Source organism: Rhinichthys klamathensis, unplaced genomic scaffold, assembly GCF_029890125.1.
Source record: "Rhinichthys klamathensis goyatoka isolate OS25496 unplaced genomic scaffold, OSU_Roscu_1.1 h1tg000109l_1, whole genome shotgun sequence".
In the NCBI taxonomy this organism is placed as follows: domain Eukaryota; kingdom Metazoa; phylum Chordata; class Actinopteri; order Cypriniformes; family Leuciscidae; genus Rhinichthys; species Rhinichthys klamathensis.
The window spans coordinates 2,188,479-2,329,406 of NW_026606647.1; the positions used below are offsets into that span (position 1 = coordinate 2,188,479).

At 37.7% G+C, this 140,928-nt stretch overlaps 15 protein-coding genes across 18 annotated transcripts; 10 read left to right on the forward strand and 5 right to left on the reverse strand.

Moving 5' to 3' along the window:
- The first annotated feature begins 866 nt into the window (after positions 1-866).
- Positions 867-1,564, forward strand: LOC130087407 (histone H1.10). The gene has a single exon (XM_056253684.1). It carries the CDS (start codon positions 938-940, stop codon positions 1,553-1,555), a length of 618 nt encoding a protein of 205 aa, XP_056109659.1. The 5' UTR covers positions 867-937; the 3' UTR covers positions 1,556-1,564.
- Positions 1,565-2,601: 1,037 nt separating this feature from the next.
- Positions 2,602-6,122, forward strand: arpc4 (actin related protein 2/3 complex, subunit 4). Its single transcript, XM_056253841.1, has 6 exons — positions 2,602-2,719; positions 3,721-3,839; positions 4,043-4,154; positions 4,772-4,867; positions 5,052-5,222; positions 5,315-6,122. Exons 1-6 carry the CDS (start codon positions 2,630-2,632, stop codon positions 5,318-5,320), a joined length of 594 nt encoding a protein of 197 aa, XP_056109816.1. The 5' UTR covers positions 2,602-2,629; the 3' UTR covers positions 5,321-6,122.
- A 2,870-nt stretch (positions 6,123-8,992) lies between these two features.
- LOC130087523 (myosin heavy chain, fast skeletal muscle-like) lies at positions 8,993-18,954 on the forward strand. Its single transcript, XM_056253852.1, has 39 exons — positions 8,993-9,194; positions 9,348-9,491; positions 9,590-9,746; positions 9,835-9,862; positions 9,969-10,074; positions 10,174-10,266; positions 10,359-10,422; positions 10,507-10,605; positions 10,769-10,872; positions 11,000-11,138; positions 11,239-11,357; positions 11,453-11,602; positions 11,690-11,860; positions 11,953-12,259; positions 12,357-12,424; positions 12,772-12,859; positions 13,011-13,128; positions 13,265-13,388; positions 13,470-13,606; positions 13,697-13,952; positions 14,066-14,308; positions 14,387-14,563; positions 14,659-14,804; positions 14,890-14,980; positions 15,072-15,461; positions 15,535-15,661; positions 15,747-15,865; positions 15,946-16,142; positions 16,225-16,408; positions 16,491-16,656; positions 16,749-16,873; positions 16,957-17,265; positions 17,390-17,593; positions 17,683-17,808; positions 17,961-18,131; positions 18,210-18,314; positions 18,397-18,492; positions 18,591-18,722; positions 18,834-18,954. Exons 1-39 carry the CDS (start codon positions 9,000-9,002, stop codon positions 18,852-18,854), a joined length of 5,796 nt encoding a protein of 1,931 aa, XP_056109827.1. The 5' UTR covers positions 8,993-8,999; the 3' UTR covers positions 18,855-18,954.
- Positions 18,955-24,968: 6,014 nt separating this feature from the next.
- LOC130087609 (myosin heavy chain, fast skeletal muscle-like) lies at positions 24,969-35,806 on the forward strand. The gene is made up of 39 exons (XM_056254016.1): positions 24,969-25,073; positions 25,371-25,582; positions 25,671-25,814; positions 25,929-26,085; positions 26,205-26,232; positions 26,370-26,475; positions 26,575-26,667; positions 26,759-26,822; positions 26,907-27,005; positions 27,160-27,263; positions 27,391-27,529; positions 27,630-27,748; positions 27,844-27,993; positions 28,081-28,251; positions 28,343-28,649; positions 28,798-28,868; positions 28,949-29,036; positions 29,163-29,280; positions 30,066-30,189; positions 30,271-30,407; positions 30,500-30,755; positions 30,833-31,075; positions 31,156-31,332; positions 31,471-31,616; positions 31,749-31,839; positions 31,941-32,330; positions 32,424-32,550; positions 32,669-32,787; positions 32,871-33,067; positions 33,150-33,333; positions 33,421-33,586; positions 33,703-33,827; positions 33,915-34,223; positions 34,302-34,505; positions 34,586-34,711; positions 34,868-35,038; positions 35,127-35,231; positions 35,317-35,412; positions 35,510-35,806. Exons 2-39 carry the CDS (start codon positions 25,379-25,381, stop codon positions 35,804-35,806), a joined length of 5,952 nt encoding a protein of 1,983 aa, XP_056109991.1. The 5' UTR covers positions 24,969-25,073; positions 25,371-25,378.
- A 1,522-nt stretch (positions 35,807-37,328) lies between these two features.
- p4htmb (prolyl 4-hydroxylase, transmembrane b) lies at positions 37,329-43,587 on the forward strand. Of its 2 annotated transcripts, XM_056253835.1 has the most exons (10): positions 37,333-37,569; positions 37,897-38,229; positions 38,323-38,404; positions 39,510-39,700; positions 39,808-39,904; positions 40,015-40,177; positions 40,322-40,507; positions 41,611-41,701; positions 41,821-41,944; positions 42,243-43,587. In XM_056253835.1, the coding sequence occupies exons 2-10, from the start codon at positions 38,014-38,016 to the stop codon at positions 42,446-42,448; spliced, it is 1,356 nt and encodes a 451-aa protein (XP_056109810.1). In that variant the 5' UTR covers positions 37,333-37,569; positions 37,897-38,013; the 3' UTR covers positions 42,449-43,587. The 2 variants fall into 2 exon arrangements, with proteins under 2 accessions (XP_056109809.1, XP_056109810.1); XM_056253834.1 differs by having other exon boundaries at positions 37,329-38,229.
- On the reverse strand, positions 43,489-50,654 carry slc26a6l (solute carrier family 26 member 6, like). The gene is made up of 19 exons (XM_056253825.1): positions 50,264-50,654; positions 50,039-50,178; positions 49,847-49,957; positions 49,502-49,677; positions 48,632-48,796; positions 48,397-48,549; positions 47,972-48,054; positions 47,489-47,636; positions 47,285-47,398; positions 47,126-47,203; positions 46,899-46,994; positions 46,653-46,759; positions 46,478-46,547; positions 46,129-46,221; positions 45,561-45,671; positions 44,518-44,922; positions 44,385-44,439; positions 44,122-44,267; positions 43,489-43,998 (listed from the first exon to the last, which is right to left on the reverse strand). Exons 1-19 carry the CDS (start codon positions 50,395-50,397, stop codon positions 43,975-43,977), a joined length of 2,409 nt encoding a protein of 802 aa, XP_056109800.1. The 5' UTR covers positions 50,398-50,654; the 3' UTR covers positions 43,489-43,974.
- A 1,230-nt stretch (positions 50,655-51,884) lies between these two features.
- Positions 51,885-55,613, forward strand: kbtbd12 (kelch repeat and BTB (POZ) domain containing 12). Its single transcript, XM_056253831.1, has 6 exons — positions 51,885-51,991; positions 52,258-53,438; positions 53,637-53,907; positions 54,094-54,244; positions 54,373-54,570; positions 54,917-55,613. The coding sequence occupies exons 2-6, from the start codon at positions 52,357-52,359 to the stop codon at positions 55,084-55,086; spliced, it is 1,872 nt and encodes a 623-aa protein (XP_056109806.1). The 5' UTR covers positions 51,885-51,991; positions 52,258-52,356; the 3' UTR covers positions 55,087-55,613.
- A 261-nt stretch (positions 55,614-55,874) lies between these two features.
- On the reverse strand, positions 55,875-61,781 carry LOC130087505 (interactor of HORMAD1 protein 1). The gene is made up of 8 exons (XM_056253832.1): positions 61,726-61,781; positions 61,499-61,571; positions 61,184-61,337; positions 59,072-59,223; positions 58,873-58,921; positions 58,670-58,760; positions 57,174-57,271; positions 55,875-57,065 (listed from the first exon to the last, which is right to left on the reverse strand). The coding sequence occupies exons 1-8, from the start codon at positions 61,766-61,768 to the stop codon at positions 56,046-56,048; spliced, it is 1,680 nt and encodes a 559-aa protein (XP_056109807.1). The 5' UTR covers positions 61,769-61,781; the 3' UTR covers positions 55,875-56,045.
- A 1,017-nt stretch (positions 61,782-62,798) lies between these two features.
- cunh1orf159 (chromosome unknown C1orf159 homolog) lies at positions 62,799-65,816 on the forward strand. Its single transcript, XM_056253847.1, has 8 exons — positions 62,799-62,887; positions 63,444-63,528; positions 63,722-63,808; positions 64,042-64,083; positions 64,633-64,767; positions 65,000-65,025; positions 65,172-65,202; positions 65,415-65,816. Exons 2-8 carry the CDS (start codon positions 63,489-63,491, stop codon positions 65,516-65,518), a joined length of 465 nt encoding a protein of 154 aa, XP_056109822.1. The 5' UTR covers positions 62,799-62,887; positions 63,444-63,488; the 3' UTR covers positions 65,519-65,816.
- Positions 65,817-80,952: 15,136 nt separating this feature from the next.
- Positions 80,953-81,819, forward strand: LOC130087513 (RING finger protein 223). The gene has a single exon (XM_056253840.1). The coding sequence runs from the start codon at positions 81,011-81,013 to the stop codon at positions 81,692-81,694; it is 684 nt and encodes a 227-aa protein (XP_056109815.1). The 5' UTR covers positions 80,953-81,010; the 3' UTR covers positions 81,695-81,819.
- A 666-nt stretch (positions 81,820-82,485) lies between these two features.
- LOC130087499 (PPARGC1 and ESRR induced regulator, muscle 1) lies at positions 82,486-87,935 on the forward strand. Its single transcript, XM_056253824.1, has 4 exons — positions 82,486-82,607; positions 84,496-87,093; positions 87,169-87,285; positions 87,424-87,935. Exons 2-4 carry the CDS (start codon positions 84,525-84,527, stop codon positions 87,489-87,491), a joined length of 2,754 nt encoding a protein of 917 aa, XP_056109799.1. The 5' UTR covers positions 82,486-82,607; positions 84,496-84,524; the 3' UTR covers positions 87,492-87,935.
- rereb (arginine-glutamic acid dipeptide (RE) repeats b) lies at positions 87,341-101,628 on the reverse strand. 3 transcript variants are annotated; one of them, XM_056253819.1, is made up of 17 exons: positions 101,362-101,628; positions 100,449-100,497; positions 100,002-100,126; positions 99,739-99,838; positions 98,712-98,810; positions 98,471-98,551; positions 98,226-98,379; positions 97,986-98,078; positions 96,974-97,170; positions 96,712-96,891; positions 96,487-96,606; positions 94,546-95,684; positions 94,052-94,286; positions 92,899-93,589; positions 92,533-92,625; positions 90,620-90,794; positions 87,341-89,846 (listed from the first exon to the last, which is right to left on the reverse strand). In XM_056253819.1, the coding sequence occupies exons 1-17, from the start codon at positions 101,385-101,387 to the stop codon at positions 89,813-89,815; spliced, it is 3,591 nt and encodes a 1,196-aa protein (XP_056109794.1). In that variant the 5' UTR covers positions 101,388-101,628; the 3' UTR covers positions 87,341-89,812. The 3 variants fall into 3 exon arrangements, with proteins under 3 accessions (XP_056109794.1, XP_056109792.1, XP_056109793.1); XM_056253817.1 differs by having other exon boundaries at positions 92,488-92,625; XM_056253818.1 differs by having other exon boundaries at positions 92,488-92,625; positions 96,715-96,891; positions 101,362-101,627.
- Positions 101,629-102,773: 1,145 nt separating this feature from the next.
- On the reverse strand, positions 102,774-107,474 carry eno1b (enolase 1b, (alpha)). The gene is made up of 12 exons (XM_056253838.1): positions 107,281-107,474; positions 106,366-106,454; positions 106,161-106,256; positions 105,388-105,446; positions 105,225-105,294; positions 104,430-104,563; positions 104,035-104,257; positions 103,758-103,955; positions 103,456-103,657; positions 103,205-103,313; positions 103,036-103,094; positions 102,774-102,918 (listed from the first exon to the last, which is right to left on the reverse strand). The coding sequence occupies exons 2-12, from the start codon at positions 106,448-106,450 to the stop codon at positions 102,852-102,854; spliced, it is 1,302 nt and encodes a 433-aa protein (XP_056109813.1). The 5' UTR covers positions 106,451-106,454; positions 107,281-107,474; the 3' UTR covers positions 102,774-102,851.
- Positions 107,475-113,776: 6,302 nt separating this feature from the next.
- ppil1 (peptidylprolyl isomerase (cyclophilin)-like 1) lies at positions 113,777-116,778 on the forward strand. The gene is made up of 4 exons (XM_056253844.1): positions 113,777-113,966; positions 115,545-115,699; positions 115,969-116,037; positions 116,486-116,778. Exons 1-4 carry the CDS (start codon positions 113,911-113,913, stop codon positions 116,704-116,706), a joined length of 501 nt encoding a protein of 166 aa, XP_056109819.1. The 5' UTR covers positions 113,777-113,910; the 3' UTR covers positions 116,707-116,778.
- Positions 116,779-118,561: 1,783 nt separating this feature from the next.
- slc6a11a (solute carrier family 6 member 11a) lies at positions 118,562-126,379 on the reverse strand. The gene is made up of 14 exons (XM_056254018.1): positions 126,205-126,379; positions 125,522-125,656; positions 124,884-125,024; positions 122,571-122,658; positions 122,185-122,317; positions 121,847-121,981; positions 121,614-121,717; positions 120,675-120,799; positions 120,209-120,321; positions 119,973-120,110; positions 119,693-119,795; positions 119,500-119,600; positions 119,054-119,224; positions 118,562-118,678 (listed from the first exon to the last, which is right to left on the reverse strand). The coding sequence occupies exons 1-14, from the start codon at positions 126,377-126,379 to the stop codon at positions 118,562-118,564; spliced, it is 1,779 nt and encodes a 592-aa protein (XP_056109993.1).
- Between the last annotated feature and the right edge of the window lie 14,549 nt (positions 126,380-140,928).

Below are 140,928 nucleotides of genomic sequence, written 5' to 3' on the forward strand. Positions count from 1 at the left end.
CTGTTTGGTTTAAAGGAGGGAGGATTGTATTGGGAGAACTGAAGTGTCAGGTGTGACTGTGGCAATGGCAAATGTTTTACATAGCTCACGGCTTCACGGGTCAGGTAGAGGCCCCTTAGCAGAATTTAGCTTAGGGCCCCAGGGAGGTCAGGATCGGCACTGGTTGTCAGACACATTAAAATACTAGCAACATCTTTAATATAATAAACATTTGAAAACATTAAGTGTGGTGACTTAAGTAAAATAGCATATCAAATATACTACGTTTCATGTGTTTATTTGTGCAAAAATCCAGTTTCACAAATTGGCACAGAAGAATAGCCTACAATGTAAAGTCACCAGGAAAGAGAATAGCAAAGAAAAAGTTGGCCAATACACAGCCACGCGAGGGCGTTTAATGTGTTAGTTGAGGTAATTTAAACTGCTTGTATCTAGAAGTCATTTTGTAATCGCGGACTGTGTAGTATCATTCTAGAATCTTTAATTTCTAAATTTTCATAGCAAGTTTAATGCACGAACTGACTGCATATCCATAAAAAGTTTTTCATTCGCTAAGTAGGTGCCCCTACCCCAAATCGCAAGGCATTATGTGGGTAATATCTTTTCTCTGCTTTCTCGCGCCAACGTTTTGCGTTTATTTAATGAATTGTGCACACTCGCGGAAAGAGCAGCTTTTACAATTCCATCATGAGTCATTTAAAATCATAATGTATGTCAAATTAACAAGATAATAGCTCACAAAGTCGTGGAAGAAAACACAACTCCACAAGCGCCTCGGCCGAGTGTGTTGTTGTTTTCAATCACGTCCGCGCATTGCAGTTAAATCTGATGATTCAAACTCTGAGTAGCTAGGTAGCTGCTAATGCTCGCGTCTCTGAGCTGATATTCTCGCGTTCTCGAAAAACAACAACAACACATTTTCGCATTAAGTTTGATCATGTCTACTGAGGTCGAAGAATCAGCACCCGCCCAAGTCCCTACTCCAGTAGCAACCAAAACAAAGAAGGTATCTGGAAATAAGGCAAAGTCTGTCGTAAGTGCTTCTCCAGCTAAGAAGAAGAAAAAGAAGAGTAAGGGGCCTGGCAAGTACAGCCAGCTCGTCACTGATGCGATCCGAACCCTGGGCGAGAAAAACGGCTCATCGCTTTTCAAGATATACAATGAAGCGAAGAAAGTGAGCTGGTTTGATCAGCAGAACGGTCGCATGTATCTGCGCTATTCCATCCGCGCGCTCCTGCTCAACGACACGCTCGTGCAGGTCAAGGGACTGGGGGCCAACGGCTCATTCAAGCTCAATAAAAAGAAATTTGAGAAAAAGCCAAAGAAAAGTGCCGCCAAGGCGACCAAGAAGACGGAAAAGCCTGCTAAGTCTGCGTCCAAAAAAGCCGTGACCAAGAAAGTGAGTGCAAAGAAGAGCGCCAAAAAAAGCTCAGTTAAAAAGAAGACGACGGAGAAGGCTGGTGTTAAGAAGAAGGTGACTGCCAAACCGAAGAAAGCAGCCGCAAAAAAGCCTAAAGTCGCGGTGAAGGCAACCAAGGCAAAGAAAACAAAATAGACTTTCTCTGATATTTTTGTATAGCTTCTTTGGCAAGAGGAGGTTTTTTTTTTAATAATCCTTTGGACTATTTGAAAATATCGCTGTTGTTGATTTTAGGTGTGCTGCTGTAGCTAATTTGGGGATTTTGATGCAGTTTTTCTAGAAACTGCTTCTTAGAGACACCCACTTTAGTTTCTGTGAGACGCCATGCTTTTGTCTGATGTAAACGTACTAAACAGGATACTTGGTATTAACTAGACGACAAGAAACGCTTTGTAAATATAAGTTAGCATTAGAACAGTGTTTTTGTTTGTTTTATTTGCTCTGCATATGCATTGTTTCTGGACTGCAAAAGCAAATACGTCCAAATAAACCTCTGTTTTTAAAATACAAATGACTTCAACCTTCTTGATGCATGGAAAATGGCGACAACAGACATACGGAGATTCTAATGATTCAATTTCATTTTATTACCATGAGCAGTTTTGCTGTCAACAGTATAAAGAGTGGGAATACAAACATCATTTGAAATCATCAGGGCAAAATATTTTATAAAAAGGGAAAAGTTCTGTAATGTAATTTTATATATATTTTTACCCTCATGAAGAATATGATCCAAAATTATTAGCGGGTAATAATGCAATGAAGATAAAGGAGTACTGTATACAAATAAAAAAAGTTTTTAGTGCTGCCACCACTAACCCTGGGCAGAGCTTCCTCTTCTGCAACTTGTGGCAAATTGTTTATATATATATATATATATATATATATATATATATATATATATATATATATATATATATATATATAAACAAGTCTATTTAATATGTCTAAGTAAGCACGTTACTTATTGTTCATTTGTGTGGAACTGCATGAGAAATTTGAGTTCAACAGCAATGATTTCGCATCACTGTAAACTACAGCGCTTTCAAGGTATGCATCTCAATGTCAAACCAATAATGCATCTCAATGTCAAACCAATAATGCATCATGACTAATGCCAGCTAATGAAGCACTTAAAGGCATAATTTCAACAGCAGCCCAAAAAAAATGTCCGTTAGTATTATATACTCGTCACCCCTATTTAGTGAAATGTTGGTATGTTCCGATGAGTGGCGTTATTCGAGGAAGTCGCCCGGTGTTTGTAGCACTTCCGTCTTCTCCAACGGGTACACAGAAATGGTAAGATTTCATTTGAGCACTCCGAAAAAAAGACACATTTTATTTTGTGTATATATAGCATGTTTTATTAAATGAATAATAACATCGTCGTGTCGCAAACCCCCGATTGCTGGTGTTTGTTTCTGCATTGAAATGAAGGCACGTAGTGCTAAATCACTAACGTTAGCTAACATCCCCACCCCAATTCCCCAGTCGCGGGTAGACTATTTGACGTTTCACATTTAGTATATTGTAACATTGCCAGCGCTTTGTAATCTAGGGTTTGTTTATCATGGGCAAGCCAACTCAAATTGATCTAATTTCATACTGTATATTAACAGCGAGCAAATCGTTAGTATGCAGCTCTTTATTTTCAAATATCCGTGTTTTCTCCTTCTGCTATTCTTCAGTATTGTTACATTTTTGTATAAACGCTTGTACAAGTGCACATCTATCGATCTGGTTGCTGTTTACTCCTGTGTTCATTGCCTCTTGTCGAAATATGACAAGTACATGTAATATAGGTGCTCATCGCAGCTATTCAGTATTACAACATTTGCAACATAACAATATTAACTTGCCTTAGAAATATTAATTATGTGTACAGACAACTGTATGTTTCAGTGTCTAGTTCAATGCAGTGAGCTCTTTCAAATTTCAAGGAAGCCCACAGGGTCAGTGCTTTAAAAATGTATAATTTTTCATGCAGAAGGGTATGCACTTCCTCCATGACTTGCATGTAAGTTCAGGAAGTGACAGGCTTCAGGCTGTCTATGAAGAGATTCATGGTGTTTGCAGGTTGACTGAGTCACTTAGTAATAGAGCATAGTTTTTTTCTTTTTTCTTCGGAGGGTTTGTGGAGGAGGACAGTATCCCAAGAATTCCCCTGCAGGTTCAGGCGTGTGTGTGGAACAATTAGAGTAGAAGTTGTGAGCCATTTGTGATGTGCTTGCTTGCTGTGAGGTTGCAGACATGGTTCATCATCCTCCTGAGTACTGATTTAGTTTGATTTGTTTTGTCAGACGGCGACTCTGCGTCCGTACCTGAATGCGGTGCGTGCTACACTGCAGGCAGCTCTCTGTTTGGAAAACTTCTCCTCACAGGTGGTTGAAAGACACAACAAACCTGAGGTTGAAGTCCGGTAAGTGTATGTGACTGTTGTTTGCATATGTGTTTTATTTGTGTGTAAAAGTTACATGGTTCATATAGGTGAGTGGCCTACATGACCTCATCTTAAAGTGTGATATGAGCCATTAGGTTATAGATAGTTTGAAAGAGCATACTAGCATAAGTTTGCAGTATACAGCACATGTGCTTTACATTTTTGTCTTCTAATCTCACCAGGAGCAGTAAAGAGCTTTTGCTTCAGCCTGTTGTGATCAGTAGGAATGAGAAAGAGAAGGTTCTGATAGAAGGTTCCATCAACTCTGTGCGAGTCAGCATTGCTGTCAAACAGGTAAGTACATTTGCTGTTTTGCTCTAAACTCATTCTTGCTGTCCTTTCTGAGATATCTGAGAGTCTTTAAATATTTATATATATTGAATACTGAAAATGCAACTAATTATACAAAAAGAGAAGTATTGTGGTGGTGGTGGTGGTGATGAGACCAGCGAGGGAGGTTGGTTTCACTATGACTTACTGAAATGAACACATTTAGTCCACTGAATGCAGCATGCCAGTGGTTCTCAACCAGGGGCCTAACTAGGGGGCCGCAGCAAACTTCCATGAGGGCCACAGGATTTAAGTGAATAAATTATTATTGATATTTTAAAAATATCTAAATTAAAATACTAAAAAGCACAAACAATCAAGATGTAATCATGGTTGATTAATGTGTCAATACTTCCAATTTATGTTAATAAAAAAAGCAGTTTTGTCATAATTACACCAGAAATACAAAAAAGATCTTATTCTTTATGCTTGTGTTGAAAACCACAAGTGTAGGCCATTATATGAGCTATGCATACTATATATTATTATATATTATAACAGGCTAAGAATCCAGTTTGATGATTTGTTTATATCTTTAATGGTCTGTGATTGGATGATGCACCTCAACTGGTCCATTGAAGGCTGATGAGATCGAAAAGATCCTGTGTCACAAGTTCATGCGCTTCATGATGATGAGAGCCGAGAACTTCTTCATCCTGCGGAGAAAAGCTGTGGAGGTGAGGGAGAGCAGAGAGCAGAGGAAGAGACTTACTAACACTATTTCTATTGTTAAAAAGCCTGGTGTTTGCAATGCATGTGCCATTTTGTTTTTCACTGATTGTTTACAGAGCTGTCCTAAAATTCTCTGTTGTGAAATGTTCACATTTAATATAACATTTAACACCTTCCTTTTTTTGTCAGGGATATGACATCAGTTTCCTCATTACTAACTTCCACACAGAACAAATGTACAAGCATAAGTTAGTGGACTTTGTCATCAATTTTATGGAGGAGATCGATAAGGAAATCAGTGAGATGAAACTGTCAGTCAACGCCAGGGCTCGCATAGTTGCAGAGGAGTTCCTCAAAAATGTGAGTTCTTCTGTAATACGATTTAATAGAATGAGAACTTCACCGTCACTCCAATACCCTCTCTTACTCTTTATTCCTTTGGCGCTCAACAGTTTTAGGAAATGATCAGTACACCCTCTGCTGGCTGCAATACCTGTGTCAACTTGGTCGCTGGAAAAACCGATGGAAATTTTTGGGGCCAGTGGGGAAGTAGTTAAGGTGTGATTTGATTCCTGGACCACCACCAGAGGTGGAACAACTGAATTCAGATGGTGCCGTCTGTCAGGAATGAATTCAGAGTATTGCAGTATTGTAATAGTATTGATGGAGTTCACAGACAGGCACGGTACTCCTTTTGTTCTGTTTTACTTCTTTGTTTGACTATTTTTGTCCCTCTCTTTGCTTCTTTTTTTTAAACATTTGCTAATGGCCTAATTTTGTTTTAAAAGTATTTTGTTCTCACACTCTGCAATTCCATTTTGTGTATTCTGTCTCTTTTCATCTTATCCCAGATTGTTATTATTTAGTAGAAGTAGAGAGCTCGCAATATTGCAATATTCTGAATATGCCTCAGCTTTTCCTTGTGCTCATGAATATGAATGAGTACATACTGTACATATTTAAAAGGATAACTCATTTTACCTCTGCCTTTCTAACAAACCTTAAAATCAGGGTGGGTCTATATAGATGAAACCTCATCGATGGTCATTAGCACAAAGGAAAATGTTTTTCCTATAATTTAAAGTTTGTTTTGTCATTGTTTTTTGTAATATGTATACTGTTAAAATGACAATTTTTCATGTTGAGTTTTGATTAAAAAAAAAAAAAAACTCATGCTGGTGCACATGGATCTTATAAACCATATCATAATAATGATGCTAAATAAATCCCTTTATTGCTTGTATTGTGTTGTGTACTGTGGGGAATGACAGCTCTTGGTTCACTGTTTTTGCGGTAAGTTGAATCTATCTTTTGTGCATTTTGGATATTACAATATGTGTACAATGATGGCCCATATTTGAAGAGCCTGAGAAGGTCAGTAACTATTTGATATGTGGCACACTATATTTACCTTTTTTTTCTCTGATATTTAAAAAAAGAAAACATTTCAGACCATCACGAGATTCCAAAATATAATGTAATCTATATACAGTATATATAAATGTTTATAAACCTGCAGCTGAGGACAGATATCTTTCTTCTGTCACATGATTTAGATATAAGCTTAGTGTTTTGAGGTTCTAAGACATTGGTGTAATCCATTTTTTTTGGATTTATTAACATTAAAAAAATGAATAGGGATCTGCCATTTAAAGAGAATAATAAAGCTCTATAATGCATATAATACAGATTATCATGTGACTGATAGTTTGAAGTAGAGTTGACATTACACACTTAAAAAATAAAGGTTCTTCATTGGCATCAATGGTTCCATGAAGAATTTTAAACATCCATGGAACTGTTCCATAGTGCAAAAGGTTCTTTGGAAAAAGGTCATTTAGATTATTAAAATGTTCTTAACACTAAGAAAATAACAAATCTTTAAGTCTTTTTGTTCATTTGAGTGTAGTTAAAATGTAATTTTCCAATATAATTTCTCTGATCACATCCACGTGCAATTTTTGATCATATTCTGAATTAGGAAGTCATAATGCAGCCAAAGAAAAATGATGACTAACGAAATGAACAAACCGGAGCAACCCATCACTATTTTCATACCAAAGAGAAAGAGATACAGGTAAAAGAAAATATTTAATTGCAGTCATGTTTACATATAGTGAGAAATAATATGAATATATCCAATTGTACAGTGTTGCTTATAGTGTTAGTTTTTTTTTTTAAAACAAAATATATTTAACAATCATGACTATGCAAACTTTGCAAAGAGTCCACAATTAGATTTAGGGTACAAAATAACAGAGTAACATTACATGTTTCTAAGGTGATTTGTGTTAGGCCCATCTGTAAGATTAGGAATTTTTTCTATCATCAATTTGTTTTGCGTTATATTGTGTCAAGTTTAGAGATTCAGAAATATAGATATTAAAAGTGTGTTGTCATCACTGCTTGTGTCATTACTGTTTTATATCATGACTGTTTCGGTGCCTATTGACGTCAATTGTATGTATGAAAAAACAAAACAAAAACAATGAGATGTTTTTCAAAATATCATCCTTTATGTTCAACAGAAGAAAGTCATATTTGGAACAACATGAGGGCGAGTAAATGATGACAGAATTTGAACTTTTAGGTGAACTATCCCTTTAAGATAAATGTTAAAATGTGCCGCCTAAAACCACAAGTGACCCCAGCTTGGCCCCCCAGTTATACCATGGTCTTATAATTTGTTGTTTTCAAAGGGCAGCTGCATGAGTGTGTCTATATTTGTACTTAATCCTTATAAGAAGACAAAATGAAATCTAAAATATCATATATCCATTTGAGGAGATGAGCTCACCCTCATGGGTAAACTCCTTCGAATTTTTACAGCACTTTCGCCTTTTACAGAACCCCTATCTTGTTTCCCATCTCAATGACACTCTTGAGTGTTATTGGTATAAATCATTTGATCCCTTGTTGAATGGGCATGAAGAACTTTGAGAACAAGAGATGAGTCGAGATGGAAAGTTGGCAAAGATGATGTTGCCCTCTACACCATAAAAATACAAACAACTGTAAGAACTATTGTGTTTAAACACTAGATATCAAACTGGAAATGCTCTTTTGTCTTAAACAGCTGTCTTCTATCTGAGATGAAGATGAAGAAATCCTTACAAATGACAAGGAATATGCTTAAATAAATATAAAAATGGATTAAGAGTCAACAATGGTGTTTTTTGAGAGCATCACAGAAAGAATAAAAGGCTCAATCAAAAAAGAAAAAGAAAAAACGATTCAGTTAGCAGCTTACAGTCACTTCTACATCTTGTCTGTGTGGTAATGCATCTAATTTCAAAATCGATAATTTCAAGTCTTTTATCAAATGTATGCTTGGAAGGAATTTGCAACAGTATACAAGTGACATTTACAGGCTCACCTCAGCTAAAGAGAGAAGCCCAACAGTGCCAAGAGGCATTGTGAAGATTGATTTGACACAATACACCATTGCAGTGCTATACATTTTAATAGTGTATACATTTTATTACAGAGCATCAAGGTTCTCTTCTCACATGACTAATGTTATTATTCCATGTGTTTTCTGTCATTTTGATCACACAAATTGGAAAATGCATATTTAGTGCATGTATTTGATATGCAAAGCTTCCACACTGCTTTTAAAAATATTTTAACAGACCTGCTATAGTCTATTCAAAATCACTTTAGATTTATCATCAGATAAAAATAATATTCCAGAGAGAGTTGTGGAATTGAGGGCAGTCCAAGCACCAAATAGAGAGGGACCGTTTGGCTGACTAGACATATTGTGCTCTATAAAACAAGAAGTCGAGTGTGAATCCATTTACTGAGGCTGACTTCAAGTAGGTGAGTCGAACTAAAAACATTGATAAAATTCAAGAGTCTGCAAAATTTAAGAAGTTAATTACATCCATTCTGTGTGCATAAACAAAAACCTGTTAAGATGTGCGTACTGAAGGATTGTCTTTTTTTTTTTAGATTTCTCTCATCACTTCTACTGGCTGGAAAGGAGGTAAAATCTACAATTTGACCCCATAAAGCAAAATTCCTTTACATTATTATAATATTAAATTTTTGTTGTTGTTGAACAACTTACTATTTCAGTTGCTGGCTTAATGTAAGTATTTAATGTTTAGTCTTTCTTTCCAGTAAAGAGCAACCATGAGTGAGTTGGAGTGCTTTGGCGCGGCGGCTGTTTACCTCCGGAAGCCAGAGAAGGAGAGAATTGAGGCTCAGAACGCACCGTTTGATGCAAAGACAGCTTACTTTGTGACTGAACCACAGGAGATGTACCTCAAAGGGGCGCTAATCAGCAAAGAGGGTGGCAAAGCCACTGTCAAAACTCTGTGCGGCAAAGTAAGTTGAGAGGTTTGCAGCTAAAAGCAATATAATCTGAATTTAGTCTTTTTTTCTAGTTTTCATATTAAGCTCAGGAGGTTGCCTTCTGAAAAAAACATCTTCAGCCTCTCAGTGGTTTATCATTTGCCTTTATTTCCTTTTCTTTAAAAGACTATCACAGTGGAAGTGGATGAAATCCACCCAATGAATCCCCCCAAGTTTGATAAGATCGAGGACATGGCCATGATGACCCACCTCAGTGAACCCACTGTGCTGTACAACCTCAAAGAGCGTTATGCAGCATGGATGATCTACGTAAGTAAAATGAAGAGTACTTGTTATACTGTTTTACTTCAACTAAAATGTCTGTGTAACTGAAAGTTGCAACTGAGTTTTACTAACCTCTCTTGCAGACCTACTCCGGGTTGTTCTGTGTCACTGTGAATCCCTACAAGTGGCTCCCGGTGTACGATTCAGTAGTCGTGTCAGGCTACAGGGGCAAAAAAAGAATTGAAGCCCCACCTCACATCTTCTCCATCTCTGACAACGCCTATCAGTTCATGCTCACTGGTATGAGCTAGTGGAAGAAAATAGATTAAGATTTTTTTATCCATATATACTTTGTTTGGTAAAATCAAATGTCTCTCACTCTCTGTAGATCGTGACAATCAGTCGATCTTGATCACGTGAATATTTTTCTGATTTTTCAATTTGAAGGAGTATTTGATCTTGTAATTACATATAGCATCAAAGAAACTGGAGTCATTTTATGTTGCATTATTTTATTTTCAGTGGAGAATCTGGTGCAGGAAAGACTGTGAACACCAAACGTGTCATCCAGTACTTTGCGACAATCGCTGTATCTGGACAGAAGAAGGTAGAGCCTGGAAAAATGCAGGTATATATTGTTTTTGTTTGCCAATATGATACTGAGGATGGAGCAAATCCATAGAACACTTATTTGACTGGTTTGTCTGCCACATTCTGTACACATCAGGGGTCGCTGGAGGATCAAATCATTGCAGCCAACCCCTTGCTGGAAGCCTATGGAAATGCCAAGACTGTGAGGAATGACAACTCGTCCCGCTTTGTGAGTTCTGAGCCAACTGCATCGCTCCACTGTTTTGATTCTGTAATGGAAAATTGTTATCTAATGAATCTTACCTCTGGTAAAATCTCCAGGGTAAATTTATCAGAATTCATTTTGCCACCACTGGAAAATTGGCCTCAGCTGATATTGAAACTTGTGAGTCCTTAATTCTTTCACAATTCAGTTGTTTAATATAGACATTCATTTTATCCTTTGAATAATCATGTTACTCATCCGTAGATCTGCTGGAAAAGTCCAGGGTAACTTACCAGTTGTCTGCTGAGAGAAGCTACCACATCTTCTACCAGCTCTGCACTGGCCATAAGCCAGAACTGCTGGGTAAAAAAATGGACATTATTACATTAAGATCATATTTTTCAATCTATAATTCGAATTTAATACAGTTTTTTTCTTTTTTTCAAACACTTCAAGAACAGATATTGTGATATTTTTTTAGCAGTATAAAGTCCTTTAAAAAAAAAAAATCCTAATTCTCTTGCAGAGGCTCTTCTGATCACCACTAACCCATACGACTATCCCATGATCAGTCATGGTCAGATCACAGTCAAGAGCATCGATGATGTGGAAGAGTTCGTTGCAACTGATGTAAGAGGAAGACAAATGTTTGAGCACTTAACATTTTATGCATACTCATATGAATGTATACTCAGTATATCTCTGATACACTTTGTTAAATATGTTATATACACATTTGATTGTTTTTGACTTGCAGACAGCCATTGATATTCTGGGCTTCACGGCTGAGGAGAAAATGGGCATCTACAAGCTGACAGGAGCTGTGATGCATCATGGGAACATGAAGTTCAAGCAGAAGCAGAGGGAGGAGCAGGCCGAGCCTGATGGAAATGAGGGTGTGATTTCAATCCAAGTTCATCTATAGAAACAAGAAACATCTATATTTTGCCACAATGTGGATACATATAAGTAATTTTCTTGAAATATTTCTTCCAGTGGCTGATAAAATCGCTTACCTCATGGGACTGAACTCTGCTGACATGCTGAAAGCTTTGTGTTATCCCAGAGTGAAGGTTGGGAATGAATATGTGACCAAAGGTCAAACTGTTCCTCAGGTATGTGCATTTAAAAATGCATCATTAATGTATCACTAACTTTTTATGAATAAAAATGAAATGGTATAAAACAGCATTCTTTTTTTCTAAATTAGGTGAACAATTCAGCCATGGCTCTGTGCAAGTCAGTCTATGAGAAAATGTTCTTGTGGATGGTTGTGCGAATCAATGAGATGCTGGACACCAGGCAGGCTAGACAGTTCTTCATCGGAGTGCTTGACATTGCTGGGTTTGAAATCTTTGATGTAAGTTAATAAGATGATAAAAAAAAATGTATCTGATGCTTTAGGTTTTGCTTCTTGGTTCGGGTGCTGAATTTATATTAATTACAGTATAACAGCCTGGAGCAGCTGTGCATTAATTTCACCAATGAGAAACTGCAACAGTTTTTCAACCACCACATGTTTGTGCTGGAACAAGAGGAATACAAGAAAGAAGGTATTGAGTGGGAGTTCATTGACTTCGGTATGGACTTGGCCGCCTGCATTGAGCTTATTGAGAAGGTAACAAATTTCAGGAAATATAGTGCTTTCTGTTTTTTTTAACATCACTGCTTTGTTTGTCATTACTCAAAGAAATGTGCTCTTTCTTGCAGCCAATGGGTATTTTCTCCATCCTTGAGGAGGAGTGTATGTTCCCCAAAGCAACAGACATGACCTTCAAGAACAAGCTGCATGACCAGCATCTTGGTAAAACTCCGTCCTTCCAGAAGCCCAAACCGGCCAAAGGCAAAGCTGAGGCCCACTTCTCCTTGGTGCACTATGCTGGAACTGTGGATTACAACATCACAGGCTGGCTGGATAAAAACAAGGACCCTCTTAATGACTCCGTGGTTCAGTTGTACCAGAAGGCTTCATTGAAACTTCTGGCTCATCTGTATGCTGCTCATGCTTCTACTGAAGGTCTGCAAAACATTACTGCATATATATTAGAGTATTAATATTCTGCTTCTTTTTAAAAATAAATAAATGTATTATCTATTATATTTGAACTGTACAGAGGCAGCAGGCAAAAAGGCTGGCAAGAAAAAGGGTGGTTCCTTTCAGACAGTGTCTGCTATGTTTAGAGTAAGTTTTTATTATGTTAATTATGTTTATATGTGTTCTAAAAATGCTTATATTAGTTATATACACTCACCGGCCACTTTATTAGCTACTTCTTGCTAGTATGGATTGGACCCCCTTTTGCCTTCAGAACTGCCTTAATTCTTTATGGCATAGATTCAACAAGGTTCTGGAAACAATCCTCAGAGATTTTTACTCATATTAACATGATAGCATCACACAGTTGCTGCAGATTTGTTCAGCTGCACATCCATGATGAGAATCTCTTAATACCTAATAAAGTGGCCAGTGAGTGTATGTACTTGTATACTGGTCAAGTATTTCAACATATTTTGGACACAATTTTACAGGAGAACTTGGGAAAGCTGATGACCAATTTGAGGAGCACACATCCCCATTTTGTGCGCTGCCTGATTCCAAATGAATCAAAAACACCTGGTAAGTATTGTTATTTATTCCAATAATAAATAGTGCTTAGTATAACAATATCACCTCTGTTTAGCTGTAATAAAAATACTCTGAATCCTGTTTAAGAATATTGATGTTTTAAAATGTAAGGTTAAATCTATCCCATTGTATAATTTTCCAGGTCTTATGGAGAACTTTCTGGTGATTCACCAGTTGCGCTGTAATGGTGTACTGGAAGGAATCAGAATCTGTAGGAAAGGTTTCCCAAGCAGAATCCTCTATGGTGACTTTAAGCAGAGGTATTTTACATACAGTACATGCCAGATGTGGACGTCATGCAATTGGATTTTTTTAATTTTTTTTTTACAATGACACTACAAAGGCTACTTCAGATGGAAATTCAACTGAAATGTAATGAAATCACTTCTGTTTCAGATACAAAGTACTGAATGCTAGTGTCATCCCCGAGGGTCATTTCATGGACAATAAGAAGGCTTCAGAGAAGCTTCTTGGCTCTATTGATGTGGATCATACCCAGTACAAGTTTGGACACACCAAGGTACACACTATCAAAGCACCTGTCTTATTATGTAAATATTAAATAATAGTGCATAATTGCTTTATCAATTACTTGTGATAGGTGTTCTTTAAAGCTGGTTTGCTGGGAACCCTTGAGGAGATGCGAGATGAAAAACTTGTTATCCTTGTGACTATGACTCAAGCACTTTGCAGAGGATATGTTATGAGGAAAGAGTTTGTCAAAATGATGGAGAGAAGGTATGTTTTTGCATGAAAAATATTCGGTAGGGGGTAACACTTCATATTCACACAGAGGATCTGGCCATTTCTTCTGATTCTATAATACAGAGAGTCCATCTACAGCATCCAGTACAACATCCGCTCATTCATGAATGTGAAACACTGGCCATGGATGAAGCTGTATTTTAAGATCAAGCCTCTCCTGAAGAGTGCAGAGACTGAGAAGGAAATGGCAGCCATGAAAGAGAATTTTGAAAAAATGAAGGAGGATCTAGCAAAGGCACTTGCCAAGAAGAAGGAGCTGGAGGAAAAAATGGTTTCTCTGTTGCAGGAAAAAAATGACCTGCAGTTACAAGTGGCATCTGTGAGTTTTTCAGCAGATTCCTGAAAAGATCACAAATAACCAATTCATCTTTATTAGATAATAAATACACAATTTAAAACACAAATAAAGACAAATGATGTTCTAATCAACAGGAAACAGAAAACCTTTCTGATGCTGAGGAGAGATGCGAAGGACTCATCAAAAGCAAGATCCAGTTTGAGGCAAAACTTAAAGAGACAACTGAAAGATTAGAGGATGAGGAAGAAATCAATGCTGAACTGACAGCCAAGAAGAGAAAACTAGAGGACGAGTGCTCTGAGCTGAAGAAAGACATGGATGATTTAGAGCTTACCTTGGCCAAAGTAGAGAAGGAGAAACATGCCACTGAAAACAAGGTTCACTTTCTCAACTCATTTCCCATCATGTGTCTGAGCTGATGTGACTCTAACAATTTCACAAAATTTCTTTATTAGGTAAAAAATCTTACAGAGGAGATGTCCTCACTGGATGAAAGCATTGCAAAATTAACCAAAGAGAAGAAAGCCCTACAAGAGGCACATCAGCAAATTTTGGATGATCTGCAGGCAGAGGAGGACAAAGTCAATACTCTGACAAAAGCTAAAACCAAACTTGAACAACAAGTGGATGATGTAAGTTACAATGTTTACTGCAATATATTGGTTTATTTCTTTGTTTAGATATGGATGACTTCCAGGCAAAGCAATATTGCAATCTTACTTAACAGCTGGAAGGTTCTCTGGAGCAAGAACGGAAACTCCGTATGGACCTTGAGAGAGCCAAGAGAAAGCTTGAGGGTGACCTGAAACTAACCCAAGAATCCATTATGGATCTGGAAAATGAAAAGCAACAATCAGATGAGAAGATAAAGAAGTAAGACTTTATCTTTTAAATGAAATGTTTTGAAGAGAATAACATTTTTGATGGTATGTAAATCTGTTACAATTATTTCCCATAGGAAGGACTTTGAGATAAGTCAATTTCTAAGCAGGATTGAGGATGAACAGTCTATTAGTATTCAACATCAAAAGAAGATCAAGGAACTCCAGGTCACTCAATATATAACATTAGGGTTGATGACTGATCGCATAATCCGGTTCAAGCAAATCTGATCATCATTATTACCACCAATTATTTCAGGCCCGCATTGAGGAGCTGGAGGAAGAAATCGAGGCAGAACGTGCCGCTCGTGCTAAGGTTGAGAAGCAGCGATCGGATCTCTCCAGGGAACTTGAGGACATCAGCGAGAGGCTTGAAGAAGCAGGTGGCGCCACTTCTGCCCAGATTGAGATGAACAAGAAACGTGAGGCTGAGTTCCAGAGACTACGCCGTGATCTGGAGGAGTCCACCTTGCAGCATGAAGCAACGGCTGCAGCACTCCGCAAGAAGCAGGCTGACACTGTGGCAGAGCTGGGAGAGCAGATCGACAACCTCCAGCGTGTGAAACAGAAGCTAGAAAAAGAGAAGAGTGAATACAAAATGGAGATTGATGATCTGTCAAGCAATATGGAGTCTGTTGCCAAATCAAAGGCATGACAATTGTTTTTCCTGAATATTGCATTTTTAATTTAAGAGTCATACTTATAGCAATTTTTCCTCTCAGGGTAACTTGGAGAAGATGTGCCGTACTCTAGAAGATCAACTGAGTGAACTTAAGAGCAAAAATGATGAAGCAATCCGTCAACTAAATGATATAAGTACACAAAGAGCAAGACTAGCAACTGAGAATGGTATGTTTGAATACAAACTCCAAACTGTATTTTGGTATTTCCTACATTTTCAAGGATTCATGGAAATGTTTTGTCTTTTTAAAAGGTGAATTCAGCCGTCTGCTAGAGGAAAAAGAGGCTCTTGTTACTCAGTTGACTCGAGGCAAGCAAGCTTTCACTCAGCAGATTGAAGAGTTTAAGAGGCACATTGAGGAAGAAATCAAGGTAATTGTTTACTATTTTGGAAGCGTCTAGTAGCAAGTAGGGGAACATTAGCAAATAATGCTGTGTTTGTTGCTTTTCAGGCAAAGAATGCCCTGGCACATGCTATCCAATCTTCCCGTCATGACTGTGATCTGCTCAGAGAGCAGTACGAAGAAGAACAGGAGGCTAAATCTGAGCTTCAGCGCAGCCTGTCAAAGGCCAACAGTGAGGTGGCTCAGTGGAGAACCAAATATGAGACTGATGCCATTCAGCGTACTGAAGAGCTTGAGGAAGCAAAGTAAATTAAATCCTTTGTTTAAATGTTCTCACAACAGAAAATTAAGTAGTAGCAATGACTAATATTTAATTGTTGCTCTAAGGAAAAAGCTTGCTCAGCGTTTGCAGGACGCTGAAGAGTCCTTTGAGGCTGTGAACTCAAAGTGTGCTTCTCTGGAGAAAACCAAGCAACGATTGCAGGGTGAAGTTGAAGATCTCATGACTGATGTAGAGAGAGCTAATGCTGTTGCTGCCAATCTTGACAAGAAACAAAGGAACTTCGACAAGGTACATGATGTTTTAATAGCTGCAACTTCTTTGTACAACAACATATTGTCCTTGATCACAAATTCAATTAACTTTTTCCAAGGTTCTGGCCGAGTGGAAGCAAAAGTATGAGGAAAGCCAAGCAGAGCTGGAAGGAGCTCTTAAAGAGGCCCGTTCTCTTAGTACAGAGCTTTTTAAGATGAAGAACTCCTATGAAGAAGCCCTGGATCATCTGGAGACCCTCAAGAGGGAGAACAAAAACCTTCAGCGTAAGATTTCTCACAAATACAAAGTGCAGACGATAGAGAGACAAATTTTCCATGCTTGCATGTGAATACTCTGTTTTTTAAATTGTTTGTAGAGGAAATCTCTGACTTGACTGAACAACTTGGTGAAACTTGTAAGACCATTCATGAGCTGGAGAAAGCCAAAAAGACAGTTGAAATAGAGAAATTAGAAATTCAGACTGCTCTTGAGGAAGCTGAGGTAACTCCTTTGTGTTTTTGAATAACTACCATAATCCTTTTTTTTTAAGTATTGTTAACTATTGCTGTCCTACTGGTCTTTAGGGAACCCTGGAACATGAGGAAACTAAGATTATTCGTATCCAGCTTGAGCTAAGCCAAGTAAAAGGGGAGATTGATCGTAAATTGGCTGAGAAAGATGAGGAGATTGAACAGATAAAAAGGAATAGCCAAAGAGTGATTGATTCCATACAGAGTACTTTAGACTCTGAGATCAGGAGCAGAAATGAAGCCCTAAGAGTCAAGAAGAAAATGGAAGGAGACCTCAATGAGATGGAGATTCAGCTGAGCCATGCAAATCGCCAGGCTGCTGAAGCTCAGAAACAGCTCAGGAACGTCCAGGGACAACTCAAGGTAAAGTCGTGGAGCTCTTTGTAACTTGTTGTTTAAAAAAAATTGCAGTTGGCCTCAGATGGAAGCTGAACCTCAAACTCTTCAATCCTTATTCTATTGAAGCAAGTTATTCATCTTTTATTAGGATGCCCAACTGCACCTTGATGATGCTCTGAGGGTTCAAGAGGACATGAGAGAGCAGGTTTCTATGGTTGAACGTAGGAACAACCTGATGCAGGCTGAGATTGAGGAGCTGAGAGTTGCTCTGGAGCAGACCGAGAGAGGCCGCAAAGTGGCCGAGCAGGAACTGCTGGATTCCAGTGAGCGTGTAGGACTTTTGCACTCCCAGGTTTGTTTTCAAATGTTTCTGATTTAATTCCTCTGCTTCTTAGACAATATCACCAATTGGTAAACCACGTTTTACTCTCTAATATACAGAACACCAGTCTCATCAACACCAAGAAGAAGCTTGAGGCAGATTTCATTCAAGTCCAAGGTGAAGTGGATGATGCTGTTCAGGAGGCAAGAAATGCAGAGGAGAAGGCTAAGAAAGCTATTACTGATGTGAGTGCATATTTATAAGAAAATACACATTGATATGTTCTAAATGTCCATATGTACACACAATTACAAACATTTTTATCTAGTCAAACCCAATTAATCACATCCACTGAACACCGAGAAGTGCTGTAGTCACATTTCATGTGTGATTGCAGGCTGCCATGATGGCTGAGGAGCTGAAGAAAGAGCAGGACACGAGTGCTCATCTTGAAAGGATGAAGAAGAACCTGGAGGTTACAGTAAAAGACTTGCAACACCGTTTGGATGAGGCTGAGAGTCTGGCCCTGAAGGGTGGAAAGAAGCAGCTCCAGAAACTGGAAGCTAGGGTACTCTTTTGTACAATATGTAAAAAGGTTATGAAATCCTGGAATTTTTGTAATCAAATTTTTCTATCTAATTTCCAGGTTCGTGAACTGGAGAGTGAGGTTGAGGCTGAGCAAAGAAGAGGTGCCGAAGCTATAAAAGGAGTTCGGAAGTATGAGAGAAGGGTTAAGGAATTCACTTACCAGGTAGGTTATTTTACTTGACCTCTGAAAAGAAACGGTTTGTCAACAGAGCAGCATTAGCTACAATGCAGAGTCTTTTTAACAGACTGAAGAGGATAAGAAGAATATAATCAGACTGCAGGATCTTGTGGACAAACTGCAGATGAAAGTGAAGTCGTATAAGAGACAAGCTGAGGAATCTGTAAGTACAGTATTATACAGTATTATGTAATCAATATCAAGACATTATTTTGTTTGATGATTTCATAAACTACTGATGCATCGGCAAATCCACTACAGGAGGAACAGGCCAGCACTCACCTGACCAGATTCAGGAAGGTGCAGAATGAGATGGAGGAGGCTCAGGAGAGAGCTGACATCGCTGAGTCTCAGGTCAACAAGCTCCGGGCCAAGAGTCGTGAGGCTGGAAGGGTACTTCTGCAAATTATTATCCAGAACTTGTTGATTCCTGAATATACACAAAAACTGAAACTAAACTCAAAAATCCAGAATATTTGACTTTTGCATTATTTCCCCCCTTAGGGAAAAGAGGTTGCAGAGTGAATATCACCCTTCAAGAAGAGACAGCAATGAATAAGCATATAATATGAGTTTGTGCTGTGTCTGAGTTATGCGGTCAATAAAGTTGCCCACCAAACAACAATGGCTGCCGTTTTTTCTTTCATTTAAAATGTTGACTTACTCTCTCTTGCAATATTTTGTGAAATACCCCTGATTTCCAACTACAGCTTTCATGCATCTTGGCAAATAGGGCTGAAGCCCCCCTAAAAAGGGCCTAGAACCACCCCTGAGCTCAGGTGTAGGACAAAAAGATTACAACCATAGAAGAAGAGTAATGTCTGCACACTGAGTTTACAGCTCCAAAAACATTTATTAATAAACAGCCCTGTTTAATAATAAATGTTTTTGGAGCCGTAAACTCAGTGTGCGGATGTTACTCTACTTACTTTCTATAGTTGCCATCTTCCGCTTGATCACATTCAAGTTTTCAGTAGAGTTCAGGTCTGGAGATTGGGTCGGCCATGACAGGGTCTTGATTTGTTGGTCCTCCATTCACACCTTTTTTGGCCTGGAGCATTGTCCTGTGGGAAAACCCAATTCTTCGAGTTGAGGAACACCGTCAGAGCAGATAGAAGCAAGTTTTTTCCAGGATAACCTTGTACGTAGCTTGAGTCATGTGTCCTTCACAAAGACGGATCTGCCTTATTCTGGGGCCTCATTTATAAAACGTGTGTACGCAAAGTTTTGATTTTAGAATGTAAGTGAACTAAAATCCACACCAACGTTCATACTTATAAAAACAGTCTTTGACGTGAAAAATTGCTTCGCACCACGTCTACGACCCTCTAACCAAGCCTACGCTCTTTTCCTTGTGGCAGAGAGTCGGAGTACTGCAGGTATTTGGAAATCTAAGCAATTCTCGCCATTCTAAAGTAAAGCATTTGGACGTTGACTGGTGCTTTTTTATATGTTAATGACATTAATTAGGCGCGTTTACAAGGCGAATATTTGAAACCATTCAGCTGTGCACAATTTCAAGAAATCATTTGCGATTTATAAATTCCACATCTGGAAGAGAGGCCTACGCACGTCGAGAAATTATAGTAAGATCAAAATGTAGGATGGTTTCTACACAACATTTTATAAATGAGGCCCCTGGAGAGGCCTACAATCCACAGTATCTCACACCCACTGTGAAATTTGGTGGAGGATTGGGGATGATCTGCAGGTTCTTCAGTAAGGCTGGAATTGGGCAGATCCTTCTTTGTGAAAGACACATGACTCAAGCCACGTACAAGGTTATCCCGGATGTAGTAGTATGTCATTTCTGAGACACTACCAGCACAAAACTTTCAAATTAGCATAATATTTTCATAACCCCTTGTGGAAAGTCAGTTGTAGTTTGTAATGATTCTCAATTTAAGAAATGTGAGTTTGAATCTTACAGCTGATTTTAAATGTATGAATATAAAGGCTCAAAATAATCAATTTTAAGACTTGAAATAGTGCGCTGTTATGTAATATACTGTATATATATATATATATATGTGTGTGTGTATATTTATATATGCCCCCAACCCAAGGAACGATAATGAACAACTTTCTCTAACACGTTCTGGGCCCCACTCCATACTTGAGATGGCCCTGATCCTACAGGAGCAACATTATTTCCATCACATCTCAAGAGTAAACTGGAGTAACAAAGAAGCCATCTCAAAAGTAAAAAGTAGAGGAAAAAAAAATATTTTTTAATTTATTGGAAGCACCTTTTTTGGTTATGCTTTAGACAAGTGCTCATGGATGAAGTGTGTCGACGAGCAGAGCAGAAACACAAGAACTACAACTGACTTCCAGCCACAGCCTTAGATTAAATCAACTGAAGATAAAAGAAGACATTACAGCTCTCAAAATCTCAGCAGAGGATGAATAAACAACTCCAAAAACAGCATTACCAGCTTGACTTATTACTAACCAGTTTGACGTTATTTCTGTCATGTCACAAATTTTGCGAATTTCAGCTGAATTATTTTCTTTAATTCTTACTATTAGCATTTATTTTTACTGTTGTTTTTAGTAACCTGTTTTTATGTTTAGAGATTATCTGTTTATCCATTTTGTTGATTGTCACCATTTGAGATTCATGTGCTGATTGTTGATGTCAGTGTGTCTTAACTATGCTGTAGTTCAAAGCTTTTTGTGAATGATCATTTTTAAATCCTTCTTTACTGATTGTTGCAACACTGCTTGATCTTTTGTTGTAGTATCACAGTGGTGGTAATGTAAAATTGAACTGTATTAAAAATATTACACACTGGATGAGATCAGTGTATCAGACACTACATGATGATTATGTCGTTATCAAAACATAACCACCTGATCACATTTTCTCTTGGCTTTTTTGCCTTAGCAAATGGGATTTATAAAAAATAGCTATAGAAGCCAGAGAAAAACTAATGTTAGAAAGTCAAGGGCCAAAAGCCCAATTAAAGCAAAACAGTGATCACCATACTGGTGACTTCAAATTAAACTATTGTTTTCAATAACACATCAACATCTAAACCTCTGTTAATTTTCAATAAGAACTGGTAGTGCTGTTTTTGGAGTTGTTTAATCATCCTCTGCGGAGATCTTGAGAGATTTAATGTCTTCTTTTATTTTCAGTTGATTTCATCTAAAGTATAATTAATAATAGTCCTTTACGACTGGTGCTTGTCAGACTGTACAAACACAATCTCTGCTGTAGACCATGTCACGATGTAGGATCTCAGTTGTCAATATTGTCAGACTGTACGGCAGTCAAGATGCATTAAAAAGTCAGCTGTAGAAGATTCAAACTCACATTTCTTAAACTGAGAATCATTACGAACTCAACTTCCTTTCCACAAGGGGTTATGAAAATAGTATGCAAATTGGAAAACAGACTGTTTTGTGCTGGTAGTGTCTCAGAAATGACATTTAAAGCTGCAGTCCGTAGCTTTTCCTCTTTGTCGCCATCTCTCTGTTCGAAATCTGTAACTGCAGTGATTCGCGGAATTATCATCTTTGCGTGGGTTGTAAATCGGCATGAAACAGCGCAGATGAACACAGTGCTTTGAGGCGAGTGCTGCTGTCAGTCACCGCGCTGTGTGGATACTGTCATACAGAATCACAGATTCACTTTTTGAAAGTTTGACCAACATAAGAATTTTCATAAGAAAATGTCTTCTGAACAAGTAAGTAAAATCCATTTTTGTTCTGACCAACTAAGGGGGAAAAAGCATTCGACATGATAAGCTTCGTTAGATTTAATCAACGCGATTTACAGCAACCGTGCAAATTATAGCCTACTTTGTTCTCAAATTGTTCATGTTAACAACATCAGCATTGCGTGACTAATGTTAAATTTAATGTGTTTTATGGTTACCTGTGTAGTTCAGAATTCATATTCTCCATAATAGCAAAACGAGAAAGGCACAACAAAGGAAACTCCATAACTGTGTGAATTAAGAAAACGTACTGTTACACGATTGAACTATTGAAATGTCTTACTTGTTCAGCAGAAAAAGGCCGTCTCTTCTTCCGTTTTGAACCCCTTCAAAACACGGAGTTCACGCACTTTTCAAAAGCACCGCCAATGTTTAAATCCATTGTGTTCGCATGAGACGGTTTCTTTCTCTTTCTCTAGCCACCTTAAATCCGAAGTACGAAGTCTTTTGGGTTTTATAACTGCTGAATCTCCAGTTGACACTGATGATTGTTGTTTGGATCTTTCTGGATGCCATAAGTTTAATTATGTAAAGTGCTGCGAGAAAAGCCTATACATCTAAACATTTCGTCACGCGCAGTATAGCCGGCTAGCCGAAACTCCTTCTTTATGTGTACGGGTGTGACGTCATGACGCAAAGACATGCTCGAATTTCCCGCGGAAACCCACCAGTACCACTGGAATTAAAATCATTATTACAAGCTAACCGTTTTGAATCTAGCTATGGCAAGCAGATAGTTTTGACCACTGGCAGAATATGTTTTTTTTTAATATAATTATTTTGGATAATTTTTAACTTAAAAAAGTTACGGACAGCAGCTTTAAATAATTAGTTAAATACACAATTTATGCACATACATCTTCATTTGCAGATCTATAGAAGACTTTATTTTATAGCTATTCCATATTTGAGAGATTTTATATTAGGGAAGCTAAGTTTGTTTTTGTTTTTTTACTGACAATTATGTTGTTTGTTTGTTTTTAGCTTACTATGCCATGGTTTGAACCAATATATTAGAGAACAGCAAGTGTCCCACACACTGTGATTTGTAGAACGACACAAATGTGAAAGAACCTCAAACCAAGTCTTTGCGATATCATGCCGTTTCATCAAAAAAATTAATTTTAATGATAATATAAAAAAGATTCATACTCATCCGTTGTGGTGTTCAAAGAAACCCAACCGCATCCACCAAGAGATAGAGGCTTTGGCAGATCTATGCTCAGTGAAAGTGTAAATGTGGCCTCATACTCGCATGTCGAACAATGAACTCATCTTTAACCACGATAAGCAAAGATGCTACCTTACATTTCAAAGTCCTAAAAAAAGAAGCCGCATCATAACTAACTGAAACTACGGTTCATCCAAGAACCATTATACCACAATCTTAATGCTGCACACTTGCAGGCTCTTGACAGATGCTAAAACACTTGGATTGTGTTTTGTAATGTAATGCAGGAAGTTCAAGAGACAATAAATCCCCTGAGCATGCTGCCATTTGGTGGGTTAAGACTACACTGGTGGTGGCTATATTTGTATTTTGTCCAAATAAGAATGTAGTGTTATGGGTGGGCGATCAAGTTTCACATTTTTATTCAATGGAGCCCATTATATCTCAAGAGTAACTGCCTCACAATTTTTAAAGCTTTCTGCTCTTTGCCAGTATGAGATCACCTTTCCCGTGGAAGGAATTACCTTAAGGCCCATAAAGCCTACTTTATATCAAATCTCATGTTACATTTAGCCAAACAGAGGAGGAGTATCAGACTAAAGAGATCCTGATCCACTGATTTCAATAAAGTGTCATTCTGTTTGATATTTTAAATAGAAAATGCTATCTGTTTAAAAGTCAGATCTATATGAACGTACATTGATTTATACATAAACACAAGTCAAGTTATAAGTAAATCTTGAAAGTATATAAAAGGCCATTCAGACATTCTCCCAGCACTCTTAGTGTGGAAAGGCAGAGCTATTAGCACACAATGACTCAAGTTGGCCTGTTGACATCAAGGATTTTGTCACCACCTTGGACTTTGTTTCATCCCCAGGAGAGGTCTGGGGAGCCTCAGCTGTTCTTAGCAAGGAAAGGCATGGTCATTTGGCATCCTCGCTGGTTTCTTAAAGGGATCGAAGTATGATTTCTTTGTAACATTTTAAATTTGTAAGGCTCCTGCAACCTTATACCAGTGACATATGATGTCTTCTCCACAACGAGGTTGATGAGTTGCAATTGCCAGATATGATCCTACATATATGTCCAGATATTCATAAGAAGGATTTACAAGTATTTATGGATACGGTTATTCATTTGCTCTCCTTATTTGTATCTTCTGAATTCTTTAAGTTGAAAAGGAACAATTTATTATCACTCCAGGCCCATAATTCCAAATTCTTGGAACTCAGTTTTACGACTTAATCCTTTTCTATGCATAACAATGCAAATTCTGACCAGTAATGACAGGTAATTCATAACAGTTACCATAAGAGTCACATTTAAACTCTGGAAATGGGCTAAAAAAGCTCCCCTCAGTGCTGTACTAGACAATAACAATTTGAAGAGATAAAACCATCTAGGAACTTCTCATTTCAAGAGATAAAAATAATACAGTGATGCTGCTGAAGGGGACAAATGGAAGTGGGCAAACAGGACTCATGACCAAAAATTAGATGCTGAAATTTGATGACAGGACACTCGAACCCAAGTATAAAAGAGGGCTTTCCCAACTCCTCCCAGGGCTCACAACTACAAAGCTAAGGTGAGTGTCTGAACGCTAAGTCACAAAGCAGCTCTGCTTTTCCTTTTTTACTTACTTTTTAGGGATATTTTAGGCCTTTTGTTACATTTTATAACATTGTGCTCCTATACTAATTTTAAGACTGGACTACTTATTTTATCTTTTGGGCAAGCTATAAAGTTTCAACCGACAACAAATTCTTTGTTTTTCTTAACAATACACAGAGGTGGTGAATTACAAAATCAAGATCAAGTCCTAAGAGTTAGTGCAAGACAAAGGTAAACATGGCACCATCTTTTAAAACAACTGTAACTACTAAACATTATGACAAATTTATATTTCTTATGTTGCTTGTGAAAAAACATGCTTAACTTAAACTTCTTTTTGTAACAAAAAATATTTAGTTTTTCTCAACCACATTACCTAAATATGAAGTTATGTTAGTCTATATGAATCTATACTGTAGAAATCTTGACATCGGGTGACAAGATAATCAGGGTGATGCCTTGTATAAATGTAAATGTTCTTTCCGATTGCTAACTTGCATGACAAATAATTGGTTGTTTTTCTGTAAGACACCATCATGAGTGGGGACCCAGAAATGGAGAGTTTCGGCCCTGCGGCCGTTTACCTTCGCAAGCCAGAGAAGGAACGACTGGAAGCTCAAAATAAGCCATTTGATGCCAAAACTGCCTTTTTTGTTGCTGAACCCAAGGAGATGTACCTCAAAGGGGTCCTCAAGAGTCGGGAGGGTGGCAAAGCAACGGTCCAAACTCTGTGTAACAAAGTGGGTATAAGAGATATTCAGATAAAATGTGCCAAATAAATTTGAAAGGCATTATAACATTTCATAAGTCACATGACTCTCCCTCCAGACCATAACAGTGAAGGAGGATGAAATTTATCCAATGAATCCCCCCAAGTTTGATAAGATCGAGGACATGGCCATGATGACCCACCTCAATGAACCCACTGTGCTGTACAACCTCAAAGAGCGTTATGCAGCATGGATGATCTATGTAAGTAATCAAAAATGTATAGTGTTACTCTGTTTCAAACACATTGTACAGTTTTACATGTAAATCAATGCAATGTTTATATCTAGTAAGTAAAAGAACATTACTCTCTTGCAGACCTACTCCGGGTTGTTCTGTGTCACTGTGAATCCCTACAAGTGGCTCCCGGTGTACGATTCAGTAGTCGTGTCAGCCTACAGGGGCAAAAAAAGAATTGAAGCCCCACCTCACATCTTCTCCATCTCTGACAACGCCTATCAGTTCATGCTCACTGGTATGAAAAATAATGTTTATTATTTTGAATTCAGCTGAGGTATATTGGCTAAGATTGTAAAAAGATGTTAAATATGCTAGTATTTAGAATGTAATAAATGGCTTTCTACATTTTTGTAGATCGTGAGAATCAGTCTATCTTGATTACGTAAGTATTTTCATCACAAACTGAACATTGGTATTGTGTGATAAAAATGCAGAAACATATTATATATATTTTATTTATTATTAATATATATATTCATACTGCATATTAGATTATAATATATTGTACAATATTTTCAGTGGAGAATCTGGTGCAGGAAAGACTGTGAACACCAAACGTGTCATCCAGTACTTTGCGACAATCGCTGTATCTGGACAGAAGAAGGTAGAGCCTGGAAAAATGCAGGTATATATTGTTTTTGTTTGCCAATATGATAATGAGGATGGAGCAAATCCATAGAACACTTATTTGACTGGCTTGTCTGTCACATTCTGTACACATCAGGGGTCGCTGGAGGATCAAATCATTGCAGCCAACCCCTTGCTGGAAGCCTATGGAAATGCCAAGACTGTGAGGAATGACAACTCTTCCCGCTTTGTGAGTTCTGAGCCAACTGCATCGCTCCACTGTGTGTTTTAATTCTGTAATGGAAAATTTGTATTTATTTTATTTGTTTGAAAATTTTTAGGGTAAATTCATCCGAATTCATTTTGGCTCAACTGGAAAACTGGCCTCAGCTGATATTGAAACTTGTGAGTCCTTAATTCTTTCACAATTCAGTTGATTAATATAGACATTCATTTTATCCTTTGAATAATCATGTTACTCATCCGTAGATCTGCTGGAAAAGTCCAGGGTAACTTACCAGTTGTCTGCTGAGAGAAGCTACCACATCTTCTACCAGCTCTGCACTGGCCATAAGCCAGAACTGCTGGGTAAAATAATGGACATTATTACATTAGGATCATATTTTTCAATCTATAATTCGAATTTAATGCAGTTTTTCCAAACACTTCAAGAACAGATATTGTGATATTTTCTAGCAGTATAAAGTCCTTTAAAAAAAAAAAAATCCTAATTCTCTTGCAGAGGCTCTTCTGATCACCACTAACCCATACGACTATCCCATGATCAGTCATGGTCAGATCACAGTCAAGAGCATCGATGATGTGGAAGAGTTCGTTGCAACTGATGTAAGAGGAAGACAAATGTTTGAGCACTTAACATTTTATGCATACTCATATGAATGTATACTCAGTATATCTCCGATACACTTTGTTAAATATGTTATATACACATTTGATTGTTTTTGACTTGCAGACAGCCATTGATATTCTGGGCTTCACGGCTGAGGAGAAAATGGGCATCTACAAGCTGACAGGAGCTGTGATGCATCATGGGAACATGAAGTTCAAGCAGAAGCAGAGGGAGGAGCAGGCCGAGCCTGATGGAAATGAGGGTGTGATTTCAATCCAAGTTCATCTATAGAAACAAGAAACATCTATATTTTGCCACAATGTGGATACATATAAGTAATTTTCTTGAAATATTTCTTCCAGTGGCTGATAAAATCGCTTACCTCATGGGACTGAACTCTGCTGACATGCTGAAAGCTTTGTGTTATCCCAGAGTGAAGGTCGGGAATGAATATGTGACCAAAGGTCAAACTGTCCCTCAGGTATGTGCATTTAAAAATGCTTCATTAATGTATCACTAACTTTTTATGAATTAAAATGAAATGGTATAAAACAGCAATCTTTTTTTCTAAATTAGGTGAACAATTCAGCCATGGCTCTGTGCAAGTCAGTCTATGAGAAAATGTTCTTGTGGATGGTTGTGCGAATCAATGAGATGCTGGACACCAGGCAGGCTAGACAGTTCTTCATCGGAGTGCTTGACATTGCTGGGTTTGAAATCTTTGATGTAAGTTAATAAGATGATAAAAAAAAATGTATCTGATGCTTTAGGTCTTGCTTCTTGGTTCGGGTGCTGAATTTATATTAATTACAGTATAACAGCCTGGAGCAGCTGTGCATTAATTTCACCAATGAGAAACTGCAACAGTTTTTCAACCACCACATGTTTGTGCTGGAACAAGAGGAATACAAGAAAGAAGGTATTGAGTGGGAGTTCATTGACTTCGGTATGGACTTGGCCGCCTGCATTGAGCTTATTGAGAAGGTAACAAATTTCAGGAAATATAGTGCTTTCTGTTTTTTTAACATCACTGCTTTGCTTGTCATTACTCAAAGAAATGTGCTCTTTCTTGCAGCCAATGGGTATTTTCTCCATCCTTGAGGAGGAGTGTATGTTCCCCAAAGCAACAGACATGACCTTCAAGAACAAGCTGCATGACCAGCATCTTGGTAAAACTCCATCCTTCCAGAAGCCCAAACCGGCCAAAGGCAAAGCTGAGGCCCACTTCTCCTTGGTGCACTATGCTGGAACTGTGGATTACAACATCACAGGCTGGCTGGATAAAAACAAGGACCCTCTTAATGACTCCGTGGTTCAGTTGTACCAGAAGTCTTCAATGAAACTGTTGGGTCATCTGTATGCTGCTCATGCTTCAGCTGAAGGTCTGCAAAACAAAAGCACACATTTATAATTTAAACTTTAGGATGAAAAAAGAAAAACTGAGTTTTGTTAAGAAATAAACTTTCTTTTTGATTTCTGTACATGGTATTGTTTACCAGAGATTACTCGACTATATTGTTTTATCAACAGCTGAATCTGGTGGCAAAAAGGGTGGGAAAAAGAAGGGCGGCTCCTTCCAGACTGTGTCTGCTTTGTTCCGGGTAAAGATATGGTTCCATTTTACACCTTGCATCAAAGGTGTACTGGATGATAGCTTAACTGTTTATTCTTTAACCAACAGGAGAACTTGGGCAAACTGATGACCAACCTGAGAAGCACTCATCCTCATTTTGTGCGTTGCTTGATTCCAAACGAGTCAAAGACTCCAGGTCAATATTTTTTTGCACATCCATGTTAGGATACTGAAAATCATGTCATATATTTAATGATTTGACTCTATGTTAAAATAAACATGAACAACTACTTCTATTAAAATAACTGTTTTTATTTTTTAGGTCTTATGGAGAACTTTCTGGTTATTCACCAGTTGCGCTGTAATGGTGTACTGGAAGGAATCAGAATTTGCAGAAAGGGTTTTCCAAGCAGAATCCTCTATGGTGACTTTAAGCAGAGGTATTTAATTTATATGTGCATGATGGGCAGTCGTGGGCTAATCGTTAGCGAAACCGACTGGTAATCCAAAGGTTGCTGGTTAGATTCCCTTAATCGCTAATCCCCTCCGGGCCCTACAGCATAATGGCTGCCCACTGCTCCTAATGGTTGGATCACGGTTTGCAGTGTGTGTGTTCATTACTCACTGCTCCTAATGTGTGTGCACTAACTTAAATGGGTTAAATGCAGAGGACAAATGCAGAGTATGGGTTATCATACTTGGCCTTCACATGTCACTACTATGTACATGTGTTTTAAATAATATATCAATTGACAACTTTTGACAACTAAAACATGCTAATGAATATTAGGGCTTATTTAATATTTAAAATAATGTAATACTATTTGTCAATTTATGTGCACATAAATTGTTCTCATGCAAAACGCACAACACTTTGTTCTTAGCCTTATGCTAATGTTTGTGAATCTGGATTATTCTAAATGTGGAGCATGTTCCCACAGCTAATAATTTGCACAAAACAAGTCGACTTAGTCTCGCACACATATGTGCCACTCTTGCATAGGAAACAAGATCTTATCATAAATAGAATAAATGGAAACATATATATGCAGATATTACGTACAAATGCATGTGTACACAATACTGAATGAGATCGGTGTCCTCTCTTAGTACTTCATGTAATGTATCATCCAGGTGCAAATTTCAGTTCAAACATGATTCTGAAACTGCATTATTGCATTAATTCAAGGTTAAAAAACTGATATTTTGAATGTCTTTTATTTAGATACAAAGTACTGAATGCTAGTGTCATCCCTGAGGGTCAGTTCATTGACAATAAGAAGGCTTCAGAGAAGCTTCTTGGCTCTATTGATGTGGATCATACCCAGTACAAGTTTGGACACACCAAGGTACACACTATCAAAGCACCTGTCTTATTATGTAAATATTAAATAATAGTGCATAATTGCTTTATCAATTACTTGCGATAGGTGTTCTTTAAAGCTGGTTTGCTGGGAACCCTTGAGGAGATGCGAGATGAAAAACTTGTTATCCTTGTGACTATGACTCAAGCACTTTGCAGAGGATATGTTATGAGGAAAGAGTTTGTCAAAATGATGGAGAGAAGGTATGTTTTTGCATGAAAAATATTCGGTAGGGGGTAACACACTTCATATTCACACAGAGGATCTGGCCATTTCTTCTGATTCTATAATACAGAGAGTCCATCTACAGCATCCAGTACAACATCCGCTCATTCATGAATGTGAAACACTGGCCATGGATGAAGCTGTATTTTAAGATCAAGCCTCTCCTGAAGAGTGCAGAGACTGAGAAGGAAATGGCAGCCATGAAAGAGAATTTTGAAAAAATGAAGGGGGATCTAGCAAAGGCACTTGCCAAGAAGAAGGAGCTGGAGGAAAAAATGGTTTCTCTGTTGCAGGAAAAAAATGACCTGCAGTTACAAGTGGCATCTGTGAGTTTTTCATCTTTATAAGATAATAAATACACAATTTAAAACAAAAATGACACAAATGATGTTCTAATCAACAGGAAACAGAAAACCTTTCTGATGCTGAGGAGAGATGTGAAGGACTCATCAAAAGCAAGATCCAGCTTGAGGCGAAACTTAAAGAGACAACTGAAAGATTAGAGGATGAGGAAGAAATCAATGCTGAACTGACAGCCAAGAAGAGAAAACTAGAGGACGAGTGCTCTGAGCTGAAGAAAGACATTGATGATTTAGAGCTTACCTTGGCCAAAGTAGAGAAGGAGAAACATGCCACTGAAAACAAGGTTAATATCTTGAGAAAAAGGTTCTGGTAATCTTGATCTTTTACTCAGGTTGCAGTCATTCAAATAAATTTGTCTCCTAGGTTAAAAACCTTACTGAAGAAATGACATCTCAAGATGAGATTATTGTCAAGTTGACTAAGGAGAAGAAAGCCCTCCAAGAGGCACATCAACAGACTCTTGATGATCTACAGGCAGAGGAGGACAAAGTCAATACTCTGACGAAAGCCAAAGCAAAGCTTGAGCAGCAAGTCGATGACGTGAGTTTGAAATGTAACAGATTAGTGTAACTAGTCCTCACATGTCTAGTTACTGTTACAACAAGAAGCAGAAATCATGAAACATGGAAGTAATACTTTGGTTAAAAAAAACCCCTAATCTTTCACATATGTGAACAGCTGGAAGGTTCTCTGGAGCAGGAGAAGAAACTCCGTATGGACCTTGAGAGAGCCAAGAGAAAGCTTGAGGGTGATTTCAAACTTTCCCAGGAATCCATAATGGATCTGGAGAACGACAAGCAACAACTAGAAGAAAAGCTGAAAAAGTGAGGAACTAATAACATTTTGTTATCCTATCCAGGATAACATATTTGACATTATAATTCAGATCCCTTGTTCACTTTCAGAATGACTATAACTCATAAAACATTTCTGTTGTTGGTTTTTTTTCAAAACAGGAAGGACTTTGAGTCAAGTCAATTTCTGAGCAGGATTGAAGATGAGCAATCTCTTGGTGTTCAGCTCCAGAAGAAGATTAAAGAACTTCAGGTCACTCAAAAAAAGTGCTATTGTTTTTATTAAACTTTTTATTTATTTGTATTAACTGTAACAGTAATTAACTGTAACTCATCAACGTTTTGCTACCACAGGCCCGCATTGAGGAGCTGGAGGAAGAAATCGAGGCAGAACGTGCCGCTCGTGCTAAGGTTGAGAAGCAGCGATCGGATCTCTCCAGGGAACTTGAGGACATCAGCGAGAGGCTTGAAGAAGCAGGTGGCGCCACTTCTGCCCAGATTGAGATGAACAAGAAACGTGAGGCTGAGTTCCAGAGACTACGCCGTGATCTGGAGGAGTCCACCTTGCAGCATGAAGCAACGGCTGCAGCACTCCGCAAGAAGCAGGCTGACACTGTGGCAGAGCTGGGAGAGCAGATCGACAACCTCCAGCGTGTGAAACAGAAGCTAGAAAAAGAGAAGAGTGAATACAAAATGGAGATTGATGATCTGTCAAGCAATATGGAGTCTGTTGCCAAATCAAAGGTAAGTATTAACATATTTATGGAGTATTGTACATGAAACACAGCACTGTGTGTAAAAAAAAAAATCCATCAAAAAAATCTTTGTGTTTGGCAGACAAATCTTGAAAAGATATGTCGTACACTGGAAGATCAGTTGAGCGAGTTTAAGACAAAGCATGATGAACATGTACGACACATCAATGATATAGGCGCTCAAAAGGCAAGACTTCAAACTGAAAATGGTAAGTAGTTTTGTTTACAGAAGGGATAATATTACATTCTCTATAATCACCTATTCAACATTGCAGTTATTGTTGAGACCATCATCTTTATTGATCATCACCATTAAATCCTTTCTAGGTGAAATCGGACGTCAATTAGAGGAGAAAGAGGCTTTAGTTTCTCAGCTGACTCGAAGCAAACAGGCTTACACTCAGCAGATTGAAGAGCTGAAGAGGCAAATTGAGGAAGAAGTGAAGGTGAGGAATCAGCATTTTCTTAATGAATGAACTTATGTACTGAACCTACTGAATAACTCTGGAACATTTTTATTGTTTTAAAGGCCAAAAATGCCCTGGCACATGCTATCCAATCTTCCCGTCATGACTGTGATCTGCTCAGAGAGCAGTACGAGGAAGAACAGGAGGCTAAATCTGAGCTTCAGCGCAGCATGTCAAAGGCCAACAGTGAGGTGGCTCAGTGGAGAACCAAATATGAGACTGATGCCATTCAGCGTACTGAAGAGCTTGAGGAAGCAAAGTAAATTAAATCCTCTGTTTAAATGTTCTCACAACTTGAAATAAAGTAGTAGCAATGACTAATATTTCATTTTTGATCCTAGGAAAAAGCTTACTCAGCGTTTGCAGGACGCTGAAGAGTCCATTGAGGCTGTGAATGCCAAATGTGCCTCTTTGGAAAAGACCAAGCAACGACTGCAAAATGAAGTTGAGGATCTCATGATTGATGTGGAGAGAGCTAATGCTTTGGCTGCCAACCTTGACAAGAAACAAAGGAACTTTGATAAGGTAAAGCAACATGATTTCAATTACATAAAATATTTTTGTGATGCACCTCACCATAGGTTTGTAATGTTCAATTTTGATGTCATAAAGGTCCTGGCAGAATGGAAGCAGAAGTATGAGGAGAGTCAGGCAGAGCTGGAAGGATCTCTGAAGGAAGCTCGTTCTCTCAGCACAGAACTTTTCAAAATGAAGAATTCTTATGAGGAGGCTTTGGACCAGCTGGAGACTCTAAAGAGGGAAAACAAGAACCTTCAGCGTACGTACAATGGTTTACTGCAGAATTATCCGTGAAATTTTCTTTTGCTTGTTAGATCTTCTCCAGAATAGTAAGTTTGAACACTTTGTTAATCATGTGTCCCTTCGTGTATACAGAGGAGATCTCAGATTTAACTGAGCAGCTTGGTGAGACTGGAAAAACTATTCATGAGCTGGAAAAAGGAAAGAAAACCGCTGAAATTGAAAAATCTGAAATCCAGGCCGCTCTTGAAGAAGCTGAGGTAACACATGGGGCTTGAAGTTTTTTACACTTCCATTATCTCCACTGTTCAAGCAAACAATACCCTACAAACAATCTTAATTTTCAGGCGACACTAGAGCATGAAGAATCCAAGATTCTTCGTGTTCAGCTTGAGCTGAACCAAGTAAAAGGGGAAATTGATCGGAAATTGGCTGAGAAGGATGAGGAGATTGAACAGATCAAGCGAAACAGCCAGAGAATCATTGATTCCATGCAGAGCACTCTGGATGCTGAAGTCAGAAGCCGAAATGATGCCCTGAGAATCAAAAAGAAGATGGAAGGAGACCTCAATGAGATGGAGATTCAGCTGAGCCATGCAAATCGCCAGGCTGCTGAAGCTCAGAAACAGCTGAGGAACGTCCAGGGTCAACTCAAGGTTTGTTCCATTACAGAAGGTGTATTTTTTATCTGACTAATTAGATTAGAAGATCTAATTGCCTCTTATTTGCTTCAGGATGCTCAACTCCATCTTGATGATGCTCTGAGGGTTCAAGAGGACATGAAAGAGCAGGTTGCCATGGTAGAGCGCAGGAACAACCTGATGCAGGCTGAGATTGAGGAGCTGAGAGTTGCTCTGGAGCAGACCGAGAGAGGCCGCAAAGTGGCCGAGCAGGAACTGGTGGATGCCAGTGAGCGAGTGACTCTCTTACACTCCCAAGTAAGAAGAATGATTTGTTTTAAGAAATATTTTAAGAAATAACTCCTAAACAACATTATTTTTTTTAACATTTTCTTCAGAATACCAGTCTTATCAACACCAAGAAGAAGCTGGAAGCAGATCTTGTACAGATTCAAGGTGAGATGGAAGATGTGGTCCAGGAAGCACGAAATGCTGAAGAGAAGGCAAAGAAAGCAATAACTGATGTAAGTGAAAAATGCTCATTGATGAGTTAGCAATGTTTGCTACTATTTGCAGGATAAGTATCTACTAAGTTGCACATATTTCTATAACCTCCCGTTGACTACTAATTATTAACATATTCTCATTAACCAAAGTAACCGAGTACAAAATGATTCCAGGCTGCCATGATGGCAGAGGAGCTGAAGAAAGAGCAGGACACGAGTGCTCATCTTGAAAGGATGAAGAAGAATCTGGAGGTTACAGTCAAAGACCTGCAACACCGCCTGGATGAGGCTGAGAGTCTGGCCATGAAGGGTGGAAAGAAGCAGCTCCAGAAACTGGAGGCCAGAGTATGTGGCTATACATTACACACAGTACATTCACTTACTTTATCACAAGCATAAAGTCAGGAATAATGTCAGTTAATCTGTTTTTCAGGTTCGTGAGCTGGAGGGCGAAGTTGAAGCGGAACAGAGACGCAGTGCTGATGCTGTTAAAGGAGTCCGCAAATACGAAAGAAGAGTGAAGGAACTGACTTATCAGGTACTTATCAAACAAAAATATGTATATAGATATGGTAAACGACCAAATTAAGACACTTTCTAGTTAATTTTTTTCTCTTACTCAGAATGAAGAAGATAAGAAGAATATTATCAGACTGCAAGACCTTGTAGACAAACTTCAACTGAAAGTCAAGGCCTACAAGAGACAAAGTGAAGATGCTGTGAGTGATTTTAGACTTTTATCAGTGATATGCTATTTAATATGCAACAAAATATTCTGGATATGATGAACCTAAACAAGTGTTGTTTCATTGGCAGGAGGAACAGGCCAACACTCACCTGACCAGATTCAGGAAGGTGCAGCATGAGCTGGAGGAGGCTCAGGAGAGAGCTGACATTGCTGAGTCTCAGGTCAACAAGCTGAGAGCTAAAAGCCGTGAATTTGGGAGGGTAAATATCACAATTTTATTGGTTTCATTATTTGTGCACAAGCATGTTGGTATTCATAAACTTCATTATTTGGGATTATTATTATTATTCATTATTATTATATTTTGTTATCAAATATATGTTCTATATGTTTCCAGGGAAAAGAAGCTGAGGAATGAGGAATGAGAGCTGGCAGAGAAACAAGAACTCGTATAATATGAAATTATTTGTAAAATGCCCACAAGAACCAGTAACTAATAAAACATCGTATGATCTGATATGTCTTTGTGTTTTTTGTGTGTGGTAAATATATGTTTACATTTGTGACTATGTTGTTTCATTTTCATGACTAAAAAAACACAAGAAATTACAATTTGTGAGGCAGTGTTTCTGGTTCTACATGATTCCAATAAAATGTGCTTTTGAGGAAGTGCGGATCAATATATACCCGTGATTGGACACATCCCAACTTTATGGTAAATTGAAAGATCTATTGAAAGACATATAGACAGAACACAGAAAAACCTTGTAAGAAAAAAAGTGGTTTGAAGTTGAACCTGCTGTTAATAAATAAAACTGCACAGCTATGCTTATGACAGACCTGTCTAGCAACTTACCTGATAGCCACATTAGCATCCAGCAAATTAAGTACACATAATCCACAAGCCACATTAACAGAACTCTCAAAAGAACTGCACCAAATTACGAAAGAAACGCAACTTCATAAGAAACTTCATTTTTTTAACCTATTTTATTCAAGCTCTCCACTAAATACGAGATAATGTTTTGACCACCAGGGGTTGCTATTAATCGCTCTAACTGTTAACTGCTTCTGTTATTTCTGTTATGGCAAGTTCAACGGAATGATTGTCGATTCGGTTCTATCGAACAGTTCGTAAAAAAAAAACGTATTCACCAATTCGTTTACGTCTTTTGGAGAAATTGTGTAATTACATTGTCAGACATCCCAGCATGATGCTGAACATATTGCTGTTCATTAAAACGTTTCATTAAAAAAGACGGTTCTCATTTCAATGAGATTTTCCATTTTCAATGAGTAACTTTAGTTGTTGATTCAAGACCAATGAACAATTATCCAAGATCAGTTTGTGAACCTGTTCAAGATTCGACTCCAAAGAACAGCTCATTCACGAATCGAACGTCGGTAGAGTTTGGCATGAGCAACATAGATATAAACATAGATGCCTTATTTGGAGCGGTCCGACGCATGTATGACTATAATGATGATCTATGAATATCTATATATGAATTAGACTTTTTGAAAATTATGATTTTGCTAAACTAACACAATACAACAAGAGAAAGGGGTCAGCTGACGCAATATTAAATAGTTACCATAGTAAAAGTAAAAAACATTAAAAGTACCATTGTTAAAACTTGTTATATTGAGTCAATATATAAAAATACAAACCAACACATTCTCACATGTGAAAGGTAATCCAATTTCTTCGGGAAATTAAATCTCTGCGGTTTCACAAGCAGAGTTGTGCAATGTTGTGGCATCATTGAGAGTGACGACCCTCTGACCGTTGCAAGATGGCGGGCGCACCGACGTGTCTGGAGCGGTGGGATGTGACATCTACGTACATATGATACTATCTATGATGAGCAGTGCGTCGAGGATGCCCGCAGTTGTCAGGTGAATGGCGTCCTTCGAAAGTCCAGTCAGCTGCACTTTCACTTCGAGATGTATAGCCAAGAAAGCTGTCATATAAATTCAAATTATTATAAGCAGACACTACAGGATCTTCCCAACACGGATTATGAGGAGAACGAATTTCAAAATGGTGCTTCGGCGCAACGGTTCGCAGGATAATAGAAGCTGCGCAGTTGCTATAATCACGCGTCTCGATGTAAACAAGAGAGTGAAATTTGACAACTGGAAGTGCTGAGTAAGCCAGAGAGTGTCATGCTACCACAAACCGGAGGTACGCTTATACTGACGAAAATAATTGTTTCCAAAATGTCTTTATCCGTAGTTTAAAGCAGCGAGTTTTATCGAAATTATTTTGTATCTGTTCGTGTAAGTTAGTTAACAATCTTTTTACAAAGGTAGCAGTTAGTGTTTTAGCAGCTAGTCTGCTGCTGATCTCTTCTGAGTGACGTCTGTTTTAATGCGGGGTTTTTCTATCTGTCGAATACCTGCCAAATACCAGCTATACATTTTACCATAATATTCTTTTGAAAACAGATTTAAACAGTGTTTTTTAAACCGACCAATAAAAGTGTCGTCTGCTAAAATGATGGAACCCCAGGACAATATTGAAGAGGATGACACCGCATCATCAGCATCAGCATCCCCGCCACCCCGGTCTCTGCCCCGTCAGCGCGTCTCTCTGCAGAAGAGCAGCGTGTGTTCTCGTTCTTACTTCATGGTGGTGATGGTTTTCTTCCACGTTTACATCATCAATGTCATTGCACTTCTGCTGTATGTTCATTATAATAACGGCTCTAACACAAGCACGGCAAACCTGGATTTTACAAACAGAGATAACAGTCATAAAGTTACCGGACCGTCAGATGCGCAGACCCCTTCAGACTCGGGCTTCCCTCGAAATATGTATCTTCCTCGCATTGAAGGAATACGGGTAAGGAGTATACATTAGATGATTTGGAGATCTGTGAGTATTTATAATCGTTTATCTTCCAAAAACTACAGTCTTTTTTTATTTTTTTATTAGGTGGGACATGTCCAAAAAGTGTCACTGGTACCAGGGAAAGTCCATGAAATGAAGACACTCAGTCTAAAGCCCCTTCTGTTTGGTAAGGACAGCCCCCCCCCCCCCCACACACACACACACACACACACACACACACACACACACACACGCCCAAAAAAAAGTCTGTTATCAAGTCATCCATAACCTGTATGATTTTCTTTTCATGAAACACACAAATGAAGATATTTCACAGTGTCCATAGTGCACTTTTTAATACAACAATACTAGACAAGGGCTGTTGAGAGGACAAAAAAGTACCATAAAAGTAGTCATGTGCTGTGTGCAATTGGTCCTAATTGCACACATATTAATCCTAATATGGCTAACATCCACTTACCTACTTTCAGCAAATTGGTCACAACAATTGAATGAACATTATGTCACCAAATTAATATTCATGGCCCGTTTACACCAAGAACAATAATGATAACTATATTAGTGTCCACCCAAATGTACAATAACGTCTTGTTTATAATATAAGAGTGCACTGCAGTTGTCATTTGCCGCTTTAAATGCTCACGCTCTTTAAAGTTGGATGGATTCTGATTGGCTGTCAGTGTTTTTATCTTTCATTAGCTGTAAAAAACAAACAAACTATTATTTCAGTGATTTCAATAATATAGCTGCGGTGTGGACTTCACTATTCACATAGAATTAAAACAATTATTAAAACTTTAATACTCATTCTAATTGTATGAGAATAGTGGGTCCACAGCACAGTTATAACAGATGACATAATCGCAGTGTATGCTTGCTTATAATAAACTAAATTTTTATCGCTTATTGGTGTGTGGACACTAATATAGTTATCATTATAGTTCTTGTTCGTGATGTGAAAGATCCTTAATAATAAAGCTTCCAATGTTTCCCTCACTATTTTCAGATTCTTGCTCTGGCCCTGCGTACAACTTTAATGTAAAAATGTAGTAACAAAAATGCATTATTTTTATTCATAATTCCCAATATGCATAAAAAATGAATGAAAAAAAAAAGCATGAATGAAAGGTATCTGCTAGAATTTCGATTTTTGGGTGATCTTATGAAATTAAACGTTAGCCTAGTCTTATTGGCATGCATGCATGGTTTGCTATTAGGGTTTTTGTGTTTGAAGCATCATTGTGGCTCTGTTTGTGTGTGTATTGCTGCAGAGATCCCTGGCTTTCTATCAGAGGAGGAGTGTGGTGTAGTTGTGCGTTTGGCTCAGCTGAAGGGTTTGATGGAGAGTCAGGTTATGGTCCCTGAAGGTCAAGAGGAACTTAATCAGCAGCTTAACCTCAGTCCTGAGGAAATCTTCAATTTCCTTGACCTCAACCAAGATGGCCAACTACAACCTCATGAGGTTTGGTTTTGCAGTTTGATAATGCTGAGAAAATGTAATGTGTAAATCTTTCTTTATGTTTGTTCATTTACTTTACGTGTAATCTGTAACTTGATTTTCTGGTGTAGATATTGACACACTCTCGAGTGAGAGATGGAATCTGGTTAACTTCTGAGAACCTTAAGGAAATCTATGATGGCCTAAAAGTTGATCAGGATGGAAATGGTAAAGACCCAAGAGTTAGATCTTAAACGGACACCCAATAGACATAGATCATAGTTTGCCAATTTGAGTGTCCATATGTATGTTTTGAGTATATGTGTCTTTTGACGCAGGTCTCTTGAGTTTAGAGGAGTTTGGGCGTCTGAGAAGTGATGCCTTTCAGCGTTTTCTGCTACAACGTGGGGTAGAAAGGAGCCAGCTGGTGAGGAACAGCAGACACACCTGGCTCTACCAGGGTCAGGGAGCACATCAGGTTCTTCAAGACCTCCGCAAAAGGTTTTATCTGTTCTCTTATTGTCCACCCATCAAGTGTGCTGACATACAGCTTTTAAAAAGCTTTGCTTTCTTCATGTGTTTCCGTCTGTCACCCCTTCTCGGTTTGTAATAATGCTATATCTATATCTCTTCCTGTCTTTAAAGAGTCACTCGTTTAACACGACTGCCATCCTCTCTGGTGGAGTTAAGTGAACCTTTACAAGTAGTGCGCTATGAGCAGGGCGGCCATTACCACGCTCATCATGACAGTGGGCCTGTGTACCCTGAAACAACCTGCACACACACTCGCCTTGCTGCCAATACCACCTCCCCATTCCAGACTTCCTGCAGGTAAGCCAAAGAGACAAGGCTTAAGCTTCATGTTTGAGCTGTTTTAACTGAAAGCAACTTGCACTGACATATCTGAAAATATGTCAGTGCCATTGTTTTGTCTCAAGATGCACACCAGTAATGTTTTCTAAAGCACGTTTATAATAGCTACTTAAATGTCCTAATTGAACTAAAGCCTAATCCTGGCTTAAGTCTAGCCCTGTCTGTAAAACTGGGCCTAAGATGAATATTTTACAATGTGTAATCAGATAATGTCATAAATAATAATTAAGCATTATCACACAAGCAAAAATGTATTTAGAACAAGAGCATGATTAGGAACGGGATATTAACTTCATTAAAGAGCCCATGTTATGCTTTTTCGGATATTACCTTTCATGTAGTGTTTAATAAAGCTGTTTTTTTAATGTAAAAGGTCTGGAAAGTTTCAAAGATCAAAGTGCATGAGAAAAGGAGTTATTTTCTCCTAAAAGAAAGAACTGCCAGAAATGAGTCGTCATTAACTCCAGTCTGCATGCCACCCTATGGTCTTTATTGGCTGCCCACTTTAACCCTCCTCAAACACTGTAGTTGTAGCTGAAGCCTGGAAGAGCTTGTTGTTAGATATCTCAAGAATATGCTGTTTTCTGTACTGCCAAAGCAAATCCAAAGCGTTTCCAAAGGATGAGGACTCGGGCTTGAATTGATACGGTAAAACTAACACCGTCGTTATCACTGTGTATACAAGTACCTTCAGAGCCGGAATTCAGATACGGTAATGTGTGTTTCGTTTCCAACCGCTGTAAGCAGAATAGCTTGGGCCATCTGACCAATCAGAGCAGAGTAGGCTCTCGGAAAGGAGGGGTTTAGAGAGACCGAATCTTTGATCGAACTGTTTCAGACATTGTGAGAAAAGAAGTGATGCTGCAATGTATATTATGAGAAAATTAAAGTTTTTTTTTTTACCTTAGATGCATGTAAACCTATTATAGGATACCTCTAAAACTAAATTAGGAACGTTTAAAATATCATAATAGGGGTTAATATTATGTAAATACATTTCTGACCAAATTTGGCAATTTTTTATCCCCCAAAAGTTCATAGTATTTGTGTCTTTTTTACAGGTACATCACGGTTCTGTTTTACCTTAGTAATGTAGAAGAAGGGGGGGAGACCACCTTTCCAGTGGCAGATAATAGGACTTATGAAGAAGTGGTGTGTCCTATTGAATAAAACATCTTTGCATGTGTATTTGTGAGTTAAAAGCAAGAGTTTTACACTATTTAAGCACATGCGACAGCCAATAATTATGTGCATGTATTTGTGTTTCCCAGTCACTGATACAGAACGATGTGGATCTGTTGGACACCAGGAAGCATTGTGATAAAGGCAACCTGAGAGTGAAGCCCATTAAGGGGACGGCAGTTTTCTGGTATAACTATCTCTCCGATGGTAGAGGTAATGAATATAACTTATCTGCTATTTTGTAATGTATTTTTGTAACGGTTTTTTTATAATGGTGGTGTAATATTTGCACCAATTATGCTTAAACCTTCTTATTCTATCCGTTTAATCATTGTTTGATACCCAAACCCAAATTGTATTATCAGCATAACAATTTAAGTATAAAAAGTCTAACTGAAATATTAACATCAATTTCAGAATGTCTCAGACTTTTAGACCTCACTGTCCAGATAAATAGTCTGGAAAATCTTGTTCATAAGCTGTAATTGTTGTTCTGTGCTGCCCTCTGTAGGTTGGGTGGGTGAACAGGATGAGTATTCTCTTCATGGTGGCTGTGTGGTGACACGAGGGACTAAGTGGGTTGCCAATAATTGGATCAATGTCGATCCAGACTACCAGCGACAGGCACGCTATCAACAATTTGTTTCTCAACAAGAGACACAAGAGCAAGAAGAACTGAACTCAGACCAACACATTGAAACACACCAAGACTTGTAAACACACACATATCCAGGTACAACAATGAACATATATACACATTCACTTCTGTGTAATGATCTTTTTATAGTCCCTCACTTTCTCTTTCACACACATGGCAGAAAATCACTATACACACACGCCTTTGCATCACTCAAACACCCTGAAGCACTGACGACCTCATACCAACAAACACACAAAAATACACTCATCCTTTGTATATTTTTAATCTGGTTCACTCTTCCACACAAATGCACACTATAGAAATGTAGCCCTACAAACATTTCCTCGTATTCAGAATTGAATGAGCTTTACCCAGCCTTCAGCGGTCCCAGTGTCTGAACTGGAACCTGTGTTGGGTTGGATTCAGGGATAAACAGCCTGATATTTATGCAATTGTGAAAGACAATGCTACTGTTCCTAATGTAGATATTTGAAGGCATTATTATTCCCATTAAATGGGAATGCAGCCATATTTGACAACTTTGTTTACATACAGATTGACACTCTACTGTACCTTCCAAAGGCCGTACACCGCAGCTAAGCGTTAAATGCAGTGATAGTAAATAGAAGAGCATCCGAGATGTGTATCTCTTCCCTGGTGGGATGATAGTTATGACTAGCGACTTTGGCAACCTCCAGCAAATAAAGCACAGTCAGTGCTAAAGCAACTTCACAATTGTGGGAGGATGTAGTGTGTATGTGGCCAAAGAATGTGTAAAATATATATATATATATATATATTGTTGCTTTCTACTGAAGTGACATTTTAACTGACATCAAAATCACTAAACACTTTGGTGTTATCTGCAGGTGCACTCAGCATTAACTAGTTGTAGTTCTGTCAATGGAGTACAGGTTAGTTTATTATCATAACTAGTAACTAAAAATAATTAATAGTTTTAACCTATGTAACATCTATTCAGCCTCCATCTCTGCAAGGACGTTTCTTACACTTATTCCCGCTCAGATATTCCTGAAAAGAAGCATGTAAACTTGCACAATCTTGTATGATTTGATTATGTTTTACTTTGTTAATTGCAATGCATCCAAAGACTGACTGAAGTTAACTTATTTTATTTATTTGTTGGAGTTAAATAAATCACATTGTTGCTGTTAAAATGCACAGAATCACTTTGTTGAATAAATTATTAAAATGATCAATCAGAGACTGTTGTTTTCTTTAAAAACACTTTCATTTTCTACTTTAACATTTTGTCTGTTGTTTTTATAAATCTTTTATAATTTATAAAAATGTTATAAAATGTTATAAATACAATTACATTACATTTAAAATTACGTGTTCATATTACTAATCAGTATAATTTACAATAATCCTTTACAAGTAAAATAAACCAAAAAATATTTAATTTAAACACCTACATTTTTTCAACCAATTTAGAGAAAAGTATCAGACATGCTTCATTAGTCAAATGCTATTTGAGCATTCATTTCATGGACATAACTTGGAGGTTTACTTTTTTTGTATATAGCTTGTATGAGCATGTAGAACAAGATGAATCATCTATCAAGAAATCAGTCTTCTCTCATAGTCTGGTACCACTTATATCCTGAAATGTGAAGTTAGAAATCATGTATAAGATAATATTCAACAATCATTCCATAATCATATTCCATGTATATCTACTGTAAGTGTGATATTGGTGAGCACATACTGTACTTATAGAACCTACCAGAGCATTCTCATAGCTGTGGATGGTCACAGCTCCCCGATGCTTGAGACAGTACAGAACAGCATCATGCACAGTAGCAAAGACACGACCTTCAGTGATGACATCAGAGAAGAAGCCGCCACGCTCAAGCTGATCCACCACCAGTGCTTGAGTGAAAACAATAAACAGGCCACAAATTATAATCATTGACTGAATATAAAACATCTGACAGGAAGGCTGATCTTTGAAGTCCACTGTAACAGTAATGATGATAGACCCATTACCTTGACAGCCTGCCAAGTAAATATCCACATCGATCTCTCCAAAATCGTGGAATATCTACAATAAGAAATGGTGATGAGAGCTTGGTTGCAATGCAAAGTCACCTTTTCTCTGTTGGACTTTTGAAGCACTTACATTTCTTAATGTCTTAATGGCCACTGTATCAACAAAGTTAGCAGTGGAGAAATCCAATATGATGGAATGGATGTCCCAGGTCCACTTCCCCAGGGATCCCAGAGAAACCCTCTCCAGATCCCTGCTTAAAGTGTCCTCGCTGCTGGAGTCCAGCGTGGTGGTGTCCCCGTCATGTAGATCTGACACTGACCCCAGGGTGACGGTATCAGGGTCAGTGCCCTTCAGGTACATCCAGGTGTGACAGCCATCAGATGTCCGTGCTGTCTCAGGTATTACAAACACTGTACTGTTTTCCCTCTGTCTCCAGCCAAGCTCTACCTCTCTGTGCATGTCTTCATTAACTTCCTCTTCCACTGTAAAAACAGACTTTTTGGATCGCTGAGAGGCTTCCCTGAGAGCTCTTTTCTGTAAAGGAAGAATGAAAGTGACAGTTCACAGATTTGAGCAGATGAATTCACTAGATGTTTGACCATAGACATGCTGCCTTTCTGGATACATAGCCACTTAATCATTATGGAGTTATGTTAAAAGTGACTGTTTTGAAATGGTCTACATTGGCACACAAATAGCAAACTGCACAGGAAACATTTGATTTCAGTAGAGTTTGAATACACACAGCACACACAAATATTATGTAGAATAATCCATTTGAAATAACTATTTTTATTGACGCTTCTCAGTGTTAAATGAAATGTGTGGGTTTTTTTTAAATAAAAACAATTTTTGGTTTAACTTTATTTTGATGGTCCCAAATTTGTATAAATATAGTTTTCACTGAGCTCAAAAAAATGCATTCTGGGATTGACTTCTCCTTATAATTTGGACAAAATTAGGTCAAAATCTTGGGAGGCAGCATAAGTACCGATATCTTTTGTAACAGCCTTTGCGTCACCCATGCCGCCTTTAAATGCTGCCTTTGTAAGATCACTAGGTTTTGGAACAGACTGTACATATATACAGGATTAGGACTAGCTCATGTTAATGGTGCAGTTTATCATATCATTATCCAGTAACCATGGAAAGAGTTAGCAGAGATCTTCTACCTGTCTTTTAGCCTCTCTTCGGGCTCTTCGCTCTGCTCTCCTCTCTCTGCGTCTCTGCTTGGCCTCCTGTCTGCGCTTATAGGTGAGCATTTTCCCAATGTCCAGGCCACTCTGCAGAAACATTAGCAATCAATATGCATTAGCAAAAATAATATAGGTATATCTTTAAAGACAGATGTTTCCAAACTTTTTACTCCAACGGCCCCCACTAACCACAAAAATATTCAAAGGACCCCTAGTTTTATTTTTACAACTTATTTTAATCTATGGGCACACCTAGTTTTTGTAATTAAAACATGACTAAAATATTTAGAATTAAAATAAAAAATCCAGAAATGTTTTTTTTTTTTTACTCACAATTTGTACATAATAAAATATTTTAGAGCGTGGCATAGTTGTTTTTGTTTATGTTTTGTCTTATAAATGATTTTGAGCCATCTTGTATGGAAGGCCCCCTTGGATGTTTCCTAGTGGGCCCCAGACCCCTGGTTGAGAACCACTGTGACATTCCGAAGTACTGAAAAAGAAATACTCTATTGCATACCAAGTTCCAAACAAATAATTGTACCTTTTTTTTAAGGGCCTCAAGATAAAGTTCAGCATTAGCAAAGTACATGGTGGCGGAAGAGCGAAATATGGTGATACCTGGTACCTCCCTCACCTGCAAAACAAAAAGCATGATTGTGATAAGTCTGCTAAGGTAGATACATTGAAAATATAAAAGGCCACATAGGCATAATGAAGTCTTGTTTGCTATTTAAATTGTCCTGATATTTCCTGATATAATTGTCCTGGAGTAATAGTGGGAATGTGATAGATATTTCTTCATTTAGCAGGACTGCACAAGAATGTTAAACTGAGGGCCATTTTTGGTTATTTGTCTATTTATTGCAGTTAAAAATTAATGTAATACTCACCTCTTTGTGTGTCTCCATATCTAGATATAGCTCAGTGCCAGGGAGGTGTCCCAGTAGTGAATAACTGGGCCTGAGACACAGAGAAGTCATGCGATAAGGTCAGATATGATGCAGTAAGAGAATGAAGCAGATGACAAGAGCGAGAAACACTGTTGAAAGATAAGAAGACTCCAACCGTTGAGTTCTGAAGATAACAGAGAGTAGAGCAAAACCCATGGAGGCACCCAGACCCATATCCAAATTAAAGAGCACAGTAGACGCATATGTCACCAACCATATCAACTACAAACACAAAAACAGAGCATAGAGATGACTAAATAAGTACAGATAAACCAATACTTTGGGTAAGCGATTCAGATGAATCTCAGTCAGCAGCACTAAATGCTTGTAGATTTTTGGCGGAGACTGTAGCATAACTTACTAGATCAATCTTGCAACTACGCCACAGTGTGACTATGTCATAGTACTGCTTGAACATTCCCTTCAGATTCACAAATACAATGGCAGCAAGAACTGCCTAGAGAGACACAAAGAATGGAAATTCTAGTCATAATTTATTCATAGCTCATACCAAAATAATGAATCTATTAAGTAAAAATAGCTTGGTAATCTTACTCATAGTCTGCACAGAGGATTGTTTATACATACCTTGGGCAGCTCCTGAAAAAGTGAGCCTAACTTTAGTACCGTCACTAGTACTATTACACCAGACACTACTCCTGCAATCTAAACAAACACAATGTGATGAGCAAATGTAGATATATAAATGCATGCATTCGCTAAGTTGTACAAATGCATTTGTCTTGCCTGTGTCTTGCCTCCTGTGGTTTCCTGTATGAGACTGCGAGACATAGAAGAACAAACTGAAAAACACTGGAAAAAACCTCCGACTGTATTACTGAGACCCAAAGCCACCAGCTCCTACAACACAGCCAGAAAAAGACATAGATCAGCTGTGTAATGTAGTTATCTGATTGTCTATTTCCATGTGTGTTATGGTGATTTACCCACCTGGTTGCTTTCTACTTTGTAACCATGTTTCAGAGCGAAGGTTTTGCCCAAAGAGATAGAAATGGCATAACCCACAATGGCTATTGCAAATGCATCCAACACCACCTCAGAAAAGACACGGGTGTTTGGAACCCCGGGAGGCTGAAGTCTGAGAAAACACATCAGAACGACCAGTAATGCATGCACTTGAAATATCATAAGTCATATAACTATTTTTCCAATATTTGATTTTTACATTTTCTGTGAGTGAGCCAAAACAATCCTAGTGGTGGTTTTCATGGCCTTGCTATGCAGATGCTGATGTGTTCTGAATAGTTTTAACGTGTTGGTAGGTGGTTGCTAGAGTGTTGTGGATGGTTGCACCAAGTCCCCCAACTAAATGGTAACAATAATAATGTAATGCTTGCCTTCCCAAACACCACTAACTGAGAGAAAAAACTATTATTATTTAAAAATACAAATACTTTTGATGTGAAAACTCACCCACTTGGGATCTCACCAACGACTGATATCTTATAGCTTTCATTCAGCCGAGTGTAGAATGATATAACGGTCGCCACTACAATCTAGCATAAAAGCATATACAAACTTTCATGAATTTCATGAGCTACGGGTAAAATTATGTTAATGATTCCTTTGTAGTAAATAAGAAGCCAGACTAGGTGCAATTAGTTATTACTAGGAGATATGATGCAAACACAATGCAGAGTTGAAATGCTGACTACACAGATTAATAGCACAGAGAGGGCATCAAGGAAAGGCACTACAGATACAACAGAGATACTGGTTTAGAGATGTAATGAATCCTATTAAATAAAAATGTTACTAAGTACAACTTAAGGGGAGGATTGAATCAAACAATGAAGAAGAGAAGCAGATAGTATTTCGATTTTTGGGGGATTACATACAGTGCAGAGTTCCACCGGAATAGGCACCAGCAGTTTATGCCTGAGCGCATTGTTAAGCTCTTTGGCAGTGATGAGAACCACAATGGCCACAACACTAGCCAGCAGAGTTGGGAGATGAGTCTCTGGCAACAGCCTAACCAAGTCTGCTAGAGTCTACACAGAGAAATTACAGAGTTATGCATGTATTGAGGCATGCACATCCAATGCATGTTTCTGTTTGTTAGATCGTACTCACATAGACAATAGACAGAGGTCCATTGAAGCGCTTGGGTGAGACTCCAAGGATGTACTTTAACTGGGCTACTACAGCATGAGCGGAGGCAGCTGTGGTATAACCTCTGACCAACGGCTCTGAAAGATACGTACCAACAAACCCAAACTGCACCAAGCCTAATACAACCTAAGAGTGAGGATGCAAGATTGTATTTAATTCTAATGTGAAACTGATATATCACAATTCATGTGCAATAGTGGATATATGTACAGTAGTTTGGTGTCGATTAAGATGTAAGATTAAGTTGAGACTTTTTATTATTTTCAAAAAAGTTTCTAATGCTCACCAAGGCTGCATTTGTATCAAAAGCACAGTAAAACAACACTGTGAAATATGATTATAATTTAAAATAACCATTTGTTTATATATAAAAAAAATAAAAAAATAAAAAAACATTTTCAGCAGCCATTACTCCAGTCTATATAGTGTCACAAGATCCTTTCGAAATCATTATAAGATGCTGATTTGGTCCTCAAAAAACATTTCTTCTTATTATTAAACTGTTGTGCTGCTTAATATTTTTGTGGAAACTAATATCTTTGATGAACAGAAGGTTCAAAAGAATAACATTTATTTGAAATAGAATTCTTTAACATTGTAAATGTCTTTACTTTCACTTTTGATCAATTTAATGCATTGTTGCCGAATAAGTATTATTTCTTAAAACAACAACAACAAACTTACTGACCCCAAACTTTTGAATGGTAGTATATATATATATATATATATATATATTTACTCTATGTATATATATAAATGACATGGCTTTAGGTAATATACATTTTTGTGTGTTTGCATCAGTCTGTGTTTGTATGTGTTTTTATTTATCACCTGAATAAGTCCTCCCAGTACAGTGGTGGCAGCAGCAACCTGTACTCTGTAGAAATCCCTAGATACGATATCCACCTCTTCAGTCACATTAGTGCCATTGTAAATAAGGAAATCTGCATCTGGGGCCAGTCTCTCTGTCACACTACCAATCATAATACTGAGGATAGTAAATGTGCCTACGCGAGCACGCACACACACACACACACACACACAAAGTGAACATTGTGAAGTTCAATGAAAATGGACAGTGCACAGGATTCAAGCAGAAAATAATCAATTTAGACAAAATAAAATCAACTGAAGTTATAAGTTAAAAAAAAGTTCAAATATAAATTAGGCTCTCACCTATGGAGATGTGTCGGGAGGTCCCAAAAATAAAATAAATTAATGGAGGATAGAGGGATGTGTAGAGTCCAAATACTGGAGGCAACGAGGCCAGCAAAGCATATGCCATTCCTAAAACACAAAAATACAAGGTCTCAAACAAAGATTATCCTGTATGTTTTAGTCATTAAAAAGTCAAGAAACATGCTTTACCCTGTGGAAGGTGCATAATGCCCACACTGATGCCAGAAATGAGATCCGGCATGCCATAATCCCAGATAGAGTAACGGGGCAACCAGGACAGAACAGGCAAGAAACCAACTATGGTACGTTTCAGTTTGGGTACCGAACAGCTAAAAAAAAAAACATCAAAGAAAACACTTAAAAACAATGCTGATATTATTTACACTAACAGTTGCTTCCATGGCTATATCTTACCTGAGTGATTTCTTCAGCCAATGGGAGATGGGAAGGTTGGTCTGGGAATGGTCCATTCTCTGTGATCGCTCTTTCAGCCTCTGTTCATCTATAACCTCTCTCTGTATACAATACTCTGCATTTCCTGAGTCCATTTTCTCTATTTTGTGCAGTATAGCTACTATAATTGGTCTGATAAAAATGAATTACAAAGCACAAAATTACACTGACCTCAGTACATCAATACAACTTCATAAAGCTTTCTGCGTGACAGTAATCTCTGATATCCCTCTAAAGCTGTGTGAGATATTTAAAAGGAGAGATAATGAGGTTGGTTGAAGCTGTGCTTTCTACTAATCATTAACTTAAGAACAAGTAATAGCATGTAATAATTTTAATGGATACATACAATTTCAGAAGCATCAAATGAGCAAAACAAGCTAACAAGAATATTGCCAATGTGCATGTCATTATAGAAAAATGTAATTATAAAAAAGCCCTGATCGTTATCTCTCAACTCTTGTCTTATTTTAGTGCAAATGCTGACTCAGACTTTCCTCCTGTGTTCATTAGTAGCTACTTTGTGCACTCTAAGGTAAACTGCAATGGAAACTTTTTCTGTTCCAGTAGAAAATTCCATTGTGATGTGCAGCATATTATGAATTAATGACTCAAGAAAAAAAAAGAAAAAAAACAGGACAGGAAGAGATGTTTTGACATCATTCATCCTGTAAATTTGCAACACATGAAGTGGTCCTTAAAATGGCTTTAAATAAATGGAATGGGGAGTTAGTGCAGGCGGGGTTAAAGGTTTAACAGCTCTCATCTGTGGTTAATATATTAATAATTGAGTAGTGTAGGCCTCTGACTTGTACCGATTACACTTGTGGTCCTATTTTTACATTGAAAAAAAATAGGGCGCATAGGTGGGCTATTTTAAGATATCTGTTTGTACAGATGGCACAGTATGAGTTCAGGGGAAATTTTGTAATAAATAATTTTTTTTTTTAATTAAAAAACAGTTGGCTTAGTCTTTACTGCCTTTAAAAGTCTTTACATCATCCCCACAACAACAAAAAGGTAAATTTGCATGTAAAAGCATGGCACATTGCAGAGTTTCAAAAGCAAACTTAAACATAAAAAAAGGAAATTCATTTGGAATAATATAGAGTATAAAAGTTGAATATTGTTTACTATTAAGACGTATTTAATTGAATCAAATACTAGTTCTGGATTTGCTTCATCAAAACCTTGATAACACACACAAAAAAATTATGTATAAACATCCATTATTGCACCAAAAGTAACTGTTAAGAAGCTGCATTAAAGAACAAATGCTTACACATAGATTGTGTGGTCTCTTTAAGAGCATGATGGGGTGAAATTTGACCTTAGCTCTCATGTACTGAGGGCCTTTCCCCAGATTCCATGAGAGAAATACAAACACATAAGCACTGGCAAGTAAAGTGACAATTTAAAAAAAAAAACTTCTACACAAGCTGTAATATTAAGTTATTTTCATTGATCAAGAAAACTTGTTGAGTATTTTTCCCTTCAGTAGTTTGACAAATCATGGTCTATATTTAGCGCTGTTGCTTAGTGGGAATGGCCATGGAAGGTTGAGTACAGAGCATGCTCCCTCTCCCAGTGTTTACTGTCAGACGCAAGGCAGCAAGCGTGTTTGTGTCGAGTGTGGGTAATGGACGAGTTGTTGCCTGAAGGCAGACACCACAGGAAGCCAGAGATCTGGTACGATTCATTGATGCATGTGCTAATATAATGCGATAGACTTCGCTTGTTGCCAATACTGTGACTGATACAACAATAACTGTCTTTTTGTTGACATGTCGGAGCATTGACCTGTTTAGCACTGACCCTTAGAGCAAGATAAAATTATCGGTGCATTAAAATGAACTTTCTTTAAAGTTATGTGGATTACTGAGGGTGCCCTAGCATGTCGCAGCAAGTTGTCATTTAGCTGCATTTGCTAAAAAAAATATTTTTTATCTCTTCAGATGCATGTTCCTTGACATTCTTTTAAGGACCTCCAGGATGTATTTAGGCTAAGACTAACACTTCTTCAAGTTAAGCTATCAAGACAAAAAAAAACCTAAATGGATCTGAGAGCCAAGCATGGTTTGACGCTGTTGGAACAGCTAAACCGAATGCGAGATGCTGAGCAGCTAACAGACGTGGTTCTAATCGCTGAGGGTGTTAGCTTCCCATGCCACCGTGCGGTGCTTTCTGCCTTCAGTCCATACTTCCGCGTAATGTTCACCTGTGGCCTGCGCGAGTGTACCAACCGTCAAGTGGTGTTAAGAGACATGCCGGCACAAAGCCTGGCCCTTTTGCTAGAATACATGTACAGCGCCAATCTTCCACTTACTGCAGCCAATGTGCAGGGCATCTCTGTTGCTGCTTTTCTTCTACAAATGGATGATGTGTTCAGTCGTTGTCAGATCTACATGATTGACAACATGGATGCTTCCAATTGCCTGGGAATCTATTATTATGCCCGGGATCTAGGGGCAGAGGAGTTGGCCGATCAGGCTCAGCGCTATCTGCGGCAGCACTTCACTGAAGTGTGCCTTGGGGAAGAGGTGCTGGAGTTGGAGGCTCACCAGTTAGGGGTGTTATTGGGCTCAGATGACCTTAATATTTCACGGGAAGAGAGCATTTTGGATGTGGTGATGCGCTGGGTGAAGTACAGTCCGGGGGGTGTAGGGTCAGTGGAAGAGAACAGGGCCAGGCACCTCCCAGAACTCTTAAAGAAGGTACGTCTTCCACTGGTGGGTGTGGATTACTTGAAGGGGACGATGAAAAGGAACACAGCACTGCTAGCTGATGCCGAATGTCTTCAGATAATGGAAGAGGCAATTGAAACTGCAAGCTTGGATTCAGATGCTCCACCCCGCCGACTGAAGCTGCGGTACGGTATGGAGACCACAGACCTCCTGCTCTGCATTGGTAATGATGGCGGAGGGATACGCTCACGTTATGGAAGCTACACCGAGCGCAGCTTTTGTTATGCTCCCAACACCGGGCGGACTCTTTTTATCACCTCCCCACGATACGGTGATGCGCTTGGATATGTCTATGCTGGAGTGGTAACTGAGAGGAATGAAATTGTTGTGGCAGGAGAGCTGGGAGCCAGAAGGATGGCGAGGCAGAAAGACAGAAACGTCGAGATTTTCATGTGAGGCTTCTGCAGGAGAAAATGACAGTAATACCCCCATGTTTTCAACATCAAATATACTAAATAAAGCAAAACTGTAAACTAACGTGTTTATTAGAGCACCTAAAATTTAATTTTAAATGAGAGAAAATATATCACATTATTACAGAGAGTAAAACATACAGTTCAAAAATCTAATATTTGCTATGTGTTTTTCAGGTACAACAAGGAAGCCCAAGGATCCTGGAAACACTTGAGCTCAGCAGAGTATCGTGACTCTTATGCATTGAGCTCTTTGGGAGACAACCTGTATCTGATTGGAGGTCAGATGAAGCTGAAGAACCAGTACCTCATCACCAACAGTGTTGAGCGCTGGTCTCTACAGGGTGGGCCATGGCGAAGTGGTGCCCCTCTGCCCATGCCCCTTGCCTATCACAGTGTAGTTCGGATGAAGGGTCGCCTTTATGTGCTTGGGGGACGGACTCCACAGGTAATATACCAAAATATTGGAAATTTGGCATCTTTATAAAGGAGAATGGAGGCTGTATAGTGAAAACACAATAAATCACTATGATTTGGAAAATAAAACCAAGTGGGGGAGCACAGAAAGTGTGTATTTATTGCCTTCTCTCTTTCCCTCTAATGCACCTGTTCTGCCACGTCTCATGAATGGCAGTCATACCGCACAGATGACGAGCCTGACCGTATGAGTAATCGCCTGCTTGAATATGACCCCGAGAACAACAAGTGGAGTGAACTTGGCCCTATGAAATATTCAAAATACCGTTGCAGCGCAGTCGCACTCAATGGGGAAATCTATGTACTGGGTGAGAATGTCAACAGGATGAGTGCAATATGACAACTTATTTTATTTAAAAGTAAAGCTAGGCATCACCTATGCAATTACAAAGATTATACTGTACTGTAAAATGAGCTTCAGTGTCTCCTTCTGCAGGTGGTATTGGGTGTGAAGGTGTGGATCGCGGCCAGTCACGTCACTGCCTTAATGTAGTAGAGATCTACAACCCTGATGGCGATTTCTGGAGGGATGGTCCTCCTTTACCATGGTCTCTCCTATCACTTCGCAGCAATGCATCAAATGCTGGAGTTGTTGATGGAAAACTTTATGTCTGTGGATACTACAAAGGAGCAGGTAAATATTTAAATATACTGTAATATCAATATCAGTCCACTTAGGCATCTTTACTGTGCCTGCTCAAAATTCTGTGTAAAGGTGCAATGCAGCATTAAAACCAGACTAAATTATGCATGCTCTGACCCACCTCAGCCTCTAGTATAATATGCAGTTAAAATTGTTGTGTAAATGCATTTATGCTACCTCTGAGTGGCATTAAACCTAATTGCCACTTCAGAAGCACTTTTGTGCCACCTTTGCAGTGTAAATTTGCCATTAGTTTAGCCTTGAACAGTTAAATCCATGTAATTCTCTGTGGCCATTCAAAATAGACAACATTGTAAGTACTCCACTCTTTCCCAAGATCGTCATGACACCATCACTAAAGACATCCTGCAGTTGGATCCCTGGGAAAATGTATGGACTGTGGTGGCAAGGCAGGCTCTGATGCACGACAGTTACGATGTATGTTTGGTGGCAAATCTGAACCCTCGTGGACTCATACCCCCTCCTGCTGACTTGGTAGAGGAATGACAACAATCTCTCCAAAAATGATTTCTCATGAAATATTATACAATTTATATTATTCACATGACAGAATTCCTCTTCTGTCATGTGAATAATATACATAGCATACTTTTTATCCTCCTGCCAGAAAACTGTAGATATAGGGAGTAGGGCTTTCATAAATAGATATACATTTTTACTTCAAACTATTTTAATTTATAATTCTGCGAGTGCTTTAGTGATTTTGTTGTTGTCGACATTTTTGGATTTTAGATATTACCAATAGTTGAGGTATAGTATGTATTAAGATATGTGTCAAATGATATGATGAAAAACTTACATAATTAACAGTTCAAAATAAAGTAACACTCCGAGAAACTTAAAATGATTTTACTTCACTAGCATAGTAAAAATGTACAGCATAGAGTTGCACAATACAGTATATGTACTGTAACTTTAAGCAGTCGATGTAATTTACTAAACATAAATTAATCTGTCAAACTTAACAACAGCTAAATCTGTCATGTTTCAACTGCAAACAAAATTGAATATATTTTTAATGTTACACAGAGGTTGTCTAAAATATTTGCAAGGCCAAAACAAACTATTCACAAACTTCTGGAATATGATTTGCAAAAAGGAATATGAAATTACTGAATTACAGCTTGAATGTTATTGCTTTAGAGCCATATAGTAAAATAAAATAGAACAATACTTTTAGAGGCAGTAAAGTCTGCCAAACTGTCTTTTATAATAAAGTTTTTATAATATCCATATGTGCCAATGTTCAAAAAAGAAACAAGGAACAGCAACAGAAAAGGAACAGATAATGTCAATAGCAAGAAAAGTGGTTAGAGAACAAGATTCACATGTTCACAGGCAATTTCAAGTTCTTAGTAAAAAAAAAAACCTGCACATAGAAGATACTCTAAATAATTTCTCAAATGTAAATGTAATAGGCATACAGTATGGAAGTATTCTGCATTTTATTCTGAGTCATTAGTAATGTCAAAGAGCTGCCACAGGCCACCTTCTTCTACTATAACACTAGCTTTAGGTTCAGGCACCACTTTTTCCCACTCAGCCATCTTGTACTCCACTATCATTTGGGAACTGTCTGTGTCTTCAGACCACAAACTGAAGGGGTTTAGTGGTTGCTCAGCTACACACCTACTGACTGGTGCTACAGTGGCTTGCTGCTGTAGTTTTAAGTGATTCTCTGCAACAGATTTGTTGGTCACTTTCCAGTTGTCACAAAGAGAAGACAAAGGTACTCTGTCTTTTTGTTCACACTGAAGGTCTTCATTCTGCAGGCTGTCATTTGAAAACTTCATTGCTCCTTTTTTTCTCATTGGTTGTCTTTGTGGGAGAACCAGTGCTCTCTTTCCCCCTCTATAATTCAGGGCTTTTTGGCGCCTCCTAGGTAATTTCAGTGGTGGCATTGCATCAGTGCCCAATCTGTTCAATGGTTTTTCAGGCACCAGGTGTCTATCTACATACTGTTCTTCTTGGTCAACTATGGATGCAGTGGATTGAGCATCCACAAGTGGGCTTGAAGGTCTGGTCTCAACTAACTGTGTACACCAAAATCTCTGTGAAGCATCAGGGGAAACCTCCTCTGTGACTGCTGTCTGCTGTCTTTTTACAGGCAGAGCATGTGCATTTCTGTTTTGTGTCTTCTGTGTGGTAAGTAGACACTGGTTCTGTTCTACTGCTTCTCCTGAATAAATGACAGGCCTGTTGCACATCATCTTGCTCTCTTGGTGTTTTTCAGTTGACATGATACAGAAACTCTCTAACAGACCAGGTGATGTCTGGACCTCACTGTCAATCATTCTGGCAGAGCTAGGCCCTGCTATTGGCTTGTGAGTAGAAATCAAAGTGCTAAGCTGAGACAGAATATTTCCCAGCATGCCCTGCTCCTTGCTCTGCTCTACTTTTAGATGTTCCAGATCCCGATGGAGGTTAAGCATGTTTGAGCTCAACTCTTTTGCAGCCAGACTGCTCTATTTTAATAGAAAATAAATGTGGCTTTATTAGCAATGCCAATATAGAGTATATTAATAATAGCTTTACATCGATTGTCTAGGACAGGTTATATGTGCAGTCCTTACCTTGGCTTCCCTGTCTGCCATTTCTATTTGTGTTTGGCTCTGCAGAGTCTCAAATTGACATGTTATACCCTCTTTCACACTGTTTAAATAACCTTCAACTGCAATGGACAACATAATGTCATAAGTTATAAATAAATAACATCTACTACATTTAATATTTTAAAAAAAATATAAATATGCTATTTAAAGCTACATTATGTAACTTTTGGGCCTCAAAACTGCATTTTGTGGAATAACATTGTTTTGTTTTTTTGTGCTTCGGCTCTGCATGACTGTGCGGATGAATATGATTCTTTCTCATTACTAAAAAAAGAGAGAATATCCTACTGCTCATAAAACATTCACTACTAGGTTTAAGAGATGTAACCAATTTGGAAAAAAAGTATCCCAAGCTGACTAGCGGAGGACAGTAGCTATATCTATTAAGACTCTGTCACAAGCTCTGTCACATTCACTTTTGTGCCAGTAAACTTTGCTCTTTTAGGCATTTTTTTAAACAGGTGATTTTTGGGGAGGTTTGAGATTTAGCGTGCTCCATGTCAACCTTTCTCGCTCATTGTGAACTTGTGACAACTATGCCACTCCCACACCATACATGCCTCAAAGCAGCCGGAGCAATTTTTCTCAAAATTTTACAGATACACTACCGTTCAAAAGTTTGGGGTCGGTACGATTTTAAATACTTTTAAAAGAATTCTCTTCTGCTAACCATGGCTGCGCTTATTTGATTAAAAATACAACAAAAATCAGTTATAGTATTAAATATTATTCCAGTGTAAATCAGCTGTTTTCTGTGTGAATATATAGTAAAGTGTAATTTATTCCTGTGATCAAAGCTGAATTTTCAGCATCACCAGTGTCAGTGTCTTCAGTGTCAAATGATCCTTCACAAATCAGTATAATATGAGGATTTGATGCTCAAGAAACATTTATTATTATTATCAATGTTGAAACAGTTGTTGGTCTGTCAGTTGTACAGTTTTTTTTTTTTTTTTAGGATTCTTTGATGAATAGGAAGTTCAAAAGACTTTTGTAACATTATAAATGTCTTTACTGTCACTTTCGATCAAATTAATTATTCCTTGATAAATAAAAGTATTGATTTCTTTCCTACAAAAAATAAAAATAAAATTCTCACTGACCCCAAACTTTTGAACGGTAGTGTATGTAGAGAAACACAAGGGCGAGTGACGTATGTAAAAGATTTCCAGCGAAAACCATCCCGACAGGTCTAAAATATAAACACTTATAATAGGCTTACCATAGTGAATCAGGGTAAGACAAAAACATGTTTTGGAAGAAGGATTGATGATAAATTTCTGTTAATTTTGAACAAAACAAGAAAAGTTACATAGTGTACCTTTAAACCTCGTATAATAATTATCTTTAATGGTAGTGTTATTTGTGGAAACCTGTGGTCGTCACAATGGGCTAATTGTTAAGAACCATCTGCATTCAGTTATAAGAATATACAAAACGTACAAACAAGAACGTACTTGTTTTTGAAAAATTATCCATTCTCTCCACTAAAACTTTTCTGGTACTGTCATTACTTCCATCAATGCAATTTAATAAAGTCTCTCTGGTCTAAAAGGGAAAAGGTAGGTCAAAGTCAAGTAATACTGAAACCGTGAATATGTGCAGTAAAAATATTCCAAATGTGTTAAACATGCATCTATGCCTCAAGAACAATACTCACATTTCCCAGAGTTTCCTGCAATTGTAGAATTCCATTAGTGAGAATTTCCCTAAAAAGTGAAAAAGTTGTATAACAATATGTCAGGACACAACCAAAGCTATAAGAAAAATTGCAATAGAGAACTTTAAAAAGACATCAGTACAGTTAGAATAGTTTATTATTATTATTATTGAGCAAGAATCAAGGATAGACAAATTACCTTTCATATTTTTCTTTGGATTTTCGCTTCTCCTCTTCAAATCTGTCCAACATGCCAACAGATTTGCCACCAGTGAAGTTTAGGATTTTGCCATCACCGCCAAACAAAAACGGCTTAGAACTATAACTGCTGGACACCATCATTTCCTTCATCTGTAGAGGATTAAGACAATTTGGAATTATGAAACTTAAAGCTGCAGTTCCTAGTTTTTCCTCTTTGTCGCCATCTCTGTTTGAAATCTGCAATTGCAGTTATTCACGGAATTATCAACTTTACGTGAGTTGTGCCTCGGTACGGCACAGCGCGGATGAATCCAATGTTTTGAGGAGAATCTGCGGCTGTCAGTCACCACGGATACTGTCATTCGGAATCACAGATTCTACTTTTTGGAAGTATGACCAACATAATAATTTTCACCGGAAAATGTCACCTGAACAAGTAAGTATGATCTACTTTTGTTCTGACCAACTAAGGGAAAAAAAAAGCATTGCAGTAAACCGCGCTGATTAAATCTAACGATCGCTTATCATATCACGTCAAACCGTACAAATTATACTTTGTTCTCAAATTGTGCGTGACTACATTTAAAGGGTTAGTTCACCCAAAAATTTTAATTATGTCATTAATGACTCACCCTCATGTCGTTCCAAGCCCGTAAGACCTCCGTTCATCTTCGGAACACAGTTTAAGATATTTTAGATTTAGTCCGAGAGCTTTCTGTCCCTCCATTGAAAATGTATGTACGATATACTGTCCTTGTCCAGAAAGGAAATAAAGACATCATCAAAGTAGTCCATGTGACACCAGTGGGTTAGTTAGAATTTTTTGAAGCATCGAAAATACATTTTGGTCCAAAAATAACAAAAACTACGACTTTTTCAGCATTGTATTGTCTTCCGGTTCTGTTGTCAAGCCGCGTTCAGTGATGCTGCTGACGTAAGACGCTGCTGACGTGTTATCAGTGCGGCCGAGCTTCGTTTACAGTCTGAGGGAGACGCACGCTGTAAACAAAACAATCTTCGCAAACATGTCTAGGATTTTGACACAGAGGAAAACTTGCATTTTTTTGCCCAGCCATATTTATTTGAACCCGAATACACGGACACACCAGATACACGTCAGCAGCATCTTACGTCATCAGCATCACTGAACGCGGATTGACAACCGAACCGGAAGACAATACAATGCTGAAAAAGTCGTAGTTTTTGTTATTTTTGGACCAAAATGTATTTTCGATGCTTCAAAACATTCTAAGTAACCCACAGGTGTCACATGGACTACTTTGATGATGTCTTTATTTCCTTTCTGGACAAGGACAGTATACCGTGTATGCATTTTCAATGGAGGGACAGAAATCTCTCGGATTAAATCTAAAATATCTTAAACTGTGTTCCGAAGATGAACGGAGGTCTTACGGGCTTGGAACAACATGAGGGTGAGTCATTAATGACATAATTTTCATTTTTGGGTGAACTAACCCTTTAATGCCCTTCAGATATCCATGTTTTCACATGACCCCGGTTTCTGTAGCCACTCCGAAGTCTTTTGCATTTTACAACGGGTGAAACTCCAGTTGTCACTGGTGATTGTCGTTTGAACCTTTATGGATCCGCCATCAAATTAATAAGTTTAATTATATCAAGTGCTGTGAGAAAAGGCTATAAATCTCCACCTCGAACATCCTCACACACAATATAGCCTACTAGCCGAGACTCCTTCTTTATGTGTACAGATGTGACGTAATGGCGCAAACACATACTTGAATTTCCCGCAGAAATCCACCAGTACCACTGGAATTAATAACATTATTACAAGCTTACCGTTTTCAATCGAGCTAAGGCAAGCAGATAGTTTTGAACACTGGCTGGTTATGTAATTTATGTACACAATTTTATTTTGGTTAATTTTTAACCCAAAAAAAGTTACGGACTGGAGCTTTAAAATATTTTATAGACTTCTCCTTTACAACAACCTGTCACAATAATTGTCATTTATGAAAGGTTTGTGGACCAAAAAATAAAACAATCAAGAATATGTTCATCATAATACATAAGATAAAACATGGCATGTTCTACAGTACAAACAAACACAGTTTATGCCCGATATATTTACCTCCTGTGATGTATGCTGAGAACCTCTGCTCTGTCCACTCATCTCCTGAGTAAACCCTTGTGAATTGTCAGGCCACATTTGAGAGCCCAACAGAAACTGAGAGTCAGTCAGGCTGGAGTAGTCACTGGTTGGACCCTTACCGGGTTTTATCCCTCTATAACAAACATAATTCTGACTAAACATCAATATAAACACGAGATTATAATGTCCCCTTTCAAGGTAAAAGTTTGGATAAGTGTAAATGACAGTAAAAGTTAACGTTAGCTGACAAATCCTCTTGTTAGTAACGTTACATAATTTAGGTCTCAGACATACCCAGAAGTTGCGGGGATGTTCAACATCTCCTTAATATTCCAGACATTGGGCTTCATATCCAGGTTTTCAAGATCTAAAAATGTTTTTAAAAATATTCTAGAATTTATCAGTGTCATAATAAATTACGCGGGAGCCGGACGGCTGCCGTCATCAAAGCTGTGTTTTCATTATAAATTAGCGAGAACACAACTGTTTAGTTTAGTTCATTTGAAAGAAATGTGACTTACCAGTAAATGACTTTGATATGCAGTAATGATTCTGAGGCAACATAAATAAAGTTTGGCGGTCGTTGGTGCTACGGTTTGATTAAGTTGTGTGTTGTCCGTGACATTTACAACAGACTGCGGAGGTTTTCCCGGGCTACAGAATTCAAACAGTTCATGCAGCCAACAGTAGAGCCCGTCTATTAGACATTCTCTGACTACACCTGGCTACAGCCCCTTTAATCATAGCTTGGCTGATTGCGATCGCTAGATGGCACTATTTAAATACTTATAACGTGAGTGGAAATACATGTCCACTTACAATATAAGTGTTTAAATAATATATATAATGAATATTCCCTATTATCATTATTTGAACACTTGTGTATTGTTACATTGTAAGTGGAAATATATATATATATATATATATATATATATATATATATATATATATATATATATATATATATATATATATATATATATATAATGGGTTCATGTCATCTTAGGCATTTTGCAAACATATATGAAATCAAGTTATTTAAGAAATCACAATTCGCACTATAGCTCAATTTACAGTTGCACTCCTGTTTATTACATTACGTGCTTGTAATGATAGCATGATGTCATGTAAAATTGCTGGTTGTATGCCTGCGACATTTAAAAACATATAGTGCAGTGAAATAGTGTGGAACTTTTACCGATCAAGTCCCACTGGGGTTAACAGTTACTTATCTTGCTAAACTTGTTTCGCACTGTGATTCGCTATAAAAAAAACTGTATCCTAGCAACCAAAACAACGAATGCTCGTCTTGTCTCCATAATAAAAGCCACAAATCTTAGAAAATGCATAGCAACTGATATTTAATTTCACATTATGTTCTTATTAATAACTTATTCGTTAAAAAACACTGAGGGAGCAGAAAATAAAGACCAGTAAAACCTCTAATATTACAATGGCATTGACGGATCTGTTTCGCTTTAGTATGTTTAGTTAATAAATGTTATTCGCATCACAACATGAACATTAATTAGTAATAAAAAAATTATAATAATGGTGGTCTAATAAAAGCTAATCTAATAATGACAGTGAAAGACTTGTATTTTGGCAGTGCAGTTTATTAATCAGGAAGTAAACTCCCGTTGTCAACAGATTTCTGACATTTCTAAAACTTGCGTTTCACAGGTAAGTTCACGTGCTTATTATCACAGAAATCTGTTTTATGTCTTATGTCTCTTATGTGGTGCTAAAATGACATTGTTTAGAGAATATACGACCACCGACCAAAAACGACATTTAAATCATCAGTGTAGAATTAGACGGCTCGTGAGATGAGTTGACGTCCTCAGAAAACTTGATGTGTCAATCTTGAAGTTGACACGACCCTGCATTTATTAAATATACAAAATGACATGTTAAATCAAACAAAAAACGCAAAGTTGGGCATTTTAGAGCATAAACATAATGGGCTTCAGATCCATTTTGACTCCATCTAAGGAGTAATCTCATCATGAGTAACGTTAGTCTACTACATCATCAGTGCTGCTCTTTTTGTGTTAGAAATTCCAGAGACCAGGTATCTCTTGTCTTTTCTCTTCAGGAATCTTTCACACAACTCTCAGTATGTGAGAGCGTATAACTACTGAAATGACAGTAACCAATGTATTCACATGTTCTAAACCTGAAACTAAGAAGACCAATTCCATTCTTGATCTGTATTGGGGTTTTGCATGTGTTTCAGGCTCTGCTAGAAAACTCCAATGACTGTTGTGAAAGAATAAAGAGAATGAATGAAACCTGTGCAAATATTTCACTCTGTAATCCTGGTATGTTTCAAATTGTGAATAATTTTTAAATAACACTGAAACAGAGATGTAAAGGAATGTACCTTGTAAATACAACCTGAGCAAATTTTTCTATGCATACTTTGTGTGAATCTAGTTCTGTGGAATTTTATGTTATTGATAGGCTATAGGGACATTTTAGTACTATTGATAGTGCATTTGGATCCTCATCTAGGGCTCCTTCAAGTTCAGGAGAACAGTACAACCTTTTGTGTGTCCTGTGACTCAGCAGAACAGGGGAATTCAACTTCATTTAACAATAGTAAGTTCGATGCCATAGACATTAAAGAAAAAGCTACGTTGTCTAGAAGATTTCTTAATGTGGATTTTTCTTCATGCTTCATTGAAATGTTAAAGCTACAATTTGGGAATCATTTGACTCTAGGAGTTATTTATTTACCTACTGTTTTTTTAACTCTTAGATGTGCTCTTTATTTATTACATTATTGTTTATCTTTTTATTTACTTCATTGTTGTTTTCTACTCTCCCTCTAGCAAGGACTAGTCACTTTCCAGGAACATTAATCAAAATGATAGGTAAGTTACCATTATTTAATAATAGTTATGTGAACAGCTCACAAAAAAACCTGCTTCAAAACCTAATTTATTTTTGTATATTGATATTAATTTGAAAGGAGTCCTGCACATGACATGCAGACAAAAATATGAATATCGTGGACACGAATTAAGAATTAATTTTCTCGTTTTAGTAAATCATGGCCACAATTGACTAATTCGTTCCCTCGTTTTACTAAATCATGCACACAATATAATAATTAGTTCCAATGATTTAGTAAATCATGGCCACGTTGTACTAATCCGTTCCCTCGTTTTAACTAAATTGTTCGCACATTATAATAATTTGTTCCCTTGATTTAGTAAATCATGGCCACGTTGTACTAATTTGATTTGATTGAACTAAATCAAGGGAACAAATTATTATATCGTGCACACTATTTACTCAAAAGGAGTGAACGAATTAGTAAAACATGCTGACATATTTGATTTGTACATTCTTTCCCGCATGTCATATGCGGGGCTCCGTAGTACGGAACTATAATTTCATCCTTTGCATTAAAATGGCAGGTGGCCCGGGTGTAGCGGCTTCTGTCCTTCTAGGAACTCTACTGATCAGCCTGGGCCTCATCCTCTCGGTTGCATCTTTCTTTTACCTTAAGCGTTCCAACCGCCTCCCTGGAGTCTTCTACGGGCGCAATAAGGGTAAAAAAAAAAGTCTTATTAAACATCATAAATGTGTAAATAAGTTTTCAATGCTTTTTTTGACATAGGAACAAGTTTTGATTAAGGTTTATAGTTTGGTTGATTCTTTTTTTTTACCTGTGTTGAATATTTTATTTATTTATTTATTATTATTATTGGTAGTGTTTTGGAGTTTCACTTATTCAAGATGTTTTTTTTGAGGTTTGTAAATTGTGTTATTTTCCTTTATCAGCTTTTATATTCCAACCAAGTGAGACGGTAAGATAATCCACTCAAAATCCATTTGTTTTTGTCTAAAAAAACCCTTTTATGTTATCAAAGACAAACACTGCTTTGTCTTTTAAATATTACTGTAGCTTAACAATGGATACCGAATTACTAACTTGTTCATATTTTCTTCCAAGGCTGTCATGATTCCTGAAGCTACATCTTCAGGTATTAGAAATTGTCACTACTTGATCTGTGTTTTTGAATTATCGAAGTTATAAAGAGGTGGTGTATCCTAGTTCCAACTGTGCTAAATTTCATTGGCAAACATCTATTGGGAATATCTGATTAATTGAAACAAACTGAAGTAAAAGCAGTATGCTCTGTTTAGTATATAGAATGAATGTGACTCTTCTTCTTTTTTTTTTTTTTGTCTGCAGTTCGCAAGCCAAGATATGTCAGGAGGGAGAGGCCTTCAGCAACATCAGCATCCAACAGTGCTACTGTGGCAACAGGGGCAGTAACCAAGGTATACAATGTGTGACCAGCCTCCAAGGGCCATCTGTAAGCCCCCTTTCAAAACATGAACCTGTCCTATTGCACAGTTTCCTTATGGGATTGTAACCTTTTTTGGTGAAACTTTCCTTAAAGTTATGTAGGCTACACGAGGCATCCAGTTTCTTGATGTAGGCTTTTATCTTGGAAAACTTTTTTTTAGATCATCTTTTCATTGATCCAGATATTTATTTCTATTTATATATTTTTCACACAATATGTTCTTTCTTTCTTTCTTTCTTTCTTTCTTTCTTTCTTTCTTTCTTTCTTTCTTTCTTTCTTTCTTTCTTTCTTTCTTTCTTTCTTCCTTTCTTTCTTTCTTTCTTTTTAAAAGTCCAGGTGTTGCACTACTAGAGTATTTTTGATTGTTAAGCTATAATTCAGTCAATCAAGTTGTTTTCTCAATGAATTTTGTACTGTTTATATTTATTACCTGTATGTTTGTGTGATATTGTACTTTTGAATCTTGTGACATTGTAACTAGGCTCCAAAACAAGACTTCCGCAGTTAGTCATACTTGCACACAACCAACTCCTCAAACCTCATAAATAAATAGGCATTAGCATATTTACCATTTGGTTAAAACCATTTTAGTGTTTGGCTCCTGTACACTCAAATATTATATTTTCTATTAATCCTGTACAGTCTCAACAGCACTTATTGATGGCATATACTGTACATTTGCTGGAAATACCCTGTATGAGCATTGGAAATACTTTAGGCTTGGGTTTCTGTGTTAACAGCATATTCATGTTATACTAACAAATGTGTGCATGAAATGTCCAACTGCTAACAGTAGCACATTCCTCACTATATTCAACATAAAATGTTCTGGCTTGGGCCAAAGTAGTTTGAGTTATAATGGTACATTCAAATTTGCTAGGCCTTAAAAGTTGCAAACACACAATATATAATCAAAATTGTTGTGAAAAACTGTTGCCAAACAAGGAGTTAACTAAAACATTGAGTTCCCATTTATTCCTTTTTCCCACTGTAAAAGATAAAGTGCCATTAAGTGAATGTGCTAATGGATGAAGTTACCATTTTTGATTTTGTACAAAATTAGAATGTAAAAGTATGAAAGAACTCCTAGATTATCTGGTACATTTTTCTTGTTTTTTGGTTGAAAAACAACAAAAAAAAGCTTGATAATTTTGTAGTGTCATAAGAGAGTGATACACTGGTATTTGTATGAAAGGGCTGGAGAAGTCAGTTACTTTTTTAGCTTTACTTTGAAAATGTTTATTGGAAATAGTGGCCTTTTAGTAAGCCATATCATCCCCTATGCCTATATATTTATGATTATCTGTGTTGTTTTTAGTTTTTTAATTTGTAATAACGGTTCTGTTTATTTAAAGGATTATGTTTGATTTTTTTCTACATCTTTTCTATTTCTAAGGGGTATTTGAACATTGTTTTGTAAAATGTAAAATCTTCAGTATGCTGGATTAAGCTAAAGTAAGGAATGTTTACTTGATGTAAAGTTAAATTATGTGCTTTCATGGGGATTACATCAGTGATTCTGATTCTGGAATATAACCACTTAAATTCAACTTATTTCTCATCTCATTTTATTGGCTGTTGTGCAGCAAATGGAAGCATGTTTTGTATATGAATTATGGTTCGGTTGATGCTGTTGATTAACTTTTTTTGTATGTTGATGTCCTAATGGAGTATTGATCACAAACTGAATAATATTTGATGAAGATTTCAGTGTTTACAGAAATAAAAGATATTTTGATTTATGAGGGGGAAAAAGTCTATTTATTTATATCATCAGAGCGGAATATAATTTAATAGTTCTTGCAAAGAGCCACTGTGCACAAAATAAACAATCCAGGTGGCGGATGGTGATAATCATCAAAGAGTCATTTGCTGTGTAAGTTCTGGGAAGATGTAGAGTAAAGTTGGGAGTGGTGGTTATAAATCTCTTTTTTAAGAATTTGAATGGCTGGCCAATACTATCATTGTGTTATCATCTAGAGTAGTTATTAAAATGGTAGAATATTAGGTTGGATATTCAATTCAGCATAATCAAACCTTACTACTATTGTGATCGGAAAAACACTCATCTGAATGTGACCAGTCAACAGTTTACATTTGCCTTGGGTAAACAGATGGGGAGACTTTGATCCCATTTATCTATAATATTATAAGCACTTCCTTATAAGAATACTAGATCAAAACGGAGCAAGTACCACGTCACTGTCTTTCCATTAGCGCAATCCACTATGTGATGTTTGTCATGTCTCACTATTTGATACAATTGCAAATATCCACATTTCTACGGGATTGTTTAAAGCATTCAACATAACAATAGCTGGCACACTACCATGTAAAATATACACAACAGCTGTACAACTATACACACACCCTCAGCGAGACTTGTGAAAAAACGTACACATGCAAAGTTATTTTTCCTCATACCTGGCTGATTATCTCCAAGCGAGACAGAGGGGTAACATATTTCATCATTCAACAGTCATGTGACTTTGAAAACGGTTCAAATTTACAGCCAATTTCTTTATTGTTATGGTTTTGTTATGCACATGTGATATCTTATCAGTTACCATAAGCATTGTTTTTGTTGAACCAGATGAATGATGACAGTAAACTTGTAGAATGCTATAGTTTTTCAACAAAATTTATTAAGATTATATTTGTTAAAAATGACATTAATACAATTTGTATGTGATAAAATAAAAATATGCAGTTGCAGAACCTGTCTAACTTGTCTCTCCAGATAAAACTATTAATATCTTAATAATTTACAACACTGTGAATTAAATAATGTGCTTTAACATTTGTGTTAAACCTTAGTCACTTACTATGCTTTGTCATTCTTACGTTAACTAAGGTATTCAATGACAGTGTGAAACCTAATCCTATCGGAAAACCTGTTCCTACTTCCCTCTCTTTGTCATCCCTCCTGCTTTTCCATAATTTGCACACGTACGTGTATGGGTTGGTGTGGGTGTGGGTGTGGGTGTGTGTGTGTGTAGGGGTTCAGAAAGAGAGAGAGCAAGGTAATGATTTATGGTTTAACTCACTTGAGTCGCAGCTCAGAAGTATAATTCAAACTTCTGAAGAGGAGGTGAGGCCAGTTGTACTTTACCGGAAGACCAAGACAGACAGGTCTGGAGAAAGACGGGCATTGAAAGAGTTGTTTTGGTAACTTTTCAGTCAATTTTGAATCTATCTAGAAGAAGAAGAAAAAGAAGAAAGCATCAGCAAGAGAATAATACTGTCTTCCTCTTTTAAGGTAATTAGGGCCCAAGCCCAAAGGGCGAAGGCCCTATTGTTTTCCTTAGGATTATTTATTATTAGGGCCCAAGCCCAAAGGGCGAAGGCCCTATTGTTTTCCTTAGGATTATTTATTATTCTTCTTATTATTTTTCTGCTACCTTTTGGACACTTTTGGAGGCCTTAACATGCTCAAAAACTCCTGAAACTTTGCACACATGTCAGAACCCGCGGCCATCAGGGCCGGGCTGAAGATGGTACCCGGGCGTGGCAGGGGGGCTCGACAGCGCCCCCTGGAACGGGGTCCGAAAACATGGTCCATAAATCAAACACGCTTGCATGTAATAATATGAAACTCGGTACACATGTAGATCTCCTCGTTTCATATATACTTCACACTCTTACTTTTTACCCCAGCCCAACAGGAAGTCGGCTATTTAGGGTTGTTGGTAAAACACACGCAATGGAATGTGAAATACTCCTCCTAGAGAATTCAAACAAACGGCACGAAACTCGGTCAGCATGAAGTCAAGACATTGAGGATGAAAGTTTGCGAGGGGATTTTTGATATCTCGAACGGTTTGGCCGTGGCGAGGAAACAAAATTATGGCGAGAAACGTGAAACAGGAAGTGTGTCATAACTACTGCATACATTAACTGATCTTGATGAAACTTCAACAGTGTGTTCGTTGTAAGAGGCCGATCACATGGATGTGACTATTGTGAGTCAAAATTATAGCGCCACCAACTGGCAGCAGGAAGTGTGTCACTTCCTAAATGCTTTGAAATCACCCTCTTATTTTTACCCGATTTGCTTCAAACTTTATGTGTATAATGTAAACACACGCCAGATGTAGACCTGTGAAAGGATTATTGATATCTTAGATACTGTTGCCGTGGCAACACATCAAACTTTAATATTCTTGTTTGATGCTTTTGAGACTCTTAGCATGCTTGAAATTGCATGAAACTCGACAGACACAGGTATGCATATGGTTCAGATCAAGCCGGACAACTTTCTAATTAACTGTCATTAGCTCAGACCAAGAGGAAGTCAGATATTTTGGTTTGAATGTGGATGTTTCTGAGAATTTTCTCTCCCTCTCCCTCTGACAGAGAGAATGCACCCTGCCATTCGTGTGTGTCTGTGTGGGGAGGGGGGGAGGGGCTCTTTTAGTTTAAACACAAAATTATACATAGGGCCATACTGCCCTCTTGTGTCCAAAATTATATTTATATATACATTATACATATATTTGGTATGTGACTGAGGACCGAGAGCTTTTAAATACGGGACATTGATAATGGCCACGTGCAGAGCGCTCGAGGGAATTCCTATGGAAGTAGGAATGAACTAAAAAACGTTCGCTCTGTTCTGCTCGCTCGTCGCCATGGACGCGCACCATTATGAATGCCAGTGCAGCCGCATACTTTTTAGTGTCACTTTAAAATTAGTGCAATAACGGGGCCGATTGCTTGAATTGTGAGTTCAATAGTCTATTATTTTTCACGGAAAACACAACAACAAAAGAGTACAAGGATAGATTCGCTGAAATAGGGGCTTTTACATAAAATAGCCTATTCCGTCATCATCTTTTCAGTCAGCTCTTCACTCTCGTGATTAATGAAATTTGACTCCTGTTGCTGATATTTGCTGCAACTTTCGTTCCGCTCACAATTTAGTAAGCAAACACGCTTCAAATGTGTTTTTATTTTATTTTTGTGTATATATATGTGTGTGTATATATATGTGTGTATATATATATATATATATATATATATATATATATATATATATATATATATATAGCTTATGTTTCAAATATGAGTTAATTAACAATCGTTGGAAAGAATGATACTTTTAATATCACTAAACCGTCATTAGGTGTCGCCAGGCGACCGTCTTAATGAGCGAGTCATTGATTCATTCGTTCAAACGATTCGTTCGAACGGCTGAGTCATTCATGAATGAGACAGATTATGGATTGGTCGTTGAATCTTTGAGTCAACCGATTCGTTCAAAATGCTGAATCATTCAGTAATGAGAACGCGTTGCTGTGAGATGCTCGATGGTTCTGCTGTGATCTTTGTTTAACTATTTTCGCTGCTGAAACAGAAAAAAAAGTCAATATTGCATCTAAAATGTAAGTGATTTGACGTGTGTGTGTGTGTGTGTGTGTGTGTGTGTGTGTGTGTGTGTGTGTGTGTGTGTGTGTGTGTGTGTGTGTGTGTGTGTGTGTGTGTGTGTGTGTGTGTGTGTGTGTGTGTGTGTGTGTGTGTGTGTGTGTGATTGTGTCTGTTACAGTGATTGTTTAACCCTTGTTAAAGTTTAGGCCTTGTCTTTTTGGATATATATCTTTTTATATAAAAAAAAATAGCATACAACCCATGTATTTTAAATGTATTGTTTGCTTTAAATTACATTGAGATTTGTATGTTTGGTAATTGAACCTGAATGAATTATAAATGAATGTGCTATATTTCAGATCATATATTTGTTTTCCTTAAAATTTGAACTAACACTAACTTTATTCTCATCTGAATGATAGATTATTTATTTCTGTATAAAATAAAAACACATTTGATTTTTCTTTTTTAATCAATGTAGAATGTGTAACTGAAAAAATAAACAGATTAGGGCTCTGATCGAGGACAATAATGTCAAAAAAAGAATCAGGGCATGTCTCATATCTTTCTAAAATGTAATTATACACCATTTATTTTTATATAAAATTATACAAATATTAGAACTAAACCCATTTTATTCCTTTTTTTCAATTTAAGAATTATTTTTAAGTTTAAAAACAGCCAGAATGGTTGTTTAGTCAAAAATAATAATAATCCAAATCATATATAGTGCTATACTGCCCTCTTGTGTTCAAAATCAGGTAGGCCTATTGAATTTATATATATTTATATATTAGGGATGTTACTATGGGAATATTTTCCCACCGGTTAATCAACGTGTGATTGTGTAAACCAATTGTGTAAACCTCCCGCTGGGGGGTTTAAAAACACTAACTTGAAAGCGAAAGTATAATATGGACGTCCGCACGGACATTGAAATGGTGGCGCTCGAATGAATTCCTATGGAAGTAGAAATTAACTAAACGTTCGCTCTGTTCTGCTCGCTCGTCGCCATGGACGCGCACCATTATGAATGCCAGTGCAGCCGCATACTTTTTAGTGTCACTAAAATTAGTGCAATTTCGGGGGCCGATTGCTTGAATTCTGAGTTCAATAGTCTATTATTTTTCACGGAAAACACAACAATAAAAGAGTACAATGACAGATTCGCTTAAATAGGCGTTTTTACATAAAATAGCCTATTCCGTCATCATCTTTTCAGTCAGCTCTTCACTCTCGTGATTAATGAAATTTGACTCCTGTTGCTGATATTTGCTGCAACTTTCGTTCAGCTCACAATTTAGTAAGAAAACACGTTTCAAATGTGTTTTTATTTTATTTTTGTGTATGTGTGTGTATATGTATGTATATATATAAATATAGCTTATGTTTCAAATATGAGTTAATTAACAATCGTTGGAAAGAATGATACTTTTAAACATAACACTAAACCGTCATTAGGTGTCGCCAGGCGACCGTCTTAATGAGCGAGTCATTGATTCATTCGTTTGAACGACTGAGTCATTCATGAATGAGATAGATGTTTATGGATTGATTGGTCATTGAATCTTTGAGTCAACCGATTCGTTCAAAATGCTGAATCATTCAGTAATGAGAACGCGTTGCTGTGAGATGCGCGATGGTTCTGCTGTGATCTTTGTTTAACTATTTTCGCTGCTGAAACAGAAAAAAAGTCAATATTGCATGTAAAATGTAAGTGATTTGACTTGTGTGTGTGTGTGTGTGTGATTGTGTGTGTGATTGTGTCTGTTACAGTGATAAGAGTTTAACCCTTGTTAAACTTTAGGCCTTGTCTTTTTGGATATATATCTTTTTATATTAAAAAATAGTCATACAACCCATATATTTTAAACGTATTGTTTGCTTTAAATTACATTAAGATTGTATGTTTGGTAATTGAACCTGAATGAATTTTAAATGAATGTGCTATATTTCAGATCATATATTTGTTTTCCTTAAAATTTGAACTAACACTAACTTTATTCTCATCTGGATGATAGATTATTTATTTCTGTATAAAATAAAAACACATTTGATTTTTCTTTTTTAATCAATGTAGAATGTGTAACTGAAAAAATAAACAGATTAGGGCTCTGTTTGATGACAAGAAATGAAAACCAATGCGATATGATGAATGTCCAAAAGATGGCTCCCACAGACTGTTTTTAAATAGGATTGTTTGATATTTTTTGCTTTTAAACTGTGTGTGTGTGTGTGTGTAAGAGATTTTGGTTGGGTGACAGTTGTAGTTTACAGTTTGACAAGAGTTTATAGTTTGACAAAAGCACAATGTTGTGTTTTATTGCGAGTGTACACAAATATAAGTAAACACTTTGCAGTTTGAATAATGTCCTGTATGAACAAAAGGACGGAGTATGTCTTTATGTCTACATTGTTCAATTATGCCACACACACACACACACACACACACACACACACACACACACACACACACACACACACACACACACACACACACACACACAAACACTATTTTTCTAATCAGATCAGGCAAGTAATATTCTGTCTTGTCTCTTAAAAAAACAATATATATATATGTATATATATATATATATATATATATATATATATATGTGTGTGTGTGTGTATATATATAAATATAGCTGCGAGCAGCGATGAAAGGGCCAAAGCCGGCGGCACCGCCACCCCGGTTATAGCGCCACCAACTGGCAGCAGGAAGTCTGTCACTTTCAAAAAGCTTTGAAATCAGCTGATTGCTTCAAACTTCACTACTATGATGTAAACACACGGCAGATGTAGACCTGGATGTAGACCTGACCTTTCAGAAGGTTGCTCTCGCATACTTTGTGGTTGACATGTGCCCTCAATGCACACTTTTGCAGAGCCCACACTGATACAAGCTCTACAGCACACTTCTTTTCGACAGTCAAAGCAGGGTTACGTTTTTGCACGTCGTGCACAATAACCCTAAAGGCACCAGGGTGGCGGTGCCACCGGCTTTATATATATATATATATATATATATATATATATATATATATATATATAGCTGCGAGCAGCGATGAAGGGCCAAAGCCGGTGGTACCGCCACCCCGGTGCCTTTAGGTAACTAAAGGCACCGGGGTTGCGGTGCCACCGGCTTGGGCCCGTAATCGCTGCTCGCAGCTATATTTCTTCTTATTATTTTTCTGCTACCTTTTGGACACTTTTGGAGGCCTTAACATGCTCAAAAACTCCTGAAACTTTGCACACATGTCAGAACCCGCGGCCATCAGGGCCGGGCTGAAGATGGTACCCGGGCGTGGCAGGGGGGCTCGACAGCGCCCCCTGGAACGGGGTTTGAACACTTGGTCCATAAATCAAACACGCTTGCATGTAATAATATGAAACTCAGTACACATATAGATCTCATCGGTTCATATATACTTCACACTCTTACTTTTTACCCCAGCCCAACAGGAAGTCGGCTATTTAGGGTTGTTGGTAAAACACACGCAATGGAATGTGAAATACTCCTCCTAGAGAATTCAAACAAACGGCACGAAACTCGGTCAGCATGAAGTCAAGACATTGAGGATGAAAGTTTGCGAGGGGATTTTTGATATCTCGAACGGTTTGGCCGTGGCGAGGAAACAAAATTATGGCGAGAAACGTGAAACAGGAAGTGTGTCATAACTACTGCATACATTAACTGATCTTGATGAAACTTCAACAGTGTGTTCGTTGTAAGAGCCCGATCACATGGATGTGACTATTGTGAGTCAAAGTTATAGCGCCACCAACTGGCAGCAGGAAGTGTGTCACTTCCTAAATGCTTTGAAATCACCCTCTTATTTTTACCCGATTTGCTTCAAACTTTATGTGTATAATGTAAACACACGGCAGATGTAGACCTGTGAAAGGATTATTGATATCTTAGATACTGTTGCCGTGGCAACACATCAAACTTTAATATTCTTGTTTGATGCTTTTGAGACTCTTAGCATGCTTGAAATTGCATGAAACTCGACAGACACAGGTATGCATATGGTTCAGATCAAGCCGGACAACTTTCTAATTAACTGTCATTAGCTCAGACCAAGAGGAAGTTAGATATTTTGGTTTGAATGTGGATGTTTCTGAGAATTTTCTCTCCCTCTCCCTCTGACAGAGAGAATGCACCCTGCCATTCGTGTGTGTCTGTGTCTGTGTCTGTGTGGGGAGGGGGGGAGGGGCTCTTTTAGTTTAAACACAAAATTATACATAGGGCCATACTGCCCTCTTGTGTCCAAAATTATATTTATATATACATTATACATATATTTGGTATGTGACTGAGGACCGAGAGCTTTTAAATACGGGACATTGATAATGGCCACGTGCAGAGCGCTCGAGGGAATTCCTATGGAAGTAGGAATGAACTAAAAAACGTTCGCTCTGTTCTGCTCGCTCGTCGCCATGGACGCGCACCATTATGAATGCCAGTGCAGCCGCATACTTTTTAGTGTCACTTTAAAATTAGTGCAATAACGGGGCCGATTGCTTGAATTGTGAGTTCAATAGTCTATTATTTTTCACGGAAAACACAACAACAAAAGAGTACAATGATAGATTCGCTTAAATAGGGGCTTTTACAAAAAATAGCCTATTCCGTCATCATCTTTTCAGTCAGCTCTTCACTCTCGTGATTAATGAAATTTGACTCCTGTTGCTGATATTTGCTGCAACTTTCGTTCCGCTCACAATTTAGTAAGCAAACACGCTTCAAATGTGTTTTTATTTTATTTTTGTGTATATATATGTGTGTGTATATATATGTGTGTATATATATATATATATATATATATATATATATATATATATATATATATAGCTTATGTTTCAAATATGAGTTAATTAACAATCGTTGGAAAGAATGATACTTTTAATATCACTAAACCGTCATTAGGTGTCGCCAGGCGACCGTCTTAATGAGCGAGTCATTGATTCATTCGTTCAAACGATTCGTTCGAACGGCTGAGTCATTCATGAATGAGACAGATTATGGATTGGTCGTTGAATCTTTGAGTCAACCGATTCGTTCAAAATGCTGAATCATTCAGTAATGAGAACGCGTTGCTGTGAGATGCTCGATGGTTCTGCTGTGATCTTTGTTTAACTATTTTCGCTGCTGAAACAGAAAAAAAAGTCAATATTGCATCTAAAATGTAGGTGATTTGACGTGTGTGTGTGTGTGTGTGTGTGTGTGTGTGTGTGTGTGTGTGTGTGTGTGTGTGTGTGTGTGTGTGTGTGTGTGTGTGTGTGTGTGTGTGATTGTGTCTGTTACAGTGATTGTTTAACCCTTGTTAAAGTTTAGGCCTTGTCTTTTTGGATATATATCTTTTTATATAAAAAAAAATAGCATACAACCCATGTATTTTAAATGTATTGTTTGCTTTAAATTACATTGAGATTTGTATGTTTGGTAATTGAACCTGAATGAATTATAAATGAATGTGCTATATTTCAGATCATATATTTGTTTTCCTTAAAATTTGAACTAACACTAACTTTATTCTCATCTGAATGATAAGATTATTTATTTCTGTATAAAATAAAAACACATTTGATTTTTCTTTTTTAATCAATGTAGAATGTGTAACTGAAAAAATAAACAGATTAGGGCTCTGATCGAGGACAATAATGTCAAAAAAAGAATCAGGGCATGTCTCATATCTTTCTAAAATGTAATTATACACCATTTATTTTTATATAAAATTATACAAATATTAGAACTAAACCCATTTTATTCCTTTTTTTCAATTTAAGAATTATTTTTAAGTTTAAAAACAGCCAGAATGGTTGTTTAGTCAAAAATAATAATAATCCAAATCATATATAGTGCTATACTGCCCTCTTGTGTTCAAAATCAGGTAGGCCTATTGAATTTATATATTTATATATTAGGGATGTTACTATGGGAATATTTTCCCACCGGTTAATCAACGTGTGATTGTGTAAACCAATTGTGTAAACCTCCCGCTGGGGGGTTTAAAAACACTAACTTGAAAGCGAAAGTATAATATGGACGTCCGCACGGACATTGAAATGGTGGCGCTCGAATGAATTCCTATGGAAGTAGAAATTAACTAAACGTTCGCTCTGTTCTGCTCGCTCGTCGCCATGGACGCGCACCGTTATGAATGCCAGTGCAGCCGCATACTTTTTAGTGTCACTAAAATTAGTGCAATTTCGGGGGCCGATTGCTTGAATTGTGAGTTCAATAGTCTATTATTTTTCACGGAAAACACAACAATAAAAGAGTACAATGACAGATTCGCTTAAATAGGCGTTTTTACATAAAATAGCCTATTCCGTCATCATCTTTTCAGTCAGCTCTTCACTCTCGTGATTAATGAAATTTGACTCCTGTTGCTAATATTTGCTGCAACTTTCGTTCAGCTCACAATTTAGTAAGCAAACACGTTTCAAATGTGTTTTTATTTTATTTTTGTGTATGTGTGTGTATATGTATGTATATATATAAATATAGCTTATGTTTCAAATATGAGTTAATTAACAATCGTTGGAAAGAATGATACTTTTAAACATAACACTAAACCGTCATTAGGTGTCGCCAGGCGACCGTCTTAATGAGCGAGTCATTGATTAATTCGTTTGAACGACTGAGTCATTCATGAATGAGATAGATGTTTATGGATTGATTGGTCATTGAATCTTTGAGTCAACCGATTCGTTCAAAATGCTGAATCATTCAGTAATGAGAACGCGTTGCTGTGAGATGCGCGATGGTTCTGCTGTGATCTTTGTTTAACTATTTTCGCTGCTGAAACAGAAAAAAAGTCAATATTGCATGTAAAATGTAAGTGATTTGACTTGTGTGTGTGTGTGTGTGTGATTGTGTGTGTGATTGTGTCTGTTACAGTGATAAGAGTTTAACCCTTGTTAAACTTTAGGCCTTGTCTTTTTGGATATATATCTTTTTATATTAAAAAATAGTCATACAACCCATATATTTTAAATGTATTGTTTGCTTTAAATTACATTAAGATTGTATGTTTGGTAATTGAACCTGAATGAATTTTAAATGAATGTGCTATATTTCAGATCATATATTTGTTTTCCTTAAAATTTGAACTAACACTAACTTTATTCTCATCTGAATGATAGATTATTTATTTCTGTATAAAATAAAAACACATTTGATTTTTCTTTTTTAATCAATGTAGAATGTGTAACTGAAAAAATAAACAGATTAGGGCTCTGTTTGATGACAAGAAATGAAAACCAATGCGATATGATGAATGTCCAAAAGATGGCTCCCACAGACTGTTTTTAAATAGGATTGTTTGATATTTTTTGCTTTTAAACTGTGTGTGTGTGTAAGAGATTTTGGTTGGGTGACAGTTGTAGTTTACAGTTTGACAAGAGTTTATAGCTTGACAAAAGCACAATGTTGTGTTTTATTGCAAGTGTACACAAATATAAGTAAACACTTTGCAGTTTGAATAATGTCCTGTATGAACAAAAGGACGGAGTATGTTTTTATGTCTACATTGTTCAATTACGCCACACACACACACACACACACAAACACACACACACACACACACACACACACACACACACACACACACACACACACACACACACACACACACACACACACAAACACTATTTTTCTAATCAGATCAGGCAAGTAATATTCTGTCTTGTCTCTTAAAAAAACAATATATATATATTTATGTATATGTATATATATATATATATATATATATATATATATATATGTGTGTGTGTGTGTGTGTGTTTGTGTGTGTATATATATAAATATAGCTGCGAGCAGCGATGAAAGGGCCAAAGCCGGCGGCACCGCCACCCCGGTTATAGTGCCACCAACTGGCAGCAGGAATTCTGTCACTTTCAAAAAGCTTTGAAATCACCTGATTGCTTCAAACTTCACTACTATGATGTAAACACACGGCAGATGTAGACCTGGATGTAGACCTGACCTTTCAGAAGGTTGCTCTCGCATACTTTGTGGTTGATATGTGCCCTCAATGCACACTTTTGCAGAGCCCACACTGATACAAGCTCTACAGCACACTTCTTTTCGACAGTCAAAGCAGGGTTACGTTTTTGCACGTCGTGCACAATAACCCTAAAGGCACCAGGGTGGCGGTGCCACCGGCTTTATATATATATATATATATATATATATATATATAAATATAGCTGCGAGCAGCGATGAAGGGCCAAAGCCGGTGGTACCGCCACCCCGGTGCCTTTAGGTAACTAAAGGCACCGGGGTTGCGGTGCCACCGGCTTGGGCCCGTAATCGCTGCTCGCAGCTATATTTGTTTTTCTTTTCTCACTCTGCCCCAACAAACATCAATAAACCCAACAGTTGAGTTTTTGTTGGATCAGTGGTTTAATTTGAACAAGCCTTAGGTGATTTTAGGTTAATGGCATTTTAATTACAAATTAGAGATGTTTATACTTTGTCTAGTCATAGTACATTAAATGTAAAACAAGTGAGTCATGATGAACAGGTATACGTGATGCTGATTAAAGTGTAGAATTATATGCATGATGATAGTACTTGTCTGAAACATGATTCAAAATGCATTTCTTTCATGATTGGATTTTAAACATTTGCGTGGTTTGCCTCAGCATCATCTTTATCATATACAGCACTAATGATGCCCATATAGCAACCACATTTACATGTTGTTACTTGCTACTTAATTTTCTAAATTCATTTTGGATTGATTGATGATACATAAACCTGATTATTGTGCATTTAAAACAATTTGTTTTATTTCTACTATTAAGTCAAGTCAAATATATTTATATAGCGCTTTTCACAATACAGATTGTATCAAAGCTGCTTCACAGTATCAATCAAAACAACTTAACAGTGTTTGTTTATTACTGGAAAAAGACATCCAAGTTTGGTAGAGCTGATCAGTGGTATGATGGGTCATTTTATTTGACTATCCCCAACTGAGCAAGCCAAAGGCAACACAGAAATATTACTATTACAGAAATATTACTCTTTTTATTAATGTACGACTGACAACTATGCATCACATTAAGTTTATAAGTTTGTTTATGTTAAAACTGTGTAATGCAAATGGATGAAATATGTATATGCAATTCAAATACATACATTTTAAATTAAGGCCTAAATAGTTTTTTGAGTGTATTAAAAAACTTTTCAACTATTTTTATTTAATAAAAGTTGCCTATAATCACATCAGAAGCTTTTCAGAAAAATCTAGTGTTAAGAAAGACCATTTTATTATTTTAAGCAGTGCATTAGCAATCCATTTCGAGTTAAATTACCATGTTTTAAATCATATTTGGCCATAGTTTTATTATTATTATTATTTCCTTTATTTTAACCAGGAGAATCACATTGAGAATCACATCTCTTCTTCCGAGACCTGGTCAAGACGGCAGCACATAAAGTTTCACACACGAGAATCACAAAATAACAGTACCACATTTTACACATTTAAGAACAAAATAGATAGTAGCAAATCAAGAAAAACAATTACAAGTGTCCTTTAAAACATTGTGCAAGAGACGTTTAAAAGTGGTCAGGGTTGGAAGTGCATCTAAATTAAGTACATTTTGAAATTCATTCCAAGCCCAAGGAGCAAAAAAAGAAAAAGCACCTTTACCAGATTCTGACAATACCCAGGGGACTTTTAGCCGAATATGAGAACCAGACCTAGTGTGGTAACTATTTGTGTAATAAATTAAAAGATTTTATATATAAGAGGGTAATTTACCTTAAAGAGCTTTTGCAATAAATAAGTACATATTATGTAGCTTTCTCCTTTGATGTAAAAATGACCAAGCTAAAGAATCATATAAAATACAATGATGCGTCCGTGACTCTGCCCCAGAAACAAAGCGTAAAGCATCATGCGTGATACACAGAGTTTACCTCATACATGGATTCACAGTTGCACTTCCTGAGCATTACTCAACTCCTTCATTGGTTTAATTCAGGACTGCATCTGTATCTTTTAAGCAGTCATTGTGCCAATGAATTACTATTAATAATTATATAAAAATTCATGCTGCATTTCAGATTTTCTTCTGAGCACACAACAGGATGGAGGAACCAGAAGTATCCACAGCAACACGTATGGGTTCAATACGGCACCAACACGAGACAGTGGCCTCTGCTGATGATGAGGACAACGCCTGGGATGTTGATCCGGAATGTTCAATCTGCTTTTCCGCATACGACAACTCCTTCAAGACACCGAAGCTTCTTGAATGTACCCATACCTTCTGTCTGGAATGTCTGGCTCGTTTTGTAGCTATTTCACCGGAGCAGGCAGGGACCCAGATCACCTGCCCCCTTTGTCGGCAGCCAACGTCCGTGCCTGAGCATGGTACTCCGGATCTGGCCACCAGCCAGGAAGTTTTGGGTCAACTTCCAAGCGACCAGCAACAAGTGGAGAAAGTTTTCCTAGATGGAAAGAGGCTGTGCTACTCAAACCCAATGATACCTAACTGTATCTGCATTGACATTGGTGAGCATAAAGCAGAAGAGCCGCCGAGGAGCGAGGAGAGAAGAGAGGGTTGTGGACACAGGTTGCTGCGATTCTTAGGTTTTCATGGGAACTGGAAGAGGCTTGTGGTCTTCATCATAGTGCTCCTCGTGGTCTTCTTTGTTATACTGTGGCCCCTCCAGTGCGTTGTTATCTCAGGCTCAATGTCAGAATGCTTCTTGGAACAACCAGTGATTCCAACTACTCTCGGATCTCCCAGACCTACAGAGGGTTCCTAAGACACGCAGGCGCACACAAGAATTTTGAACAGTTTAAATTTCACGAATTGCAAAAGACATTCAGATGGTGTTGGCTTCAGTCTAAAAACATGACTGACAGGATGATAGCGCTATAGAGGCCAAAACACAAATGTCAATAAAACTGCACTGGTTAAAGTTCTACTTTCTTCATTAAACTGAATATTTGTTGCTTGAAATGTCATTGTCATAATCACAGCTTCCTAAATACCACTGTAAATATTTCAAATTATTTTCTGTCTTTAAAAACAGATGAACAAAATAAACACTGTTATGATTTACACTTATAGGATCCATGATTGCAGGTATGATTGCTTTGCTGCATGGAACCCTTTAGAAGCTCTTGCACATTCTGTAAAATAATAAGTCTGCAATTTCTTTTTATGTTTTTATATGCTCTTATTTGCAAAATTATTGATATTTTTGAAAATTATTCTAAGCATGAGAAGCATTCTCTTTTTTTAACTTGAAATATACAGTAGTAAAGTATGACACTGCCAGTCTTTTATTACCATAGATAAGTTGAGATTGATCATAGAAACTTGTTTTCACAGCATTACTTCCTCTAAACCATAAAAGCAAACGATCTTCCGTCCAGCACATTGGTCAATGCTTTAACCCTTTATTGAATAGCAGCATAAGGTGATCAGTGACAGATTCGTACCATCTCCCCAGAGAAACCCTATTTATACATGTGAAATAGAATGCCCCTCTGAGAATGCGGGACACACATACACACACTTCCATGTGATCAGACACACAGCTCTATTTTTAACAGACCTGGACACAGGGCCCCTCTCTCTCCCACAAGCAAGGGCACTGGAGTTTTGAAGGTATGCCATGCCAGTGTCGGATCAACACTGAAGTGTTTCGAAAGCACAACTAACGACTAAAGGTAGGAAAACATAAAAGGGATGAGATGTTGAAAAGATGTTTAATGGAAACTGACTAGATGCAGAGTTTGCAGATCTAGAACTTTTCTAAGAGGAGGTTTTGTCTTTGGAAATATTTTCCATTGATCTGTGTGTGTGTACTAGTGCTACTGTACTAAAAATGAACCACTTAAGCATGCACAAGATGGAAAAGAACCTCAAGCACAGGGCTTTAGCTATTAATATGCTAATAAAGAACTAAACACCCAGTTCAAGATGATGGCTGTATCTAATAATAATAATAATGATCATTTTTCTAGGCTTTTGCACAACAGTTATGATGCTCCTGGGAAATTATATCTACTTTAAAAATGTAGAAAAAATGGAAAATAAGCACAGCTGAATGCATTTGCTGTATGCTAAATGCATCTCCACGCGTTTGTAAAAAAACGGCCAGCAAGCTAGATTAGTAAGATTTCTTATTAAAGGTTGTAAATCATGATATTCATTCTCGGCATTAAGAGACACATCTAGATGATTTCTGAGCAATTGGAGCATGCAAAATATTTGTAAAAGAGAAGCAACCCAAACAGAACATCATGCTGGGATGTTTTATGGGACTCTTGTGGAGCTATTTCCTGTCACTGACATATTTTAAACCACAAATCACCTTGCAGTGAGTTGTTTTGAATGCTCTGGGTACAGTATGCTCTGGAGTCAGCTTACAGTCAGGCCAAGATCATCCTCACTGGGACATTAGAGACAGTTTGAGCGTATTACAGCGTATTTCTTTGGAACTTGGGTTGCTTGGTGTTTGGGACCTCATCTCTTGAATTTGAATGGTTGAAACTTGTTTCTATGCAATGTTGCCTAAAAGCAATATGTTTTGGTATAATGGCATTTAATTGGAGAATATTTTTTAAGACGCACACATTATTTCAAAGTTCTAAAAAGTTTCAAAGATTTTTATTTTTATTATAGTTTTATTGAGCTGTTCGATATCTTTCAATTCTTAAAAAAAAAATCGGGACTAAAACTAAATCCCCGCATATCATTCGTCTTAACTTTTAACCAACAACCTAAATATTGATTTTCTTTCAATTCAAAGGCATGAAATATGTATACCACATCCTCACTAGTTTTCTCTATGCCAGAAAAAAATAGACAGTTAGAAGAAAAGAAAAAACTGTTGTAAATGTTTGATGCCTAAATTTAACCCTAGCAATGTAAACTCTAGCCTCCAGTTTCACAGACAAGGTTTAAGCTAGTCCGAGACTAAAATGCATGTTTGAGCTGTTTTAACTGAAAGTTAAACTGTTTTGTCTCAAGATGCACACCAGTATTGTTTTTTTCTAAGGCAATGTTACCAATTGAACTAAGGCCTAATCCTGGCTTAATCTAAACCCTGACTGTGATACCAGTTGTTTGGTCAAAAGTTAGCATGAATGAATATTTTATATATATTTTTTAAATTGTATGACTGAATTGAAAGATGCAGTCTATACTGATCAGCTGAATAAAATATACTTCCGTACAGATCAAAAGTTTGGGGTCAGTACGATTTTTTTTTTTTTTTTTTTAAGAAATTCAAATTTTCAAAAGCAAGGGTGCATTAAGTTGATCAAAAGTGACGGCAAAGATGTGCTACAAAAGAGTTCTATCGCACAGGTATCCTGTTCTTATGAGCTTTCAATTAATAAAAGAATGATAAAAAAACAGTTTCATGAGGGAGCACAATGGTTTCCAACTGGTTACTGGAGTAATGGCTGTTGAAAATTCAGCTTTGCCATCACAGGAATAAATTACATTTTAAAATATATTAAAATAGAATAATTTTAGTTTTTTTGTATTTTTGATCAAATAAATGCAGCCTTGGTCTGCATAATTGTTGTTTTTTCTTTGTTTTTTCAGATGTCATAAGCCTTTGGAGCTCAACTGCAATGGATGACTTAGACCACAGTGTGCTGATAGCAGAGCAGGATTGGGACTGTTTCTGTACAGAGAGTGAGGAATGCTCTGTTCAGCAGGCCAAGCTTGCAGCCTTAGATGAGTCCGGCTTCAGTGACATGGACGATGATAAAACCTCCGTTTACGTGTCATCTCTTCCCACTAAGACCAGCTCTCACCAACAATGTGAAAAAGATAGTGTAGACGGACAAAAACAGCATCGAATAGGAGAATGTAAAATAGAACATACATCTGAGAATTCAGAGTTTACTGAATATCCTAGTCCTAAAACAGAGCCACAGAATGCCAGGTCTGCTGAGCAGATGTCCGATGCTAGAGAAAATGAACCGGGGGCTACATGTGAACGTCAAAACAAAGCTAATGAAGACAACAACCTGACTGAGAAGTTAAATTTAGAGATATTAAGAGGAAATTACGAGGATCAAGAGAATGGTGAGAATAAATCAAGCCAAGCCACCACCGAGCCAGTCTCTGAAACGTCTTCAGCAGATATAAAGCGTGAAAAGAGTAAGGATGGTATAGAAATGCTAACTGAGGAGACGGACACTTCACCAGTGGCCAAAAAAGAGAAGGAGCGTTGGTTTGTCACTGTAAATGACAGCCCAGTCCGTCTGAGAGTAAAGGGTCCCACTTCAGTCCAAAAAAAAAGGAGGAAAAAAAAAACTTCTAAAACCCTGAACCAGAATAGCAGAGTGATGGAAAAGTGCTCTTCCTTACATAACAATACAGAGCCAGATAAAGAAATTATTGACAGACAAACAATGCAGGACAAATTTGAACAAGAAAATGTTTTTTCTGACTCACCAAATGTACTTCATATCCAAGATGCAATATGTATTTCGCCCATTAGATCATGTGAGAGTGAATGGGAAAAACCAACCTGTGCCATCAGTTTAAAAAAGGAAAGCATGACAGAAATTCCAGAAGCAAAATTAGAAAGAAATCCTGCCGACTCTCTAAATTCATTTTTAACTCCCAAACAGATGCCACAGAAAATATTTAAAGATCTCATTGGCCCTTTGCCACAATACTGGGATCATGAGAACACAGCATGTGATAAGTTTGACAAATCCACAGTAGATTTAAACTGTGATTGTAGACATACAACTAATAATTTAAGCCACTTTAATAATGACACAAAGGTGGAAAGTCCCAGATTTATTATGGGTGCCTCTGAACCCACTGCTCCATCAGATACTGAAGGAGAAAGAACAGAACAGCAAGAGCCCTTGGGACAATCATTTAATAGAGAAGAATCGTCCCAAGAGATACAATCCTCCAGTAACAGTGCCAAGACATCAGGTCCGACTCGACCTATATTTGCCATTTCCTCCTTTTGGGATGAAATGGAAAAACTAACAATAAATGATATTTTGCAACTTAGAATAGCCAATAACAAGTCTCTACTGACAGAAAGCATTGTTCCAGAGGAAATAACCCATGTGGACACTGTCGACACTCATCTTGATAGGGGTGAGGTGGAATCTAAAGAGGATAGTTTAGAAGATGGCCTTGCAGACGATGCAGCAGATTCTGACTATTTCACACATTTGGATGACTCTAAACCAGACAGATCGAGCTGTGAATTTTCAACTTACTCTGATTTTGATGAAGAGTTTCTACAACTTCTTCACGCAAGTGCAAACCCTAGTCCAGAACCCCTTGAAGGCAAAGAGCAAACCCAAAGGTTTCTTGAACCTACATGCCCCATGGATTTAGAAGAAACTTGGCGAAGTGAATCAAACGAGATCGTAAAGCTGTGTACTAAGAGTGATTCCCCACTGTATTCAGAGTCAGAAGCAGAGATGCAGGACATATTTCTAACAACAAAAGAAGACAACAACATGAGTACCTTTCTACTGGACCACTATAGCATGAGAAGACCAACACCTTCTCCAGTTTTATCGATTTCTGATTTTCTTGACGATCAGTGTCTGCCGTCTTTCTTCGAAATGTTGAAGTGTGACACAGAATCAGAACAACTCAAGGCTTGGATCCCAGATAGAAACACTTCGCTTTGTTTTTCACAGACCGTATCTGTGGCTGAGACTTATGATGACTTCTTCTCAGACTTTGAGGTTGGGAATCTTCTTTTTCCTTCAGTGCAAGGTTCAACAAAAAGTGACAAAACGTTGGTTCCTATCTATTCCTCTTCTCATTCAGTGGTAAAAGACCTAGAATTTCCAGAGGTAGAAAAAGAGTTACAGTTGGATAGTGAAGATGAGATTCCCGCAATCCGGTTTATGAGATGTGCAAGCCCCTCTGAAACATCAAATATGTGCTTTATCACTAGCCAGAGAAGTACCTGGAGAAACCTTTCTCTGAGACACACTAAACTTTTAATGGGAAGGACATGGTGTAGGATGGCCACTTCTTGGGCTTTTCCCAAAACAGCTGACACAGTCTATGGTAATGGGACGAGAACAACATCAAGTTCCTCTATGGCTCAGTCAAAGCTTCCAGTGGTTCTCCTAGAAAACCAGGCCCTTGGAAAATTCACAGAACATCAGATACATGTTGGGGCAACAGTCGCAGACACAGGTACATTTTTAGAGATCAAATTGATGCAATAGATATGAAAATGTCAAGTCTAACTTTGCAAAATTCTGCTTACAGATAGAGATCGCTTTCCTTTTTCATTAAAGCAAGCAGACATGTGCCTTGTTTGCATTGCTTTTGCATCTTGGGTACTGAAGTCAAGCGACCCACAATCTACAGACATGTGGAAAGCAGGTAAGACTGTCATGTGGATTGTGTATTTCTGAAATGAGACACAATGATCAGTCTGTTACATATTAAATTAGGCAATTTATTCAGATAATATGAGCACACAAAATTAACATGATCCTTTTTCCCTCTATTATTTCTCAGCTCTTCTGGCAAATGTGAGCGCGATATCTGCCATCCAGTACTTGCGGCGATACATAAAAGAAGGATGAACCATAAAAATCTAGTATTATTAGAGCTTTCTGAGGATTTCTCACAAGGGGCCAGTGTACAGGAAAGAGTTAATTTTACACAAATTCACACCAAACACTTTAGTAAATACACATATTAGGTTGTATTCCATATTTCCTAACAGTCTAATATTTGAATGTTCAATATATTCATGTTACAAAATAGGTGTTCAATCAATAAATAACTTATCAAAGGACAATTTTGTTAAAGAAAAGGATACAAAGCAAAGGAGGAAACATTAGTTTTTCCCATACAAACAGTTGTTCAGTTAGAAGACATATATTGCTTTAGATATTATGTTGATATGGACCAGAAGTGACAACTGGTAAGTTTTGTGTCAGTTATATTCAGGACTCAAGCTGTGCTATACATATTTATGTAACTCACAATTAAACTATTTTGCAGTGTACATATATATATATATATATATATAAAAACAAACATTTTAAATGATAATCACTCTAGATGTATCTATTAAATGCAAAAACATCATGCGGCCAAGGATTAAAAAAAAGTTCATAGTTTTTCGGTGAAGAAACAGATCTGAACACATTTAATAAAGAGTATAAATTCGCACATAAAATATAGTTGGGAGTCATGGAGGTATCAGAAAGTGCCAGAAGAACGACTGTCAAATATGTGTCAAATATTTCTATCACACAATAGCAGAGACTGATGTCAATGTGATAAGAGCAAGTGTATATGAAACAGCCTCTAAAATATGCTAACAAAAAATATAAATGAATTTAGCACTGAAAGAAAATGTATTGATAAAAATAAAAAAAAGATCTGAGTTGACTATATGTGTTCATATGACATGATAAGGGATGTACTGAAGTGTATGAAAAGTAAAAATTAGCCAAACCGTTTGTAATAATCATGCATTTGTCATCGAAATTACAGTTTTGAAGTTTTAACTATAAGGTAATTGCAACTAGACAACACTGTGCATGTAAAGACAAATATACATCAAGACATGGATACTAAAAATGAGAATATATTTCTCATTAATAACATCCATATACTTTGTAAAATGCTAGTACAAATGTTTAGTGTTAATTCGAAGAAAATAATGACTTTTTGGCAGTTTTAGAAAAAGTTTCACAATAACAGCGTTAACAGATAACACTCATGTCCGCTTGAACACATACAAAACAATGGCACTCTATTTCATGTTTTCTATTGTTATTTGAACAATTAATAGTAGTGCACAACAATACACTTGTATTGCATTAAACGGTCACAATATTACCTTTCTTTCTTTATTGTGTTTATAATGTATTTCATATTATTCTGAGAGTGCTGTGCTCCTTCCCAACCAGTCTGACTATGAAAATGTAACTTACTAAACAGTAGCCCGTTTGTTTCATTGGCCAATTGCACATGCTAGGGCTGAAGCTGATTGTGAGGATACCATTAAATATTCCATATGCATTTTATTGCAAACTATAGACCCTCTATAAATTAACTTCCTGTCCCATGTAGGGATAATCCAGGAACTGACCTGCCCTATCAGATTGTGTCCTTAAGCATGGTGGTACACACTGCAAGCAGGTGTCTGTCAGACACAGCAGTGGGTCTTCTGCAGCATCGTATGAACATGGCAGTGAAGCAACTGTTCTGTAGAGCCGGACAAGCTCTGTTTCCAAACCGGGCAAGATCAACACTACAGTCAACATGCTAATACTCAGGCTGCATTTGGTTTACATAATTAAATCAAATGGTAAAAAGCTAAATTACTGAAAGAATAAGGTATTGTAGAGTTTACTACGGGTGGGTTTTATATTGATGAGTACTCTGAGGTATAGATGAAGAGGCTGTCAGAAAAGGAAGGATAGAGTAAAGCATGCACTTTTTGCACACAGGTCATCTGAAGTTTTTGTATCCAAATCTATCATTGCAACTTTTAAATTCCACCAGTTAATATATTATTTTAAACATATAATATTTACAATCTTAAAATGAATGTTTCAATAAACTTTGAAACTAAATTGTGATAAACTCTGGATTTTGGACAGCACTTCTCAAATACTTAGTAAATCTGCAGTACTGTGCTTTTAGCACAATAACGACATTACATGGGAATTGCATTTCTGACAGAAACAGTTTCTAAATAGTGTTCATGCAAGGAAAGCAAATTCACTGTGCTCCAAAAGGCTAGTTATTTCATACAGCACAAAGGAGTCGGTCAAATGTTTATAAGTGCCAAAACAGGGATAAACCCATGTTGGGTTTTCTGAAACAGAAGGCCTGATACCCTGAACACAGAATCACTTTGTAATCCACAGTGGATTTGTTCATTTCAGGACTGCTTGTCTCCCTCTTTCTTCAGACGGCTGTCAAAGAGACCACAGTATAATTTATAGTCACTTAAAAATCAAAGTAAAAAGGTAATAAAAAAAATCTTCTGTGTACTGTAGGCTGACATTAGTGTCACAAACAGCGCATGCGTTTTTAAAGAAAAATAAATGCCATCAACACAACTTGGCAAAAACTTATTTACACATGCATTCTTGAACAGCTCATTAAAGGGATAGTTCACCCAAAAATGAAAATTCTGGCATTAATTACTCACCCTCATGTCATTCCAAACCTGTAAGACATTCATTCATCTTCGGAACACAAATGAAGATCTTTTTAATTCAATCAGAGCTTTCTCTCCCTCTATTGACAGCCTACGCAACTACCACTTTCAAGCCCCAGAAAGGTAGTAAAGACATCATTAAAGTATTTAATGTGTCTCAAGTGGTTTAACCTCAATTTTATGAAGCGACACAAGTGCATTGTTCGTGCAAAAAAACTATTTACCACTTTATTTACAAAATATTAATCTCCGAATGTGCGTTCACGCAACAACATTTGCTTTCTAGTCAACACAACACAACATGCAACACGTGGTGCTCTCATCAATCCGCTTCAGGCTTTAATATTTTGTAAATAAAGTAGCGAATTAAGTTTTTTGCACAACCAAAGCACACGTGGTGTCGCTTTATAAAATTGAGGTTAAACCACTGGAGTCACATGGATTACTTTTACGATGTCTTTGAGCAATTAATGAGAGAATTTTCATTTTTGTGTGAGCTAACACTTTAAGGTTTCTGTGATTCACCTGTAGTAGTCTTCTTGGCTGGGGAGAGGAGCACTATGTAAATGTGCATGTCCATGTAGCCACTGCTGCTCCAGGGCCAGCCTCTGCAGCTCTGCTGACTGTGCCTGCATCGCCTGCAACTGATGCGCAGCAGACATCGGAGCCAAGGGTCCTGGTAACTCTCTGAATGGTGCTCCTTTGAAAGAAAGACACAAAACATGGTATTATGAAGCAACAATAGGTTGACAAACATTATTAAATTACATGTGCATTTTAGCCATTTTTCTTTGTTCATTTAACCATTTTGGCTCTTCGAATAATGAAAACAAGGCATTGTTATTGGATTTTAATTAGCGCTTAATTATTTGAAAGAGTAAAAGAAATCCTTGGAAATTTTTTTTTGCCTTGACTGACTATTATAATCAAGTATGCATTGTCACAATGTTGAAAACGTCATTGATTTTAATAGCAAGTCATAGCAACCAAATGTAAGCTTTATGTGACACAATAATACTGAAAACAATACTTGAGTTGTTCCTTCTAGTCAAGACTAGACAGTGTTTCATAAGCAAAAGACAGGCCCAGACGGAATCTGTGGACTCTTTTATTTGCTCTAGTGTATATATTATACTATACGTATAAATTGTATATATTATACAGTACCATTCAAAAGTTTGGGGTCAATCGATTAAAAAAAATTAACTAGATTAATCACACCTTTTCTGTGATTAATCATGAATCGTTTTTATATGTTTTTTAATATATTTTATAATGTAATAATTTCACAGTTATCTCCAAATTAATGTAGAAACAGCATAAAGAAAGTCTATTTAACTCATTTAAGACTGCTCTTATGAGGGTACTCGACCAAACGGACATTATGGCATAATTGTGTGTGTTATTGTTTGTTCAAGCGTGAAAGAGAAATCAATACTGGCGTGCGTCTTTCTGTGCACACGAGTTGTGTGTTTGACATTATAGACAGGACATTCACGTTTGTCTTGTGGCGCTTGAATGGTTTAAAAGCATTTGCGTGAATAAGAGAGTGATCATATAATGTAACGCTAGCTGAAGGATGACAGAAAAAAACGGATGCTGCGTTAATTGCGTTTAAACACTTTAAACTGGAAAAAATGTATCGCATACATTAACAAGTTAATGTTGACAGCACTAATATATATAGTATATATATATTTTATCAGCAAGGATGCATTAAAGTGACAGTACAGACATGTATAATGTTTCTAAAAGATTTCTATTGCAAATAAATGCTGGTCTAATGACCTTATGTTTATCAAAGAATCCTGAAAAAATGTTTGACTGTTTCCACATAAATATTCAGCAGAACTGTTTTCAACATTGATAATAATAATAATAAGTGGTTCCCGAGCACCAAATCAGCATATTGGGATGATTTCTGAAGCATCATGTGACACTGAAGACTGGAGTAATGATGCTGAAAATTTTGCTTTGCCATCACATTTGAAAATATATTAAAATAGAAAATGTATTTTAAATTGCAAAAATATTTTACAATATTACTGTTTTTGTGATCAATTAAAAGCAGCCTCTGAATAAAAACGAATATATATATATATATATATATATATATATATATATATATAAAATAATTTAATCTTAAATACTAATTCCACAGAATGGATTTAAACAGTTAAATGTGTTTTAAAAAAGCTGAGAGTACTACACTCACTTGGCTGCTGAAAGTTTAAGAAGCATGCAAGCAATAAAGATGTACAAATCAAAAGGGTTTGGTGTTCCGATTCGGCTCAGCGGTGGGCCTGGGATTACGTGTGGGCCTGGCAATATAGGTTAGAAATGTTAATGTTAGCTTTCTTTAATATGAAACGGGAGTCTATTTGGTGACTCACCAAACAGAGGGTGGCGGAGCATTTCGTGCTCATGGGGTAACTCACTGAGTAGAGGGTTGGAGATGGCACCAGGTGGGTAAGGGAATCGTGCCAGAGGAGGTCCAGCAGCCAATGGGTCCAGAGGATGAGGCCCTTGTCCTGAAAAACAAAGATGTCAACATTTCCATATACTTAAAAAAAAAAGAAAAAAAAAAAGTAAAGTAATCTAGATCAGGGTTTCTCAACTCCAGTCCAGGGGACCCACCAACCAGAATATTTTAGATGTCTTTAAACATCTGATTCAGCTCATTAGCTTCTTAGTCTGTTGAATAGGGAGACATCTAAAACATTCTGGGAGGAAGGACCCGAGGACTGGAGTTGAGCAATACTGATCTAGATAACTGTGTTTGCCTATATCATTGAAATTCTCACCTTGGTTGAGAGGGTCCTGTTGGTGCAGATGAAGATGGGAGTGTATGTGTGAGTGTTGGTGGTGGTGTGGAGTAACATTAAGCATCTGTAGCCGTGCAACAGGGTCACCAGCTGCAACGGAGGCCATCCTTTCAGCATGGAGCCGTTCAGCAGTCAAGCGCTCGGCGTAGCTGATTTCCGGCCGAGGAGGAGCCGCTAGGTTGCGCTCCATGGCTGGGTGGAACTGGGCAAAGGGATGAGGCCCGGCCACATGAGGAAGAGGCAGGGCACCGTGGCGCGCAAAATGCTCCATAGGATTTGCCGATGGATGAAGTGGGTTCTCTAGCTCCGGCGGCTTCACCTCAAATCCAGGCTTCATTCTTTCACGGATCTCTCTCTCTCGAAGCTCACGAAGCTCTCGCTCTCGAAGGGCTGGGTCTGCTGCGTAGAGCCCCGGCATGTGGTAAGCTAACAGGTGCTCACCTGGCCCAAGATGCATGAAGAAAGGATGGTTGCGGTTGGTGGGCGACATGACGTGGGGGCGTGCGTACTCGCTGAGCGTGCGGAGGGCTGGAGTGTCAGGGCCAAGATATGGAGGAACAGCAGCCACGGTGGTGGGTGGAGGGGGTTCGAATGACGGACGGCCGGGTTGCACATGGGCAGCAAGCAAGTGCTCACTTATGCGGCCATCATGGGATGAGCTTGAAGCCCGCTATGTAAAAAAAAAGGTTTGTTAAAGCAAGATCTTTAAAGCAAGATCTTCAAAATTCAATAGATTTTTTTCAAAAGCAAAAAGAAGTTTTTTATAAGAAAATATATAATTAGAAAATGATCTTTATATTATATATATATAATTAAGCCTATTTTAAGGAACAAGACTGTTTTTTTATTTTCAATTAATATTACATTCACACGTTTATTTATTTATAAATTCTAAATAAATTGACAATCTAATAAAAAGCAGAAACAGAACAAGAAATACTGTCATGATGCATAAATACTTGACAATTGGCATGAGATTTCTTTTGCAGTAAGGAGAATTTGAGGGGAAATTGCCATCATAACAATTTCACAAAGTAAAAGAAATTTAATTAGCTAAAAACTAGGTTTCATTTAAAGCAAAATATAATTTTATTTCTCTCAAAATTCAAAAGTAAATGCTACATATACTTACAGAGGTTTTATCAGAGTCTCTCTCCCTTTCTCGTTCCCGCTCTCTTTCCCTCTCCCTCTCCCGCTCTCTTTCTCTTTCTCTCTCACGTCCCTGTCGAGCGCTCAGCTCTGCTTCTCTTCTGGATCTTTCGGCAGCTTCCTCTCGTTTTTTAGACAGTTTTGAGGAGGCCAAGGGAGTGAAGTACATGTCTGTGCGAGAGCAGGAGTTGTAGCCTCGGTTGAGGTGTTTGATAAATCTGCAATTGACAAACAAAATAGAATAAAATTGCAAAGTAAAGTCTTAGTGAATGGCATTTTGAATTGTTTTCAAAAGGAAACACAAGGTAATGATTTTTACCTTGAACCTTTTTTTTTTACCATTTTATTGAACTTTTTTATTTTGAATTTCAAATAAAATATTTTAGACTACTACTACGTTAGAAAAAAAATTATTTATATTTTCATTTTATAATATTTTAACAAAAATTCTAATCTTGAAAAATGTGATCTCCATACCTTGCTGACTGACTTGCATGGCTGGGTATGTCAACAACTGTCGGTACAGGAGAGGGACTTCTGCGAGGGGGAGGCGGGCTATCACACTCCTCCTCCTCATCAATTGGCTCCTCTTTGATATGAGCTTGTCCAACAGGAGTGCTTGCTGAGGAAGACGTGGAGGGCTGATGGGCAGGGCCAGGGATGGGAGAAGTGTAAAGAGGGAATGAAGCAGTGGACTCAGGAGCAGGACGATTTTGAGGGAGCGATGGAATAGAACTAGCACCACTGGTGTGACCTTTGACCTGCTGGCTCTGCGACTGAGTCAGAACGGAAGGCTGAGCAGGGTGATTTTGTGGAATTATATGAAGTGGAGGAGGCTGGGAACAAGGCAAGTGCTGTGAGGGCAAGGAAGCAAGAGGTTTTAGAGCAGGAGGGGGAGGCAAATTTGGGTGGATCTGCAGGAAATGGGGTGGAGGTGCAGAAAGGTGAGGAGGCTGCTTGTGAGAAGGTGGAATTGGAGTGGTCGGAGGGGGCTTGATTTGGGTTGCTGCTGTAGGAGGAAGAGGAGGAAGAGGACTTTCTTTTTGAAGGTGCAGCAGTCTGGAAGCAAACCCTGGTGGCTGATTCACCCCAGATGAAGGATTCTGCAGCTGACCTGGATTGTGCTGATAATGGGGCGGCACAGGGAATGACTGCCCCTGCCCTGGACACTGCACCTGCTGAGACGAGGAGTTTGCATAAGAGTTCGGTGCTTCGGGTCCCCTGGGACCACTTCTGAAAGTGGTTGGAGATGGAACCTCCTGAGAAACCTCTATGGATGTTGCCTTCGAGGTGGCGGTAGAAGCTCCAGGTGAAGGTGCGGATGAGGATGCAAGCAGAGAGGGCTGAGGAGATGATGGCGTTTCAGATGGGACAAGTGTTGTAGGGGTCGCAGCAGGCTGCTGGGGCTGGGTTTCTGGGTTTGCACCAGGTGCAGGGGGTGGCGCTGGGGAGTCAGAGTCACTTTCGTTGGCTTGCAGGGGACTGGCCAGGCTGGGGGAGGAACTGCGGTTGTCCTGATCAATGTCTTTAGTGTCGCTGCTGCCATCGTCATTGGCACTGCGGCTATCGGAGCTCTCGCCTTCACCCTCACCTTCTGATGGAGAATCGGGACCATCCTGGTTAGAGAAACACTGCTTATAATCACTGCAATTATTTATATATACATATATAAATTATTTATATATATATATATATATAAAATAGGGGTGTTAACGGTTCTCGATAATAAAATCAAACTGATCTCCACCCACAGCTTGGCACGCACTCACACCAAGGTTAATCTTGTTTGGTGAATAAAACAACATGTAAAACAGACAGACAGAATTCCACTAATGTCTACTTAAACATTTAAGCGAAAGAGAACTGCGCACACATGCTGTGTGAGAAGTTTTGTGTGTGTACACATCCAAACCGAACCGTGAGGACTGAAGAGTAAGTTGAACCGTTTCACCCCTAATATATATATACACAGTATATATTATTAGTGTCTTTTCTGAAAAGGCCAATTCACACTGCACCGACTGACGCCGACCAGCGCAGACAAGCGCCGATTCAGCATGTTCAATAGGTGAAAACAGCTCCAACAGACGCCAACAGACACTGACAGGGGTAACACACTGATCCGACAAAACCTGACGAAGTGTCTGTTGCCATCTGTCGGCCTTAGGTGAGCATTAGATGATGGCAATCTAAATTTAAAAAATGTTGGAAATTAACAAGCACAGTTAATATCATTTATATATTTTAAAAAAAGAGTTGCTGATAACCAATATAGTAATGATAACAATATAGTACTGATAACTAAAAATCACACGTTTTATCGGTTGATTTTTAGTTTTTAAAACTTAAGACTTAATACTCCGATTTTTTTGAAGAAAACAACCCTGAAGAAGTAGAATGAGAAACTGTTTCCCTTACCTGATTCTTAGGCCGTTTCATGTTTTTCCTTTCCGGTTCATCAACATCTGGAGCAGCTGAATCTCTTGGCCTTTTAACACCCTTAACTATAGACGCCTCAGTCGCCTCTACTTTCATCTTCTAAAGTTTAATAATAAAGACATTTAAAAATGAACAGGTTAAACAACACAAAAGGATAAATACACACTTTTCAAACTCTAAATCAAGCAGGCTCATTTTTACCACTACCTTGTTGGTCTTCCCAGCCACCCCATTCTTGATTTCAGAACTGGAAGCCCTGGTTGCCATAGCAGTGGAACTGGCTCTGGGAGACTGTCCATTAGATCGCACATCCTCGACGGTGGGAGATATGGCCCTGTCGGGACTTCCGGTTGGTCTGTTGCGCCCACTTCGAAGAGATGACATCTACATGTAGAGACATAAGACTAAATTAAACAGACTACTCTTTACACATTTCCCTGGGCACTAAAGCGCAAGTTAGACCTACATGTGGTGGAACCCGGCTCCGACGGGTCTTCATCCCATGTCTGACACCCTCTTCCTCTTCTTTGACCGGTTTGAAGAGATAGGGCGGATCTGCGGGTTTGGGAACAGGTGGCAGGCGCCGATGCTTGCTGAAGTGAGAGTGGCAACTAGAGCACAGCAAGACATTGTCTCTCCCTCCATGATGCCAGTCTTTGGAGTCTGAAAGAAACATATTCATTTTATGTTGTGTGAGTTATTTCAAAAGAAAAGTCTCAAACAAATAAAAAGCATTTACAGAAGTCACAAGAGCTGCAAACCATTTTACTTCCATAATGTGTAAAGTATACTTCCGTTCAAAAGTTTAGGGTCGGTAAAATTGTATAATTTTTAAAAAGAAGTCTCATATGCTCTACAAGGATGCATTTATTTGCTAAAAAATACAGTATAAAAGTATTGTGAAATACTATTACAATTTAAAATAATGGTTTTCTATTTCAATATACTTTAAAATGTGATTTATTCCTGTGATGGCAAAGCTGAAATGTCAGCATAATTACTCCAGTCACATGACAAATCATTCTAATATACTTATTTTTCTTGCTCGAGAAACATTTATTACTAATATCAATGTTGAAAAGAGTTGCGCTGCTCTATATTTTTTTGAAAACTGTTTTTCTGAATTCTTTAATGAATAAAAAAAACTGAATAAAACCAAATTTTTAACCAGAATAAAAATGTAGGACTAGACTTATATCCATTGGGAATAGATTGGATTGTGAAAAGTGGAACGAACATTCACAACAAGACCAGGAACATACATTATGCAAATAGAGTCCATTCTTATCTCATGTTAAGAAGAATTGCAAACCTAAGCAGTTTGAATCCAATGTAGGGTGACTAACCAAGTTCAGCAGAAAGTCACTTTCAGAACAGCATGATGGTTGATAGATATATGCATATGGTCAACAAATTATGAAATGCAGTATTATACAGCATTTTCAATATAGAGGCCTGAAGAAGGATGAAAAACTTACTAGTGGATAGACAGTGACTGCAGGCTTGTGCTTTGCTGCCCTGCTCACTATCCTCACTGTCCAGATCATCTTCACTGGCTGAACTGAGCTCCACTACAGACAGAGAGAAAATACAAAAATTATTAACAGTTCTTCTTGTGGAGTTACTTCCTTTAAACTATAACTGTATCAGACTTGCTATCATGTTTGGGCAGCCTGCAAAAAAATGAACAGACGTATGGCGCATAGTGCTGCACTTACTGGAGGAAGTGCGAGATGTTGCATTGGCTGCAGCTGTCGAGTTGCGAGTTTTCACTTTGCGGGACACCGGCTGTCTTCTCTGCTGCCGATGAGGTCGTGATGCCACAGCTTCAGGAGTTTTCTTCCAGTAGTAGTAGAATGTGATCAGCTCACCCTGAGAGGACCAATGTGTTGTAAAAAAAAAAAAAACTTCAATTTGACAAACACACATTTATAGTCAGATTTGAAATGGCAGGTTTCCATACCGTTTTCTTACTAGGCAGTAGCTCCTTACGGATCTTAAAGAAGTTTTTGCCATACTGTCTAAGACCTTTGATAAACCGTTTCTGTAATTGAACATATTAACAGATTGATGATTCTTAAGTAATACATTTCGAAAAGTTCTAGTCTCACATTTCTACATTCCACTATAACCAGGTTGTATCAGTGAAAACTGAGATGGTACAAGTAAAAAAAAAACAAATCCAAACCCAAACACTTTCTCACCACTTCATCTTCTGACCAGCATTTCTCAATGAGTTTTGGAACTGGTTTCTTCACCAGACACTGCAGGGCTTTGGCTGCATCGTATTGGCTTTCGTGAAGCTGTGAGCAAAACAAAGATTTATTATTTGCAGTTTTTACTGTCTCTGGCTTTAATCCAAATTACATCAAAGGTCAAAGCATGAAACGCACTGATGACGTGTGATGTCTGCCCGAGCAGGGTGCGCGGAGGTATGGAAATACATAAAACATTTTTGTTATGCTGGTTGAAAGTCTCTTCAAATCCTGACAGCAATCACTATGTTAAGTGTTCTAAATGTATTTATATGTATCGTCTGTGGAAGGCGTATGACCATAAAATGTTCATCCAATCATTGCATTCGGTCCAAATTCAATAATACGATGTCCTATCTGCCTGTCAACATATGTATTTCTATACCTCCATGCACCTGCTCATGCAGACATCACACGTCATCAGTGTGATGTCATCGTCATGTCAACATTTATGCTATGCAGAGTTAGACAGACATCAGTCACCGAGCACCGCAACTTAAACAGCATCCACATTTTACAGTTCCTCCTGAAGCAAAACAACGAGCATACGCTCATTTCACGCTATAACTACCGTAATTTGTAAGAGATAGAAACCCGTGACGTTATACTCAGAGAGGTTTGTGACTCAAATGTATGCGTTTCAATGGAAACACAATCAACGCCGAAATGAATCTGCAGCAGTCAGGTGGAACAAGTCAGTGTTCTTTAAGCTGTTCTTGTTCATTATTATTCTATTGTTAGACATGAGGTAGTTTGACGTCATCTCTCGTGACACTTTTGTTTGCAGCTGTATGCGTTCAAACGTTTTGGAGGAGGCGTGGCTTGAGACACTCTGAAGAGAGGGCGGGATCTCATGCTTTCAAAGCTAGCTCGCTATTGCTAGCCTCTCTGAATTGCCAATTAAATTGAATTAAATCATTTAAGTTTCTTTTTTGACAAAACATAGCACAAACACATAAAAATTACAAGCACTGACCGTATTTAAAGCATTCAATGTGGTATCATCCCGTGAAGCTGCAAGACAACCATCCTCCGTCGAACCTCCATCACACATCCCTGCAAAAGCTGCCATGCTCCTGTTTATACAGAGAACACAAAACAAAAATTCAGAAGGACATGTTGTTGAATCACACACCATCCACAGACACCTCAGTTCCCTTTTTTAGATATAACCTCAAGCGATTATGAAGAAAAATGTAAACGGTGAATAATAACTGGCATCCAGAAAGCAGCCATTACCTGGCAGCCCGTAGGTACATGAGAAGGTCACAGTCATTGACCCCAGGTGCCCACACTAGCTCCTCAATTTCTGTGACAGACTCTGTTCCATGTCCAGGTGGCGTCTGTAATTCAGGTAGCTTGGCCTGCATACATTTGATCATGACAACATAACGGTCAAAAAGAAAAAGTTAACAGAGTTTATTTAAGGACTTTTAAAGGTGCACTCAGTAAATAGGTTTTCTTAACATTTAGCTAGTTATGATTTGTCCCAAAAGTACCAGTGGTTTTGGACTTTCAGCGTGGATACATTTGTTTACTAGCAACTTCCGGACTGTAGACATGCTGGTATAGCATTTCTTTATTTGTAAAACTTTTTTAAGGATCAAATATTACTTAGTGCACCTTTAAAACACTGCATGCCATAGATCTGCAAACGCTTTTGGAATCTCTTTAAACTCATTTTACCTGATGACTTGGTCCCACTCGAATCTCTCCTTGCGTGCTGTTCAGCTGCCTAGAAGACAAAATTTTAGTTAGTTGAAATATGGATGTTCAAGTAGGCTATACATCAATTAATACATTAAAATTTCAAGGAAGCAAAAACTTACAGCCAATATTTCACATGTAAATAGTAAAAAATGATGCCTGTACTTAAAAATACTTGAATACAAACACCATATTTATCAGAAACATACTATTGGAAAAACTTTGGTTCCTGTCATGAGAGCTTCATGTCACTATTTTCCACCCTTTTAAATCGCCTCCTTTCAGTGTTAATCATAAAATGTGATTTGCCTATCAGCAGTCGCGATGATCAATCCAAATCCCGCCTACAGAGCATAACCAGCCAATCAGCGTCCGACTGCTCCGTTCCCTCCAAAGGTTATATAAACGGTGGCTTGGACGTCCAGGTCATATTTTTACACATAAATCATTACATTGCTGCGTGCAGAGTCTATTACAGTGCAAATCAAAATCAGTGTGTTGAACTCAAGAGTGTGCTATGCACAAATACTGTCCGTTCGCTGTCCGCGAAAGAAAATAGTATGCTAAAAATCACAATTTGCTGAACAAATATTTGCAGAACAGGCAAACAAAACTAATTTGTAAGAGCAGCACCGCGTTCAACATGCATTACATACTTAGCAGTCAGCAACAGTACCTACACAACATCTGCCCCATTTTATCTTGTCAGGCTCCTAGCTGGCCTTTGCGTGTGTGTGTGTGTGTGTGTGTGTGTGTGTGTGTGGCCGAGCGAGACGAGCTGTCAAGTTCAAAATCGTCTCGATTTGCACTAGAATGCAAAAGTATTCCGCGTTTCGCAAAAAGCACTGGCGCGCGCAAAAGCATTAATCTGTAATAAGAAGAAGCAACAAACCTTCGCGGACTGAACAAGTCGTCCATGGCAGGGGCCGTTTCGCTAGTGTTTACAGTTTGTTTGCAGCGTCGGCGGCGGCTCAAAACTATGCTTTCCTCTATTTCATACTACTCAAAATGGAGGCTACGCTGAGTATTTTTTCATCAGCGCAGGCGATGACCTCAGTGTTCACGCACAGCCTACTGAGATCCACTTCAACAAGCATAACTGAGCATGTGCCGCTGCAGCCAGCGCTAATGGGATCATCTCCGTGTCCGCTGTCTATGGAGATCAGCTTCAGGGAGATGTCTTTGGCCATCCTCCCGTGTCAATATTCACACACGAATATAGATGTCCCAATAAATTTAACCACCCTAGACTTGTTGGCATTCCTTTGCATATTTGATGAAAGGCACCATGCATGAAGAGTGAAGAAGAATAACAATATCTTGTTATAGTCAGTGTGTGGGTTGTAACTGCCACTGTAGAGACGGTGGATTTATTTCGGCTCAGTGGAATTAGGCTAGACGCTTTAAATGCAGCCCTGTCTGCTTATGGCTTCATACATTTCTACCGTTACTGTTAACAAGAAGCCGCCGGTGAATCTGATTGAAACTAATTTTTCAGTAGTGCATTTCTATTCAATAAAAAATAAAATAAAACCATACATATAATACTAACCTTATTATTAATCTTAAAAAGTAATGTTAGTATTGTTATTATTATTATTATTATTATTAAAGTAGTGGAATTCTATACCACAATCAAGAAATGGCTTCTTCTTAATCAACAATGTCAACATTGATGTTAAATATATATATATATATATATATATATATATATATATATATATATATATATATATATATATATTAAAGGAATCATTATTACCTCAATGTTTTTCCCCCGAAAGTATTATTTTACCACTGGTATTGTAACCTTTTTAAATAACCTAAATCATTTGGATAAGTGATATGGAACTATAATGCTGTCATTATCTGCAATTACTCGCAAAAGCAGTTATAGAAAACTAACTATCAACCATTTAGAATCAAGCATTCAAAGTGTATAAAAAAATAGCAGATTATCAGAATCAAAAAATTGGTATTTCCGTCAAAAACAGGTAAACGGGAGACTATTTGAATTAAAAAATACTACACAAAAGCCTCTCATTAGTTGAGGTAATGTTTTTATTTGAACAGTATCCACTATTACAAGCACAGACCTCAGAAATCTGCTATGCAGCATTTACAGGAAAATACAGTTTGCTCTTTCTTTGCAGTACAATCATCATCATCACCACACTGCATGTACATTGTTACAGTGCATGTAACACTCATCCAAATAGACACATCACAAAGTTTATGATGCTTTGTTTCTGTATCCTTGATTATATGGTCCCAGTAACAACCAAATCATCATTCATAACACATACTGCTTTCTGTTGGTATTGCATCTTGAACTGAACTATTAGTAGGAGGTTAATTAGTTCTAACTGTACTGTGCTGGTCTCAGTTCAGTGGATTTCTGAAGTTCTTCCCAGCAAAGTGAGCTTTATCCCCCAAGTCCTCTTCAATTCTGTGCATGAAGAAAGAAAGCAGGTAAGCAAATGACATAAAATACATATGCTTATTAATGCCCATACGTTTAGAACAAATAATATTTTTATTATCATAAACACAACTATAAGCTTACCTAAGGATCTGGTTGTATTTGGCCAGACGCTCTGAACGGCACGGGGCTCCTGTTTTAATCTGAATAAGAAGAGGAAAATAAAACAGTCAAGTACACTTGAGTATGTAACTGTAAACTGAAGTTCCTCATTTTTATGATAAATCTAAAATAAGATTAGAGCACACTGTACCTGTCCAGTGCAAAGTCCCACAACCAGGTCAGCAATGAACGTGTCCTCTGTTTCCCCAGAGCGATGGCTCACCATCACACCCCAGCCACTGGACTGAGCCATCTTACATCTGTGGGGTGGGATGTTACAAATTGAAAAGATCACCAAATACCTCTTTTAGGAGTTAAAAAAATTAGAGAATAGAATTCTACACTGAAAATCTGGAAAATATTTTGACAAAAGTGAAGATTTTTGTTTTGTTTTGAACTCACGCCTGCAGGGATTCGGTAACACTCCCGATCTGGTTGACTTTGAGCAACAGGCAGTTGCAGGCCTTGTTCTCCACTGCATTAGCAATGCGTTTTGGGTTGGTGACAGTGAGATCATCTCCCACCACCTGGATGTCCGTGCTGTTGGTGAAATTGGTCCAGGCCTCCCAATCATCTTGATCAAAGGGGTCTTCAATAGAGACCACTGGAGTAGTAATAAAAACAGATTCACATCTCAGTGTCTGAGCTCAAAGAAAAAAATGTGTAATGTAATTAGTGCAAGAGAGCAAAGAACTGATGGATACCTGGATAATCCTGAATGAAACTTTTGTAAAGGTCAGAAAGCTCATCAGGGCTGATGTATCGATCGGGGTCATCGGGAGACTTGAAGTCCAAGTCGTACTTTCCGTCACGATAGAATTCAGATGCTGCCACGTCCATGCCAATCACAATCTCATCTGTGTATCCAGCTTTACTGATGGCACTCTTCAGCAACTCTAGGGCTATTATTAACATCCGGAAAACAATATATAAGTTATAAGTTGTACAGTCTCATCCAGTATGATTGTTTTTTTCAAATACCTTCTTGGTTCTCCAGGATATTTGGTGCGAATCCTCCCTCATCCCCAACATTGGTGGCATCCTGGCCATATTTCTGCTTAATAACATTCTTCAGATTATGGTACACCTCTGCACCAATCCGCATGGCTTCCTTAAAGCTACTGGCCCCGACCGGCAGAATCATGAATTCCTGCATGGCCAACTTATTGCCAGCATGTGAGCCACCATTGATCACATTAAAGGCCTTTAGGAAAACAATGAAAATTGCAAAACTCAATGGGAGCATAACATTTTCTTCCATAATTTGCATTCGTACGTTTATTAAGATTTAAACAGAAAAAAAATCCACATTTCCAGTGGCATTACACTTTTTGCTCATTGTACAACTTCAAATACAAGAGCGTTCTGTTTCTCACCGGCACAGGAAGGATGACCTCGGGGTTTCCAGCAAGGTCAGCAATGTGACGATACAGAGGAACACCTTTCTCCGCAGCTCCAGCCTTACACACAGCCAGGGAAACACCCAGGATGGCATTGGCACCAAATTTAGCTGATGTTCGAAACAGTTGCAAAAGTTAAAGGATTATGACTAGACACATTACATAATATTTGCTTTTGTTCACAAGTTTATACACACAAAAAACTGGGAAACTATCTTTTGTGTTTGTATTTGTATTTTTGTGACAATGTTTTAAAGTGTACACTACCGTTTAAAAGTTTGTGGTAATATTTTCTAAATGTTTTTATAAGAAGTCTCCTAAACTCAACAAGTATGCATTTATTTGATTAAAAATACAGTAAAAACAGAAATATTATGAAAAATAAAAAACAGAAAGTTTAGAAGAACAACATTTATTTGAAATAAATGTAACATTATAAATGTATTTACTTTTTATCAGTTTAATTCACCCTTTACTGAATATAAGTATTAATTTCTTTTAAAAAAAATATTACTGGCCATACATTTTTGAATGGTAGTGTGAACACATTACAGGCCAGGGGTGTAAGAAGAAAAAAAAAACACAGGAAAAACATCTGAATGTCTTGGGCCACTTCTGATATCAAAAATCGTTCATGAGGATGGAGCTTGTCTAAATTTTAAATATCCTCTTAAAAAGCTCTTTGAGCTCAAACACAATCTAATTAAAGATCTATGCCACATAGGTAATGAACAACTGTTAATGAGTAAAGAGGTATATATTATGATTTACACTTGTTATCAGTTCCATCCAGTTCCAGCATGAACTGGTCAATCTTTTCTTGCTCAACTACAGGAATTCCCTATGTGACAGAGAGAAAGACAGCAAAACAAATCATTACCAACCCATGTACAGTTACTACACTGGTTTAATTACAAAAGTCTAAAATTCTCACCTGGCTGATCAGGGCAGGTGCAATAGTTTGGTTCACATGCTCAACAGCCTTTAATACACCTACATTGCACAGAAAAAGATGGCATATATGAGCAAAATAGGTATAAGCACAAGTTATTGTGGATTGAATGGTGCTGCAGTTAGACACATGCACAACGTAACATTCCCTTGCTTAGTTTAGCTGCTACCACAAAGCTACAGATCAGATATTTGTCAAATTTTGTATGATTTGTAATGTCAGCCAATCGAGTGCCATAAACAATCTTTATTTATCCCATGCAAATATTGCACACTAAATAATTTAAACAATTATTTTTAAAGTACCACAGTAAAGATCCTTACATTATTCACTGATGCGAATCACATGCACAAGCATTTTTAGAAATGTACATCATTTTTTCATAGTACATAATTCAGGTCACACAATTTGACACTGGGTAGAATGTGTCATGCAAATTCAGACCCATCAAACCAAAAAAAAAAAAAAAGTTTTCTCACTTGTTAACTTGGTATCTGTTAACACAAGGCTGAACCAATGATTCAGTACATTTCATAAGTTTTCCTTCCCAATGTAATAGAGAAAAACATAGCTGGTAAAAGAGAGACAGTCCATTGTGTTCAGTAAATAAATCTAGCTTGACAAGTCTTGGTTATTTCCAAAACAATGTACAATAAATGATGTAAGACCAGATTCATTCATTGAAAAAGCAGAAAAAGCGTTTAAACAATAGTAAATGTGTTTCTGTTTAAAAAGACATGAAAAAGCAGAGTTACCTTTTCCCAGGTAACGTGACTTATCGTTGTCTCTTAGTTCCAATGCTTCATAGATTCCTGTAGATGCTCCACTAGGGACAGCAGCTCGAAACAAACCTGTTTTAAAACCAGCAGATTAGTATTTGTTCTGCTTGTAATGCTTGTATACTGAACCATCTTCATTTTGAGTAATCTCGATTTGGAAAGAAATGTCAAGGAGAATCACCTCTATCTGTGTAGAGGTCCACCTCTACAGTGGGGTTGCCCCTAGAATCAAAAATCTCACGAGCATGTATCTTCAGGATAGACATGTTCCTAAAAGTAAATTATAAAGAAAGAGCAATCAGCTTCTGCTGAAATAGTTATCTCTGCAAATCTAACCACATATCTAAAGGAGATTTCAAGGAAACCTGAGAACACCATCTGCTTTACAGTAATACTGCTGACCCACAGGGTCACTTTGTCAAATCCTCTTGTCTGCTATTAGGCAGACAAGAGGGAGATTTAATTTTAGAAGGGAAATAGCGGCATAAATGAATCCACATCTCTTTCAAGCAAATACATGATTAATAGTTTTCAAAATGCACATTGTGTATTGAAGATTGTGCTATCTTTTGGGGCATCATGGGAAGCTCAGGTCTAATTGGATTATCAGCTGTCACTCTCTGGGCAGTATGCTGTCAAGAGAGAACAAAAAGCTTACTCAACGGGTCTAGACGTTTTTGCATACAATACATATAATAAAAACATCAACAATTTTATTTGTTAAACTTTACAGTATTATGAGCGACAATGCCCAGTCTCAAACTCAGTCATTTCCTTCCTGGAATCAGATTTTCCCCCGTATAGTTTGTTCTGCAAATATTTAATCTAATTACAGTGTGTGAATACGAGTGGGCGTGATGGAAAGCATGACTCATCGCGGTCCTCAATGTCGAGTGCTTATTCATGGTGACTCTCATCCAGCACTTCATTAGTCACACTCGAGACTGAGAACTTAATGCTTTCTGTCTAAATATCTAATTATTAGCGTACTACGATTGCCTAAGGCTAAGACTAAACCAAAAGCCTGGTTACAATATAAAACATATGTAAAGTTAGCTAGCGGAGAGTTTAAAGTTTATAATACAACGCTCCTTACCTCGGCGAAACGGTATAATTAAAGCGCAAGATGAAGAAATCAAGCTCTCATTCAAGTTCACACTCAACGCTGGCGGCTCTGGTTAGGAGAGTGTTATCAGTGTGTGGTCACTCTCAGAGAAAACTCACCCATAGGGGGAGATTATAGAAAAGATTACTTGGCTAGAATGGCTGCGAGTCTTGAAACAAGTGTTGTGGGAATGGGCGGGGCTTTGCGGTCAGGATGTTGCCGCTGTTTGGTCGGATTTAACATAATTTAAAAAAATAAACTCCTATATTTCAACACTTTACTGTGTATTTGCATTTAAATGATTATTAAGATGTACATCTGAATTATACAGGTGTAAATTATTGTCCAGACCTCTACCGAAGGGGACAGAGTTATCACGTGTTAGTTGTTACTTTTCTCAACACTGCCTAGGCTTGACCAATCACAGGTGTTTGATGATTTTATTTAATAGCAATTGTTTTGAATTATTTTCATCTGTACGGGAGATGAACATACCTGGAATTAATAGATTTACTATTGTTTAAACGATTATGCTTTTTAAGTGTACAAATGTCTAAAATAAGTTACAAAAATGTATCTGAGATTTGAATGCAGCTCAATGGAGAATTCGGCTTTCTGAGCAGTCATGCGCTCCCTTGAGGAAGACACTTTTGTCTCAGAGAAAACGGTGATTACCTCGCCACATTTTCCACTGGAGAAAGTTGTAGTCCGTTCTCCAGCAATTTAATAGGCTATACGGTGTCTTTTTTATAAATTGTTATCTGCCATGGTTTGATAAAGTTCCACTATTTAAATTAGGCCTATTTAAAATCTAAGAATCTAAAATGTTCGACGTCATCAAAATCGTGCTTAAACTTGAAGCCCTGGTCTTAAAATCGTGTAGAAACAATATAGAAGCAATACATTTGGTCACTGTCCTTATGACACGCATATCACAGCAAGAGAATGATGCAGTCATATGATGCCAATCTGTTAAATGATATCTCAAATTCATAATCTTAGATTGTTAAATCATTAACCTTCTACTAGCCTATATTCTTGTCTGGAGGGAAAATGTGATGCAATGAACAAGAGGCACAATAGAGTGTTTGTGTGCTGGAGAATCCTGGCAACTCATTCCCTTGGGCCAGTAATCCCTCAGGTCATTGCCCCCACCCTCCCTCCTCCATTCCCTCTTTTTATCCCTCTCTCTTACAGTGTCACATACAGGTGTATTTCCCCTCATGTACATTTTGTTTCGTGGAAATGGTTGATGTTTTGTCGCTTCTTTCAGGTACATGGTTTCTCAGGAGGCCTTGCTGACAGCAGCTGATCCCCATATTCCTCCATCCTCTCGTCTCACAAATCAGACCTCAGGGATCTCATTAGCAATCCACAGGCTTTTGGATATAGTGAGGCATTGACCTGTTGCCTGGGTTACAGCACAGTCCCCGTGTCCCAGCATTAACTCCTGCTAGGGTTGGAACTCTCATATCCTTTGCTCATTGCACAAACTAAAAAAAAAATGACAATCTGCAATAAATCTAAATTTTTATTGACTGCACAAGTATAATTATTTTATGTGTATATCAAATATCAAAAACCACAGAGCCCCATAACTATTTTTTATTGACACAAGCAGTTTAAATAAGTATTTTTTACTGTATGTGCATCATATTTGTGCATGATATTTATGCATAAATCTACTGACCTTAATTTTACCTGCCCTTTTTGAAGCGGCCCATGCAAGTAATGCTACTGAGCCCTGACACCTGTTTAGTAGGCCTGTCATGAACAAACAAAGAGCACAAGCACTTCATCGTCCCAATGAAACCTTACAGCTCTAAATGCCAAAATCAGGATTTAATAGTGCTTTTAGAGTGTGGAACTTTGTTTTTATTGTCGACAGAGTATGTTTTCTACCTGCAAAATCAAGTTCCAGATTTAAGTTCAAAGTTGAAATGTTAGGTGGACAGAATTCTCACTTTTTCTTAAAATTTTTAAGTTATAAAATCTCACATTGCAAGTTGGACTGATTAGCCAGTCTGAATTTAATAGTCAATTTGTCCGAATGACTTGAATTCATACACAAGTCTTTTTAATAATGTTAAACATTGATAATTATTATGCATAATTTGACATTGATAATCTTGCATAATCATTTATCTATCATGTTTTCTGATTATATGTTTGAATTAGAAATGATTTCGGTTTAATATTCTTTATTTTATTTTTTGCAGTCAAATGAATAAAAAATGCTGAGTAAGAATGTAGTAAAAAAGTATATCAGTTGGGCCTGGTTTCAGTTTGTCTATTCAACACCTCAATGGAGTTTATTATCATTGTAAACAATTCAAATGATCATAGGAGCTCACAAAGGACACATTTACTGATTGCCGATCGTCTTTTTTAACTTGAATCTAATGATGAACATTAGAAAGGAGAGTAAACCTTAAAAATAAAGAGGAGAGGAGGCTTATTCTTGTCTGTTGCCCTAAAGTCTGACCCAGAACAAGAGACACAGAGGATGGGGCGTGGTCTTTTTGAAGGTTAAAAGCTTGTCTCATTTGTGTACTCAGAAACCCAGAGGCACTTCCACACTAAACTAACCAATCACAGAGCACAAGACACACCTGCTCATAGAAGAAGAGCAGGGATTGGTCACAGCGTAAAAATGACACCTGGGCAGGGCTCCAAGGTGTACCTGAAAACCTAGATGTTTTGTAGGAACGGTTTCTTCGCTTCAGGAGCTTTAGGAGATTGTGTTTCTTCTCGTGCTTGAGACTCCATTAGTAATGTCCTTGTGTCTTCTTCAGCTGTCCTCAGACCGGTTCGAGAGGTTTGGCCTAACGTGGAAGAAGCAATCATACCTTTATCAAGAGGAAGGAGCAGGAAGTGATCTTCCTCAGCTAAAGCGACGCTGCGACACAATGGCATCTCTTGTGCATGACTCCATACTGAATGACCGCAACAGGAATTGATAGGGTAACTAATAGTTATTTTTCATTTTTTTAATACATTTAACAATTTGACCAAATAATTCATTAATTGCAAATAAATGTCTTTGTATGTCAGTTATTATATACAACAGAAATGCTAATAGTAAACTATAAAAAAGACAATAAGATGGAATTAAACAGACATAGTATTTTAGATTTTTTATACCTACTTACAAAAATCCTTTCTTACTTAAATATAAAAATGAAGTATGCATTTTAGTATGATATGTCAATCATTGAAATTTGTTAAACATGAGTGCCCAGCATGTTAACTTTCACTTCCGTAATGTGTCAAACCTGTTTGATCAGTTTAAAACAAAGGGGTATGAAGTACAATATGTAAAGCATTTAAACAAATTACGTGAAATAATACAACATAAGTTTTTAATGTTATAATTTAATGGTGTTTAACATTAAATAGACTTGTTGCATCTGAGAAACTGTTTAAAGACTTTTAAAATGGATTGACAGATGGACACATGCTCTCATACGCATTATTTTTCCTCTCTTAATAAAAAGGTATTGGAAACAAGAGAAAGGAAACAACAATAGAGCCAAACCATAAAGACTTGCTTAGCTTGGTTTCAGTAGTAAGTGAGTTATCTCGAATCTTATCTAATCTAACGTACAGGTGAGGGGTCAGTCAGGTGCACATCAGGTTTAGGTGACAAAGATCAGCCATTTTGATTAGCATGACTAAGCGCTTTCCTTACCACCGACGTTGTGTGGTTGTAATGGGATTTGGAGGCTGTAGACACAATTTTGTTTTGATGAAGGTGCGACCAATTAGTTGAACTCTCTCAGGTCAAGGGGACGTCTCAAAGGTCATAGTTGCCAAGCAGACAGGGCAGGGCATACACTTAAGAAGAAAACTACTGGGGTTTCAATGTTTTTTGTTCTTTCTAATAATAGTTGTCAAAAAAAGGAGTAGGAGTTACAGCAAAGTGGTTAAAAATGACCATGAACAGCTTACATCAAAAGGATTGGGGTCTGATGCAAAATAAGCGCTGTTCAAAGGAAGTATATGAAGCTATTAAAAACGAATGACGGGCCAGTCAGGAAAATAGATAATCATTAACAAACACCTTACAACGTCTTGCGAAAGTACACTAACTATCATTTTATAGTGACACACAATATGAAAAGCATAGAGTCTTCCCTCTTGTTTTAGATGGGGTGAAAAAGTAAAAAAAAAAATCAATGGCAAATCATTTGAGATCTACATTGGATGCCCATCTCCATCTTACAAGGCAGTTTTGGATGTTATATCTTCTCTAATACTGCCTGGTAATGATGCAGATGGTCCTCTACGGGCATCGTTAAAAATGCTTTGCATCTGGGTGTGGACACGCACACTATATGCAAATATGCGCACATACAAATACACAAAGGAAAATATGCCATGGTGAAATGTGTGTTCTTTGGCTATAGTTGCTTTGAATGCTATGATGCTGAAGAAGTTCATCTATTGTCTCTAGGGTACATCTTACCCGGCAGTGCTTGGCTGTTCACTGATGTTCTAACACTGTCTGGTAACGATGCACTCTGGAGGCTCAGTCACCATGGAGTTAATAGAATATGAACATAAAAGTGAAGTAGCTATATGAAATAAAGCATTTTGGCATGTGAATATTAAATCAAATCAGTGATTTAAAATGGAAAAACCAGTTGAGACGGCTTGATTAAAATAAAAGGAGTGTGATTAAATAACAGAGAAGAACATAGACCATCAGTAAAGGTCTGAACCGCACCCTGTTTCATCCAAATGCCTGCATGAATGTCACGAAAGTAATTCCTCCATATCACACACCCTCTAATGTGTGTCAACGATCAGTTCATCCTCCTTTTCATGTGTCTTATTGTGTGCATGACACCTGAGATCTGTGTGACAAACACTAATTGAACTGCACCTACACAGTTCACCTTTCCTGTTTGCTGTACAGAACGGGAAGTGATGATTTGAAACCCATTTTACTTCTTTTCCAGGTCATTATATAATGGAAAATGCAAAGAAAAAGCTAACTTTTTAAGCAATTTAATGATAAAAGAAACATGTAAATAACACACAGACTCGAATGAAAAATATTGTTTCTTATGGAAAATATATCTATGACCCAATAAAATATTTTGGTTGTATTCTGAATGTGAATAAGGCATAATGTCACTTTCTGTTCATTAAGTAATTGCAGGACTGTGTTGTTCACCCAGAAATGAAAATTCTTTCATCATTTTCTCACCTTCATGCCATTAAAAACATGCATGACACAAACAAACACTTGTTTTTGTCTATTCAAAACATTATTCATAACCTGATCAAGTTTACATCACAATCTATATATGGATGCTGACTCTTCTGACATTGACCCTTTAGTTTTTCTGCTTTTGAACTGTTTATAAACCTGCCATGATGAATATCTGCTTGCACTTTATGCTTTACTAGACCCTTTAAACAGTTTCCTTTAAGACCTTTCTCCTGAAAAAAAAACCCCACTTTAATTCGTCATTTTCTTTTTGTCTGCTTTCATCTCTTCCAGTCACATGACATCAGACCCTTTCCTCTGCCTCTCCGCTGCAGTAAAATCCTTTGATTTGTGTCTTACCAGGCAAGTTTAGATGTTGATATTCTGTCTAATACTGCCTGGTAATGCCATCAATCACAAGGAATTTGATCAACATTTATCCTTTTCCATAATGTGACACTGTGACAATGACACATTGATTGATTAATTTACTTTTTTACTCATTTTTAGAATTGTTGTCTAAAACAGTCTTATGTATTTTCTTTTGACGTATTAAAGAATATGGATCTGACTGTTCCTTGTCATATTGTTTAATTGTATTCTTATTTTGTACTTAAGTCAATTAACGCAATAAAAAAAGATTTACATCAAATATAGACTTTGTGTGTCACTTCCAGATGAAACACAGTGTTCAGATGACCAATAAAGTTGCATAAACTTTCCTTTTTTTCTGATTATAAGGATTTTTATACATCATTGAAATTGAATATTTTGATTTGTAGGCTATATACATTTTATAAAAAAAAATTTAATGAAAACAATTGTAGTGTAAAAATAGGCCTATATCCAGTAAATAGTTTACTTTGAACAAAAACTCACAAAGTGCAATAGATATTTTTAAATATTTTAGAATATACACACTCACAAATACACACTCACATTCAATGAACATAGATACAAGAGAAACTTAGAAAAACAAAAAAAAAGTCTAAAATTATATATTAGAAATATGTAAAAGGTTCATCCACATATCTTTGCACTCTCAATAAACATAAAAAATTCTAAAATGTTATATGTATATAATTATATGTATATATATATATATATATATATATATATATATATATATATATATATATATATATATAATAGGCTTTATGTTCATTGAGAGTGCAAAGATATTTGGATGTACCTTTTACATGGGATGTATAAAATAAAATCAAGCAGCCCGGCTTTTCATCCAGTCCACTAGATGTCAGCACTTACATAGTGAAGTCTTGACTGTTTACAATAACGAATAAACCAAACTGTGCTACTACTTCCTTATCACGCTTTGCGACATAATTTTAAATAATAAAAACAATAATACATTCTGTCTAAACTATATTTGCTGATCAACAGACATGTCTGGAATACCGCCGGATTCTTGGCAACCCCCCACAGTATCGATGGATACAACGTAAGTCGCACAGTACATTAGTAATAGAATTGTGAATGAATGAGACACGTTTTGATAACACATTGCACTATCAGTACGTTATAGCTGTGGTCATATATATATATATACATATAAACGTGTAGCTTCAATGCTTGATTGTATGAATGATGAAAAAGGGTTAAAGATCGAATCACGCACTGATTAGAGATTGTTTTATATCAGAGTGCTAACGTGACCCAATGTCCGACTAATTCGGTTCTTCCGAATGTGCATCATTAGACAACGCTAAATTTTAAGTTGTTTCTGAAAGATGTTATATGCTCTTTAGTGTTGGGTGTAATTACTAAGTAATCTAATTAACGTTACTGTAATTTAATTACTTTTCCCTTGAAAAAGTAAAGTAAGGGATTACTCTGAATGTTGCTGTACTTCTGTAAGGACTTCTGATGTAATTGCATTAAATATTGTATAGATTATAAAACAATAGTGGATTTAACATCAAAATGTAATGTTATTTTTATTGTAATTTCTCCCTTTACACACAGTTCAGTTCAAGAATATTTTATGCAATTGTTTATTTGAAAGAATCAAAAGTGCAGTTTTGTGTCTATCCTTGGATTGTTCAACTGGTTGAGGTTGATATGGGATTTAGAAAGTAATAAGTAATCCAATACATTTTATAGAGAGTAATTAGTACAGTAATCTAATTACTCTGTTGACGATGTAATTAGTAGCTAGTAATTAAGGTAACACTATTTTACAGTGTCCTTGCTACACGTTACATGAAGTTACTGTAATAATAACTATAAATGATGCATAATTACATGCAACTAACCCAAACCAACCCCTATTCCTCCTAACCCTAACTCTATTACATGTAGTTAATTATTATTACTCAGTACGTAAGTTAAATGTATAACACAGAGACCTTAAAATAAAGTGTAATCTTTATTAATGACTTTTTAGCGCAACTTACCCAACACTGAAGCTCTTACATACAGAAGCAAGATGGAGTATGTTTGTGAATTTCTAAATTTTGTATGGCAAATTCTATATTCACAAATAAAAAAAACTGCTATGTGTACCAAAATGAGTCGCTGAAATAGTTATTAATGCTTATTACCAAAACAAAGACACAGTGTAATGTGCTTTTGGGAAATATTAAGATTTTGTGCTCTTTCCTCTTCAAGGTTTTTTAGTATGTTGATTTTTTTTTTTAAAGTAATCTTTATTGTCTGTTATCAGTCATCTGTTTTAATCTGTAACTTTCAAATTATTTCTTGATAAAAAAAAAGATATATGAACAGACATTTGGTTTATGCTTGATGCTAAAATTAGCAATCCACCATTAAAATTAAATCAGCTATTATTCAGCTATAAAAGTAACTTACTTTTGGCCTATAGGACTTGTCCAAATTGGAGACGGCTCTCTGTTCAGAATGTGTCACTAAATTGTTTATCTGCTCTGATTCGATTTTGTGAAAACCGGTTAGAAAACAGTTAGACCGGTCCAATTAAAAGATCCAGTTCAAAAGAACAATTCATACATGAATCAGACATTGCTAGTAGACATACCCACACTTCACATTGTCTTTTCAGGATGGGAACTATAGTGCTAGAACTGTACTGGAATCATGCGCCAAAAACATGCAAGAATTTTGCAGAGCTGGGCAGAAGAGGATATTACAACAACATCAAGTTCCATCGCATCATCAAAGACTTTATGGTTCAAGGGGGAGATCCAACAGGCACAGGTGAGACAGCCATGGAAACAATACTCATCATTCAACACTCCTTTTAGACATTTCATTTGACAGTTCAATAAGATGAATCAGAGTAAGGTTGTTGAGAAGTCAAATTCTACATAGTTGTTACAGAAAAATTGGTGAATTAATGTCAATAATTTGCTTTACCAAGGGAAACCATGACTACTTTTGTCTTCAGTACCATAATAGATGAATGGAATTTAATTTTAGTTTGTTTGGGTTGTTTAACCATTAATTTGTATGACAAATTTCTGCAGGTCGTGGTGGTGCATCTATATATGGCAAGCAGTTTGAGGATGAATTGCATCCAGAGTTGAAATTTACAGGTGAGTAGAAATACACAAGAGTAGATTTAATAGTTCTGTAAATAGCAGTAATGAGCAGAGCACTCAAGTGCTATGGAAATATTTTGTCCGCTCACAAATTTATGGCATAATTTTATAAAAAATAAATATCCTGCATAAGAACTATAGGTTGTTGCTTAGATTTTTAAATTGCAGATCAGCAAATGCTTGATTACTCAGGTTTAAGTGAATCTAATGATTTGTGGACTTTAGTGTATTTAGTGGCTGTATTGTAATTGCTCACAGCACTTGATCATAATAAATGTCAGCAATATAGTAAAAGTGGGTTGAATCATATTTATCCTAATATCATTGCTTAATTTAATAATAGAGTACAAGTTTATTATAACTCAAGCTGACTTGAAAACCATAAAGTCTTCTCATAATTTTCATGATAATTTAAAAAAAAAATGATGTTTGTATTTTGTAGGTGCTGGAATTCTCGCAATGGCCAATGCAGGGCCAGATACAAACGGAAGCCAGTTCTTCTTCTCATTGGCTCCCACACAATGGCTGGATGGGAAACACACTATATTTGGACGGGTGTGCCAGGGCATTGGAGTTCTTAATCGTATTGGCATGGTTGAAACCAACAGTCAGGACCGTCCTATGGATGACATTAAAATTCTCAGAGTGAATGTACCTAACTAAGATGTCTAACATTTTATGCCATATTTTTGTACTGTCCTTTTATTACATTAAACTTTCAGAGTTTTCATTAAATATGTTCTCTTGGTTACCCCGAGTACAAATCCCTGGCCAGAGGGTGGCGTCTTAACTATATGAGTTTGGGTTCATTATAGAGAAACTGTCTTTTTAATGTGTACATTCCTTTACATGATGCTAAATGACACAGAAAGGTGAAGAATTATTTGGCAACTTGCATGAATGTAATTGGAGATGACCGTTATGGTTTCAACACACTCACACTGCATTAGTTGCTCATAGATCAGTAAAGATGTCTGGGTGTTTGAAATGCTTTCTTTGGAACAAAATAAGAGAAAGCTATCATACAATTTTTAAGAGAAAGCTATCATACAATTTTTAACATCAAATATGGAGATAAAGTGTACTAGTGTCACAGCACAAGGTCACCAACAAAATATGCAATCATAAATCATTGTGTCGTTTATAACTGCTGGCAGACATGATGACTAGCTTTAAAAAGGGTTAAATACAAATAGTATACACAACATTGCAAAGGTATCTTGCCCTAGGCTAGCAGTGACTTTTTTTTCCTTTTTTTTGGCAGAACAACATCAGTTTGAATCAATATCACTGTAATCCTGAGTTTCTGGACAGATGTTTTTTATGATCCTAGACTTCAAAGGATTTTTATTGAAAACTCACATTTCAGAGTGCAACTATCCTGGATTAAACTTAATCTGTGTCTATGGAAAAAAGTAAACAAAACCAGGGAGGTTGTGACCCACAGAATCCTATTATTGTTGGAGCCTAAAACCTTTTAAATGGGCTCTTGTTGAGTTTATAAGCTGCTCAGCAGATCCCATGAGGAATAAGTAGAATAAATCATTTGAAAGCATTGCTTTTTATCATCCGGGAGATGGGGAAAACGAACAGACAGAAAGAAAAATGATTTACCTTCTACCCCATATAAATGAAGATGATTTGCAGTATGATCTGATAGACGTTAAAATGATTCTGCTACACATTCTGTAAATACATAATATGTTTGATTTACATTTCATATAATCTGTTATACAAAGTATAATGAATCTAAAAAGATATTACAATGTGAGATTAAAAAGCTTATTATAAAAAGACTACATACTACTTGAAAAATAAATGTATCTCCTTATACATGACCTGTACTTCCAAACACCTTGGTGTTGATCAAGCACATTTTACATAATGCCCTCAAGGTATGTGAAACACTGAATATCACTGACAGAAATATCAATAAAGCTCTTACCATGGATCAAATAAAAACAGTGCCTGAAGGCTCCGTTTATCTCATAACAGGTTAACTTGCATGAGAAGATCATAAAGAAAATTTCTAATAACCCGTCCCTATGAGAATAGCCAGCTGTCAAAATGCATGATTAGTTTGCTTTTCATCATGGCCGCCCTGCTTTAAGGCGATGCATACAGTATGTGTTTGCATAGTAAAAGTGTCTGCATCTGTAAATATGAGTTGAGATTTAGTTTTCCTAATGAGACAAACAATCTTTTGTCAAAACTTGATCTCATAAACAGCACTAATAGATCACTGTCCAAAAATAAATGTTTTATATCGCTAAAAACAAGGCACTATTACATTTCTGTATGCAGGAGGGAGAACATATGCAGTTGTGTCAGCTATTTACTTATGTTACTCTTTTGCCTTTTTAATCTATTGAACTTTCACTAGGGAACATTACTATATTTTTTCTTCAAAATGAATAACTCAATGGAATTGACCTGTTAAAGCTTCAAAAGCTTAATTTGGACTGAACTGTGGTTTAATATCTACTGTAGGGACAACTGACTTAATGGGAGCTGAGCATTAAAGGTTGTCTGGGGTCTTTTCTCTGTCTGTACAGGATGACAGAGTATAACCATGTGCTGAAGGTCTGTGAGTTTGAGGTAGATCCTCTGCTGGAGTGCAAGCCAACTGGAGACGCTGAGGGCAACACAGACAAAAAAACATTATTCAGTTATCTCTATTACATTTCATCCCATAGGAAATGAAAGAAATTCATTCCTGTTGTGAATCAGTTGCCTGCTGGTTCTTCTAAAGGTTTTAATTTAGAAACACTTCAAAACATTTATATATTGTTGAAATAAAATTTTCAAAAAATAACATATATTAGATAATCAGAAGACCTTAAACTGTGAACATAAAAGCAAAATGAATATATACATATATATATATATTTCAGCCATGTCTATTAATCCTTGAGAACCACCCATATTTAGTGAGTCTAAACATCGGTGAAATCAGAGAGAAAAAAACATAAAGGAGCACTTATATTTGTTTTTTCACGACAACACCTACCTCCCAGAGGGTCCCTTTCTCCTTGTACAGTTTGTAGATCATGTTGATGGGGATGAGGGAGAGAGAGGATATAGCCAGGAACCAGCCGATACCGTATGCCCACCATGGATACACATATGTGTTATTAAATTTCAGGGGACTGTACTTGACCAAAGAGAAAATAAAGGTGCCCTACAGGACATAATTGACAATACAGGTTTGATCAGAACATAATATGTATTCTTAAATAAAAAATAAAATAAAAAAAATATATATATATATATATATATATTAGAAAAGCATAATAGGCCAAATATAATTTTTGCATTTTTCATTATGGTACATTCTAATGCATCAATACGCTATAAGATTCTGATGTTTTTAGACATGCATATGAAAGTTTGTTATGTATTTCAATAAACTGTGCTGAGTGCTCCTATTTTACCCTGTGACAGAAACACACTTACTACACAGACAGAAGGGGTGACATAGAGCCAACAGTACTTCATCACAGGCCAGGGTTTGTAACCAATCATGTCTTCTATGTTCTCATAGAATCGGTCAGCACCTTGGAGAGAGACAGCACAATTTTAAGCACATAAAGTCCCATGAAAGTGTAGCAAGTACAATTTAAGGCACATTTAAATGTAGGCCACTCACCATATACCCAGCCAATGGCCACAGACTGACATATAGCCAGGAACAGGAGAGTTGCTCCACTGTACACGTAATGATCAAACAACTGAATGATGTACAGACCACCCTGTGAAACAAAAATAGGACACTTTTTTAAGATATAAAACAAAGATATTCGAATGAACAAAATGCAAAGCCATGGACTACAAAAACTTCTGCAGGACCAGAAATGCCTTCCGAAAACAACATTTTTACATATTTACAGGTTTCATTATATAAAATACTATATAAAAATGGTATATACCTCTGTAATCATTAAGAGGCTCATCAGGTAGCAGAAAAGGCAAATCCCTAAAAGCAGCATCTCTCTTCTGAGGCCACGTCTCAACACAGTGGGAAAGATGTCTGTCACTGATGTCATTATGCTCTCCAGTCCAACAAACTGAGTGACACAAGAAAGGACATTGGATGGGGAGGCAGCAGGAACAGGGGGAGAGCAAAGCAACAGATTTTAGGCTTAGAAAGAGAAAAGGGTCTAACCTGGCTGTCCAAGCCCAAAAGGATGATCATGGTGAAGAAACACACAGCCCAGAACTGAGACCATGGCAACATTGTCACCGCCTGAGGGTACACTATGAACACCAGTCCTGGACCTAAGGACAGCCAAGGGAGGAGGTACAATGTGGTACAGTGACCAACACCACCTAGAGCCTCTTACAGTATCCATACATTATCATACTTACTACATAGCTACCAATAAATAAATAAAGATATTATATATTGGAGCTGAAAGTATTTTATTAAGACACATAATGCCACAATTCAAAATAGCACTTGCAAAGGATGACAAGTTACAATTTTTTTGAATAACAAAGACTATTGAATTGAGGCAGTGACAATGAGACCATATTAAAACGAACAATGTTATTCCGTTTTAAATTCAGTTTGATCATTCATTTGATATGTTGGAAAGTTTCAAAAGAACAATAAAAATTTTTTCTCTTACCTGACTCAGCCACAAGGGATATGTCCACACCCTGCTCCTGTGCCATGTGACCCAGAACAGAGAAAATGGCAAATCCAGCCAAAAAACTGGTTCCACTGTTCAGCAAGCAGAGGTAGAAAGAGTCCCTAGGAATATTTTCACATCACAAACATTAGCTTATTGGAGAGGCTACTCACTGCAAAGCAAATTGGTGGAGCTTATGTCTAGCTCCCCCTCGCTAGACGTCCAGCGAGGAAGAGCGAATGTAATTTGGCCCTATTGGGTGGAGCTAGAATATCCAACTACACCCTACCCTACTCACAACTCTATCCCTCCACCCCATTAGATGTCCAGAGAGGTGGAGCTGGACATCATTTGACTCTGCAGTGAGCACCACTTGGCTTATTGTGTCTGTTGTGTATTTGGTCAAAAGAAAAAGAAAAAACAGCAAATGTAATAGTGTCAAAAAAGAAATAATTTTTTATTTTATTTGATCAAAGTAAAAACAGTAATATTGTGAAATTTTATTACAATTTTAAATAACTGCTTTCTATTTTAACATTTTAAAATGTAATTTATTCCTGTAATTTATCCCTGAAAACTAAATACAATAAGATTTATATTGTACATTTTGAGGATGTCATATTTTTCTTCTTTGTCAGACGTTTTTATTGTTTATTGTGATAAGAAGAAATTTCAATAAAAATAAAAATAAAATAAAAAAAAATGTTCAGAAGCCATTTCTCCAGTCTTCAGTGATTCTGATTCAGTGATCATTCTAATATGCTGACAAGTAACATTTCTTATTGTTATTACAGTTGGTCACGGTTGTGCTGCTTAATATTTCTGTGGACATTGTGCAAAAAAAAATTTAATCATCTTTAAGTGAAAACTACAGATTAAATTAATAAATTTTATCAGTTCAAATAAAATGTTCTGCTTCATTTAATGCACACTCACCTGTAACAATTATTGTTATATTGATTGTAGCTTCCAAGAGAGCTGAGGTACCCAAGACATATAGCATAAGAATAAAAGACCTGAGTACCAGCATCCATCCATACCTTGGAAACGAACAAAAAAACAAGACAATTCAGAAAGAGTAACTTCAAAAAGCGCAATACAAGAAAACAGTAATACAGTCTCTAAATTAGATTTGCTGTAACTCATTCTAGGCTTTCTAATAACTTTACCTGTGGGTCAGCTAGCCGTGTCAGATCCGGGTACATATAATAGTGGATGCCGTTGATGGCACCAGGTAGAGTGACCCCTCGTATGAGCAGTATCAGGAGCATTACATAAGGGAATGTTGCTGTGAAATAGACTGCCTGTAAATATAATAATATTACAGCAGTTAATTGACTTTTAATTGACAATAATGTAGAGTGTATGGGTATTTCATGCTGAAAACTGTTTTCTGTTCTGTCACCGGTAATAAAAAGATTGAAACTTATTTAAGCCATTTGGTGCCATTTTGTATGCCCATAGCTTTTTAATGAAAGGTATTATGGATGTTTGTAAGGACTATAACCTTCCCAGTAGATTTCACGCCTTTCCAGATGCAGAAGTAGACCAGGGTCCAGACGAGTAAGAGAATAAGGGCCAAGTCCCACCTTACTGTTCCCAAATGCTCTATTCCACTGGACAGTTGCAACACTCTGTGACTGAACATACAGAAAGCATTCAACAATATAATAAAACTGTGAGTTGGCTGTCTTATGTAAATGAATTGCTATGTAAGAAAGACTCAAGCAGAACATTTTCATATTCATATACCATGAAATTTGCATGGCACCATGTCCAATTGTAATAGTAATTCTGACCTGGTTTGATGTCAGATTCTCTAAAATGTTAAACTTATATATGAATTGTTATTTTATTCTCAGCGTAAGTTCATTGCATTTTCATTTAACTCACTGCCAGAACTCCATCACAGAGGAAGTGGCATTAAGAGGAGACGTCCACTCTGAACTTGAATTCTTCCCACTAAACACAGTACAAGCATCTAAACCCAAAGAGATACAAATATGGTTAAAGGTATAGGAACAATCCTGAAGAACAAATAAACCCAGACTTAATCTGATTAAATATTCTTAAATTTCACAAAACATCTGGTTCACATATATTAGCTAAACAATATTCTATATCCCACTCCCAATCCTGGCATAAGCATCAAAGTAGGGAGATTTCTGCAAAAAGAGAAATCTCCTTCATTATATGTGCATGTGAAGCAAAAATACACACGCTTCACTGTTTTTAGTGAAGTACCACATGAGGTCCCTTCCGACTTGTCTCTCAGCCGCCTGCTCAGAGATCAATTTAGATTATAAAGCTCGTTTTGAGGAAAATTGGGTTGTAGTAGCTCGTTTTCTACGTTACTATGATTGGAAAATAGGTGTCATTTGTGTTTTAACAACGTTTAGCTCATGAGTTGTTGATCCAGGAATTTCGAATCTGTAAATATATTGCCAACTTTACTGAACTCCTTGAGTTAAGCACTTAAACACCGCATTTCTTTATATTTGAGTCCAAGTTCAAACACTATGAACCCCTCCACTGTTAAGGTACGGAGCTCTGAAACACTGCCAGCGGGACATTAAACAGGAAGTGATTGTCCGAGGACAAACTCAGCTCAGCTGTCCGAACAGGTTTTGCAAGGGAACGCAAATATCTTTGCGAGGGAACGTAAAAGTTTTGCGAGGGGACACAAAAGATTGAAAAAAAATTTTTACACCACCTTGTCCCTTTAGGGTAGGGATGGGCAACTTCGGTCCTGGAGGGCCACTGTCCTGCAGAGTTTAGCTTCAGCCCTGATAAAAACTCACCTGCCTGTATCTATCTAGTAATCCTGAAAACCTATTTACTTTACTGTTCTATATTAAAATGTCCTCACACTGAGAGAAAGAACATGTTATCTGGATGTTTTGGAAAAGTCTCCTGTTTATAGTTAGAGCCCAACCAAATCCAACCTTGAAGAAGCTGTGTCTGTGTGTTAGTACTTTGGGTTATAGGCTGACTTGTTGTTCCGGACAAGCTGGTACCTAGAAATGCAGTTCTGTGACCTGGAAGGTCACAATGTGCCTATATCCAGGGTACGGGTGTCAGCCGCATAATCGATTGAGATATGCTTCTGTCTATCTGTCTATGTGTGGAAAATTACTATGTTAATCTATTTCTTAGCCAATCAGAATCATTCAACCTGAAGTAATGACGTAGCTTAGACCTTGGTAAAATTGCTGTGATTTTAGTAAATGTAAAACAGAGCGGCCTACAAACTCTTTGTGAGTCTTGAAGATGACTTCTGCCTGATCAAACTGCAAACTATCTTCAGTAAAATGTTCTTCAAATGACTGCACTTCTGACTCCGGGTCTTTATTCATCATATCTGGTTCTGGGTCTTTAACTGTTTTGTCCCCAACACCAGGCCATGGATAACACAATGATATCACAGTGTCAGGCCTGGATTTGCCATGCCAGAAGAGTCTTTACAGGATGTTTAGCTAATGAAAATAAGATGAGAACCTGTGGCCAAACCCACAAGACAGGGTTGATGGAAATAAAAGTGCAGTGAGGAACACTCCAGTTGACATTTTACTGTAGTCTTTCTTTTTTCTTTGACTGATTTGATTATTTCATCAATAAATCTCAGATTTTGTTCAATGATTCCGCTGTGTCTGTACTATTCTCTCTAGTCTTTTACAGTGATGTATGTATGTATGTGTAGAACATGAAACCTGCATCACATATTTTGTACAACAATATTTAATGATTGTACTAACTACACATTGGAACTATCAGTATCTTGTGTGTGGGTGATCTAAAGTAGTGTTCCAATAATATTTCATGATAAATTAGTTATTTGAAGCAATGATTCTGCAAGTGCAAGGCTTCTTTAAAAATATGAATGCAGAGTATTCAGAGATTAATATACACACTGCAGAGTTTTGAACATCAGACAGTCTGTTACAAGTGATGACTGTTTTGAGTTTTGTGTCTTGAGTTTTGAAAAATGACATCAAGGTTCTGAAATTGGTGCTGAAATGATTGTAAAAAAACTTTAATATAACTTTAAGCTAGATGTCCTGTTACTAACTTTTTTTTTCTTTTTTTTTAGAAAAGATTGAAGAGCTAGCACTCCATCAAAAACCCAGCCTACTCGCCTGGTACCGAACAAGTAAATGTAATACAAAGCCTATACATACTGTCCATGTGAGCTTCAACCAAATGTACCTGTGTTCCACAGATTGTTGCAGCTGGCCCAGGGTAGCTCTACACTGAAGGCTGAGAATAGGTACAGAAAAGCCCAGGCTATGATGACGATGTAGGTGATTGAGCCATAGACAATAATCATTTGACTGGCATAACCCATTCCTGAAAAAAGGAGTCATGTTAGTACTACATTTTAAAAACAAATGTTACCTGATTTTAGGTAACATATAGAAATATTGCAATAGAAAAAGTATGCAACAAAAATACACAAAAAAGTATATACTAGAGATAGAGGACACTGTTAAAAATATAGTTAAGCATTTGTTATTTTTTTACTATATTTTATTATTTATTTTAATTAATTTTATTACATTATTTATTAATTATTATATTATTTATTATAGCAACAAAAGCTTGGTGTTGTGGGCCACTGAATTAGTTTAATAAGTTTCTAATGGGTGATAACTAGTTTCTGCAACTTTAAAAATGGTTGCTGAAAAATATATAGCCTATATTTTAATATAAACTTAAATTTAAACTTTTAACACATTAACTTCACCACAGAAACATTGTTAGCAAATGCATTACAAACTGTACAACATTTGACTATATATGAAGCATCACAAAACCCATACTAATTGAGAAGTGCAGCAACCCACCTTCAAAAAGAGGACAGATCTTTCTCCAACATGTGATGCCTCCCTGACTTGTGTACTGACCCAAAGATGTCTCAAGCACAAAAAGCGGGATACCACAAGTAACCAGGTACAGGAAGTATGGAATGAAAAAAGCCCCTAAGGATTTAAGATGTTAGTGGTAAAATAAGATGATAAATAATCATTTTTAAAAAGTCCTATACATAAATCCTACATGTGTTCATTCATGATCTTCAGTATAACATACCACATCAGGATTATATAAATTAAAAATATATATCTATAAAAGTAAACCTAACCTCAACATTTTTATATAGAATATTGCTTAGAAAAAAGGTTTAGAATTTTGTATTTTTCTGAATGCTTTTTGTTTAAATCCAAAAACAAATTGCATATAAAGATGTAACTGGTTATGAATATGTTAACGTTGTATAATGTGATAATAAAAAAAAACAGTAATTTATTAAAAGTATACGTGAAACAGATGGTTTATAAATGCTTCTCAAAAACACAGACAAAAGGATATTATATAGGCTTATAGCACTTCAAAATCCTAATCTCTTTTTAAAGTAATTTTTAAATACTTGTATAAAAAAAATGCTGCCAATGACTTGATCCCTCACAAATAAAATTAAAACCCTAATCAGCAATTGATCAGGTGTAGCCTATTGTCCAATACTCCTCACCTCCTCCATTTTTATAGCAAAGATATGGGAACCTCCAGACATTTCCAAGCCCAATGATAGTTCCGGCTACAGTCAGCAGATATTCAATCTTGTTTGCCCATTTGCCTCTCTCTTCAGGACTTAGATCAGCCTGTTGGTTCACTGTCCGCCTGGTCGTGGTCGAGGGGTCTGCCATACTGTTTATGTGTGGGAGTCTGTGTCTGTCAGCGCGTAGGTGTGCGTGTACGATTCGAAGAAGCTTTTGTATAAGCGCGATTCTTTATAACAGCTTTTAAGCATTACCAGGGGAGGGCGGTAGGTGTTTATGCTGCAGGGAGAGTATAGATGTGTTAACTTGTTCCGTTTAGTCCATTTGTTCTGTGACTGCAGGCATTTTATTAATAAGTTTTCTTCTCAGCAGTGTAGCTATTTCAAAAGGTGTTGTCAGTCAAGTCGTGACCTGTGCAATTATTCTAATGCCCGGCATGATCCCAGCTAGCAGGGAACGTTCTCAGAACTTTGGCTAACATTCCCTGCAAGTTTGGATAATGTTTTAAACAAAACATTTGAATGTAATGTTCAAAGAATGTTTTAAGGATGTTTTCTTATTTCAAATAATGTTTCTAAGGTTAAATGGTAAACTAATATAACGTTTTAACTGTAACATTTTGAGGATGTTTTGGAAATGTTGTTGAGATAACAGATTATACAATGTTCTCAATAAAACATTAGCACACGTTCCATAATAACAGAGGAGAAACATTATTAAATCAACGTTCGTAAAATGTTTGGAGGATATTATTAAGGCTGAGATGGCGGAATGTTTTTTATAAAACGTTCTAATGTGACGTGTTAACAAAGAACATTTTAAATGTAACATTTTGAGGATGTTATCCTATCTTTTAAGAGAACATTCTGGGAACAAAAAGAAAATTACCCGCTGAAAATGTTATAAGAACATTAGGGAATAATGTTCTAACAATGTTATCATTAAACATATTTTTAGAATGCTTTAGGGAATGTTATCTACGGTGGCCGAGAGAGCTCAACGCGCTGCAACTGAAAAAAACGTGTGCAAATAGAAAAAAACACATGCAAATAAAATAAAACGCATGCAAATAGAAAAAAACGCGTGCAAATAAAAAAAGCTGCGTGCTGGTGCTTACAGCTTAAAATTCTACTTTATTTATTTATTTGTGCAAAACATACAGAGATTACATTTTTTTATGACATACAACTTGTATACAATGTACAAAATGTATAGAGGGAATGCATTAACGTCACTTCCCCGCCGGAACACGCCCCCCTCAGCGGGACTGAGTGGCAGAAGAGCTGCTGCGTGACTGGAGTTAATAGGGGAAACTGCGAAAACGCGAGTAAAACAAACTATTATCAGTTTAAACTAAAAGTTGGACTCGATATAGTGTTCCTTACAACTTATCAAAGATCCAGTGATCCATGGATATTGACATGCAGCCAGGAGTTGTGTTTCCTGACATTTATATGTGCCTGATTTCGACACCGGGGAAATAAATGAAGACAATTTGCCTGTAAACGTTTTATATAAATACAATATAGATAGGTCTAAATCCGAGTGATCACTTACATTAATGTTATACTGTATATCATCATATCGTCCAGCCCTAAAACTTGTATAGTTTTTTGTCAGTGTTTATTTAAAAACATCCAATTATGCAGAATATAGTCTGTTCTGTAGCTTTTTGCAGTCTGTAAAAATATACAGTACCTCAGATTTCTGGTCAAATCTAGTTGTACAGTCAATCGCAAAGCTCTTTCCCGTTTTAGATGTGTTTTGTGTGATTTTCACGGCATTCACGCTGAAAACAAATGCTGCCGCTCAGTCTTTTTGCCACTTGTGGGCGTGACCGCATTCACTCCGGCCGACAGTGACGTCATGCGCATACCCTCTATTAACAATATGTTCAATGTCATCAGAATACAAATGAGAAAAGAACAATGAGCTGGAAACTAAAATAAATAAATAAAGAAGAAAAACATGAAGGAAAGATATTTATCTATACATCAGTTACACTGTACAAATTATTTCATGTTATTACATTTTCATAAAGAAAAGTTTCGTAAGAAATGTTAGGTAATGTGGGTCCAAAAAATATAAAAGTTGAGACACACAGATATATAACGTATATTTTAAAAGCTTTTTTGTAAACTAAAAATAAAAATGTATTTGCATCCGTTATGTTAACAGCATTATATTTCTGTCGTAAGACCAGCTGATGGACACCGTGCTGCGTTGTCATGGGAACATCCCAGGTGAAAATAATGAGGAAATTGTTGTCTTTCGTTGCTCCTTCATCAAGTGCGTTCCACACGGCTGCCTAACAGCACACTAGAGCCCTGCTCACTCCACAGTCCCACTTTAAGGGCTCAGCAATCTGCCCTTCGAAGGGAGTAGGGCATAGGAAAGCTCACGAGCAATAAGCACGTCCCAGCCGGGTTCGTCACTTATTTGGTTCCCCTGGAAACATTTCCGTTGTGGTCTGTGTTATTTGCAGCGCGTTTCTCTATTTGCTTGTGTTGTGAACTTTTGCAGCGCGTTTCTAAATTTGGAGCACACGTGTGTTGTGAAACTGATGAAGATGTTTTTTTGTTTTTTTTTTGCACGCGTGTTTTTCTATTTGCATGTGTTTTTTTCTATTTGCATGCGTTTTTTTCTATTTGCACGCGTTTTTTTCTATTTGCATGTGTTTACTTCAGTTGCAGCGCGTTTATCCTACCTTTTAGGAGAACAAAAATAAAACTACCCGCTGTAAACATTATCAGAACACTGCATGGTATAATCTTCTCAGAACATTTTTAGAACAAAAAAAATCTAGCTGGGGAGTCTGAGCGGAGGGCTATGAGGTGCCCCTAGGGACATTATTCAGAATTACCTTGCATATACATGTACTTTTCCTCTCACATACACATATAAAACCAAATTCATTCACATACTATAATGAAATGCTCACACACATACAAGTGAAATGCTTTTACAAACACAACTGAAACGCTCTCATACATACAACTGAACATGTTACGCTCACTCACACACACAACTGAAACGCTCACACACACACAACTGAAATGCTCTCATACATACAACTGAAAATATTATGCTCACACACATAACTGAAACACACACACACACAACTGAAACGCTCTCATACATACAACTGAACATGTTACGCTCACTCACACACACAACTGAAACGCTCACACACACACAACTGAAATGCTCTCATACATACAACTGAAAATATTATGCTCACACACATAACTGAAACACACACACACACAACTGAAATGCTCACACACATACAAGTGAAATGCTTTTACAAACACAACTGAAACGCTCTCATACATACAACTGAAAATATTACGCTCACACACACACAACTGAAATGCTCACACACATACAAGTGAAATGCTTTTACAAACACAACTGAAACGCTCACATACATACAACTGAAAATATTACGCTCACACACACAACTGAAACGCTCACACACACACAACTGAAATGCTCACACACATACAAGTGAAATGCTCTCACACACACAAGTGAAATGCTCACACACATACAAGTAAAATGCTTTTACAAACATAACTGAAACGCTCTCACTCACACAACTGAAAATCATTTCAGTATGTTATATGCAAGCATTTCAGTATGTTGTATGCAAGCATTTCAGTATGTTGTATGAAAGCATTTCAGTTGAAACGGAAGGTGGTTAGAGTCCCCGCCCACTCCAGCAGGGTTGCCAGATGCCAAGGTTTTCCATCACAAAACCTCGCCAAAAACTGCGAGAATGCACAAAAAAACGCCCAAATTTGTTTTGGCTTGTTTCTCGTTTAAACACAGTGAAATCATTAGCAAGCTTCAAAATTACCCATGGTCCGTGTACTTTTGCGTGCATTCGTTTTCCCCTTTTTAACCCGTAATTGAAAAACGAAAAATGGTTGTTGTAGGCCCTATTTTTAAAACGCAAAGTTGAACACCAAAATTGGAATTTGAACTGTAGCCTATACACCAAATGCTACGCAAAAAAATAAATGTTGAAGTATTTTCCGATTTTTGTATGTGACTTTTTGCCCCTTTATTAAACATTTAAAATATTCACAAATTAATATGCAAAAAAATTGATTTTACTGGTTTTCTAACTAAGGCCAAACCAGGAAATGATATTTTTCCCGCAGTGCTGAATGAAAAGAGCCATAGCCTACTCTCGAACCATACAGAGAGATGATTTAGGCTATAGGTGATTTATAATCTGAAAAAATAACGAGGCTATACCTCCATCTCCGCTGTAAGGATGGGCCTTTAGAGAGAAATTCATATGGATTGCATTATCAGACGGTATTTGCTTTCGATTCGAATTGGTTCTTTAAAAGTGGACATTTCAAGCTTTAGCCTACATAGGCTATATTTTGTTTCAGTTCATTTTTGAGACGCGATCACGGAGACCATGAAAGCTCGCCTGATTGTTTTATTTTATTTTACAAAAGCACAACGTTTTCTTGTTATTGTGAGTTTACACAAATAAAAGTAGTTGCGAATGATGTATTATTATTTTCTGTATGACCAGAAATTATAGAGTATTTTAAGTTGTTTCCACTGCTGATAGGAAAACGCAAGTGTTCGCGCCTCCGTGCCATGCAGTGCGCGCTCCACACTCGCACAAACCTTTGGATAAGCGTCACAATCTTGTGTTTATTTGTAATAATCTTAGCCCTGTATTATTATTGTCTAACCTGTATTATGACTGAGCGTTTCAGTTGTGTTTGTAAAAGCATTTCACTTGTATGTGTGTGAGCATTTCAGTTGTGTGTGTGTGAGTGTTTCAGTTATGTGTGTGAGCATAATATTTTCAGTTGTATGTATGAGAGCATTTCAGTTGTGTGTGTGTGAGCGTTTCAGTTGTGTGTGTGAGCGTAACATGTTCAGTTGTATGTATGAGAGCGTTTCAGTTGTGTTTGTAAAAGCATTTCACTTGTATGTGTGTGAGCATCTCATTATAGTATGTGAATGAATTTGGTTTTATATGTGTATGTGAGAGGAAAAGTACATGTATATGCAAGGTAATTCTGAATAATGTCCCTAGGGGCACCTCATAGTGGGCTGCCAACTCTCACGCATTGAGCGTGAGACTCGCGCAATTGACATTTTCCACACGCTCTCACGCCACACGTCCATTTTACGTCCAGAAAAAAAATATAACTGATTATATTAATTAAGCAGAACTCAAACTGAATGAGTTACATCAGATTTCTAGTTCCAGGCATGTTTTGCTTCCGACTGTTATAGGAGTAAATGTTGAAATTATGTGTTATGTTATGTGTTTTTGCTCAAGATTAATATAGGGGGTGAATGTTAGTGTGTAATGTTGTTTGGAATTTAAATGGGTTTCTGTTATGTGTGGGGGTTATCCAATGTGTCGAGAGAGCTTGTGGTTAGGTTGAGGACTGGCCAAAACAAATTTAATCTATATAGCCTATTGTGTAATATAAAAACTATTGCTTTGCACACATTAGCACAGTATCTTGATACTAACTGCTTTAGTAGGCCTACTTGCAAACATATGTGTGCTATTGTTAACTATCAGTAAAACATTTGCATTACACAATTGCCATTCACAGACCAGGCTTAAACCTAGTCCCAAGCTAAAATGGTTATTATACAACTCAACTAAAAAGCAACTGCAGATCCATTGTCTTGTTTCAAGATGCAGATTTTTGCAGATCAAGTTTTTTTTTCTAAGGCACATTTATAAAAGCTTCTTAAATGTCCTAATTTCACCATGGCTTGTATACTCCTGGCTTATCCTTGTATGAAACTGGGCTGAAGTATGAGGAATTATAGTTTAATGTAATAGGTATTATATGGACTCAAATGGAATAGGCTCAGTACTCATTATAAATATTAAATTTTAAACTTAAATGGTTTCAATCTATTTCCTCAATTGGCTTGAGTTACATATCATTGGGTTTTAAGATAAGTTGTTTTTTCCTACTAACAGTTAAATTAAGCATGGAACGGAAGTTGCGGTAGTTTTTTGTTCCCTTTTGTGACATATATGAATGAAAAGGCTTCTGGAAAGAGAAAAAAATAACAGGATTTCATCCTTGTAAATTGATTGAATAGTAGGAAGTTGGGCATTCCTAATGGAGGCAGATCTGAATGCCAGTTTGTGGTAACAAAATGATAACTGCGTCGGGCAGAAACTATAGCAAAAAAAAAACCACTTGCGCCGCGCCTATAGGTGTGTTCGACTTGAAGCGGTGCTGCGCAGGTCGATCAGTGTATGACATCAAAGCATCGCAAGAGAAATTAGAGAGCAGAGGGTTCCGTATGCTTTCGAATCGCTCTCGCAGTACTTGTACACCGATCGGTCTACGCAGCATGCTTCAAGTTGAACAAACCTGTTGTTTTGAAGGGGAGGGGAGGTTAATGTTTTTGATTAAAGATTAAGAGGGTATATGAATTTAAAATAATAATAATGATGTGCACAAATAAATCATTTATAATGAAAAAAAAGAATTACAAAAAAAATCCAGCTGTCGGAATCCGTTCCCCCACTCCCATTATGAGAAGTGTTGATAGGTGGCTTAAAAAATGCTGATTCTATTCTGTGTGTGGATGGAGCTTAACTGGGATCAGTTTAAAGAATATTGTTTTGCCTTTTATTATGATAGGACAGTATAGGATCAAGAACGTTTGACGACCCTGGACTTGAACTCGGGTCACCCAAAGCTCAAAAACAATGAATGTCAGTGCACTGACCACTAGGCTAATGGCGTTAATAATAAGCTTTTAATTGAATAAATATTAGAACCTCATTGTATAAGAAACATAGGGCGAACAGAATCCGACGGCAAATAGTTCAGCTGTCGAAATCCGTTCCCCCACCATCCTTGATGAGAGATGTTGATGTTTTGGCTTTAAAGATGCTTATTCCATTCTATGTGTAATAAATATTCGAACCTCAGTGTGTCAGAAATATGGGGGGAACAGAACCGACTGCAAACAAACCAGCTGTCGGAATCCGTTCACCCACTCCCATTATGAGAGGTGTTGATGTAATGGCTTAAAAAATGCTGATTCTATTTTATGTGTGGATGGAGCTTAACTGGCATTAGTTTAAAGAATATTTCTTTGCCGTTTTTGCCTTTTATTATGATAGGACATTATAGGATCAAGAAAGTTCGACAACACGGGACTTGAACTCGGGTCACCCAAAACCCTCGCGTAGCCAGACCTTCAGACTGACGGCTGAAGGTCTGGAACTCATAGCAGCTTTCTTTGGCCAAGGCCCGCCCATAAGGCCGTTTGACCGACATGTCAAACAACCAATTACAGTTCGTTTCGTTCAGCGTCACGTGGAAATGTCCCCACAACAACAGACCGGCGTGCAACAAGTCAGTCAGCATAGAAAATCAAAGGAGGAGAAGAAAACCGAACACAATACTGAATCGGCCAGCTGCGATGTCAGCGTCTGTTGTTTCATGTTTGCCCGCAAACGCGGCTGATATCCCCTTCACAGTTAGGTATTTCACTTGATCTTCCATAATAGATCATAGCTGTCAACACTGAACATTGAATATAAGGGAGATTTCCCGGAATCCATCCCCAAAATAAGGGAATTTTTTTACACGATTCTTACCCACCACAAACTTTAAAAATAAAGCACTAATCATTAAAAGTCTAAAGAGTTTATAACTACAAATGAGTGAGAGAGAAAGAGACAGTGTGTGTGTGTGTATTAGAGAAAGTGTGTCATTTTTTAAACATTTTTTATCAGAGAATGTTTAAATACTAATATCAGCTTACGAGGGAAACGGTACGTGGTGCTTCGGGGGCTGCTGGAGATGATTAGGGAGAGGTCTGTGCTCCTTTACCGATCAAAGCGCGCGCTGACACGGAGAATAATTGTTTATACTTGACGCGTCCGCACGAGCGCGGCAAAGATTACGCGTTGGGTGCGCAAGACCGGGAAGACCCCATTTCGCTTGGCTGTGTGCACAGCTTTTTTTGTAACAGCGCGCGCGGCGCCGCATCCGAGGATGAACGACTTCAAGCCGAATCTGCCCCGAGCATGTACGTCTCACACAATCAGAGCGTAAAAATACGGGATATTTTACGGGAAAATAATAAAACGGGAAGACAGCGGGAAAAGAGCTAAAATACGTGAGAAACCTGGAAAAAACGGGAGGGTTGACAGCTATGTAATAGATAGGAGGGGACACACAACTAGTAAAGTTGGATCTGCTGGGAATCCTTATAAATGCTGACAAAGGGTCGGCCAGGCTTGGAAAATAATACTCTTCCCAAATCCCGTCGGCAAACAGGCTAAAATATCTCTTTTTGTCTCCACTAAGTGCCTCAAACAAAACTCCTGGACATCTCTTAAAGAGTCTACGCCGTGAACCTCGCATACTTTTGAGAATCCTACGTTTAGCTGATCTTGATAAATGCTCATTGTCACTCATGTAAACACAACAGTTTTTCTTCCGCAATCACACGTCTGCGCTTTGTTTCCCGGCAGACCGAAAATAAACGCGACACTCGCGCCCCCCGGAAATCCGATAAAATTCAACCAATCAGATGACGACTTCGACATTCCTGAAGTGTTTCCAGTTAAGTGTACCATATGCATCAGACGTTTAGCCAACGTTCCGTGGGCGTGACGTCTGAGGCTGAGACTACCCAAAACCTAACAACAACAACAGGGGCACCGGCATGGAAACCGACACGGACACTGGTACGGACACGGGCACGGACACAGGCACCAGCACGGACATCGACATGGACACCGGCACCGACACGGGCAACGGCACAGACACCGGCACGGACAACGGCACAGACACCGGCACTGACACACCGACAATCTAAACGTCTTTACCGTCACTTTTGATCAAATTATTGCATTATAATAAAAGTATTAATTATGAAAAAAAAATCATATTAACCCCAAATTTTTGAACGGTGGTGTAGATCTAATACCGGCACAGGCACGAGAACCGGCACGGACACCGGCACCGGCATCGGCACTGACACTGACACCGACACACGGACACCGGCATGGACACCGACTAGTGATGGGAAGTTCGGTTCTTTTCCGCGAACCGGTTCTTTCGGACAGTTCGTTTCAATGAACCGGTTCAAAAAACCGGTTCACCAGTTCTTTTACGTCCTCGCGTAATGACGTCAATTATATCATCCCGGCGGATAAAAATACTTTAAATTAATGGCATTTGTAATCATAACTTAACTTAAATAATAGTACTCATCGTCATAATCCTCTTGGATAAGTTTCTTACATTTACATTTTGCAAACGAACCTGTAGCCTACAGGCGATGTGCAAACGCGGATGTTTAACATGTCTTAAATATATAAAGTGCATAAGTGGTCTTCATCATTTTATTTGTAATAAACTTACATTTCGCCGAATTCGGCCCCTCATTTAAGTCCTCGGTTCACCCGTGCTGCGTGCTCATGTATCAGCACAGCATCAGTTGACCCAGAGCCATATGACCGAAATAAAGTTTTGTTTAGAGACGGTGTTATCACGCATGCGCAGTATCTCCAGCTCATCGGTTCTCCGTATCGAACGTGTCCGAAAGAAACAGTTCTCCGTTCTGTACTGGCGATTCAAGAACTGCAACAACCAGTTCTTGACTCGAGAACCGTAGCATAGGCCTGTGTGCTGAGCTGAGAACTGCTGAAACCTGAATATACAGTCGACAAAACTAAAAAAATCGATGCATGTCTTTCGTCTCCAATATGTTTAATACGTTATGTTTTAACACATTATAAACATTTACTAAGCAGTACTGTGCAGTGTGCACCATTAAAACTTTGGCAAGAGTTTACATCAAATATTTATATCAACTTACTTAGAAATTAAATGAGCTGTTCCTGAAAATATAATTTTAATGAATGTTTAGTTTGACAGTGTTACAATCCATTCATTGTGTTTCCAAACTTTAAAATAATACAGTGATAATACAGTAATTATGTGATAAACATGTTTCCAACATGTTTTTTTTTATTACACTTACTGATGTTCAACTAAATAAATACTTAAGAAACGTACATTTCGTCCCTCAGAAAAAAATTGCACGCATGCTTAGCTCATCGATCAGTTGTTCTCATTATGTCGAACGTGTCCGAAAGAAACAGTTCTCGGTTCTGTACTGGTGATCCGATAACCGCTGTACATGTGCGTTCGGTAGTACGCGCATGCGCAGTATCAGCTGCTCGTGCTCATCACTTCTCTCAAAAACAACACGTTTCAAACTGTTGGATTTACTGGAGTGAAATATACTCCGGGATATTGGTTTATTTCGAGTCAGAGGGACTGTCAGGCATGTCTGAAAGTGAGTAACTTTAGTAACTTGTGTATCAGCACTGACGCAAGGCGCGAACTGTTTCGAACGATTCAGTCCGATTTAGTGTACTGGTTCGACCGGTTCACTAAAAAGAACCGGTTCAAAAGAACGATTCGTTCACGAACCGGCCATCACTAACACCGACACGACACGACAAAAAAATTTGACTTTTACTTGGTTACATGAGACTCACCAACAGTGGTTACACAAACAAAACTAGACAAGATAAAGTGGAAACATGAGGGCTAATTATACAAGACAAATGACTAACAAGAAAGACCTGTGAACAAAGTGGCGAAGATAAAAATGTTTGTCATTATTTTAATTGTTATTAAAAGATAAGAACAAAGATACACATTACACATCATATAATATACAAATGAAATAAACTGCTTTATTTTTTCAGCTACAATAGGTGTAACCGAAGCATTCAAGAAAGAAATTAAATGAAAGAAATATAAAAAATAAAACACTAGGCTACATAGACTTCACTGTATAAATTATACAATACTTATTAAAGCTGTATACTTTTAAAGTTCTCCAGCAGTGAGTGACTTTCTTTGTTTTTTGTTGTTTTATTAACATTAAAGGGATAGTGTCACGGATACACCAGCGTCAGCGCCAGACCTCTACACTCCGCCCACTCGTTCCGCATCCCCTGAGTTCTGATCACCTGCACCTGTCATCATCACCTGTTACACATCTCCGGTCACTCAACTCACCATTCAAAAACGCCACCAGTTCCCTCACTCAGTTGTCAGGTCTCGTTGATACAACGTCAGCTTACTGACTCTCTCTTATCAAGACATTACGATCGTCTGCATTACCTAGTTCCCCTTATCGTCTGCATTACCTGGTTCCCCTACTTACCGTCATCCTTGGATTACTCGTCCTGTCTCCCGGATCTTCATCCTGTCCGTCTTCCTCAGCCCGGTTATCATCCATCAACCTGAAACAGATAAGAGACTTTATCAGAATCCATTCATCCGCTGATTCAACCTATCATTCCAATGACTCTTCAACTTACCTGCTGTGACTGTTCCTGAGTGCTTTAATAAACCCTACTGCAAACTTTACCTGTTTGTGTTGTTCTGATTCATGACAGAAGACCTGACCAACATGCACGAACCAACAGATCACGGCGAAGAGGAAGCTTCAGCCCCGGTTGCAATCGCCGAAGTCTTGCTTGACAATCCGCACCCTATTCCACCACCCGCCATCAATCCTTCTTCATCTGCCTCTGTCAGTCCCATGGCCCGACCAGCGCCCTACTCCGGCGAGGAGGAGGAGTGCAGTGGCTTTCTCCTGCAGTGCGAGCTGTATATGGAAATTAACGCTTCACAGTTTGACTCAGAGAGAGAACGAAAGTCGCTTTTTTCATCTCTCTCCTCACCGGACGAGCCGTGCTCTGGGCTAGAGCGCTTTGGGATGCAAAAGGTACTGTTACACAAACTCTCTCAAATTTCGTCGGTCACTTCCGTGAAGTCTTTGCACCAGTATCCAACTCTCTATCCATTCATGATCAATTATTTCATTTACGACAAGGCAAGACATCAGTTTCTTTGTATGCATTAATCTTTCGCACCCTAGCACCTGTCAGTGGATGGAATGAGACGGCTCTAATTACAGCTTATCGTCAAGGGTTAGATCCTAAGATTCGTTTACAACTAGCCATCCACGATGACATCATTGGTCTGGAAAGTCTCATTCAAGGTTCCATCCGTGTGGACCAACGCCGCACTGCTTGTCATCTCGATAGCCCTGCACTGCCTCCTCCTCGTCCTACTACATTCGTCAACCCTCCAGTACCAGAACCCATGGATATCAGCTCAACACATCTATCTTCTGTCGAACGTCAAAGTCGCATTCACAATAACCTATGCTTCTACTGCGGGTCTGCTGACCATCTGCTCGTCTCCTGTCCAGTTCGTCCTCCACGACTGGCGGTGAGTACAGTACGGCTACACTCACCTATTTCGCAAATGAAATATACCCCGGTTCAGATCACTTACCTCAAACAATCTCTTTCAGCGCAAGCGCTAATCGACTCTGGTTCAGCTGGTAATTTCATTTCACTCTCCACTTTACAAAGACAAACCCGCAGAAGAGTTATTCCCCAGGCTCTCCATGTGCAGTCCATCCTGGGCAAACCGCTCGGTCGTGGTCGGATCTGTCACAGCATCAGTCCCGTTATCAGCATGAAGATCGGCTGTCTTCATCAAGAGGAGTTGTCGTTTCTGGTGCTGGAGGGTTCTACGGCGGATATTATCCTGGGACGCACGTGGCTCGAACTTCACTCTCCTATCATCTGCAGGTCCACGGGTGAGGTTTGTCAGTGGGGAAATGATTGCTTCACATACTGCCTGTCGCCGGTCAAGAAGATTCTTCATTCTTCACCATCTCCTGTCCGTGACGTGTCTATATGTTCCACCTCCGTCGAAAGTCCACCCACCAGCGATCATCATGAGGTTCCTGTCGTCTACCGGGCGTTCCAGGATGTTTTCAACAAACAGCTGGCTACCAAACTTCCTCCACATCGGCCATGGGACTGCGCGATCGACCTGCTGCCTGGGGTGGTTCTACCGCGTGGGAAGATCTACCCACTGTCCATCCCGGAACAGAAGGCCATGGAGGAGTACATTGAGGAGGCTCTCAGTCAAGACTACATTCGTCCATCTACGTCCCCTGCCGCTTCAAGTTTCTTCTTTGTAGGCAAAAAGGACGGAGGCTTGCGCCCCTGTATTGACTACCGGACTCTTAATAACTTCACTGTCAAGTATCGATATCCCCTTCCTCTGGTCCCAGCCGCTCTGGAACAACTCTGTGGTGCTCGGATCTTCACTAAACTGGACTTACGCAGTGCTTACAATTTGGTAAGGATCAGGAAAGGAGACGAGTGGAAGACTGGGTTCATCACCCCTGCCGGCCACTACAAATATCGGGTCATGCCCTTCGGCCTGTCCAACGCTCCGGCAGTGTTTCAAGGGTTCATGAACGAGATCTTCAGGGACTATCTACACCAGTTTGTCATCATCTATATAGATGATATACTCATATACTCAACCAACTTGTCCGAGCACCACAATCATGTCCAGTCTGTTCTTCAACGTCTACGCGATCATCAGCTATATCTGAAGTTGGAAAAATGTGAGTTCCATCAAGAAACCATTCACTTCCTGGGTTATGTGATCTCTCCTCACGGGATCACCATGGACCAGAGGAAGGTGAAAGCCGTCTCCAATTGCCCAATACCCTCCAATATCAAAGAACTTTAACGCTTTCTTGGCTTCGCGAACTTCTACCGCAGATTCATTCAAGGTTTCAGTCAGATCAGCGCACCCATCACTTCTCTCCTGAAAAAAGGGGCCAAGTCTCTGTCCTGGAACTCCGAAGCCACCAACGCATTTGAGAAACTCAAAGCCTCTTTCAGTTCCGCTCCTACCCTTGTCCATCCAGATCCTGATCTTCCTTTTTTCGTCGAGGTTGACGCCTCCCTCACAGGGGTAGGAGCGGTACTATCACAGCGGCAGGGGAAGCCTCCTTGACTCGATCCATGTGCCTTCTTTTCCAACAAGATGTCCCCGGCGGAGCAGAATTACGATATCGGCAACCGGGAACTTTTGGCGATCAAACTCACTCTTGAGGAATGGAGACACTGGCTGGAGGGAGCAAAACACCCTTTTGATGTCATTACCGACCACCGTAACCTGGAATACCTTCGAGATGCCAAGAGACTCAATACCCGACAAGCCCGCTGGTCACTCTTCTTCACAAGATTCAAGTTCAAGGTAACCTATCGCCCTGGGGACAAGAATGTTAAGGCCGACTCCCTGTCTCGTCTGTACCAACCTGATGCTATCACCTCCAATCCGGAAACCATTCTCCCTCCAGCCGTGATTGTCAGTCCTATCCAGTGGAGCCTAGATGATCACATTGTCGATGCCACGCGGTCAGAACCTGCTCCGCCGGGAGGTCCTGAGGGACGGACTTACGTTCCCACTCGTCTACGTCTGTCCCTCATGGACTCAGTCCATACATCTCCGGGCTCTGGACACCCAGGCAGCCAACAGACCCTCTCGCTCTTGCAACAACTGTACTGGTGGCCCAATATGACCCAGGATGTCTCCCGATACGTGAAGTGCTGCTCAGTCTGTGCCATGGCCAAAGTTCCACGACGCCTCCCAGAAGGAAAACTGGTGCCACTCCCAGTACCCACAAGAACCTGGTCTCACCTTGGGGTTGATTTTATCACGGACCTTCCTTCCTCTGACTCCCACACGTGTGTTCTGGTCGTCGTGGATCGCTTTTCGAAAGCTTGTAAGCTCATTCCTCAT

Coding starts and splice junctions, on each gene's coding strand:
- ppil1 (XM_056253844.1), top strand. CDS start 113,911: ATGTCTGGAATACCGCCGGATTCTTGGCAACCCCCCACAGTATCGATG. Junction 113,967..115,544: donor ACAGTATCGATGGATACAAC/GTAAGTCGCACA, acceptor TTGTCTTTTCAG/GATGGGAACTATAGTGCTAG. Junction 115,700..115,968: donor GGGAGATCCAACAGGCACAG/GTGAGACAGCCA, acceptor AAATTTCTGCAG/GTCGTGGTGGTGCATCTATA.
- LOC130087609 (XM_056254016.1), top strand. CDS start 25,379: ATGAGTGGGGACCCAGAAATGGAGAGTTTCGGCCCTGCGGCCGTTTAC. Junction 26,823..26,906: donor CTCAGCTGATATTGAAACTT/GTGAGTCCTTAA, acceptor ACTCATCCGTAG/ATCTGCTGGAAAAGTCCAGG. Junction 28,252..28,342: donor GCATTGAGCTTATTGAGAAG/GTAACAAATTTC, acceptor TCTTTCTTGCAG/CCAATGGGTATTTTCTCCAT.
- kbtbd12 (XM_056253831.1), top strand. CDS start 52,357: ATGGATCTGAGAGCCAAGCATGGTTTGACGCTGTTGGAACAGCTAAAC. Junction 53,908..54,093: donor TTGGGGGACGGACTCCACAG/GTAATATACCAA, acceptor CATGAATGGCAG/TCATACCGCACAGATGACGA. Junction 54,571..54,916: donor TGGATACTACAAAGGAGCAG/GTAAATATTTAA, acceptor CTCTTTCCCAAG/ATCGTCATGACACCATCACT.
- LOC130087513 (XM_056253840.1), top strand. CDS start 81,011: ATGGAGGAACCAGAAGTATCCACAGCAACACGTATGGGTTCAATACGG.
- eno1b (XM_056253838.1), bottom strand. CDS start 106,450: ATGTCTATCCTGAAGATACATGCTCGTGAGATTTTTGATTCTAGGGGC. Junction 105,295..105,387: donor CACCTGCCCTGATCAGCCAG/GTGAGAATTTTA, acceptor TCTGTCACATAG/GGAATTCCTGTAGTTGAGCA. Junction 103,956..104,034: donor TATCCTGGAGAACCAAGAAG/GTATTTGAAAAA, acceptor TGTTAATAATAG/CCCTAGAGTTGCTGAAGAGT.
- rereb (XM_056253817.1), bottom strand. CDS start 101,387: ATGGACGACTTGTTCAGTCCGCGAAG. Junction 95,685..96,486: donor TGAAACGGCCTAAGAATCAG/GTAAGGGAAACA, acceptor TTCTCTAACCAG/GATGGTCCCGATTCTCCATC. Junction 92,626..92,898: donor ACAGGACCCTCTCAACCAAG/GTGAGAATTTCA, acceptor TTTGTTTTTCAG/GACAAGGGCCTCATCCTCTG.
- cunh1orf159 (XM_056253847.1), top strand. CDS start 63,489: ATGAATGAAACCTGTGCAAATATTTCACTCTGTAATCCTG. Junction 63,529..63,721: donor TATTTCACTCTGTAATCCTG/GTATGTTTCAAA, acceptor ATCCTCATCTAG/GGCTCCTTCAAGTTCAGGAG. Junction 64,768..64,999: donor CTTCTACGGGCGCAATAAGG/GTAAAAAAAAAA, acceptor TTCCTTTATCAG/CTTTTATATTCCAACCAAGT.
- p4htmb (XM_056253834.1), top strand. CDS start 37,882: ATGATGGAACCCCAGGACAATATTGAAGAGGATGACACCGCATCATCA. Junction 38,405..39,509: donor TCTAAAGCCCCTTCTGTTTG/GTAAGGACAGCC, acceptor GTATTGCTGCAG/AGATCCCTGGCTTTCTATCA. Junction 39,905..40,014: donor AGTTGATCAGGATGGAAATG/GTAAAGACCCAA, acceptor CTTTTGACGCAG/GTCTCTTGAGTTTAGAGGAG.
- LOC130087523 (XM_056253852.1), top strand. CDS start 9,000: ATGAGTGAGTTGGAGTGCTTTGGCGCGGCGGCTGTTTACCTCCGGAAG. Junction 10,606..10,768: donor CCATAAGCCAGAACTGCTGG/GTAAAAAAATGG, acceptor ATTCTCTTGCAG/AGGCTCTTCTGATCACCACT. Junction 13,607..13,696: donor GTCAAAATGATGGAGAGAAG/GTATGTTTTTGC, acceptor TCTATAATACAG/AGAGTCCATCTACAGCATCC.
- LOC130087499 (XM_056253824.1), top strand. CDS start 84,525: ATGGATGACTTAGACCACAGTGTGCTGATAGCAGAGCAGGATTGGGAC. Junction 87,094..87,168: donor GGCAACAGTCGCAGACACAG/GTACATTTTTAG, acceptor TTCTGCTTACAG/ATAGAGATCGCTTTCCTTTT. Junction 87,286..87,423: donor TACAGACATGTGGAAAGCAG/GTAAGACTGTCA, acceptor ATTATTTCTCAG/CTCTTCTGGCAAATGTGAGC.
- slc6a11a (XM_056254018.1), bottom strand. CDS start 126,379: ATGGCAGACCCCTCGACCACGACCAGGCGGACAGTGAACCAACAGGCT. Junction 122,659..124,883: donor CAACAATCTGTGGAACACAG/GTACATTTGGTT, acceptor CTTTGGGTTTAG/ATGCTTGTACTGTGTTTAGT. Junction 119,601..119,692: donor GGCCATTGGCTGGGTATATG/GTGAGTGGCCTA, acceptor TCTCTCTCCAAG/GTGCTGACCGATTCTATGAG.
- LOC130087505 (XM_056253832.1), bottom strand. CDS start 61,768: ATGTTGCCTCAGAATCATTACTGCATATCAAAGTCATTTACTG. Junction 61,338..61,498: donor AACATCCCCGCAACTTCTGG/GTATGTCTGAGA, acceptor TGTTTGTTATAG/AGGGATAAAACCCGGTAAGG. Junction 57,066..57,173: donor TGGCAGACAGGGAAGCCAAG/GTAAGGACTGCA, acceptor CTATTAAAATAG/AGCAGTCTGGCTGCAAAAGA.
- LOC130087407 (XM_056253684.1), top strand. CDS start 938: ATGTCTACTGAGGTCGAAGAATCAGCACCCGCCCAAGTCCCTACTCCA.
- slc26a6l (XM_056253825.1), bottom strand. CDS start 50,397: ATGGACTCAGGAAATGCAGAGTATTGTATACAGAGAGAGGTTATAGAT. Junction 50,179..50,263: donor TGGCTGAAGAAATCACTCAG/GTAAGATATAGC, acceptor TTTTTTTTTTAG/CTGTTCGGTACCCAAACTGA. Junction 48,797..49,501: donor TACTGGGAGGACTTATTCAG/GTGATAAATAAA, acceptor CCTCACTCTTAG/GTTGTATTAGGCTTGGTGCA.
- arpc4 (XM_056253841.1), top strand. CDS start 2,630: ATGTTGGTATGTTCCGATGAGTGGCGTTATTCGAGGAAGTCGCCCGGT. Junction 2,720..3,720: donor CCAACGGGTACACAGAAATG/GTAAGATTTCAT, acceptor TTGTTTTGTCAG/ACGGCGACTCTGCGTCCGTA. Junction 3,840..4,042: donor AAACCTGAGGTTGAAGTCCG/GTAAGTGTATGT, acceptor TAATCTCACCAG/GAGCAGTAAAGAGCTTTTGC.